Source organism: Amblyomma americanum, chromosome 11 (genome assembly GCF_052857255.1).
Source record: "Amblyomma americanum isolate KBUSLIRL-KWMA chromosome 11, ASM5285725v1, whole genome shotgun sequence".
Lineage (NCBI taxonomy): Eukaryota > Metazoa > Arthropoda > Arachnida > Ixodida > Ixodidae > Amblyomma > Amblyomma americanum.
Window position 1 is genome coordinate 123,711,806 of NC_135507.1, and position 144,179 is coordinate 123,855,984.

Sequence of the window (144,179 nt, forward strand, 5' to 3'; positions counted from 1 at the left end):
TCCTGTTTTTTTTTTCTTAATTCCAGTGCAGTGTACACATGTTCTATTGAGCTCTACTTGTGGGTTTTTCATCAAGGTAATAAATTCAGTTACCTTTTTACTTCACCTCCTGTCTGTATTTCTTCGTCCCCATCTGAAGTGGAAATCTCATTATAGAATGATATTTATGCTATTCAGATATATGTAATATGGGCAGCTTTGCCAGTCCAAAAATGATGCTTAGTCTGTGAAGGATATTGTAGCAAAGTGTTCCAGATAAGACCAGCTGGAGCCCTATAACGTGCATCAAAATTGCAGGGCAAACGGTTGCTTTTGGATTCTGCCTCTATAAAAATGCTGCTACCATATCTGGACTCCATCCCACGATCTTAAGCTTTTCTTCTACATGACATACACGGGCAAAATTAAGCGCTGAAGATAGTATTTACGCAAGAAAACTGCACATATGAACTAGCCTGCACTCTTTCTACCTTCTTTCGATCCATCGTTTCTTTCCGGGAAGTATTTACTCATGAAAGATATGACTGCAATCAATGATTTGCAAACTGACCCGCACATGTCCATCGCAAATGCACCCTTGCGTTAATTTTTAATCTGTGACCTGGTTTGACTCCACTGCACAGCAAATTTAGCGAATTATAGGCAAATATTTGGGGGACTAAACTTTTCATGTATTTTTGTCACGTTAATATAAAAATTTGCAGTGTAGACCATGGCAAAGTGGAAACTCACAGATCCGTTTGGTGTTAATTTATTCTCGCCATGTCACTATAGGCAATGATGAAGACAAAACGTCATTTTCTCCATCCATATGTTTCCTATCCTGTACTTTGAAATTTTAATGAAAGTATGTATAAATGCGACGACGATGCCTTCATTTTACCTTTTGTGCTTTCCAATGCGACCGTGATCCGTCGATGCGCCTTACCATTTGTTACATTGTATGAGTGACTGTGAAGGAAACTTTCTATGCAGAATTTGCCATATCGAAAGCCACCATCAGCACATATTGGTCGACTGAGTACAAATGTGTAGGACCAGCTAGTTTACAGTACATTGGCATTCATACTAGAAAATACATATGTTACGTCATGAGACGCCATTGTGCATCTTATAACCCGTTCAGCACTTCAGAAAGAATCAAATTATGATAAATAAAATTACCGTCTGGGTGACGCAGTAGAGCCTTCCAAAATGTTAACAAAATACAACTTCACTGCAAACTACTCTACAGAGAAGTGACCTGAACATTTCTTTGTGAGATGCATATTTATTGTTTTTTCCTCACAATTATTTGTTGCAGACAACTTGCTTTATGAACAGTTTTACTGAGGAAACTATTGTACATATTAGCAAGCCACAAATGTTTATAATATTTATTTTGTATACAGTATAAACAGTTCATTGTTTCGTTGCTGTCTTTATAACTTTTCCTTTATTTTTTTTGTTCACATCTATGCCATTGCTTCGCAATGACATTACCTTGATATGTCATTGCCAGCCTTATTCTAATATTCTTGATGGTTTGAAGCACACTGCACATTGCAAATCTAGAAACTCACTGAAACACCCAGGTTAGGAAAGTAAATACTTAGGTATAATATATTGTTTGGCGCCAGCAGCTCTCGAGAAAGATGGCTAGCTGTCTTGCGATCTATGACAGTGTAGCGGCACTACATTTCCATCATAAGTGTTCGCCGTCTCGGCTTGCAGCACGCGCTGACTCCGGCTGCGCGGTGCCACGCGCTAAGGAAAATAAGAGCAGTTTCACACCTCTTTCTTAGCTTGTTTTCTTCAACCGCGTCGCACTCGTCTAATTTGTAGGGGACTCTGCAGTCTCCGCCACCCTAAACTATATATGGACGGACCCTCCAGCACACCTGTCACAGTGGTTCTCTTGGATAAATTTTAACACATAATATGATTCACATTTTGGTTTTCTATACTGTGAACACCACTGTGTACATTCTGAATATAAGGTGTGAACTAGCCTCTAAGAACATTAATTGTCATGCAATTGAGTGCTGCAAACTGAGCTGTTCATTCTGCACTTTTGCCATGCCTAGTATGCTTATTTCTTTTGTAAAAATCTACTTAAGCTGATTAGCATCTGCCGCGCAGTGTTTCTAAGCACCTCATGCTATTACGGAAACAATGAATAACTGCGCAAAAAGGAAGGGACAAGGGAGAAGAATCATGCATAAAAGAACGTGAAGTTATCGAAGCCTTGGTAATCGCGAAATTGGGGCCTGACAAATGTGTTAGCGAGGCTTCCATTCACCTGTACCGCAAGGAGTTGGAGTTTCTTGGTTTGACGTGATGATTATGGCTTTTGTCTTTGCGGTTGGTGCGCATGCGCTTTGTTGTTGAAAGAAGGAGGCCATGGTGCAATAAACCAGTTGTTAGTCTGCGCTTGTCTCGTGTGATTCTTCTCTCTTGTCCCGTCCTTTTTGCGCAGTTATTCATTGTTTCCATAATGTCGTACCAACTAGCCCCTCACCGCACTCTTTTAGGTTACACCTCATGCTGTAGTGAATGTAGGAGTAATCATCTGCGCCACACCAAGTGGCATCCTATCCATTTCTGTTCGTCTGCTGTTTTAGTTCAGTTGCTGGGCTATCATTGCGGCCTCTTTAACTCACAGATTTTGTCAGCTCTGATTGCTCATTAAAATTCTGTGTACTGGAGTGCACGTCTTGTTGACAATTACAAAAGACTAAAAAATCGCAGTTGAATTGAGATCATGCTTCATATTTCTGAAGTATTACTCTGTTCATTGACTTAATGGCTTACCGTGTCAGCTGTTGACGAAGATATGACCGTTATCTAACATCTTTGCGGAGAGTTAGTGCATGATCCTGCAAACGGCAGGGATTTTGAAAATAGCATGCAAAATGAATTCGTTGCTCCATACAAAGCAGTGCACAGTTAACAAAATTTGCACGTTAGCGTTTTAGCGAGGAGCTTGCTACAAAACTGGTTTTTCAGTCAATCTAACATAATACTAAATGCCTTCTGCCATAGCGCTCTTTGGCCACAGATGCCCCCTTGCACCATAAATTCACTGTCATCATCATTATCGTTATCGCGATTTTGGTTTTTAGGAGTGTGAGCTCTTACTACTTACGTTTGTCAAATACGCGTCTTCCTGCAATGAAGGTCAAATTCACCAAGACGGCTACCACGCGACCACACTATCTAACATACCAACAGTGGGCGCGGAGCGCTTCAAGTGATACCTAAACTGGATATGTTATAGCATCTGTGCCAGCATAGCGGCCATCGAAGTGCAACCCCCCCACGGGACCACCATTTCCTTAAAATTTGGGGAACATCCTTTTGACGCAGAATGGTAAGTGATGTCAAATGACTTGTCATGTTCCCGAGGACAAAATTACTAATTGAGATGAAGCCGAAAATATGTGTGGGATTCGCAACGACGACCTTTCCACCCTGAAACCGTGCATTCCGAGGACCTTCAGACAGCCATTACGGCTGAACCGTTTTTCGCTAGGGGTTCCGGATGGCATCAAGCGATTTCTTGTGGTGTGATGCACACGTTTTTAGCTGATATAACGAGGAAATATACCAGATATAGCGAAGGCGGCTGTAAATAGCAACAGTAGCGCAAAATCTGAAGCAAATGGCGCTGCTTACGTCTCTTAGAAGGGATGTTTCCGGAAAAGGAACTTTGGCGGACGTTTGAATTTGGTCTTTTCCACGTTTGCGGACCATACCGACGTAAACACTTGAAGCTCCCGAAGCTAACGCTCTTCAGTCGAACGCCGAGGCAGTGTTGTAGGAGAGTATTTTTCTTGTGTCCTATCAAAAAGGGGGAATTGTCCCAGAAGCTGATGTGGCACTTCGATGAACGCTATGTTACTATTGAGCAAATTAGCGAGCTCAATTACCGCATAGCCCGTCTCACGGCAAGCGGACGTCGTTCTGCACGAACTGAAGTGACTCACATCGCGCGGCTGAAGCCCTACCATTCGCGCGGTGCTTTTTACTCGGCCTGAGGGCTTTAGCTGCGTACGGGAAAGCGTGACCCCGATCTTGTGACCCAATGACGATGGGAAAGTGCGACCCCGATGAAAAGTGCGACCCCGATTAAAGGTGTGACCCTAATGAAAATGCGATGCCGACCACGCAGAAGACAGAGTGAGGTAGAGGCCTCTCGTGCTCGGAAAGCGCACCCAAGTGGCTTTTGTCGGCCGTTCTGATCTGAATAAGTCCCTGCCCTTAACAATATTATCATTATTCCGCATTATTCGCCGTGTGTCAGCGGCTTCAATCAAACTCTGGATTCCGCAATGAATTATTCAATCTGGAAACGCAGCGCTGGCAGACAAGGACACAAAGAGGGCGCGCGCACACACACACACACACACTGTCCTTGCATGCCTGCCAGCGCTGCGATTCCATGATGCTCGACAGCTGCCAACTAGCCCAGCAACATACCCTGCATAAATTATTCAGTGCCGTGTTTGTCGAAACCAGCAGAATATAGTGTCCAAAATTACCGCTCTCGCAACACGGACACCCCATATGACGCTGGCGAGCTGAGGCAATTCTTCAACAGAAATGTATACGTCGTATTGTGGCCGAATGCCATAGTCCTAATCTGTCGTGATAACTGAGCTGCAAATTTCCTGCAAACCTTCTACGCAAAAAAAAAGAGTCCGTGGGGGGTTTCAGTTCCGACTTAATAAAACCATTATTTACATGCCATTAGATGCGTGTGCGATCGTCATTCGCTTATTCTAACATTTTAGCCATCTACGTGTTTTCTTCTAATCCTGAAGTTTCCACATGACAGAACTATATACATGAAATAGAAAATGAGAGCGGCTGTACTCTGACATAATGTGTCCGCCGAAGATACATATTTTGTTATCGGCAACTCGCTGCCTTGCCATATATTTGGATCCAAGCACCGTCAAGCCAATTAACGATTCAATTTCGTCTCGCTTCTCCTATTTCTTTTGAAACAAGGCAGAAAATTGAGCGACTAGGTACACGTTCATAGTGGAAAATTCTAGCGCTACAAGAACAACGACACAGAGGGGGACACAGCACTACTGACAGCTGAAAAGTTTTTATTCAAAGGCAGCAATATATACGAAAAAAAAACAACACAAACCCCAAAAAGTCCGGCGCCACGTACTTAAGTTTAGGCGGGAAAACGTTACCACGTGATCCTGATTCGATTTTCTAGAAACTCTACCTTTCTAGTGGGAAGAGTGATCGACGTGTCACTAACAAATCAAAGCCCCGTTTTTGCTATAAGGAAAGTCTCCACTATATCTCGCGTCACAAGATCGTGGGGACGAAACTGCACTTTGGTTTTTTTAGTGATGAACACCCGCGGCAGCTGTGACAATGGCGCACCATATTGTTCGAAGTGTCACTCTTGTCAAGACAGTTCGCATGCTTCATGAGCCGTGCATTCAAAGACCGTCCACTATGCCTGAGGTACACCTTACCACATGACATGGGAACTTGGTGCGCAATACCGACCTTACAAGCAACATATGTTGGCACGTGCCCAATACTACACCCCCTCTTCCTTTGGCTGCTCACGCTTCGACTTCTTTTCAATCAGGGGGCATAATTGCGATAACTTTTTCGGGACTGAAAACATGACTCGAACACCATACCTGCCTGTCACATCCTTAATCCCGTCCGATACACGGTGGACTTACAGTATCACAATGACACTGCAGCGCTCGTTCGTATTCCCGGTTTCGTCGTTCCACTTCACCCATCACCGAACCTGGTCGCTTGCTCTGCTGATCACGTGATATAAGTACCCGCTTTGTTTTAGTCTTTGCAGCCTGATAGTCAACGCTCTACTTGATGAGGCGATGTCACTACTTCGATGCAGCCGACTTTAGGCACGATGCAGCGATAGCTGTTCTTGATGAGCTTTGAGGGCGCTGACGGAAAATTAAGCGAACATTTTGCTTAACGTGGACGGAACACCTAGCAGCGGTGTTCCGGTTTGATTATTAACCGCAAATCCAGGAACTGCGGTTCGCCTTGTTTTGAAATACAGTGGGTGAGATTCAATCCGAGCAACCTATCCTTAAAGAACTTAACTATGTCAGTCGAACTACGAACGAAATTCTCACAGTCGTTGGCAATGATGAGGTATTCATCTACGCAGTGGAAGGCCTTAAGAAATAGGCCGTCCGAATTCCGAGCTATGCAGTTGTCAATCAGTCCCAAGAATATACTTCTAAGAGCAGGAGCTACTCTAGACCCTAAGCACACGCCTACTCGCTGCGCAAGGAATTGATTTTTCTAGCCAATCGCCATAGACATCAAATAAAATCACAGGAGCTCATGAAACTCCTCAAGAGAAATACCGCATTTATCAATAAATGCTTTTTCATCATTACCTTCAGTTATGCACGACCTGACGCACCTTATTATTTCGTTGGCGGCATCAAACAGTCCAATTTTTCACATTAATACCGACGAAATGACCATGCAGGGGGGGTTTGTCCTTATGGTACTTAATTGACGAAAAATTCAGAGTTGTTGAAGCTGATCAGGTCGTCAATCTTTGAGGAACCCAAATTGCTCCGCAAATACCTTGAAACTGCGTCCTGCCAAGAGTTCGAACAATCTGGTGCGTCATTGTCACAACTGCCACGGGTGTTCTCCACTTTTCAAGAAAACCAGAGCACTGTTCCGTCTCCGCGATCGAGTGACGCGACAGATAGTGGAGGCCTTCCTTATAGCAAAAACGGGGCTTTCATGTGTCAATGAGACGTTGATCAGCCTTTAGAGTAGAGTGTTCCTAGATAATAGAATCAATATCGTGTGGCAAAGTTTTCCCGCCTAAACCTAAGAACGTGGCGCGGAACTTGCTGGGGTTTGTGTGGGTTTCTGTGTATATATTGTTGCCTCTGAGTAAAATATTCCAGTTGCAAGAAGCGCTGCGTCGCACTGCGTCATATTTCTTTTGGAAATAGAAATAAACTTCAAATTAGAGAAACGTACAAGAAAGCAAAATCCTCGCTGTAATGTTCATGGGAGATCTTCGCACGTCATCATGATATTAGGGCAGTATCTCATCATTATATTGAAACCTGATGAATCACACTTAAGGATAGACTTCGCGAGAAGAAAATGAATAAGCCGACTTATATTATGTGGCGTGATTCTCATTAGGGAGCAAGCGAACCGTGTACATAAAGGAGCAGTTCTCACAATATTTTAGAGCCGTAGCAAGTTATGTTCAGAATATGAGGGGTGCTGTGCTTTTACTTATTTTTCTGACGGTTTTCTTCATTCTGTTTGGGTAGGTATGGTAGTTTAACTCCTGCAACAGTGAGGAAGATTCTACGATTTATCTCTAAGAAGAAATATTTCACTTATATTGTGCTCCATATGGTTGGTAGTGCTTATAGAAAACAGCAGGAAATTGTCTTTTATCAAAACAAACTTTGCGCAGTACTTTGGGACAACGTCCTGCATTGAAAACAAATTTATTAGTTACAACAGAGCATTCCGTAGTACTTCTCGGTGCCTTTACATAGATACAGAACTAGTTCAGCCAAGATAAGAGGCCGCTTTGAAATACTATAGAAAACTATGACGAAAGGAGATGAGGGCGAAGTATTTTTTTTCGAATCCGTGACATGGCTGATGACCTTTTGACAGGATAAGACGGATACCTTGACTATTTTTCTTCCAGAGGCAACCATCTTGTATCTGTGCCACCTGCTGTAAAGGAGAACGTATGTCCAGCAAGAGTAAGCATCATTTGTAATTTTTCAATCGGCCACACCTGTTAATGAGGCCTTAATGTGAAAGCAACTCTGCACGAGATAAAACGTGCTAACTGGTTCTTGTGGTGCTGGACCTTCAGGGTGACTTAGCGCACAAGATATATAAATAAAATAAATATTGCCATGACTGCGATTCGAATCCTCTGGGCGCAAACAGATCACCTTCGCTGGCCACTGCGCGAGTGCAGAAGGCTATCACCGCAGCCCATCACACCTCGTGTTAAACTGCAACCCACCCTTGCACTGTGTATTGCACGTCGTATTCTTCATCAATTGATACTATACACTGAAACTAATATTCGCGCTTTGTGGTATTTGGCTGTGCTGAGAGATAAATGCGTGCTGCATGCGTCGGTGTTGACAACATTGCGGCACGCGGCACTAGAGCCTTGGGCGCCGGCGTACATCAGGTAAATTGGCATTCGCGATGACAAAGCTGAAGAGGGCCATAACTGACTCCATGGGTAAGCGGAGACCTCTATCGCGCTTTCATATACGTCGCGGTGGTGTTGAATAGCACACAACTGTGCATTCGTGCAATATTTTCTGATTAGCAATGCTAAACCAGAAGTTTAGTTTTTTGGAGGAAAATGTACAGCGCAAACAGACGGGACTAAAGGAGCGGACAGACACAGGCGCTGTACCTTTTCCTGCGAAATGTACCGACTAGCCCAGACTAATACGCTTTTGCAACACATTTCTAGTTTTTTGGTTTGGTTTGGTTTATGAGGGTGCATGTTGCTTATGTTGCTTTTTTTAAAATACAAGAAATTAACTTTCTGTTTAAGCGTGTGCTACGTACATTTGATGTATTTTTATGCTTTTTAGTGTTTTTACAGTTTTAATTTCAGTTAATTTTCAACGTTTGCTGTCTGTACAAGATGTATGGTATATGTTTGCAAGTTTTGTTTCAAATTACACCTTGTCTGCCGTTCCTGCTCGATAGGGCAAAAGCCCCTGTCAGGCTGCGCTTTTGGCTCCTGCTTTATTGAGCGTGTGTTACCTGTCCGATAAAGCAATGAATAAACTTCAAACCTCAAAAACACCCCAAAGCGACTCAGCCTATGGGGGACGCCACAGTGAAGGGCTCCGGAAATTTCGATCACCTGGAGTCTTTAAGGTACACTGATATCGCACAGCGCATAGGCACCTAGAATTTTGCCTTCATCAAAATGCGAGCGCCGCGGCCATGGTTCGAACCCGGGCCTTTCGGGCCAGCAGCCGAGCGCCATGGCCACTGAGCCACCGCTGTTTTTTCTCTCCTTTATTGCACTGTGCTACCGCTGTGGCACAATTTCTTTTCAACAAGCGTTTCTTTTAGAAACTAATTGGGCACTTAATTACATTTTGTGCTGGCAATGCGATAGCATTAAAGTTTGCAATTACCTCGGACTTCTCCTTCGTCGTCACTGATGCTCGCCAAAGAAGTTTAACCTGAGCAGGCGCACTTAACTGTAATTGTTGTGATAGCTCAGTACTCCACACACCACCATCTTAGCCAGAGTTATACCTTACAGTACTAAAAAAGTACGAACTGTAAACTCTTTGCATGCGCATTTCTTAAGTGTTGCCTGCTTGCCTTGTCCTACGTCGAAAACAAAAAAAGCCACACTGGTTCGACAGCTAAGTATCGATAGCACTATGAACTTGCGAGGCGCTGCGGCGTTTTCTAAACAACTTGTTCTCGGAGGGCGTTGAATTGGAACTGATGTTGAAATATTTACGCTTCAACTCATTTTTTCTCGTCTTTCTAGACAAGCTTCATCTGGTCATACTGCGCTTGACAATACATGTCTGAGTCTTTATATGTTAAATAATCGAGAAAAATCTTCATACGTGTGTGTATATTTAGACCTCCCTATGTCACCAAAACAACATGAATTGTTGAAAAAACTCAGAAATTCTTGCACGCCTCCCACTCTAACGCTCCTGTAATCGCCGACTTATTTTTCCCAAGAACAAATTTATGACCAATTATTTATTTTTCTTGATATCGAAAGCTACGTATTTCGGCGATGAAAGCACAGATGCACAGTCCGTTATTCAAAATATTCCACAGCGCCCGAAAGCAAATAAAACAATGCAGCATAAAGTGCTTCCTAGGCACGCCATATAATATCGTGACGTCGAATTTTATTTCCTTTTTTCGGGAAGCAAACATTTGCACAAAATTCTTCTGCCATTCTGTCGAGGAGGGCTTTCGAATGTAGCCCACATCACTGGCCTCGTCATAATTGCGCTAAACACTTCGGAAAATATTTAATAGTTTGAGCACAATAGTAGGGGCCTAGTTGCTTGGGGTTAATCGTAGTGTTGAAGGTTTTCAGAGCTGTGCTTGATTCTGTCTAGACTTACGCCTTACTTTATGGCAAAATTATCTATTATATCTATTGTCTTATAGCTCTGTAATACAGTAGGCGCTGATGCGAAAACGGTGTTATAGCACACAGTTGCCACAGCACGCATGTGATTATTTTCTTAATTTAAAATGAACCAACAAAATATGTCTACGCTATGTTTCCTCCAAGTGAACTTACCGCATAGCCTAAGCAACAAAAAGGAGATAATTGTCAAGGCAATTCAAACATTAATAATTTAGAAATGAAGATTTCTTGAGACCATATAAACAGAGCTAATAGCTTGAATCATTGTCACTCTCTGCTGCATTGTCGCGTCGAACAGAGGGAATAAAAGGAGCGTAAAATATCACATTCATGTCATTCACGACGAGGACTCTTTAAATTATTCTTGTGGACGTGCCTACCTTCACCAAAAGTTGATCCACTTTTTGCCGCATAAATTTACTTTTTTCAGCAGAACGGATGGCCTTATCTGTGACGGCAATAAAGACAGTAAAGTTCATAATTCGTCAACACATTTCAGTGAGGTTTCAAGCAATGAATGGTGGTTGCTTTGGCTGTGTACACGGATCTGTCCGAATAAACACAGACGTTCACAGCGCAGCACAAAAATTCACTTCCCTTCTAGCAAGTTGCTGAAAAACTTTGGCTCACATTGCGCGGCATGGCCTTTCGCCAGTATCGTCTTTTTTTCTCTCCGAAATACCCCAGTGGCATAAACAACTTAACCAATGAAATTTCTTCACGGTTTTATTGCGGGTATTTGGGCCTAGCTTTGGCCGCTTTTGTGGCCCTTCGTTCAAAAAAGCATTTATTCTCTCGACTGACTGAGTCTGCAAATATGAGTGGTCTCGCCTGCAGAAACATCACAAGCGCATGACAAATTGCTCGCATTGAAAACGTCTTTTATTTCTCTCGAGCTTGAAGCTGCGATTGCGACCGTTAATTTGCTGCAGCCCGTTGGAACGATTGCTTCAACTTCTGCAGGCGTTAGAACAGAATTTCAGGCGCACGAGGTGACCAAGTCTAGAGTAACGCCTTTGATTTGCTCAGTATTGTTCAGTTATTTCGGGAGCGAATATTTTTGCTACCGTACAGAGGAAGTTTTTCCGCATTAATAGATTCGATTCATTGGTTACGGCCACCTACTACGTTTTTTGAGCTTAATATAGGGGGTTTAGTTAAAGCGTGGCAAGGAAAGCATATCACAAAGAAAACGGCGCGAAATACGGTGTGAACAGAGAAACATACATGGCAGAGCCTGCGTCAACTTGCTGCTGAATTTTATTTCGCGTCATACCTGCCTTTTTGTGAGCCGACACGGCGCAACATCTGTGCAAAAAGGCAGGTTTCACGCGAAAAAAAAAATTCACTGGTAAGTTGGTGCTGGTACTGTCATGCATATTTCGCTTTTGTCGCCGTATTTCGCGCCGTTTTCCTCCTGAATCTTGAAACAACCAGTCCAAACTAGAGTTCTTCTTGTAAGAATATCAGTTCGCAGTAAATCTTAATTGTTTATCTTATTGCAGATAATGTAGTTAAGTGCTCTGCCTTCACCTTGGGTGCCAATTAAATTTCCCTAATGTTGATTGTGTAAATATGAATAACTGCTCGCCCATAGAACAAATAAAAAACAGTCCCGGTAAGGTAACCTTATGCATAGAAGTTTGCAAAATTTTTTCCGCACAATTGATGTCCCCCGAAAATATAAAAAGATACTTCTGGCCATTACTTTTACACCCAAAACTTGAGTTAAGAGCAAAGGAATGTTTATATAAAAGGGATGTATATAGCACAAAAAAGATGTCCGCGCGATGAATTTTCCTGTGTAAATATTTATTAGTGTTTATCAGAAACCGAAACACTCGATCGACATGTTTTCAAATTCACATAACACTTAGCGCACCTGTTAGGTGTTATAGCTTAAAGGCAATTACTTCTGATTAAAAAAAAACAATCTTTTTTACAACAGGTTGGTAAGGCTTTCTGAAAGCAGCGAAACCCGCTCTAGCCTACGAATAATAATAATAACCAGCCATAATTACTGAGATCAGTAAAAATGTACTATTCTTCACACTTAGTTGCAGTGTAGAGCAGTACTTGTGCAACAATATCGTCGTCCAGGTGCTAGAAGATTGTCACAGGGCTAAAAAAGAAATTTCGCATACTGCCTGTTTCCAAGTGCGCTACAATGCAATGGGCATGCTTCTTACTTTTTTTGCCTGCGCCACTTTTCCACACCCTTCTAGTGCGCGCATGGATCTTGGGGAACGCGATGCCATTACGGCTGCAGATGCCGTCGTCGCAAAGGCCACATCTTCCGCCGTCCTATTTGCGTCACCGAACGTATCAATCTTCCAAGTGGATGGGAATGAGAAGGTTGCTTGCACGACACAGGGAATAAAGAAATCAACGGTAATTCATATATTTGCTTTTCTGGAAGACAAAACAGTTTAAAAACATTGCTTCGACGGCAGCGTCGGCCACGGGAAAACGCAACGACCGAACATGATGCGCACGCTTAATAAATAATTTAATTTGTCTTGAAATTACAGAATTCTTAGGCATGCAATCATGCAATGCTTTCTATTTCACGTACCATTCAGATGGAACACATGGCAACTGGCATTATCTTTCTTTATGAAACATTATCACTGCTAACAGCATTTGCGAGAACGCTTTTCTCAACTTGTTTATGTAAGTAAAGCAATAGCACCGCGTACCACAAACACAGTAGGCTTGCAGAAAGCTTTAGAACAGCAATTGGCTAATCATGCATACAAAAACGACCAATATTTAAGCGGGCGTACATGTAATTAGTTTGTGATGAAATAGGACTCTATGCCGTTTTTTATATAGGACATCTGCCTTGTATAATACTTTCCCTTTGAGCAATCCTTTCCTCATCCTTTTATTGCCACACTATTAATCTCCTTCAGGAATGTGATATATTTTCCTGCATTGCAATGGAGGACGAGAATTTTGGAAATCATGCAAATATGTAGCTTTTTTTAGAGCGAAAACTACTTCACGACGAAAGCTGCATAAGCTGTTTCAGCGCTAAAGGCCGACTTTGAATTGACCTTGTGAATATAACTAAATAAATAAACAAATAAATAAATATATAATATAAATACTGCTGCGGCTGGATTTGCAACCCGCGGCTCCTCGAACAGATCAGATTCCAAGGCCACTGCACGAGGGCACAATTCGATCGCCGCAATAGGGAAGCGCGCCTAAAGTTTGCTCCCACTTAACCTGCACTGCCTCTCTTTTGGTGGTCATTTCGGAACTTTTAGAGAGATGCTTCACTCCTCGCATGCAGAGCTGAAGGTCAAATCTGCTCCTGAAATGACCTCTGACGGGAGGCGCGCCGCCTCTACACTGTGCGCTTCGCAGTCACGTCCGCCGCTGTGCCGACCGCCGCTCCTAGGGTTCGCTCTAGCCAGTTGTGTCACGTGGTTTGCCCAGTGACCCGCTCTTGCTAAACAGGCTTTACAGCGCCGCATCGTGGGGGCTGCCATCTTTGATCACGTGAGCACGCCACCATTACACACCTCCTGACTGCTCGGCGCACGCCTCTTGTGACGGCTGCTGCGCCTGATGGCTCAGTTCCAACAGGCAATGTATCGGCTGATACGTTTGTAGAGGAGGCGGCAGACGGCACTAAGGTTTGGCCAAAGCTTCGAAGGACATGTGAGAGCCCTAATGTGATCATTTGAGGGGTGAAAACGTGATCGGGCTTCATGTCGCGGAGAGCCGTTCAGCTCTCCTTCTTCGAGCCAAGGGATGGATCGCCTGGATGCTTGTTTTTGCATCCGCTGAAGGCTTTGCTGAATTTTTTAATGATTATTGACTAAAACGGCAGGACTTAATTCTCCTGCGGCAGCGCAGGTCTTTGTCGTGTTGTGTGCCTGCATGCTGACACCGCTCTAAAACGCTCCCATGCCCAGCGTACGCATTCGTTCACAACCTGTTAGCGCTGCTTAGGAAACCTAAAATATTTTCTGCTTGTTTGTTAAACACAGGAAGGCGACAAAATTAAAAAAACACACAAATTTTAACTGTTACGGTAACAGTATCATGCATAAAGCAGTGATCACGAGCTGGCGTGGAATCGTTTCGAAGGAATCCGCGATATTAATGCTATAACGTGCGCATGGAAACGCGTTAATACTAAACGACATTCACAATTATGTCAGCCTCACATATAAATTTGTGGTACGCTCTACGCTTGATATGCATACATGAAAATGCTCGAGGTCTCGTTGATGGTGAGTAATCAGCTTCCATCTGAGCGCTGGCCTGAGGAGTCACTTCTAGTGACTGTCTCGCATGAACCGCGAGGAACAGACAACCACCTTGCACAACAGCCGTTACACAAATGCTTTGTTCCGAATATAGTGCACGAAAACCGCTCTACATGGAGCGAAGCTCTAGAGTAGCACCAAGACGACATGTAACACACGGACTGACGGTAAGCGTTGTCCGCTCGCGCGGCTGTGCACTGCGTAACCTGCAGTACCGGTATGTAGGAGCGCAAGTCGTCCGTCTTTTCCGTACCTAATTCGTCTTTGGGCGCTCGTGTTACTAATGGCCGCACACCTTAACTTAGGAGAAATGGGGTCTCGCTTCACACGCGGATGCAACTGTAGAGCATCTGAAAGCACGAAGTGACGGTTTCGGTGGCGGAACAGCTTGTTCACGCGGTTATGTTATGCACTTACCCTCGAAGATTTTCCAAGATCGTAACCTTTTTTTCTATAAGGGCTTTCTAGCGCTGGAGAACATGTTTGTTGCTTTGGCCTGTTCGGAAAGGGTGCATGCAGAACGGGCGCTGCAGGGCAGTACGTCCTTGTACAGTTAGGTTCCGTGATGATTGCAAACGATCGCATCTCGCACCTTCAACTTTCCGTCGCAATTCTTGCAATCCACAGAACAGCACGTATTTTCTCTGCCTTCCCACATCTTCGCAGAAAGAAGACATTCGGCAGCCGCCCGCGATATTTCCACTGCTGCGTCGATGCGTACACGCTGGCGACTGACGAGGCCTGTAATGGCGCCGTGTTCCTAGCGCGCCTGTGGCGCCATCTCGCCTGAAACAAAAGAACGGTGCGCTGTAAACGATCTATATAAAAGGGCAGCGCTGGCCGCCTAGATAACGCGAGACGGATAGCGCGGAGGGCTCCTGCTCCTGGTCATACGGGACTGGAACTCAAAGAGCCCGTGCCGACTTGACGCTCCGCCGCGGCTAGACGAGCAAGGAGCGCTTCCTTTCTCTGTCCTTCTTTCTCCTCGCTCGACCCCATATCCTCTAACATCTCTAACTGCAAATGGCAGCTCAGGTGGCTCAATATAGATCCATTTGGCAGGCCCGTGCAACGACAACCACAAGAATAGCCTAGACAACGCAGACATATGGAGCCAAAACCGGTCGCCGCGACGAGTTCTTCGACAAAGCATTGTAGGCGCCGGGCTGCTTATAACGATCCCTATGACAGACAGCGGCACGAAGTCGCAGTCGCTAAACCGAGCTTCCGCTTCGTATAACCTGGCTCAGCTGAGTTGAGCTACAGCAATTTCTGTACGGCACGTCGCCAGTGGAGAGCTTTGAGTTAGCAACGTCTAAGCTGGTAGTATGGCGGGGTTCATATTTGAACAGCGCAATAAAACAACGGGACACAACGAAGAAAGGACACCACAAGCGCTGACTCGCAACTAGATTTTTAATTCACGTCCAAGCATCTTAAATACTAAGAACGCCAAACACAAACAAGAGGGAAAAACCAAAAGAAAAACGACACAAAGCAGCTAATCATGCCCACAAAGGTGACAATCAGCACGAGCGGGAGACTACACATCTTGGCCGAATAAAAACATCATCTCTTTATCAGTTAGTGTGACAGAAGGATCACTAATGCAGCTATCAGGTTCCAAGCGGATGTGAAAAGCCTCCAATATTTCCCGCGTTAGGCTGTCATTATGTTTTCCTAGGATGACGGTGTTAGACAGCAGAGGGGTGCAAGTACCTTCTCTCCAGTGGCGGGCAAGGTTACAATAAGACCCATTACCTCGGGTTCTGTGGTGCTCACTAAGACGAGCGTTGATGCAACGTCCTGTCTGGCCAATATAACTCAACCCGCAAGTGCACGGAATCCTGTAGACAACCCCCACATTACAGGGCACAAAAGGGCTCTTATGGTTGGTCTGACAACCCCCAGTATTTTTCTTCGCGGTTGTTGCCTTAGCCTTCTCTTCCACCTGCCTGCAAACACCTCTAAGTTTTTTAGGCGCTGAAAAGACCACATCAACATCGTATCTCGCCGCAACATTCTTCAAACCATGTCCCACACCATGCCTGTAAGGCACCACCACAAACTTCTTTTTTTCCCCTTTTGGCTTATCCCCGCTCTTGATCCATCTAAGAAGCTTATCGCATTCCCTGGAAATCACATGAGAAGGGTAACCGCTAGATTTTAATCGGCCAACTTAACGCAAAATACTTTCATTGATATTTTCAAGACATGACTTGTTCATGGCAGGTTTCAGGCTAGAAAAAACAATGCCATTTTTTACCAGTTTTGTGTGGCTTGGTTGGTAATTTAGAAAAGGCTTGGTAGAGCGAGGGAAATATTCCCAACACACATGACGCTCTTCCAACAACAGTGTTAAGTCCAGAAATTGAAGTACATCTTCTTTAGGAAGTTCAGTCGTGAAAGTTAGTCCCATCGCGCATTCTCTGAAAACCTTCAGTGCATCTACCACGCTACGCGTCAAGTAACCCTTCTTAACAAAAACAATATAATCATCGACATAGCGAAAAATCCTCAGAACCAACCCGTCACATCTCCTGTCTATGGATCTGTCTACCCTGGCAAGGAAGATATTGGCTAACACAGGTGCTACTTTAGATCCTATGCACACTCCATCATTCTGCGCAAACGATTTCCCTTTCCATTCAATGACAGTTGAACGGAGGTGAAAAGACAGAGTCTCTAAGAAGCTCTCAAGGGACACACCACATCTGCAGATGCATTGAAACTGACTATCTTTGCCTGCCAACCGAGAAACTTGCCTTGTCAAAGAAAATATCCCGGTTGGCAGGCAAAGATAGTCAGTTTCAATGCATCTCGGAATGTGTCGAAGTTTTCGAAAGAACAAAAGAGAAACCACGGAATTACCACCGCATGAAAAAGCTCGTTGACTTTGCTGCATCTAGTGGTCTCAGGATAATGGTCGCCGACAAGGAAGGGTGCTTCGTCGTTCTCCCTGCTGGCACTTTTGAAGAAAAAGCGCATCAAGCCTTAACGAAGAACTTCAAGTCCGTAACTTTCAGAGCTAACAAAGTCAAGGCAAGTGCCCTTCGTCTTTTGGAAGAGAACAACTTGCAACGCCTCGCGGCTTCTGTTAAGAGCGCAAAAGGATCGCACCTTCAGGTTTTCTTTTCTGCAAAGACGCATAAGGACAATGTTCTCTTCAGATCTATCGTGTCTGAGCACGGCACTTGGCAGTCCTTCGTGTCTATCTATCTTCAAAAGCATTTGTCGTGTTTGATAATTGAGGATCCTTTTCACATGTCTAATTCCGGTGCTATGGTTGACTTCCTAAAATCCAATAACCCGGGAAGGTGTGATGCTTTCAGCATTGATGTGCAAGACCTATATTATTCTCTACCTCATGATGACCTCATGAAAAGTGTAAAACTGTGCATCGCTGATTACAACAATGAAACTGATTTTATTGCTAGATGTGTTGTGTCCCTTGAGAGCTTCTTAGAGATTCTGTCTTTTCACCTCCGTTCAACTGTCATTGAATGGAAAGGGAAATCGTTTGCGCAGAATGATGGAGTGTGCATAGGATCTAAAGTAGCACCTGTGTTAGCCAATATCTTCCTTGCCAGGGTAGACAGATCCATAGACAGGAGATGTGACGGGTTGGTTCTGAGGATTTTTCGGTATGTCGATGATTATATTGTTTTTGTTAAGAAGGGTTACTTGACGCGTAGCGTGGTAGATGTACTGAAGGTTTTCAGAGAATGCGCGATGGGACTAACTTTCACGACTGAACTTCCTAAAGAAGATGTACTTCAATTTCTGGACTTAAGACTGTTGTTGGAAGAGCGTCATGTGTGTTGGGAATACTCCCCTCGCTCTACCAAGTCTTTTTTTAATTACCAATCAGGCCACACAAAACTGGCAAAAAATGGCATTGTTTTTTCTAGCCTGAAATCTGCCATGAACAAGTCATGTCTTGAAAGAATCAACGAAAGCATTTTGCGTCAAGTTGGCCGATTAAAATCTAGCGGTTACCCTTCTCATGTGATTTCCAGGGAATGCGATAAGCTTCTTAGATGGATCAAGAGCGGGGATAAGCCAAAACAAGAAAAAAAGAAGTTTGTGGTGGTGCCTTAAACGCATGGTGTGGGACATGGTTTGAAGAATGTTGCGGCGAGATACGATGTTGATGTGGTCTTTTCAGTGCCTAAAAAACTTAGACGTGTTTGCAGGCAGGTGGAAGAGAAGGCTAAGGCAACAACCGCGAAGAAAAATACTGGGGGTTGTCAGACCAACCATAAGAGCCCTTTTGAGCCCTGTAATGTGGGGGTTGTCTACAGGATTCCGTGCACTTGCGGGTTGAGTTATATTGGCCAGACAGGACGTTGCATCAACGCTCGTCTTAGTGAGCACCACAGAACCCGAGGTAATGGGTCTTATTGTAACCTTGCCCGCCACTGGAGAGAAGGTACTTGCACCCCTCTGCTGTCTAACACCGTCATCCTAGGAAAACATAATGACAGCCTAACGCGGGAAATATTGGAGGCTTTTCACATCCGCTTGGAACCTGATAGCTGCATTAGTGATCCTTCTGTCACACTAACTGATAAAGAGATGATGTTTTTATTCGGCCAAGATGTGTAGTCTCGCGCTCGTGCTGATTGTCACCTTTGTGGGCATGATTAGCTGCTTTGTGTCGTTTTTCTTTTGGTTTTTCCCTCTTGTTTGTGTTTGGCGTTCTTGGTATTTAAGATGCTTGGACGTGAATTAAAAATCTAGTTGCGAGTCAGCGCTTGTGGTGTCCTTTCTTCGTTGTGTCCCGTTGTTTTATTGCGCTGTTCAAATATGAATCAATACCAACTCGCCCAGTTCGCAGCTTTAATGTATGGCGGGGTAAAATGAGACATGGGGCAAAATGAGACAAATCTCGTGTAGCGACATTTAGAGTAAAATCTTTTAGATTGAGTAGGTTTCTTAAACAACCATTAGGTGTAGCTAAGTGTCCACGGCCTTAAAAAGGGTGGAAATCTTGCCTTGCCCACTTCCTGAAAAAATTCTGGAGCGACTTTCGTGGAGTGGTGTCCCGCCAAGAAAGTGTGAAATTCTGACGTGCCATTTATTTGGACCTGTGCAAGAACGTAGCCGTGAACTACTGCGACAAGGTACGTATTTGTGTTGTTAACTGCATCTCCTTGGTTAGCTGTGGAAACAATTACAGTGCCCTATGTGGGAATCTTCAGAACTATAAAATTGATTGAGTAGGAGCTTATGAAAGGAGCAAAACGCGACAGTTCGTCGCTCGAAGCAAGCAATTGCAGTCTCTGCTCGCGCAAAGTGCATTCTTTAGCTCTCGGATTTTTTTGTCTCGGTTTCTAGATTGGCCCGCACGTACAAACAAAAGACGGCGGCGGCTACATAGAGCGAGGCCAATATGAAGAAGGCTCTAGAAAGCATGCGCCAGCGAAAACATTGTATTCGCGCTGCACCCAAAGCCTTCTCTGTGACTAAGGGTGCTCTTCAACGGCGAGCAAAACTACTGGAGACGCATGGTCCGTACGAGCTTTGCAAGAAGCAGCTTGGATCAAGCACACAAGCTATAGCCACCTGACTAGTCAAGTCCCCCCCCCCCCACCCCCCCCCCCCCCCCCCCCCCGCCCGTTTCTCAAAGCCTTCAAAGCAGCCTACCACAACGCATGCCTAGAGTGGCTGGTAAGCAACATTTGGAGTCGCATCACGATGGAGAATGTAGGTGAGCTGGTAAGCAAAGCCTTTGAGCGATCAGGAAACATCAGGGACATAACCAATAGATTGCGGAAGTGTGGTGTTTGGCTATTTTCTCTTGCGCCACTGGATGATCCTGTTTTCGACGAAGCGCCTTTGGCAAGTACTGCGGGACATCAGACTGGCGGTCAACGCCAAGAATCCCGTGCTAACTGCTCCCCGCCTAATTCTACCGAAGAGACTGAAGAGCCCGCTCATAGTGACACGACCTTTCAAGTTCTTTCTCCTGTGCCTGCTATAGAAAAAAAGAATAGAGGGAAGTTGGAAACAAGCAGAGGTTTGACATCATCGCCATACAAGGCGAAACAAGTTGCAGCAAAACCTCCCAAGGATTCAAGTATGGCCTCAAGAAAACGAAGCGGGAAATCGAACAAAAGGGCTTTTGGTGGCAGAGTTCAATAACAGAATATCGCACTGAAAGTAAAACGTTCTGCGAAGCGATTAACAAGCAACAAATATGACTGGGAGTGCTTCGTGTGCAAAGAATAATGGAGCAACACAGCGCCTCATTCTGTGTGGATCCAATGCATGATGTGTGACGAGTGGGCTAACGAAGAGTGCGCAGGGCCCCAAGGATTGTACTTCAAGTGCTCTGAGTGCAAGAACTGATTTTGTGTGGTTTAAAAAATGTCTCGTTTTGCCCCACCTTATGTCTCGTTTTGCTGCGTGGGACGGGGCGAATTGAGACAAATATGACTTTTTTATAATTGATGAATATTCAGAGTTGTGATGCTGCAAGCTTTCTTAGTTTTGCTGAACACTTAGCTAAGATTCCAAGGAAGGCTCCTGTACAACGTTTTTGGGTTTTAAAATAAAAGAGTAAAAACAGTATGAGTTCGCAAATTTTTGTCTCGTTTTACACTACCATACCTCTGCCGCTCACGCCGCAGGCACTCTATCAATTTGTGCACGTGCCGCCTTGCTAGCAGCTGCACAATAGGTGTTGCCGCTCGTTTTGAGTCATGGTTGGAATTCCGCAGCGTTCTAAGAGTGGAGAAACTTAATGCTGTGTGGTGGGTTGTCAGTAATTTTTGAGCACTAAGGGCCGAGAGCTGCTCGTGAAATGATGCCGATTTCCTGTACATACATATCCAACATTTTTGGACAAATATTTTGAATATTGGCAAATTGCAAGCTACAGTTATAGAAATAGCGAAGGCAATGGTCCATTTCTTCGATCTGCAGCATAATCTTCTTCTTAAAAGTTTTTCCACCATTCCCGTCGAGCACTTAAGACTGCAATAGAAATCCAAAGGTGAACGATTTTGACGATAGCGAAAAGGGTAACAATCGAATTCTTAAAAAAAATCTTAAACACTGGGCAACGCTAGACTGAGACAATGAGAAACGGTTCGTTGAAAATCAATGTAAACTGCAGGCACTTCTCTTTGGTGTAAACGTGCAGCACACATGGCTTCATCTAAACCACATTCATTTCCATTTGCACTTGCGGGTAGTATTTGCTGCTGGGCTCCATGTGCCCGACACGTAAATCACGCTTTGAAAATGCTTCCACCTTCATTGATTTTTGATCTCAAGAATGGGAACTTCAGAGCAGCTGTATGAAACGATGCCGTCTTGCCTTGCAGCCAGAAATGACTTGTGGCATGAAAGAAAAAAGCCACATTCTTTGCCATGCATGTCAAATAGGTTCTCACTATTGCTGAAGAAAGCTGCTCGTACCTAGTCTTAAATAGCAGTTCTTGTTTTATTTCATAGGTAACACGCTGGTTTGGCCATTACAGGACTAGTGACAGACGGGACGTCTTTTGTCTTGAATGTGTGCACCTACTTTTAAACCCTGTGTGCAGCTGAGTATCTGATCAGGCCTTCCTTTTAATAGTACCAGAGGGGACTTGAGATTTGCAGCCGTGTGGCTGCCTCAATTGCTGCCACTTCCTCGTGAGTATATGAGGCTGAATGACACTTCTCTTCCACCCTTTTCGGCCACCGGAGGGCAGTTTAACCGTCGCAGCTCTTTCCGACTTCACAGTTTTTCCTTCGTTGACAGGTAAAAAGTTATTTGCATCTTATACATTAGCAATACAGTTAATGTCACTTTACTTAGCCTTTTGATGCAAGTTCACCAAGTGTGTGATCTGAACATTTATATTGTTCCTCCAAAACGATCAACGTACCATTCGCTTTTTTGTGGTGGCTTACTCCAGGCCTAATTCTTTCTTATGAGTCTTTGCTGAATACCATGTTATTGATCTACCAACTTACCCACTCTCTGTACGGAAAGCCGCATCTGGTACAAAACTCAGTTTATGCTGCGCAATATGCATGAGGCCATACAGCAGGTATCAAAGAAGCGTGCATACACTCCCCCCCACCTCGCCCTTTTACTGCAACACATGAGCGCAGTGGCCGGTGATCACTTTACCATCACATTTTGACATTTCTGTGCTGACTTGGCACAACACTCGTGTAGAGACAGATGCCCGCACATCAACATGCACAATATTTTCTGGCGATTTTGACTTGATTTGATTGATTTATTCCCACAAACAAGTGGGTACAAGGTCGTGGTGAAAAACCAAGGCAAAAGATGAAAAGAAGGCAGCTTGATTGGTCCCGATTTTCGTTTACAATTGCAGCAGGAGTGCAGGAGGAAAACTTCTTAAACAAAGACAGAAAAAAAGAACAGAGAAAAATTAAAGGGAAAATAATATATCAATTTAAAAACATGAGGAAATGCATATAAAGAGAGGTAAGAAAGGAAAGGCAAAAAGTTCAGGTACAACCGCCCGCAGTCATGAGCGCAAAAACACTTCCTACAGATTTCTTGCTGAACAAGTGAGCACATCGATATTACACCCAGAAAGGTTATTTATTAAACTGGGCAGCCAGGGCCATAAAATGTGCTGACCATATTTAGCACGTAGGTGAGAAACACACCAAGTCTCAAGAGCTCGAGTTTGTAAGGGGCTGTACGTTTTATGAGATTAGGGAGAGAGCTGAGAACGTCAACATTTTCTACATCTCTTTTGCAAGTCGACAGTGAGCGGTTGTCTATTAAGGCAGGCAATTTTAGGGTTCTGAGCGCTTTGAACAGAGGAGCTAAAAGTCATGAGGCTTACTGCGTATGACACGGACAATTTTCTTCTGAAAAACAAACAGCTTAAGGATGTTTGTATTTCAAGTTGTCTCCCATAAGAGACAGCAGTAATTAACGGGACTGAGAAAATTACGTGATAAACGAGATGTTTCACGGATTTAGGCTGGTACCTGAAATAATGAACACCCAGCCCATGTGTCAGTTTCCAGCGAGTAAATATATATGGAAGTGCTGGAACGTTTCATGATTAGAGCGCACAGCCAAACATTTCATTTATCGTACAATTTCTTTTCTACAGGTGTTAATACAATAAGTCCAGGTAATGTGACATTCGTATTTTTTTAATGAAAAAGTAAGGCTTTGGTTTTCCGGTGTTGAATATTGGAGCCTTTTCCAGAGGACAGTCATGTAATTTAGAAGGAACGCTGTTAGCACATAAGGCCAAATCATCTGGGGATATGAATGAAAAGAGAAGTGTGGTCTCAACGGCATACATATTGTATGCGGTGTCGAGATCAATGTTAATAAAACCGTTGACGAAAATATTAAAGAAAAGAGGGCCCAAAATGCTTCCTTGAGCGACACATACATGAGTAGGAGGGATATTAAATGATGAGCCATTTACATGCACAAATTTCTTTTTTGACTCAAGTATGACTCAAGAAAGTCGAGGGCCTTACCTCGAATGCCATATAGAGTCAATTTACCTAGAAAAATTGTATGACCAGTAAAATCGAAAGCTTTTGACAAGACTACAAAAACACCCATTGCTATTAAACGTCCCACAAAATCTTCTTGGATTAGTTATTTCTGCTTGAAGAGTGCCAGTTCAGTCAACATGCTTTTGCGGAAAGCATGCTGATGAGAGGTTAATACGTTATGTTTGTCAAGAAAGCGAGATAATCTACAAAATACCTTTCCATGTCCTTTGCCGATAATCGGGTGTATGGAGATAGGTCTATGGTTTGAAATGTGTGCTTTGTCACCTGTTTTTGGACAGAACATGCACCTTTGCACCTGAATTATTTTCGGAAATTGGCCTTGTGAATTAGAGCCATTGTTAAAATGAGCAAGAACTGGTGAAATAATGTCAGGCTCATACCTGGAGCACCTGAGCTGCAGGCCATCGGCATAACAGGCATTACTGTTACTTAGCTCATGGAAAACAGTGTTATTGACAATTTCATTTGCAGGGTTCATAAATATCAATTCCGTGCAGTGAGCATCATTGCAATGGCATGCGCACAGCCTGGCAGTTTAGTGACAAATACCGGCTAAATGGTCGTTGAAACAAACGGGAAGCGAGTCGCCAGAGATGTGCGCACCGTTCATGACAATGCGCATTTGAAGCTTCGGACAAGGCTCTCGATTCATTAAAGGGTTTAAGTTGCGCCAGGTTTTACGGCTTTTATTTTGGCATGTTGTTTTAAAAATATGAGGTTCGAGCGGATCGTAGCTCTTTTGTAAGCCAGTCACGAAAGGACCTAAATATTCGCAGGTCTGTAGAACAATGATCTATGGAACGGTTTAACCTGTTAAAAAGCTTCTTTTCCTTTAATTGTTTAATTATGTCTGTCTGTATGTTGTTGCCAGGAAGAAAGAAAAGGAAAGTGCACAATTATGTCACTCGTGATCGGCGGTGTACGAATTTTTGAGACGCGAGGCTTTCTGAAAGTAGGAAAAATGTTTCTTATAACAGGTACTGAAAATGTCAATGAAGAGTCCGTGCATCGGCTGTCCGTCCAACGAGAAACATAAACACCACTGCAGTCAACATTTCACAATTCTTCACGAAAGCTATCAAAGTTATCACTGTTGGTTGTTCGGAATATAGGAAGCCGTTGATTTTAATATTTTACTTTATGTTTCATGCTAAAAAATTGGCATGTGGTCGCTTACATGATGGAAAACGGCATGAAATTTTATATTGACCTCACCAAAATTGTGATGCATAAATGAAGACATATTGATGTATCAGAAGTAACTCCAATAGGAGAATAAATTACACTGCGAAAGCAATAAGAGTGTAATACCTGCTCACGACACCGCATTCAGAATGGTGCACTCACCCCGCCTCTTCTTCCAGGCTGGCCTTGTACTCGGAATACTTGCTGCGACGCCTGACACGGCCTCCCTGCGAGCCTGTGCCTTGACTTCGACGCAATGGCCCGAGGATTGGACGCAGCAACCAGTTACGACAGATCACCAGCGGCTAATCTGGCAACAACGAGCGCATTCCACCACTATCAGCGATGACCACCGGGAATATAAGCAGCCTCCAGCAGCCGCCCCTGCGGAGCACGACACCGCATTCAGAATGGTGCACTCACCTCGCCTCTTCTTCCAGGCTGGCCTTGTACTCGGAATACTTGCTGCGACGCCTGACACGGCCTCCCTGCGAGCCTGTGCCTTGACTTCGACGCAATGGCCCGAGGATTGGACGCAGCAACCAGTTACGACAGATCACCAGCGGCTAATCTGGCAACAACGAGCGCATTCCACCACTATCAGCGATGACCACCGGGAATATAAGCAGCCTCCAGCAGCCGCCCCTGCGGAGCACGACACCGCATTCAGAATGGTGCACTCACCTCGCCTCTTCTTCCAGGCTGGCCCTGTACTCGGAATACTTGCTGCGACGCCTGACACGGCCTCCCTGCGAGCCTGCGCCTTGACTTCGACGCAATGGCCCGAGGATTGGACGCAGCAACCAGTTACGACAGATCACCAGCGGCTAATCTGGCAACAACGAGCGCATTCCACCACTATCAGCGATGACCACCGGGAATATAAGCAGCCTCCAGCAGCCGCCCCTGCGGAGCACGACACCGCATTCAGAATGGTGCACTCACCTCGCCTCTTCTTCCAGGCTGGCCCTGTACTCGGAATACTTGCTGCGACGCCTGACACGGCCTCCCTGCGAGCCTGCGCCTTGACTTCGACGCAATGGCCCGAGGATTGGACGCAGCAACCAGTTACGACAGATCACCAGCGGCTAATCTGGCAACAACGAGCGCATTCCACCACTATCAGCGATGACCACCGGGAATATAAGCAGCCTCCAGCAGCCGCCCCTGCGGAGCACGACACCGCATTCAGAATGGTGCACTCACCTCGCCTCTTCTTCCAGGCTGGCCCTGTACTCGGAATACTTGCTGCGACGCCTGACACGGCCTCCCTGCGAGCCTGCGCCTTGACTTCGACGCAATGGCCCGAGGATTGGACGCAGCAACCAGTTACGACAGATCACCAGCGGCTAATCTGGCAACAACGAGCGCATTCCATCACTATCAGCGATGACCACCGGGAATATAAGCAGCCTCCAGCAGCCGCCCCTGCGGAGCACGACACCGCATTCAGAATGGTGCACTCACCTCGCCTCTTCTTCCAGGCTGGCCCTGTACTCGGAATACTTGCTGCGACGCCTGACACGGCCTCCCTGCGAGCCTGCGCCTTGACTTCGACGCAATGGCCCGAGGATTGGACGCAGCAACCAGTTACGACAGATCACCAGCGGCTAATCTGGCAACAACGAGCGCATTCCACCACTATCAGCGATGACCACCGGGAATATAAGCAGCCTCCAGCAGCCGCCCCTGCGGAGCACGACACCGCATTCAGAATGGTGCACTCACCTCGCCTCTTCTTCCAGGCTGGCCCTGTACTCGGAATACTTGCTGCGACGCCTGACACGGCCTCCCTGCGAGCCTGCGCCTTGACTTCGACGCAATGGCCCGAGGATTGGACGCAGCAACCAGTTACGACAGATCACCAGCGGCTAATCTGGCAACAACGAGCGCATTCCACCACTATCAGCGATGACCACCGGGAATATAAGCAGCCTCCAGCAGCCGCCCCTGCGGAGCACGACACCGCATTCAGAATGGTGCACTCACCTCGCCTCTTCTTCCAGGCTGGCCCTGTACTCGGAATACTTGCTGCGACGCCTGACACGGCCTCCCTGCGAGCCTGCGCCTTGACTTCGACGCAATGGCCCGAGGATTGGACGCAGCAACCAGTTACGACAGATCACCAGCGGCTAATCTGGCAACAACGAGCGCATTCCATCACTATCAGCGATGACCACCGGGAATATAAGCAGCCGCCCCTGCGGGGCACGACACCGCATTCAGAATGGTGCACTCACATCGCCTCTTCTTCCAGGTCAGTTACCTAAACGCTTGCCGTTGCGTTAGATCCAGCAATCGTTGTTTCTTTGCAGTGTCGTGCCCTGAGCTGTTGTGTGATGTGTTAGGATTGCTTGACGGCAAAGCCGCTCACGGCGTTAGTAACCTGCTCTTGATGCTCTGCGGCGACGTGGAGACAAACCCTGGTCCCAACCCCGGAAACGAGGATGTACTGTCAACTGTGCTCGCTACGGTACAAAGAATAGAATTAGGTCAAAACGACATTCGGAGCGAATTGACTGCGCTTAAGTACTGGCGCGCCTGTGTTGACGTCCAGCTGAAGCAACTATCTGAAAGGATTCGCACAGTCGAAGTTGATATGGCGGAACGTAAGATTGAGCAGGTTTCGGCAGCATCCGAGTCCAGACCGAATATGTCAGGTACTATTGGCGCACAGCTTCGAAAAATCGAATCGAGATGTGAAGACGCGAAAACAGACTTAGGCGATCCAATCTGCTGTTTTTTGGCATTCCGGACGAGATGTCTGAAACATGGTCGACAGCAGAAAATAAAGTTATAAATCTCTGTTCCGAAAAACTAGGGGTTAATCTTCAATCTACACAAATTGAAAGATCGCATCGTCTAGGGCAGTTTCAGACTGAGAAATGCAGGCCAATCATAGTAAAACTTACATATTTTAAGAAAAAACAACTTATTCTCGAAAACGGAAAGAAGTTTAAAGACACCGATTATGCAGTGCGTGAGGACTTTTCACTACCAACGCAGCTCGCCAGGAAAAAACTCTTGGAATTTGCCAAATCTAAAAAAAATGGCCTACAAGCTCAGCGTAGACAATCTGCGCATGGGTGATTCAGTATACATGTACGACTCTGACACTGACCAAGTAATAGAAGTCTCACGATAGCTAAGATGCCGAAGCAATGCACGTGTTACCAAAAACCCGATCCAGTCGCCTATAGATAGCATTACAAGCCCACCTCTCCATTTGACATTCACTAACATACGCAGCCTTCTTCCTAAACGCACCGAACTCTGCTCATATCTTGATAATAGCAACTGTAATATACTACTTCTAACGGAAACATGGTTGCGTCCAGATATCGCTGACGAGGAACTTCTGCCTGATAGCAACGGATTTCAAATTTACCGAAAAGATAGAATAAGCAAAAGGGGCGGCGGAGTAATAATTGCAGTTAATAATAACATTTTGTCTTTCTTTCTGGATATTCCATGTGAACTGGAAATCATATGGGTAGCAATAGCATCCCGCCTCGGTAACACTGTCTTAGGCATCTGCTACAGGCCCCCGGACTCCCCTGCCACGTTTGTCGCTGACCTACATGACAATATCACGGCTATTCGAACCAGATTTCCTAAATCTGACATTTTCTTGTTCGGGGATTTTAATTACCCAGACATTGATTGGCTGAACCTATGTTCACATTCATCTGCCTCTCATGAGTTCATGCAGCTAACACTCGACTTTTCTTTTGTTCAACTAGTCAATGCTCCAACACGCGATGCTAATATTTTAGACCTTATTTTATCAACTGCTCCCGAGAGGGTTGGTGATATATCTTATAATGACGGGTTCAGTGATCATCAGCTTCTTCAGTTATCGATTAATGCCCCTTATTACTCACGCCGCACCCAACCAAAACAGATTCTAAATTACAGGAAGGATGACTTTGACGCTATTAATCGTTGTCTCGAGCATTTCTCCGAAATTTTTGTGCGTGATTTTTCATCCCGGTCTGTTAACGAAAACTGGACTTTGCTCAAAGAAAAAATAGCGAAACTGGTGCGCAAACACATTCCGAGAATAACATTACGGGTCAACATATCTAAACCTTGGTATAACAATTCCTTACGAGCATTGAAAAACAAGAAAAAACGTCTTTTCAGAGCCGCGAAACGATTGCGCACTAATTCTGCGCGTGCTGAGCACAGACTGTGTGAAGCATCATACTGCCATGCCATCCGGAAGGCCAAACATAAATTTTTATCACAGGACCTTCAATCGCTCATAAAAAATAACCCCGCAAAATTTTGGAAAACAATTTCCCCGTCACGCACGTCGGACACCATTTCATTGCTTGATGAAAACAAATGTCCAATACCCCAAGAGAACTGTCCAGTCACGTTTAATGACTACTTCACATCAGTATTCACTACCGAAGACTATTCCAACCTACCTCAACCCCAAGAACTCAATTACCCATTCATGACTACAATAGATATAACAGCAGAAGGCGTAGCGTCTCTAATTAACAGTCTTAAGGTATCAACTTCCTCAGGGGTAGACGGAATAAATACAAAAATTCTCAAACACACCATACATCCCTCTAGTATCATTCTGTGTCATATTTTCAGGCAATCTTTAGCAACCGGCGAAATTCCTTTTGACTGGAAGATTGGCAAAATAATCCCTGTTTACAAATCTGGCGACAAAAACGCAGTTAGTAACTGCCGCCCCATATCACTAACGAGTATTCCATGTAAGTTACTTGAACACATCGTTGCATCTAACGTCGCGCGCCATCTCGAGAACAATGATTTCTTTTTCCCACGCCAGCACGGATTCAGAAAAGGTTTTTCCTGTGATGCACAACTAATTGAACTTACCAGTGATTTATTCAAGAACATGGATGAAAACTACCAGACTGACTGCATATTCATTGACTTTTCCAGAGCGTTTGACCGTGTTGCCCATTGTCGCCTTATAGCTAAAATATCGTCGCTTAATTTAGACTCGCTAACTGTCTCCTGGATCCGGAACTTCATATCTTTTCGTAAGCAGTTCACGGTAACAAACAACTTTTCATCGCCCCTTAGTGACGTCACTTCTGGCGTCCCTCAGGGAAGTGTTCTCGGTCCCTTATTATTTTCAATTTTCATAAATGACCTGCCATCGCATCTTACATCATCGGTCCGACTGTTCGCCGATGACTGCATAATTTATCGCCAAATCCGCTCAACCACTGACCATGCAATTCTTCAGCAGGACCTTGAATGTGTAACTAACTGGTGCACATCATGGCAAATGACACTTAATACTGACAAATGTAAAATCATGACAGTTAGCCGGAAGCATTCAAACTCGCTATTCACTTATTCCCTTAACAGTGTCACGCTATCCCGCACGTCTTCCTATAAATACCTTGGCGTTTATCTGACTTCAAATCTTTCTTGGGCGGAACATATTCAATGCATAACTGCTAAAGCATCGCGCACGCTTGGCTACCTGATAAGAAATATTCATAGCGCACCTGTTTCTACCCGCAAGCTAGCATACTTAACATTTGTCCGTCCCCAACTCGAATATGCATCAGCCATCTGGTCACCACATCAGGCTTATTTAATTCATTCACTCGAAACAATTCAGAACCGTGCAGCGCGTTTTATTTCTCACGACTACAACCGTCATTCCAGCGTAACAAGCATCAAGTTATCTTTATCGCTAACAAGTTTACAGACACGTAGGGATATCGCACTTCTCTGCTTACTACAGAAACTAATATACAGTCGTCACGCGTCCACACTGCCACTTACACGCCCAATGCGCACTTCACGTCGCCTACATAATAATCTTAGCTTCCAACGTCTATTCGGCCGAACACTCGCGTTTAATTCTTCTGCTTTGCCACGTGCTATCAAGTGTTGGAATGGCCTTCCGGATTGCATTGCTACCATACGTGACCCATTAATCTTCAAAAACGAATTGACCACCTTCATGCATCCATGATATTGTACATAAATTGTTTTCGTATGTGTTGTCAAATCCATGCAGTGCCACTATTTGTTTGCTGTTTTTCCTCTGTGTCAGTATATTACGGTTTTTTTTTTTCATGTACGGTGTAATCATTGTTTGCAGTCCAATGTATTTAATATTGTTTATTTTTTGTTCTTTCCACTTTGTACCATCTTTTGTCTGCTAAATATTGTAACCCCTCCCCTCACACAATGTTCCAAGTGTGGAACCTGTGAGGTATTTGTATAAATAAGTATAAATAAATAAATAAATTTACGCGACAGAACGGTGCAAGCAGAAATATCTATACTGGATTCTCCCTCGATGATAATGTTGTACTGAAACTCAAAACCATATTTAGAAAGCGTTTAAAGGAATTGCAAAAAACAATCAGAATTACTATTTGGTGAACGATGAAAAAAAAACATAGTAAACCGTGCGGTCGTCTAGGAATGAGAGTTCTACATAAATATTAGCGATGCATAAAAATTCCTCAGCGCATTTCACGTTGAAACTTTGTCGCACTATTATGGAGACACCACCGCCACGTGAAGCACATTTGTATTGAATAAAACAATCGTAGATCGGATGCCGCCACGGAAGCAAGGTGAGGTGATACCAAGTTTCTGACAGCATGATAAAATGAAACCCAAAATCCAGGCTGCTGGGCATGAAATTAAGTTCAGCCGCCTTGTTTCTCGACGAATGACAGTTTACATCAATACAACAAACTGATCCATTATGCTGATCCATTACACAAGGTTCACACAACTATTATGACAATATGAAAAAAGTGCAGTTTTTTATACCCATTGAACGAGATTATCAAGGTCAGCCACGCATTTAATAAGGTTTGTGTTCTGACCCTCTTCGTTCTTCACAAAGTTGTTGCCTTGCGGTTAATGCAGAGCTTAAATTATTGACACGTGGTCATTCCTTTCCACTTTTCAGTAACATTAATTTCTCTGCAAGAAAATATTCCAACATTAATGCATTTGGCTTGATTTCCGACAGGCATTTCTTTTTTGCATGTCATTTGTCCTTTGGCGATTGGCGGGTAAAACAAATTATTATAGCTGGTGTCATGTTGTTTCTTGATTTCAGTATATGGATAGCGGAGACAGTTTCCTCGGATAGACCTGCAAGTTGCAGTTTTGACGGTATATCATTTAGATTGTCCATGAGCGATTCGCCTTTTTATTGATTGAAGCCATGTACATCGAGGTGAAGCTTTCGTACTGAGACTTGGGAGCGCTAGATTCAAGACAAAAGGACAAGAGGGCTTTAAGCTTTCGACAATGGTATTACAGGTAGTTAACCGTGGCATGAATGGTATGGCCTGTAGTTCCGCACTAGTGCTGGATGTCTCAATTCTGGCCACTTTGGCAGTGAGCGTCTTTAATCAGTCATCTTGCTTGGCGAGGTTAACAAGGACATCATCATACTTCGCTGATAGCAGTTTTACTGATGCCTCGATTTCAACAACTGTCGGCTTAAGTGAGAGCAGTTCATCAAGCTTTTCCTTAATGTCAAGAAGCATGGTGGTGATTCGAACATCCTACAACTTAGAAACGGCGGGGCGAGACTTTGTACTCAGGAACGAAGGGCAATTCCAGGATTTCTTAGTCTTTATCTTTGAGCCGAAATTTTTTCTTGGTTTTCTCCTGTACAATGATAACTGACGTGAATGCCCAAAGCAGTCGCAGCGAAACAGATCATTTTCCTTGATGGCAACATAACATACGCCACAAACAAAGTCAGACAACCCGGCAGACGTACCGGGAAGTAGTTCGAGGGATGCTATAACATTTTAGCAATTTTGATAAGAACTGGTACAATGGGTAGCAGCAATGGGCAAGCAATCATTAGGCGGGTAACTAAACCAAGGGACCGTAATACCAACCTCTAACGACAGTAAAAAATTTTTGATTAGACACGTGTCCAACAGCGGCCTCTGCTGTTTCCAAACGAGAATACCACTGCAGTGACGCCCATATTTGTAGACGTTGGTGGCACCTTCGACTTCCGTTGTTGTTGTGGGGTAATCTTCAACAGGCAGATGCCAGCAGCAGGATCGTTGGCTGAAGCGGGCCTTGATACGTTAGAAATCCAATTTGCACACGTGCAATGTGCGACGAAGTTATGCCCCGGTTGCTGAAAACTTGACAACGAACCGATGACGGCTTACTGTAACGACTGTAGAAAATTTTTCATTAGACGCGTGTCCATCCGCAGCCACTGTTGCTGCCAAATGAGAAGGCCACTGCAGCGACGCTCATATTTGTATACGATGATGGCACCTTCCACTCTAATTGTCGCGACGTGGTTATCGTGAACACGCAGACGCCCCCAGCAGGATCATTGGGTGGAGCGGGGCTTGATACGTTGGGAATCTAATTTGCACACGTGCAATGTTCGACGAAGTGATGACCCGGTTGCTGAAAACTTGACCAAGAACCGAGGACTGCTCACTGTAACAACTGTAGAAAATCCTTCATTAGACGCGTGTCCACCCGCAGCCACAGTTGCTGCCAAATGAGAAGGCCACTGTAGCGACGCCCATATCTGTAGGCGATGATGGCACCTTCCACTCTAATTGTCGGGACGTGGTTATTGTGCACAGGGAGATGCCTGCAGCAGGATCAGTGGTTGGAGCGGGGCGGGGTTTCGTACGTTGGGAATCAATTGACACACGTGAAATGTGCGATGAAGTGGTGGTCCAGTTGCTGAAAACTTGACCAAAACCCGAAGACTGCTCACCTTAACGACAGTAGAAAATCCTCGATTAGACGCCGGTCCACCCGCGGTCACTGCTGCGACCAAATGAGATTGCCACTGCTGCAACGCCCATACTTGTAAACGATTGTGGCACCTTCCACTTCTTTTCTCGCGACGTGGTTATCGTCAACAGGCAGATGCCAGGAGTAGGATCAGCGGGTGGAGCGGGGCTTGATTCGTTGGGAATCTATTTTGCACACTTGCAATTTGCGACGAAGTGGTGGTCCAGTTGCTGAAAACTTGACCAAGACGAGAAGAAACTCACTGTAGCAGCAGTAGACAGTGCTCGATTAGACGCGTGTTCACCCGTGACCACTGCTGCTGCCAAATGTGTGCTGCCTGGAAGAAAGTCTAGCTTTTCTGGATGGCCAGGTGTAACCAGGCGCAGGTCATTTTCTATCTGCTTCCGTGCCCTTTTTTCTATGTACTTGAATAATAAACATAACAGCAAGGATGCATCAAACACTCGTTGAATTCGTGGCATAGTATGCAAAAGTGTTCGGAGTTCCTTTGGCCAAAAAATTCTGCGGCCGCTTTTATTTCGACTTCCCTACTAAATCAAAATCCAAAGCACGAAAAGTTAGGTTTTCTGCAAACATATTTTGCGACAGAATGTATTGAAAGTAGTTTAAACAGCCATTACTGCTCGAGATTTTGTTCGGTGCTTGGTTTGAACGAAAAACAATGATTAGGTCTTTGGCAATTTGGTATACTTGCTCTTTGTAAATAACTTAGTCAAAAAAGATTCCTCTTAGGGCTTCTCCATCATGAAAATTATGGACTGTATATGTGCTCGTGCACAAAAAAAAAAGTTCAATGATCACATTGATGTGCACGTTCGTGCTGGTTTCGCTCGCTACGTAAAAAGCACAATTGGTTTCAAGATGACCAGCAAAGAAAAATTATTTAACCAACAGGCTATCACGCGTTTTCTGCACAGTTCACGGGGCACCGCAAAACATTTTGAGCGGAGTATACCAAAGTGCTCAGGCGCTATACACTCTGCTGTCATCAACGTCTAAGATGGCCTTTGTAAAGCTATTTGTGCAGACCAGGCGACCATCCAGTTGCTGGAAAATAAATGTGATAATTTGATTGATTGATTAATTGATTGACTGATTGATTGATATGATACACATATATAAGCAGCGGGGAACCAGCAGATGCCGAGCACTTCCTGATTACGCAAGGGAAACATATTTAACGTCGCCATACACTATCACCCAGGCTCACATTGGAAGCACTGCAGTTCGCACACGTGCATTCCTTTCGGCTAACAGCAGTTTTCGGAACGAACGCCGGGCTGCTGATGCGGCTCTACATGCTGGCAACAACGCGAGTCTAGCTCGTGGCTTCGTTGGCAGTTCAAGTTTGCTATATTCATTTGTAAGTGGGCCGCTTCGGTGTTAGATAAAACGGGTGAAGTATTTGTGGCGGCAGGAAAGGCGGCAGCCAGATATGTAGGGGCTCTCCTAGATTTCAGTACTTTAGATTCTTAGGAGGTTTATGGAGAAAGTGGGTAAGGAATATTTGGATGCCTGCAACCAGCAAAAGGTAGAAATAAATTGCGTCAGCTTCCCGATAAGGAAGAGGGGAAAGGTTTAATGCATCATTTTGGAATGGCGTGCTGATAGCAGCCTTCAAATACAGCATGGCATCTCTCTAATGACGATTGTGATGGACCTAAGAAAGCTGGTTTCTTGTAAGCTGGTTTGAGTATATGCATTTTCTATTTTTTAACCTCAACCTATACAGAAGCACGTCATATGGACCATAATGATTCGTTTGATGGTCGCATTTTCTTCTGCCTATCGTTATGTCATCTAAATAAATCAATAATACTCATGAGTAGCCACAAGTTAGGCATATGGTACATGAAACCACGGCATTTTAACTAATTTCCCAGCTAAAGAAGCCAGTGATTAAATAAGATCTCTCTCAGCAAGGAAAACCAATAACTTGTTGTAGAGGGTCGTGAGCCTATAGTCAGCAGTTTTTTTCGTTCTCCAAGGTTATTTAACTTTGACATACAAATAAGCTACCTTTTTCAAATGTTCACATCTGAAGGAAAGTATCTGTATCAAAGCTGCACCTCACATCCTAAAGCGCCGTCTTGAATGCTTACAACTATATGCTTTCTACCGTTGCTCTTAGAAATAAACACGCTGATCCCATATTCGTCACGATGTGAAATGACAAGTCCTTGTTGGAGACACTGTTCTAGAGATATTTTCTCTGACAGCGTGTCATGAAACGCTAAGTAGCACCACTGTACATTGGTGCTACTTGAGCACAGCCGTTGCCTAGTACCGCAGCTTTTCCCTAGCGGTTTGGTTGTTAGCCTGGCTCGAAACCGACGGTCAGATACTCACCGGATGGGTGCAGGCGCGCCCCGACCAGGTTACCGGTTTGTTCATGGAGCGCAGTCCTATACGGGAGGGTCCGTAGATCCCGCTATATTCCTCGGGGACGTGCCCTGCTTCGAACATGAGCCTGTAAAGGTGGTTCAATATGTGTGTTTGTGAAGGCTGCGTGGTTGTCTTAGTGCCATTTAAGTATTATGTTGTGCTAATTGTGTGGTTGTCTGAGTGCTGTTTAAATATTATGTGTTGACCCCTGTCAAGAGGGATGCCCTAGCCGTGAATAGCGGTCGAAAGGAATTGAAAAATTTCATATTCTCCAAGCTTTCTGTTCTGACCGAAGAAAGTGCTACGTAATAATTTTGTTGGTAGAAATATTTAGCGCAGCTATTTTTTCAGCTCATCTAAAAATTAACAAGCTATGATTTTTTTTCCGAAGCCAAAGTAATGAAAGTTTGATGCTTGTTCATAACTTATTACCTTTAATCGCAGAAGAAAACGAAAATATCGCAGGCCATACCACGTGAATCTTATCAATGCCATCGTTATATTTGCCCGGGATTCTTGTTATATAAACATTTGGTAAGAGTTAGCTTTTTCACATCGTTTGCTGATCGTGGAGTACCTGTTTCGTAGGTAAAGGCCCAAAAATAAAGATGATTGAATGCCTGTCCCTGCATAGCTATCTCAGGCTGAAACCGATTAAAATAAAAGAACAGGTGCTAAGAAAGCTTAAAGAGGATTTTGAAATTAAAGGTGGACTAGGAAAAGAAAACAATTCAATCACAGCATGGTTTCAGTGTAAGTTCAAGCGATTAATGGAAGCAGCGCCGACAATAGAGGCTGACGAGAAAAATTATAGCCATCCTGCAGGTGCCATGCAAACAAAAACAAAAGGTGGTCAAATAAAGCGGCATAAACCTACAAAGAAATTTAGATGACAGGTTAAGTTTAACAAAGAGAATAGCTGAAATCAAACGAAAAATAAATAACACAAGAGAGCAGCGGAAAGGCAAGAAGGAAAGAAAGAACGAGGAGGGGAGAGCATACAGAGACACGCAGTGAGGCACTACGGTGCGCGAAAAGCACGCATCACTTTGTGGGAGGGTGCCGTCGTCCGGGTCACCAGATGTGGGATGCCATTCTGTAGAAGGACGTATCACAACATAAAACGTAAGAACTGTTTATCAGCGTGGGCAGCGGAGGAGCATACGCACGCTACGCTCGTCTCGGCAGCGGAAGAAAAACAGCCGCGCTTCCCAGCCGGGCAGCCTGTTTTTGTAGCCGCCGTTAGTGAAGCATGCCTCGGGTGACGCAGCGGTGGCACTGTGCTTTATCGTTAAGGCGGTCCAGCGTGTGGCCGTGTTAGGCCACGTTCTCACATCCGGTTTTTCGCTTCCTCCGTCACCTCTGTCGCCGCCGGAGCCGACGGAGGGGGACGAATTTGGAGCGGATTCCCCCCCCCCCCCCCCCCCCCCCCCAAATCGGGCGGCCGGTGCCGCTGGGCCCTGCTCTACGTTTCCGTCGAGCGGCGGCGACGGAGCCCCGCCCCACAAAAAACGTGCCAGTCACAGCGCGAGCTCGCCTCACGTGACCCACGGCTCGCTTGCTGCGAGCGAGAGATGGCGCTGGCGGAGTCGCGGCTTCGGCGGCGGCGATGCGTGGGTGCGCGGCTCCCAGTACCCGGCCAAGCAAGCCATCGCCACAGGCCGGGCTCCATGAACGTTTGAGTGCAGTGGGGCCGTGCGGGTGCCCAAGGTTCTGCGCGTCCTAAACTCCCCGGTGTCTAATAAAGTTTCCACCACCACCACCGGGCACAAGAAAAGGAGCCCCCCCCCCCCCCTTTTTTCTCTTCTTTTCTCCATCGTTAGATGCACGTGTCTGGCGCCCCGAAAAACGCCCGCTGCCAAGGGACAGAGAGCGGATGACTGTTTTATTTCATTTGGCAATATACGAGGCGTTCCAGGTAAACGAGTCTCCGATGAGTTTAGTGCTTGCATTGGACGAGGGATATACGATAAGCGAATTTGCATTTGTTGCGCTCAAGTAGCACCACTGTTGTGTATTTGGATTTCTCGCGCTACCGGTCAACGCACTAGGTTTCAAAACCGGGTTCCGGAGCCTGGAAAATAGTTCTGATCTATATTTCGATCCCTTGCATCTTCGGCGATGCCAAGGAGGGAAGATTTTCCCTCAGCCAGTTCCACGTAATCACTCGCCGTTTATTCTGTTGTAAATATGTGAATTCCTGTATAAAGATTCAGTCTGCTCTCCTTCAGTCAAGTGTTGCCTGATCTCGTCTGTTATACCGCCTCGGACGGTTGGGAACCTGTTGTGGAGCCCGAAGAACGAACCTTAACTTAGACAAAAACTTAAAAAAAGGAAAACGCGGCCCGTGGACTATGGCGAACAGAGGGAGTTCGGGACGGTAACGAACTGGGGGACGGAAAGCCTGTTACCAGGTTTAAACCGAAGAGAATGGGATGACTGATGTAAAGAACAACCATTCAGGTGAAGAAGACAAAAATGAGGGTAGAGGTGACGGGGCAGATAAGATAAAGGGCAGCGAAACAAACTCAAATAAAAACAATGCAAAGACAGTAAAGAGGATAAAGAAACGCGAGATGAAAACAACGGAGTTATAAAAAAGCGTATCATAGGAATAACATTGGAAGAAGTATGGAAAGCTGAGCAAGTTGGTTACTACTATCCATGGTAAAACAGCGAGCAAAAACACGAGGACGACTCAAACGACGACACGAGCGCTGTGTCGAAGGCCGCCACCAACCCGCCGAGCTGACGGTTTTTAGCCGCTTTCTGCGATGAAAGCTGCGTTGAAACCCCGTTTACTTGTAGCTAGCTTTTAGGGCCTCATTGCTTCAATTAGCCTATACTGGTAAAATATTCTCCAAACTGTTTGCTAGTCTAATTCTCGAACGTTAGTATAAAGAACAATCTAGCAAGCCCTGACAAACCATTCCTGTATTGATAACAGAGTTCATTATCCCCTACATATGTTCGATTTCGTTCACATTGGCCAGAATAATGTGACTGCAGTGCGCGCAGCGCTTTAATAGTAGCTTGCTATATTCGTATAATTATGTTTTTGTGCTGTACGCGTGGTGTTTCGCTGTAAAAATGTGGAATTGCGCAAAGTTATTCAACTGACTTCTAACTTTTCCCACCGCTTGCGAGATCGCATGTTTTTCCTACGATAATAGTCAAGCAAAGCAACGCGCAAGCAGATGATAGACGACTTTCACCGCACCTTCGGCATCTCCTTCGGACTCCGCCGCCACTGTTTTTTTTTTCACGCGGGAGAAACGTGGAAGGTGCGAGCACCCGCCCTAACTGGTTTGCCGGTCTCCGGCGCCTATTTCGATTAGAACCGCGCCGCTCCGTAGCTGCCGCGGTTTTCGGCTCCGTCGTCGCCGCTCCGTAGAGGAGGCCGGCTGTGAGAATGTGGCCTTAAGCTTGGCCGGATGAAACAAGGTGATGGCTGCTATGAAATGTGCACAGAGTGTGTCGCCACATCTTCCTCTCACTTCGGTCTGTGGCCCTCCAGGATATTCTTTCTTTATTGAAGACATTCCGCTACAGAAATGCCTTGGGGGACGCGACAAAAGGCAATAGAACATGCCTGACGGGGCCGCGCCCCCCTTGGCTGCGGCGGAAACAACATAACAAAAGCACAATAATTACAAAGCAAAAGAAACATCAATACTGCATGATATGAAAGGGCATGAAAAACACAAAAATACAGGTACATAAGAAACAATAAGTTGGATCAGTAGCGTGGTGTTATGAAAAACAGTCATCACAGTGAAGGTAAAGATCCGGAGTGAAGGCGAACGAAATTATCAGCACAGCATGGTATTTAGTTTTCATTTAAGAAAATGTCTCTAAGTGTTCTTCTCAGTCGTTGCACCTTGGTGGCAGTAAACAGTATCTCAGCTAATTCAGGATTCGCATTGAGGGAATCCGGAATCAAATAACTTAGTTTTTGATCACCGTATGTTGTACGCGAACGGGGCCTTGGTATTAAGTTTTGTCGTAGATAATAAGGACCAGGTTGGGCATGATATTTAGTTTGAAATGTTATATCTGTTTGGTGAAGACGCGAAATTTCCAGGGCCAGTTTGTGTTTATGGAGTTTGTGAATGGGCATTATTTTATTACTTTTAAAATGAGGTGCAGTGTCCTCCGAAAGATCTAAATTGCCTATTGCTCTCACTGCTCGCTTTTGCAAAGAGAAAAGACAATCCAAATTTGTCTTAGTCGTTGTAGCCCATACTAGGAAACAGTAACAGAAGCGTGAATGTAAAAGCGCATAGTAGATTTGCTTTTTTACAGCAGACGGAACATGGTATCTTATCTTGTTTAAAATTCCCACGGCTCGCCCAAGGTCTCTACGCAGTACGTCAACGTGAGGCGTCCATGAAAGGTTCTCCTGGAATATTACCCCCAAAAATCTAACTGTAGTCGATTGTTCGATAGTAACGTTATGAAATTTTAAGTGCAAGTTCGTGGGTGAATGGGTTCCCCTCGGTCTAAACAGTATGTATTTAGTTTTACTTGTGTTTAATTGGAGTCTGTTCGAAAGAAGCCATAAGTTCAGTCCAGTTAACCATTCGTTGGCCTGATGAAACACGTCCACAACGTCAGCGCCCGAGAAAAACATTCGTGTCATCTGCATATAAAATTAACTTAGTGTTATTTATTATGTTTACAATGTCGTTTATATATAGTAAAAATAGTGTCGGACCAAGTAATGACCCTTGAGGTACGCCCTGTTTTACAAGTCTGCTGTCGGATTTTGCGCCATTTATACATGTGAACTGGGCTCAAGATGTTAAGTAGCTTTTTAATAAAGACAATGCGTTGCCGCGAAATCCATACAATGGCAACTTCCTTAAAAGCACGTCGTGTTGGACACAGTCGAAGGCCTTTCTAAAATCCAGAAATATTCCGAGGGTAAATATTTTCCTTTCAATGTTTTCGAGTATATGTTCTTTCAATTCAAGAAGGGCCATTTCGGAGGACTTATTTTTTCTAAAGTCGAATTGTTCACTTGCTATTATGTTATTTACACTCAGAAAGCTTACTAGTCTTTTATGTATAATATTTTCCGTTACCTTCGCAAAGATAGGGAGCACCGAGATTGGTCTGTAATTGTTCATATCGGTAGTGGAACCGCCCTTGTGTATAACAGCCACACGAGCTAACTTCATTGCGTCTGGGAACACTGCGGTGGAAAGAATAAGGTTCAGAATATGAGTGAGTGGACTATTAACTATTTCTGCCACGGCTTTTAGTGGACCGGGTTTAATATCGTCAGCTCCAGAGGCGCAATGGTTCTTTAAACCCAAAATGACGTCCAGTATTTCATATTCATCAGTTGGGGACAAAAATACAGTATTTTCACACTGTGCTTTGACGAATTCCTCGCATGGTATCGCAGCGCAGTCATTTGCGGAAGCACCCACGTTAATAAAATGTTCGTTGAACAGGTTTGCAACCTCTTCTTCACTCAAAGATTCGCTGTGATAAGAAACCCGCTTTGGGGAGTTCGATTTACACGTGATGTCTCTGACCGCTTGCCAAACCAGACGAGGATTTCCTGCAATATTGGAAAACTTGTTCACATAGTATGATCTCTTTGCTTTCTTAATATCAGCATTCAATTTATTTCTCGCTTTCTTAAATGCGCGGAGATCGCCTTCACTTCGTGTGTCTAAAAACGTTTGAAAAAGGATGTTGCGGTTTTTTATTCTGTTATACAGGTCGTGCGAGATCCAGGGCTTTCTTGCTCTCTTGTGTCTCTTAAGAGTTTTAAAACCGAATGATTCATTGTACGCAGAAATAAAAAACATCAAGAATGCCTTATAAGCGTTATTAGAATCCTTTTCCTTTGTAACGCTATCCCAGTCCTGTTGCATAATGAGTTCTTTAAACTTTGACATGTTTCTTTCCGAGTAATCTCTAATCAATATTTCTTTCTCCAGAAAAGAGCGTTTTTGCTTCGAAGGTATTAGACAGTAAATGGGTAAATGATCAGTAAGATCGCATATAATTGTACCTGATTTAACTTCATCGGGGCAGAAGATTGTAATGCACAGGTCAAGTATTGTTTCAGAATTTGACGTGACGCGAGTAGGATCATTAATCACATTTGAAAAACCATACGACTCAAAGAGCTCTTGGAAATGCAAAAAAAATAATATTATTTGGAGAAGCATTTATATTGATATCCCCAACAAAGACACATTCGAGGTTGAGCTCGAGGCTACGTTCAAATATTTCTTCTGCAAACTGCATGAATTGCTTTAAACACCCAGATGGCGGTCGGTACACAAGAGCAAGTAGTATATTATAACAGTGAATAATGACGCACTCAAAATTTTCATTCACAATGTTATAGTTTGCTAGAATTTGATACGGTAGTTGGCAACGCACATACAGAGCAACACCTCCTCCGCGCTTTGATGAACGGCACGCTGACACACAATCAAATCCCGGCAAGAGAAAACAGTAGTCAGATGTGAACCACGTCTCACTAAAGCAAATAAAGTCAAACTCGTGGTTTAAATCTGATAAAAACAAATTAACCTCATCAAATTTATTTCGCAAACTTTGGGCGTTTAAATGAAATAAAGAAAACTAATAGCTGCATATAGTTGTGAAGGCAAAAGAACAAGATATAAAAAAAATTATGTGAGCACTTTGCCAATCTAAAGTGTGGCAAGGCGAAAGCCTTTGGCCTGGCCGACTGCGATTCTAGCTTCGCAGGCTACCATACCAGTGGCCCTCTCAAAGGTTTCTACCTTGAGACACTTTCGATCTAGACGACGATGCTGGCGCTTCCGGTCTGCTTCTCTGGCTTTTTTCTTCTTTTCTGGCTTCTGGCTTCTCTGGTGGTGGCGCGCAGGTGGCGGCATCGGCGCGCGCGCCGTTATCATGAAGACCTCGGGTGTGATGTCACCCTGCGTCGTCGGTATTTCGACTTCCGCGCTAAATCGACACATTTGATTGTTTTCTTTGTGTTGTTCACTATAAATAATAAATAATTCGCTATATTAAATAATCGGTGGCTATAAATAATTAACTAATAATTCTACAGCGATGAAACTTGGCTTGAAGGTTACATTTTGTCGCCTATATGTGATGGTACCATTCGTTTTCTGCTATCCTGATCAGTTGCCGCGTTATTTGCGTATGTTTTGTGTACTCCCTCTTTGTAATTAACTAAATTTGAACAGAGCCCTCTTAGGGCTTCTGCATCATAAAAATTATACCTGTATATGTGCTCTTTCAGAAAAAAAAATATTCAATGATCACAATCATGACTCCGTTCGTGCTTGTTTTGCTCACTGGCTCAAGGCCTATTTGGTTTCAAGATGCACAAAAACACGATTGCACAAAAGATGCACAAGAGCACCTGCACAAAAACACGATTTAACCACCAAGGATGTCACGCTCTTTCTACACAGTTCACGGGGCACCGCAAAACATTTTGCGCGTAGTATACCAACGTGCTCACCCGCTATACTCTGCTGTAATGAACGTCTGAGATGGCTTTGTCAAACTGTTATTACATCCTTTAGACCGGGCGACCATCCAGTTGGTGGAAAATATATTTGATTGATTGACTAATTGATTCAAATGATACACATCTATAAGCAGCAGGGAACCAGCAGGTGCCGAGCCCTTCCTGATTACGCAAAGGAAACATATTTAACACTATCACCCATGCTCAAATTGGAAGTATAGCAGTTCGCACTCGTGCATTCCGTTCAGCTAACAGGAGTTTTCGGAACGAAAGCCGGGCTGCTGATGCGGCTCTACATGCTGGCAACAACGCGAGTCTTGCTCATGGCTTCGTTGGCAGCTCAAGTTTGCTATATTCATTTGTAATTGAGCCGCTTCGGTGTTAGTTAAAACGGGTGAAGTATCTGTGGCGGCAGGAAAGGCGGCAGCTAGATATGTAGGAGCTCTCCTAGTTTTCAGTACTTTAGATTCTTAGGATGTTTATGGAGAAAGTGGGTAAGGAATTTTTGGATGTCTGCAGCCAGCAAAATGTAAAAATAAATTGCGTTAACTTCCCGACAAAAAAGAGGATAAAGCTTTGAGTCCATCATTTCGGAATGGCGTGCTGATAGCAGCCTTCAAATACAGCATGGCATCTCTCTAATTACGACTGTGATGGACCTAAGAAAGCTGGTTTCTTGTAAGCTGGTTGGAGTGTTTGTGAGTCACATTCATTTGTATGCATTTTCTATTTTGTTGGCCTCAACCTATATGCAAGCATGTCATATGGACCATAATCATTCGTTTAATAGTCGCATTGTCTGCTACCTATCGTTATGTCATTTGAATAAATCACGAAGCCTCATGAGTAGTCACAGGTTTATATATATGGTACATACAACCATGGCGTTATACCTAATTTTCCAGCTAAATAAAGCGAGTGAATAAAAAAGGTCTGCCTTAGCAAGGGATAGCAAATACGCGTTGTAGAGGGTCGTGAGGCTACAGTCAGCAGCTTTTTTTGTTCTCTAAAGTTATGTAACTTTCTCCAACTAATAAGTTGCCTTTTCAAATGTTGACATCTGATGAAAAGTATGTGTCGGAAATCTGCAGATCACCATCTTTTAAAAGCACAGGCTTGAAAGCTTGCAACTGTATACTTTTTACCCTTGCTCTTAGAAACAAACACACAGATCCCATATTCGTTACAAAGTGCTAGTACAAATCCTTGCTGCAGAGTGTTCTAAAGATATTTTCTCTCAAAGCGTGTCATTTAGCACTTAGTAGCACCACTGTACAGTGGTGCTACTTGAGCACAGCAGTTGCCTAGTACCGCAGCTTTGCCCTTGCGGTTTGGTTGTAAGCCTGGCTGGAAACCGACAGTCAGATACCCACCGGATGGGTGCAGGCGCGCCCTGACCTGGTTACCGGTTTGTTCATGGAGCGCAGTCCTATAAGGGAAGCTCCGAAAATCCGGCTATATGCCACGGGGACGTACTGTCGCGAATTGCTAGCGCGTCCGCGACTTTCCGAAGGGGAACGCTATAGCGTGCTGTTTCGAACAACACAAGAGAACAAGAGATCAAAGAAAACAAAACGAAACCGTATTTATAATTTAAAGGGAAAGGGGACGATAAGAAACGCACACGCCAACCAAAAAAACACACACTCAACAAGCGTAGAACAGTACAGTGTAAAATGAAAGTGTTCACCACATACTGAGTGTCCCAGGTGAAGCGCGGATGCCTGGCAGACAGGAAGAACGCGGGTCGATGCAGTGCGACACGTCGCTGGCGATGTGTCAAAAGAAGCGGATCGGAAGGGAGCCAGGTGGTCGTAGGAGCGAAGAAGAACACAGGGAGACGCCGGTGGACTCCCGTCAGCAGCCCGAAGAACTTGGCAGCTGCAGGAGAATCGTAGCCAGATCCCTTTGACTGCGGCTCGAAGCGCCGGAGGCTTAAAGCAGGTTATCCAAGTATGCCTTTCGGCAGCACGGACCCTCAGTCCATCGGCTGCCACCTCCACGCTTACAAGTAACACAGGAGGCCTGCGCGGGTGATCCCAGGCAGGTCCTCGGCAGCACGAACCCAACGCCCGACGGCTGCCACCTCTACGCTTGAATGACACGACCTCCACTGCGCTGTCTTCCTTCACACCTCGGTTTTCTGCCACGTCAGCTCTCCGCTCCTTCTTCTCGTCACGCTTCCTGTCGCCACCGCCTCGCACAGACTATTCGCACATGCACACGTGCAACGCTGGGCTGGCACGCGCAGCGCTTTACTGTCCGACGCGCCACTGTCGACGCACCGCGTTCAAAAATCCTCCGCAGATGTGTTGTGAACCTCTAGTATCCCCGCCTCCCCCTCCATTTCGAAAATTTTTTTGCAAAGAAAAAACTGCCGTTGGAGCACACAACACTTATGTTCATGTGGTAAACAGATTAATTAAACGCTGCCGAAGTCACCGAAGGCATTTTATGCACAGAGACACATGGAGGCACATGGAAAGTGTTAGAAGCAGAGGCAGAGGAAACATTGCAAACCTTATACAGAGAGGGTCGGACCTTATATATGTGATAAAAGGGAAAAGAAAAACCTTACAAAACGTCGGACAGGGGGTAGAGGGAAGGAGCGCTGCGTCCGGACGTGTCTGCAACGCGCTCCGCGATCAAGACCGGGCTCCTGCTGAGATGTCCAAATCACTGCATTGGTAAGTGCATGAAAAGAACCGTGAAGGTAAGAGGATTGCAGTGAGCCTATTTTCACATTTTTACGAACGTTCGAACCTCTTGGTTCGAAAGTTGTAGCCCGCCGAAAAACCGGCAGACCACGCCGGAGGCTATGCCTCGCTATTCTTAGCATTTGCGCCAGGCAAGGGAAATTTAAATGGCAAGAAAAGAGAAGGAAGTAACATGACGAGACCCAAGGTTGCCGGTCAATGTAAGGGAATTCGCTGAATCTAGCGAAATGGAGGATGTCCAGCTAGGATTTTCGGATTCCCAAACCAAACCTGGAATCTGGTTCACAAGAAAAGGAAGAAACTACATAACAGAGGAGGAATATAAGAAAGAAAAAAGAATGGGAGGAGAGAAGCAGAATTGACCGAGTGGAAAGCAGGTGGCATAAAAATTCATAGAAAAAATTCGTCAGGACGTCCCTAGAAAAGGGGAAAAGTTGATCATTCGCCCCCAAGGGGTGGGGGAAGCGCTTAAAAAGAAGCGCGGACGGAAGATTGGAATAGTCATACAGGAGGCAGCCGGCCTGGAATACGACAGAGAAGATTTCATCCTCGTCAACGAGATGAACCAGTCCATCATGATTAATACAAACAGTGAAGAGAGGGCAGAAAGATACAGCAACATCAGAAGTATCAAGGTTGGTCAGGTCGAACTCGAAGCCACGGCACATCACGCAGTACCGGAGGGCGGAAAAAGAGTAATATACGACGTTAACCTGGAGATGCCACAGGAGGAAATTAGAGAGAAAAATCATGAACAACAGTTATAACCCCCCATCAGAGGGGTATGTTGACTAGGCAAGAAGATCGAAGACAGTGATCGTCTTTGAAACCGAAGTCCCCAGGTACATCAATTGCGGATCAGAAGTAGTCAAGTGTAACCTATACAGGCAGAGACATGATGTATCTTACGGATACGGGAAGATGGGACATAGGGCAGATGTCTGCCCAGACCACTCAGATGTCACATACAGAGGATGTGGAAGCAGAATTCAGCAAGAACATGTCTGCACTCCGAAATGCAAGCTATGCGGCAGAGAACATCTGCTAGGAGACAGCCGCTGTAAGAGAATATACAAGACCCCACACATAATAAAGGTACTGCAAGCAGGGAAAGAAGAAATGGAGCAGCCCCCAAGCCAACCCTGGAGAAAAGGATGGAGCAAGACCAGAAATCGACCGGTAACCCCCAAAGGAGACTCCGAAAGAGGAAGATCCTCCATCTGGAGTCAAAGACGACCGAGAAGTCAGAACACAAGAAAAACCAACACACAAGGAAGAGTGTTCAAGAGAGCAACAACGAAGAGCGAAAACGAAGAAGGAAAGAATGGCGTGACATGCGCCTCTGTCGTAAAAACCAGAACGCAAGCAAGCCAGGAGACAGCACCTGTGCAACATGGGGTCAGCGTAATGAAGGAAGAAATGGAGAGGTTGAAACAAGACCTAAGGACTCTCAGAGAGCAAAACAACAAGCTGATATTTGAGGTTAACACCTTGAAAGGAGCCGCAGAATGAAAAGAAAAACCACCCACCGCTCACGTATCTTTGACCCGAGGGAGGATGATATGGTGGTGGAACAAGCCAGGCAGCCAAAGAGAAAGGTAACGAGAGAGGTGAGAGAAGCTAGATACGTAACCATAGATGATCAACAAAGAGCTATGGAAAAAATCACAGAAATGTTCTCTAAGATGGAGCAAAAGTTCGCAAAAATCACGGACGTGAGGCTAGCAAAGCACACGCCTAAACTCCAAGCTTTCGAGGAATGTATCATAGCAAGGCTAGGACCTCCTGTATATAATCACGGACATGAGCAATAAGTAATCCGTGATATGGGAGTGGAACTGTAGAAGCTTTGAAAATCAGAGGGCAGTAGTACAACAATTCATGAGAACCAGAATTGACGCACCCAAGGCAATAGCTCTGCAAGACACAAGTGGACCTGCAAAACTCTCCGGGTACAAGACCTTCGATGACGGTCTGGGAAGAAAAAGCAGAGTAGCCACGTTGGTCAAAAGTAATATAGCGGCCATGTAGCATGAGCTTAAAAACAAGGAAGGAATCGCATTTCTGGTCGAGTGCATCACCGGAAAAAGAACAGAGGGAGCGTCTTCATCCTAAACATATACAGCAGGCCTCCGCAAACGAAGACAAGATTTGCGACTTGCCTAAGTAGCGCCATGAGAATAGCACACGGGAAACTTGTAATTGTCACGAAAGATTTCAACGCAAGCCACACCAGATGGGGGTATCAAAACATTGACGCCAAAGGAAAAATGTTAAATGACGAAATAGAAGAACTGGAATTAAAGTTGCTCAACCAAGAAGGCATTAAAACAAGAAAAGGAGGAAAAAATCAGGCGGACACTACCCCTGATCTAACCCTATCCCACTCGGCGGAAGATGCCAGATGGAGATGCACTAGGGAAGACTTCAGAAGTGACCATTATGGCATTGAAGTAAAGTTAAACAGGAAGATCAGCATGAAGCCCAGCAAAAGGTTCAAGGATAATATTGTAACGAATAGTACACCAAAAACACTCGGGGACCAAGGAGCTACACAGCCGGTAGAGCGAGCACGAGCAGGAAGAAGATTTTCTTCGTCCTCTGCTTCTATCGCCTGAGTTCCCTTCGTCCTCCTCTTCTATCACCTGTGTCATTGCTCCCGCCCTGCAGCATCGCCCCGATGCGGCCATCGTGCGCTAGAGTGACGAGCAGAAAGCGAGCGTGCTAGGGTGAGGCACGAGGATCACAACATAAAACAGGGCACAGCGGTCAGCCTCAAGTTAATCGGGTGGTCGGTCGTGGTACGGCTTCATACGAACGACGTGCACAACGTCGGTAAGCTTGCGTCTGCGGGATGAGCTGGCTTGGGTGGCGGGTTGAACTTCGTAGGAGACGTCGCTAATGCGGCGGAGGACACGGTATGGGCCGAAGTATCGACGGAGTAATTTTTCAGACAGCCCGCGGTGACGAACGGGCGTCCAAATCCACACATAGTCGCCTGGCTCGTAGGCAACGAAGCGCCGTCCCTGGTTGTAGCGGCCAGCGTCTAGTTGCTGTTGACGGTGTATGCGCTGCCTTGCCAGTTGCCGCGCTTCTTCCGCACGCTGCACAAAAGTGGCGATGTCGAGGTCAGGGTCGCTCTCGCAGTGGGGGTCAACAGGCAGCATAGCATCCAGCGTAGTAGTAACTCGACGGCCGAAGACAAGCTGGAAGGGAGTGAGCCGCGTTGTCTCCTGCAGTGCCGTATTGTAAGCGAATGTAGCGTATGGCAGAATTTTGTCCCAGGTTTTATGCTCCATATCCACGTACATGGAAAGCATGTCGGCCAGAGTTCTGTTGAGCCGTTCCACCAAGCCATTGGTCTGCGGGTGGTACGCCGTCGCACGTCTATGGCTGGTGTGCGTCAGTTTCAGCACAGACTGGGTTAGGCGGGCTGTGAAAGCTGCCCCACGGTCAGTAATAATGACCGCAGGGGCGCCATGACGCAGGACGATGCTGTGGACAAAAAACTCGGCTACTTCGGCAGCAGTTCCGCTCGCAAGCGACGTGGTCTCAGCATAACGTGTCAAGTAGTCCGTCGCAACAGCGATCCACCGTTTTCCGGTGGATGACTTCGGAAAGGGGCCAAGGAGATCCATTCCAACTTGTTGAAAAGGGATCTTCGGTGGCGCTATTGGCTGAAGAAATCCGGCTGGTTTCATGGGTGGAGACTTCCGGCGTTGGCAGTCGCGGCAGGTTCGCACGTAGGTCTGCACTGAAGGAAGTAATTTGGGCCAATAGTACTTCTCCCGAATCCTTGACAGCGTGCGACTGACTCCCAAGTGGCCGGCGGACGGCTCGTCGTGACAAGCGCTCAAGATGTCAGGTCGTAACTGGGTGGGCACCACGAGTAAAAATGTTTCGGTGGACTTTCCAAAGTTGCGCTTGTAGAGAACGCCATTTCGCATGGTGAAGGATTGCAGGCCACGACGAAAAACACGCGGAACCCGACCACTGTGACCTTCCAGGTGCTCGATGAGCGGCGCTAGCTCCGGGTCCGTTCGTTGAAGCTGAGCCACATGGGATGGGCTAAGAGCACAAATGAAAGGAAGATCTTCGGTGATTTCTTGCGGAGCGTGGTCCACGGGCGCGCGTGATAAGCAATCCGCATCTTGGTGCTGCCGGCCCGACTTGTAAACGACAGTCACGTCGTGCTCTTGCAAACGGAGACTCCACCTAGCCAACCGGCAGGACGGATCTTTAAGGCTTGCCAGCCAGCATAACGAGTGATGGTCGCTGACAACACGGAAGGGTCGTCCGTACAGGTATGGACGAAACTTGCTGATGGCCCAGATCACCGCAAGGCATTCTTTCTCTGTCGTCGAATAGTTCGCCTCCGATCGCGAAAGTGTTCGGCTCGCGTAAGCGATAACGCGTTCCACGCCGTCCTGCCACTGGATAAGTACCGCCCCAAGGCCAACATTGCTGGCATAGGTGTGTATGTCGGTGGCGGCGTCTTCATCGAATTGGGCGAGTATCGGGGGGCTGTGTAGGCGGTTGCGGAGCTCCTGAAAAGCTTCTTCTTGGTCGCTTCCCCACAGAAAGGGTATTTCGTCTCTAGTCAGTGCTGTCAACGGGTCAGCTATTCTGGAGAAATCGGGTACAAAGCGTCGGTAGTAAGAACAGAGGCCCAGAAAACGTCGAAGTGCCTTCTTGTCGGTTGGGCGCGGAAAACTGGAGACGGCAGCAGTCTTGTCGGGGTCCGGGAGAACGCCTTGTGCGCTGACAACATGGCCAAGGAAGCGAAGTTCCTTGAAACCAAAATGACATTTCTCGGGTTTGATCGTTAGTTGCGCGCATTTCAGGGCTCGAAGCACGATGCGCAGCCGGTACAAGTGTTGATCGAAGGTAGGCGAGAAAATGACGACGTCGTCCAAGTACACCAAGCAAGACGGCCACTTCAGACCGGATAAAACGGTGTCCATCATACGCTGGAACGTGGCCGGCGCCGAGCAAAGACCAAACGGGAGCACCTTGAACTCGTATAAACCGTCTGGAGTCACGAAAGCCGTCTTCTCTCGGTCTCTCTGGTCCACCTCTATCTGCCAGTATCCGCTTTTGAGATCTAATGAGGAGGAGAACCTGGCGTCACGTAATCGGTCGAGGGCATCGTCAATCCTGGGAAGCGGATAAACGTCCTTTTTGGTCACGTTGTTTAGTTTCCGGTAATCAACACAGAATCTCAAGGTGCCGTCTTTCTTTTTGACGAGGACCACGGGCGACGCCCATGGGCTTGTTGACGGCTGAATAACATCGTCTGCAAGCATTTCATCGACTTGCGTTTTAATGGCTTCGCGTTCCTTAGGAGAAACACGGTGTGGGCGCTGGCATACAGGCGGCGTGGCCTTGTCTGTGATGATGCGATGCTTGGCGACAGGTGTACGACCGACCCTGGAGCTGGTGGCGAAGCAATCTGCAAAATCTGCTAGAAGAGCAGACAGAAGATTCTTCTGCTCAGGTGCCAAGTCCGGTTTGATTTTCACGGTCTGCAGGGCGTGGCACGGTGCGGCCTCGTCTTGAGGGCTGGCCCCGACGGCGCATAAATCATGCAACACAGTAACTTCGTGAAGAAAGGCAACAGCCGTGTCCCTGGCGAGGTGCTGAGCCTCGTTGGCGAAGTTCGTGAGTAGGACACTAGTACAACCGTTATGCAACTGGACGAGGCCTCGAGCGACGGCTATTCCCTTCGCGAGAAGCAGCGGGAGGTGGCTATCCGCGATACCCTCGTAATCTTGGAACAAGTCATGTCTCACGAGAACCAGGACGCTAGACCCTGGTGGCACCATCACGTCATCGTCGACTATACGCAGAGCGTTGATTCCCGGATCTCTGTCGGTATGCGCCACGGCCTGTTTCGTTGAGAACGTGATCCGGGCTTCGTTCAGATCAATGACAGCGCCGTTCGTCTGCAGAAAGTCGAGGCCCAGGATCAAGTCCCTCGAACACTCGGACAGTACCACGAATTCACAGACGTACAGAAAACCACGGATGCCGACCCCTGCAGTACACTTGCCAGCAGGGGTAATCAGGCGACTCCCAGCAGTACGAATGCTCGGCCCAGACCATCGCGTCAAAACTTTCTTTAATTCTTGGGCGAGGGCACGGCTCATTACGGAGTAATCGGCACCGGTGTCGAGTAAGGAGGAGACGTCGACTCCATCAATTGTCACGTACAAATCGGAGGTAGCGTGTCGGATGCTGTCGCTACCTGCCCCCAGCGAAATGGCGTATCGGCGTGATGGTGGCGGAGGATCTTCACATTTCCCTACAGCAGCGGCCTTGCCTCCGGAGGCCGCCGGCATTAGTTTTCCCGGCGTGGGCTGGGCGAACGGCGTCCGGAATAGCTTTGCGCTCCGCGGGGACTTGGAGAACAGTAGCGCATTGGGGACGGTGATCGAGAACCGCGGCGACCGGATGTGACGAGATTCTGCCGCTCCAATAGGTGAGAGGCTATCTCAAGTGGCCTTTCGCCATTGCGAGGGCAGGGGTCGTCCGGGGCGAAACCCCGCAGGCCCACGCGGCGGTACGGGCACGCCCTATAGAGGTGACCCGCCTCGCCACAATGATAACAGAGGGGCCGACGGTCTGGGGCCAGCCACACTTGACTCTTACGCGTCCGCTCGTAGGCTGGCAGAGCGGGGTCACGAGGGGGACCCGGTGGCCGCACTGATGGAGCCGCGGCATTGATGGTGTAGCCCGACGTCGGAGCTTGACGGAGTACAGACGCGTACGTGGGCCTTGCGTCAAGCTGGAGGGGTACCTCAGATGCTTGTTGTTGGGCTGCGAGGCGCACCTCGTCGCGGACGACGTCAGTCAGCGACGCGAAGGATATCATGTTAGAAGGCGTCCGAAGGGCTTGGAGTTCCTCCCGGACGACGGAACGGATGAGTTCGCGTAAGTCGTCCGGGGCGCTTCCGAGATGCATAGAACAGGTGTCTGGCCCGAAGGCGTTGACGTCACGATTGTATTGGCGGGCTCGTTGCTGTAGAGTCTTCTCCATGGTGGCCGCCTCGCTGAGAAACTCGGCCACAGTGCGCGGTGGGCTGCGCACGAGTCCTGCGAATAGCTCCTGCTTGACACCACGCATTAAATGGCGAAGCTTCTTGTCTTCCGACATAGAGGGGTCCGCGCGCTTGAAAAGGCGGCTCATGTCCTCAAAGAACATGCGGACACTCTCGTTCGGGCGCTGGTTGCGCGAGTGTAGCGCAGCTTCAGCTCGCTCCCGGCGGTCGGCGTTTGGAAAAGTGGCGAGCAGGTTGCGGCAGAAGGCCTCCCAGGATGGAAACGAAGCCTCATGGTTTTCTAACCATGTCCGCGCCGACTCTTCGAGAGCGAAATACACGTTGTGGAGCTTCCGCTCATCGCTCCACCCGTTGTAACGGGCGACACGCTCGAATGTCTCGAGCCAGTCCTCGGCGTCCTCGAACACGTCGCCATGAAAAGACGGGGGTGTTCGTGGCTGCTGGCACAGGATGTGAGCTGGGCGCCTACTCTCAGTTGACATGGCAGCTGGCTCCTCGACGTCCGAAACTGTGTCGTCCTGGTGGCTGCCGGAAGGGGTCCGAACTCTGGGGACTCTCCTCGCAGGCGGCGGCCGCGGCGCTGGTGGACCGGGGTGAGATCCGTGATCACAGGTGGGCTGCGCGGGTCTGGAAGCGTACCCAGCACCTCCACCAGATTTATAACGAATAGTACACCAAAAACACTCGGGGACCAAGGAGCTACACAGCCGGTAGAGCGAGCACGAGCAGGAAGAAGATTTTCTTCGTCCTCTGCTTCTATCGCCTAAGTTCCCTTCGTCCTCTTTTTCTATCACCTGTGTCAATATCACGGACTGGGACAAGTTTAGAGATCTATTGGAAGAAAAGTCAGACTTAGAAATCAGTAACAGACGAATGGGTAAAAGACGGGATTGGAAGAACTAAGAAAGCCACCAAGAAGGTTGAAACAGAGGATGCAGGGATTGAGCCGGACACTCATCTGTTCAAGCTTTGGGAAAAGAAGGAAAAGCTAGAAGCGAAAAGAAGAACAGTCAACAACAAGATGATGAGGAATCTTGATTAGAGAGCAATAAAAAAATAACAGAACTCTTCATTGAACTCAGGAGCAAAGGAGTAATCCCGGAGACGTGGAAACATGCCAACATATACTAAAACATAAAGCAGGGAAGAGACCTGAATTAGAGAACTTAAGACCAATCTCGCTAACATCGAGCCCAGGAAAAGTCATGGAAAATATAATCCAGAAGAGAGTTTCAGACTATATGGAAAAATAAGGCCTATGGCCTCGCGAAATGGTTGGCTTCCGGCCGATGCTAAGCGCGCAAGATACAATGCTTAGACTGGAGAAGTACATCATCAAGTGCGACAAACAGAAAGGAATAAACGTTGTCCTTGGTATCGACATGACCAAAGCCTTTGACAGTGTGAAGCATGACAGCATATTAGAAGAAATTAACCAGCTGAACCTGGGAGAAAGAGTATTCCAGTTTATCAGGTCTTTCCTGAAAGACAGAAAAGCCTACATCAACTTCCAAGGAGTGGAATCGGGGTGCATCAAACTTGAAAACAATGGAACCCCGCAAGGAGCGGTACTCTCGCCAATGCTCTTCAACCTCATCATGAGGAGTTCGATGGAGAAAATCAAGCAAATCCCAGAATTACAAGTAGGAATCTACGCAGACGGTGTAAGCGTTTTGGGCCAATATGAGGGACAAGAGGAAGCTAGAAGAAAATATTCTGCTAGCAGCGGATACGATGAAGGCCCATGCAGAAGAGGAGGCTCAGTTGCTCACCGCAAAAATCTGAACTTCTGATAATGGGCAGAAGAGCCGAACACCAAGATATTATAATAGAGCTGGACAGGAGAGAAATCCCCAAAGTAGAAGAAATGAGGATATTAGGTATAATCATAAAAAGGCGAGAAAAAACGCCACTACGATAAAGAAACTCAAGTACCAGGCGGAGAAAATCTGTGGGGTGATCAGAAGAATCACCAACAGAGACAAAGGCATCAAGGAAGAATATGGAATAAGAACCATCCAAGCATTCATCATCCGCAGAGTGTGCTACGCACTCCCGTATATGAAACTAAAAAAAGGGGACAAAAAGAATGTATAAATTATCATAAAAAGGCGTGCCACACGAGCGATGGGACTGCCGATTACATCACCGGACACAAAGTTTTAAGAAAGAAGCATGCTTAAGACGCTGGAAGAACGCATGGAAGCAACGAAGCAAGCGCAGAAGCCAAGACTCGCCAGGACTGCAGCAGGCAGAGCAATGTTAAAAATGGCAGGAATAGAAGAAGAACAAGCCTCTGTAAAAATGGCTCAAATCTCTATGAAGGTATGGACAAAATCACCGTGTCCAACATTCCGAGAAACGTGCACCCGGAGAGGGGCATTAACAGAACAATACGAAGAGCAAGGGCCATAGAAAAAGAAGTCCAGTCCAGACCGCATCACGACACTGTATACACTGATGCCGCCGAAGGAATCTACCCCTTCACAGCGTCGGTGGCCGTAGATGCGGCTGGAAATGCAGATTTGACATTATAGCCGAAGGTCTATCAACCACGGAGGCAGTGGAGCTAGCGATCGCTTTAGCCGTCACCGTTACCAATGTAAAGCTTATCATTAGCGACAGGATAAACGCGGTGAACTACTCAAGGAAAAGAATCGGCAAGAAAGCGGTTGAAGTAATAGAAGGCGCAGTTATAAACAGATATGTAAGAATAACATGGATCCCAGCACATACTGGGGATCTAGACAATGATGCCGCAGATAGAACTGCTCGTCGAATATTATGAAGACGAGGGCTCTACAGCGCTGGAGTAATCAAGGTAGTGGAAGCGGAACACTATACTCCAAGGGAGAAGATGGCCATGCAAAGGGAGGACAAAAGAAGGCTGCCCATTTAAGACAGGAAGGAGCTAAGGTACAGAGGGTGCAAGTTATTAAGAACTCTTCAAGCGGGAACTACCACTCCCCTAGAAAGAGGGCGTAGATCAAACCTGAAAAGAAAGAAGAAAAGGCCCTAAGTCAAAAAGAGAAATGCATATTTCACGGTGGAGTGGCCGACATGGACCACATCATCAGAAAATGCGAAGAAGCTCCAGGAAAAAACAAATATGAAGATGAGATTTCGAATCAAGTATTAAGAATCCCGCACTCTAGGGTGCAAAAGGAACTGACCCAACTGGCAGCTCCAGAATCACTAAAATTTAAGTGCAAGTCTTGTGAATAAATCCCCTACTCTCCCGGAGGTCTGCGTGCCATGCCGAAGAGGGTAGGTAGAGGGGCCGGTTCAAAAATTAGAAGTTATTCTGAATCTGAAACATTGGATATAAACTTTACATGCGTCTGTACCATAGAGGCGAATATGTACACACTGAACTACCCATAACCGTGAACGAAGGGAAAAAATAACGCACAAAAACTACCAGGCTACATTTACACAGGTAACAATTGCAAACACCAGATTGTAGCACTGTACGTTGGGTATCCAACTCCGGCAATTTATAACCACTCACGCAATCAGCGCCTATGTTTTCTGACCATGTCAACTTCTTCGATTCAACGAAATATGACGCTTGGGCGGTCTCTCGGGACGCAAGCTCTCCGCATAGCTTAAGCATATTGATGCGGAAGCACTTTTTATTGTGGCCCAATTCGATCCAATTATCCACGTCGTTTTTATTACTAGAAACCACAAATGGACCTTTCCACTGCATCAGGAGCTTAATGTGGCTACTCGTCAAAAGAATGGGGGCACGATCTCCAACCGTTAACTGCCGCCTTTTGCTATTCCTGTCATAGTATCTCTTCTGAGACTGTTGGGCACGCAACAGATTTTGATTTGCCGCTCTCACAGTTTCCTCGTGACGTTCTCTTAAATTGAGAACGTAACCATATGTCGTCTTATTTTCTTCTTCCAGATCTTCCCTTGTCCAGAGCTCTCTGAGGACTGTGAGCGGTCCTTGAACATTTCGGCCAAATACCAAATACAACGGAAAAAACCACAGATTCGCTTGCGGAATCTCTCTATATGCGAACAGAAGCGGAACAATATAATTTTCTGTTGTTTCGGGCTGCTCCTGACTGAGTTTCCGCAGCATCTGATTGAGTTTGCCGTTAAATTTCTCCACCATCTCATTGCACATTGGATGGTAAGGGGTCGTACTGAGATGTTTCGCCGCCAAGAGATCATTGAGCTCTCTCATCATCTCGGAAGTGAAACAGGAGCCCTGGTCACAGAGGATCTCTCTCTGAAAACCTGTTCGTGAAAACAACTCGACCAAACCTTCTGCCACATTTGCTGAATCTACATTTGTCAGAGCCACAGAGTTGGCAAACCGCATGGCAAAATCGACGAGAGTGAGAACATATATTTTCCCCTTCACCGATGTGGGCGAGGGCGGAGCGACATTATCGACAACGACCCGATCAAATGTAGTGCCGATAAGAGGCGTGCTTCCCAACGAAGCTTTCCCTAATTTGCCTTTCGGGTACGTCCCTTGACAGTGGTCGCACGACCTGGCATACCTCGTTATTTTCTCCTGCACTCCCAGCCAGAAAAATTCTTCCAGAACTCGATCTGTAGTCTTCTTAATGCCCTGATGCCCCGCAAACAGGCTATCATGGGCAAGGCTCAACACCTGTGTTCCAAAAGACTTTGCAAGTACTACCTGTCCAACCTCTCTCTGCCAGAGGGGAGATGATAGAGGCGGTATGGAAACCTTTTTCAGCAGAATACGAGTGCAAAGTGCCGTGCTTGCCAAGGAACACCTTCTCTACTTCACCTAGCACGCCTTCAATGACTCATCCTCTCTTTGCTCTGCATCTAGCATTTCCTTGGTGAACCTAATGGGACCAACCCTTAAAGCAGCACTTTTCATCCTTCGTCCAAAAACTTCTTATCCAGCCAACACCACTTTTCGGCACTGGCCTCACCTTTTTCGCCGGCGACCTCGTCATTGACTATGCCAGGACATAATTTAGCAACGCCCTCTGATTTCTTCCAAATAATGTCTGAATTTTACAACTCACGGGCCTGCGGTAGATTTCTAATTATAAAATCCTACAGCGGCGTCACCATGCATTTCACCAGGGCCCTGCCACGGAAATAAAAAGAAGCGATATAGACTTCTGCCTCGGGAACTTTCAGACTACTGACATCAACCGCAGATGTCGAGCCAGTGACAGATGAGTCAGGAACTAGGGCCATCTGCACTACACCGTATTGCTCCCCGTGTCCTGTAACACACGTACGCGTAGGCCTCAGAGATCCCCCTCTAGGGCAAGCATCTGTTGTACGTCTGCAGGGTTTTTTCGGACAAGTCCGACCACCACTTTATCATCAGCAGGGACAAGCCTTTCTGATGTGAACGCAGTTTCAGGCTCAACACTTTCTGGCTGAACACATGACGATTGCGTCTGGTTTTCGTTCTTTCATGAGCAGGAGCTTACATATTGCCCTGTTTTCCGACAATAAACGCAAAAAGCTGTTCTGGCTGAGAGCGACAGTTGACAGCCTTATGTCCAGGTAGATTACTAATGAGGCACCTTCCTAACTGTCTATTTGATGGACCATCCTTCTCTCGCTGGATGCCCACCTCTAACGATTCTTTGAGCGAAGTAATTTTCTTTGCCGCTGGGCCTCTATCAATTTTTTTGCTGTCTCAGCAATTTTGTTCAGCGTCTTGCACTCTCTTTCTCGAATAAAAATTGCTACACGACTATGAAAGTTCCTCATGAACTGTACGGTCACCACCAAGTCACGTATTTCATTGTACGTTGTGGCCGTTCCCGACATCTTGACCCATCCATCGAAAAGGCTCAGCAATCGTGCTGCGTATTGCTTGCCCGTTTCTTCAGCTGCTTATTTTCACGAAACCTCTCGCGATAACCTTGTGCTATGAACCGAAAATGTTGGATCAGGGCTACTTTTGCCTTATCATAATTCATTGAATCTGTGGAAGAGAATCAAATGAACACACGGAGAGCTTCTCCAGTCAGATATACTAAGCGCTGTAGCCCATTTTTCCTTGGGCCAGCTGTGCCCTTCTGCGATACGCTCAAAACGTTTGAGGTATGCGTATGTCTTCCCTGCGATCGTCAATAGGCGGGATCAACTTGTGTGACCTAACTGCTACTGAGGGCCTCGGTGCGGGTTCTCGATTACCCCCACTATCTTTCCGAGCCTTAATTGTAGCTGCATTCTACGCTCTTCAGCCTCTGCTAGCGTCTTTGCATGCTCGCGTTCAGCTTCAAGCTCGTGTTGAGCCTCGCGTTTGGCGGCACGTGCTGCACGTTGCTTTTCTTGCTCGGTAGCCACTCACGTCCGCAGCTCGGCGTCTTTCAACCCCAGGCGATCACCCATCTCGAACAAATCCCATAGTGTTGCCATCGTTTCTTTTTACTCACCCACGAAAGGAAAAAAAACACGGCTTCGTCCTGTTGTGGGGACGCCAATTGTCGCGAATTGGTAGCGCGTCCCCGACTTTCCGAAGGGGAACGCTATCGCGTGCAGATTCGAGCAAGAGGACAAAAGAACAAAAGGTAAAAAAAACGAAGCCTTATTTATAATTAAAAGGAAAAGAGGCCCATAAGAAACGCACACGCCAAAAAAACACACAGCCAACAAGCGTGCAAAAATACAGAATTAAAGAGTTCACCAGGCACTGTGAGCGTCTCAGGTGAAGCGGGGATGCCTTACAGAAAGGGGGGGGGGGAACGCGGGTCGATGCAGTGCGACACGTCGCTGGTGATGTGTCAAAAGAAGCGGATCGGAAGGGAGCCAGGTGGTCGTAGGAGCGAAGAAGAGCCCAGGGGGACGCCGGTAGAATCCCGTCAGCAGCCCGATGAATTTGGCAACAGCAAGAAAATCGTAGCCAGATCCTTCGACGGTGGTCTTAAAAGCCGGAGACTTAAAGCAGGCTATCCAAGAGGGCATTTCGGCAGCACGCACTCTCAGTCCATCGGCTGCCACCTCCGTACTTGCAAGTAACGCAGGAGGTTTGAGTCGGTGATCCAAGGGAGGTCCACGGCAGCACGGAACGCACGTCCGACGGCTGTCACCTCCACGCTTGAATGACACGACCTCCACTACGCTGTCTTCCTTCACAGCTCGGTTTTCTGACACATCAGCTCTTCGCTCCTCATGCTTGCCACGCTGCCTGTCACCGTCGCCTCGCACATACTATTCGCACGTGCACACGTGTAACCCCGGGGTGGCACGCGTAGCGCTCCGCTGTTCGTCTTGCCACTGTCGACGCACCGCGTTTAACAATCCTCCGCAGATGTGTTGTGCACCTCACACGTACCATGTTTCGAACATGAGCCTGTAAAGGTAGCAAAATATGTGTGCCTGTGCTGTCTGCATGGTTGTCTCAGTGCCATTTAAGTGTTATATTGTGCGACGTGTGTGGTTGTCTCAGTGCCTTTGAAGTGTTGTGTTGACACCAGTCAAGGGGATTACCCTGGCCGTCAATAAGGGAATTATAAATTTCAAATCTTCCGGGCGTTCTTTTCTGGCCGGAAAAAGTACTACGTAATCATTTTGTTGCTGGAAACATTTAGCGTATCTATTTTTTCAGCTCATCTAAAAATTTACAACCTAAGATTTTTTCCCTAACCCAATGTCATGAAAGTTCGCTGCTTGCTTATAACCTATTACGTAACTTCGCACAAGGAAACGAAAATATTGCACGCGATACCACATGAATCTCATCATTGACGTCGTTTCACTTGCCCGGGACCCTTCGTTTATAAACATATGGTTACAGTTAGCTTGTGGACATCGTCTGCTCATCGTGGAGTACCTGTTTTGTAGGCAGAAGCCCCAAAAATAAAGATGAGTGAATGCCTGTCCCTGAATAGCTATCACAGTCTGAAACCGATTAAAATACATGAGGATGTGCTAAAAAAGCAAACTTAAAGAGGATTTGGAATCAAAAGTTAATTTATAAAAGACAACAAACCAACCACGGCATGCTTTGAGTGTAAATTCAAGCGATGGTCGCAAGCATCACACACGATACAGGCTGACGCGAAAAATTATAGCCACCAGGCAGGCTCCATGAAAGCAAAAGGTGGTAAAATAAAGCGGCATAAACCTACTTAGAAATTTAGATGACAGGTTAAGCTTAAAAAATAGAATAGGTGAAATCAAGCGAACAATAAAAAAAAACACAAGAGAGCAGCGGAACGGCAAGAAGGAAAGATCGAGGAGGAAGGGGAGAGCACACAGAGACACGCAGTGAGGCACTACGGTGCACGAAAAGCACGCATCACTTCCACCCACTTCGGTCTGTGGGCCCTCCAGAATAGGACTAATAGCTGCACATAGTTGTGAAGGCAAACTATCAAGATAAAAAAATTTATAGGAGCACTTTGCCAATCTAAACTGCGGCAAGGTGAAAGCCTTTGGCCTGGCCCGCTGCGATTCTAGCTTCGCAGGCTCCCATACCAGTGGCCCTCCCCAAGGCTTCTACCTTGCCACACCTTCGATCTAGACGACATTTTTGTTGTTGTTGTTAGCCTATCAAAATATCGCACATACTGATGGATTGGCCAAGAATCGGGTGGCTACTCACCTGTACTGAGGTAATAAAAATGAAAAACGTGCGGGAAAGCAACACCGGAGGATTGTTCCTTATGAACAGAAAAGAGATAAAAGTTTTGATTTAAAAATTAGTAGTAATAATAATAATAATAATAATAATAATAATAATAATAATAATAATAATAATAATAATAATAATAATAATAATAATAATAATAATAATAATATTAATAATAATAAAGAGAGGGACTGAAACAGAATTTTTAAGTCAAAATGTAATAACTGACAGAAAAGAAAAATTTGTAGCACTTAGCAGGGCAGTCGGTGAGATTCCTGCAGGAAATTTAGAACAGCGGTAAAAACAGATCTGTGGCTGAACCCAAATGTAGTGGCACCAAATGATAGCAAAAGCGAGCTGCTTAAACTAAGGAAAAGGGGCCGCAAGGGCTCCTCCAACAACCTTTTTCTCAAAGAGGGGTACCATCTACAACAAAGCAAAAAATGCTCAATAGATTTAGACCCACGGCAAAATGCCCAAAAAGGAGAGAGCGCCAAACCCGACCTGTGTAAATAGAAACGTGGAGGAGGGATTCGGCACCGCGGCCTCGTCAGAGATACTTCATGCTGCTGAGACGGACAAACTTGCCTGTTGCAAGAATATCTGGTGTGTTGATAATCCGCCGACGTTACAAGCGTTCATTCTTGCGTACTTAAAAACGCACGTCGCCGAAACCTAGATGCTGTAATATAGGCTGTAGACGGGATGATTGGCAACACGGGGCCGCTGAGGAAAGCCTTTGCGAGAGTATCAGCAATCTCATTAACTGTCCAACTGCTTTGACCGGGAACCTATACTATATGAACAAGACTTAAGTGCGGAGGAAACAGGGACCAGAATGTGCTGAAAATGGGATCGTCAACATGCGTGGTGAGGGACGAACAGAGAGATAAAGAATCGATAATTACTGCCACTGCGGTAATAGAGGGGTCTAGCTTGCGTAGAACCAGCACAACTGCCAGAAACCGCTTGAAAATTGGGGATGAAATCTGGAAGGCGCAGTAAAATGGACCAGTCTAAATGCGAACAGAATATTCACACACCTGCCTTTTCATTGCACTGCGATGTGTCGGTTGCTATTGCAGTATTTCTAGGTACGGTTTTTAGATAATCTTCCAGTACACCATTCAGAATACAAGTTGGCAAAAGTTTTTCATTTTGGGGGAAAATATCGTCGAAAACAATGTGGACAGCGGGCCCTCTGTATAGCGCAGGAAGGATCTTATAAATTTTCACATCTAAAGGCTCAAGCAATCTTTGCAGAAACACTACCTGCGGGGTATGAAAACGAGACTAGAGGGCACTAAAAGAGAGTTCGGCTGGAAACAGAAAATGCTTTGTGAACGGTGGAAATGATACATTCTTATATTTAGGTAAGTCTGCACAGTTTAATATTGAAGTCTACATAAGAGAGGGGAGTGCGGGCTTCAAGGTACAGCACATTGGTAGCCACAAATTTTGGGAGGCTGAGGCACATTTTAAGTCTGTATGCAGCCGAGCCTGAAAACAACACAGATCTAAATTCTAAAATTGGCCTGACATACATTTTCTAAATCATTAATATCGCATTCCTTCGCATGCCTTACCGGTGACTACGTAATCTACGTAACATGCCCGCGGCACGAGCCCCTTTCACCACGACGTGGTCAATGTAGGGTCACCCGGTGAGTTCCTCGTCATAAATGACCCCTAGGCATTTTAGGGATTGAACCTGCGGTAGTGGTTGTAACTGGCTAGTGGGAGAGAACCCTACAGTATTCTGCCGAAGGAAAACAAGGATGGACCACTTGCCAACATTTAACTTCAGGTGTAAGCTGCTCAGCCAGTCCTCAAGTGTACTCAAATATGACTACTACAGACCATACAGGGAACGTATATCCGGCACAGCCGCAAAAAACGCAATGTCGTCCACATAGACTTAAGTGCGTACATTGCGATGGAGAGGAATTGTGCTCAACAAAATATTATAGAGCACAGGAGAGAAAAAAACAGCTCCTTGCGGTACACCTCTCGTTTGTTTTTACCTCTCTGAATGAACACCATTATGGGCACAAAAGAATTCCCTGTTATAAAGAAATGCAGATATCCAAGCAACTATATAGTCTGGAAACTGAAGAGACTGTAGCCCATTCAATTCAATTCAATTCTTTTTATTATCATTTCTTCAGTACAGTACATAACATCACTGTCTGGATCCTTAGCCAAAGGCTAGTTATGGATCCATGCAATAAAAGCAAAGAGATTAGTGAGGACAAATGATTTCTACTGCATGCCAAAATAATACACATAAGAATGGTGGAAAAATGCAAAGCGTACAAGCAAGATGGTTCAAATTACAGAAATACAAGAGGGCTCATGACAAAAAAACATACGAAGATAGGAACAGCATTTTTTATACAAAATAAACGCAGTTGCCTTAGAAGTGATTATTCAATGACATATGAATGGCAAACCCAACATAGACACTACAGACAATAATAAGAGACAATCACTCAGCGATTTTCATTGTAAATCAGGTAATTATTTGTGACAGAAAAAAGGTCTTTAGTGAAATATAAGGATTGGACGTTGCAAAGACTGCACAGGGGATTTTATTCCAAGTTTTTACCCCTTGATACTCGAAGCGGCGCTGGCCATAGTCATTGCGAGATGTAGGAATCAGAAATCTTCCCTGTGCTGCTGAACGGCTGTTAGTTGGGGCTCTATGGAATGTGTTAAAAGGAAAGGGGGGAGGTGCCGGGGAGGACTCTTAGTACGAGTAGTGCAACGCGAAAATCTCGAAGCTGCAATGCCGGCATTATTTGGAGTCTAAAAAACAAAGGGCGAGAAGGCGTATATGGTGTTGTGCAAGTCATTATTCTCAGTGCCCGCTTCTGCAGGCGTAAAACAGGTTCTATGTTAGTGATGTAAGTGAACCCCCATGATTCTATACAGTAAGTTAATTGGGACTGAAAGAAGCTAAAGTATATTGTTTTTAGTGTGTGTATTTCGAAATGTCGCCGAGCTTTGGCCAGAACGAAACATGCATGATAGTTTGCTACGCAATTTTTCGATAGGCGGTTTCCAGTTTAATGCAGCGTCTAAGGTTACACCCAAGTACTGAATAGTCTTAACTTCTTCAATTTCTTTATCTCCTATCGTTATTGCGGAGCAGGTATTCTGGTATTTTTTATAAGGGGATGCAAATATAATATATTTAGTCTTGCCTATGTTCAAAGTGAGTCTATTTGTTAAAAACCATTTATTGACTCTCTGAAGTTCTCAGTTTAAAGTATGCTTGGCTGTTTCAACGGAATTAGCGGTCACCAACAATGAGGTGTCGTCGGTGTACATAATGGCACGCATATTTATTAGGCAATCGGGTAAGTTGTTTATGTAAAGTGTAAAAAGTATAGTCCCCAGTACTGAGCCCTGCGGAACACCTACGGAAATAGAACGCGAACTTGACGCGTGTTCGTCAATAATAACACACTGCCGTCGCCCAGTTAAATAGCTTCTAAAGAAATCGAATGACACACCTCTGAACCGATATCGTTCTAGTTTCTTACATAAAATATCGAGATCCACAGTGTCGAATGCCTTCTTAATATCCAGGAATACACCAACAGAAATATTGTTATTATTGAGTGCTTCATTGATTGAGTCAGTTATAGAAAGCACAGCCGTGGTGGTCGATCTAAATTTCTGAAAACCATGTTGGGACGTTGACAGAATTGCATTTTTAGTCAGGAATTGCGTAATTCTTTTAGCCAATAGTTTTTCAAACAGAGTGTTGATACAGCTAAGGATTGAGATCGGCCTATAGTTTCCGAGTTCATTAGGATTCGCACTTTTGTAGATAGGGACTACCTTGGCGAGCTTCAAAATATCAGGATAGATGCCGGACAGAAACGCTTTATTAAATAAAGATGCTAAGGTGGCAGCTAGGACGCCACTGTTGTTTTTAATTATGGAAACCGGAATACCATCGAGACCCGTGGCCCTAGTAGCATCCATTGAATTAAGTGCACTCATTGCTTCGTCACTGCTTATTTCTATAAAACCCAAGGTCTTTTCAAGATACTCAGGCAGAGAAGGTTCGTCTGCGAGACCCATACTTAAACGTAAATCAGCACCCACTGAGCAGAAATGATCGTTAAACTGATCTGATAGCAGGTGTTTATCTGGGGAAAGGGCCAGGTCAGGAAGTATTCGGTTTGATGGAGTAGGCTGAATTATCGAGTTCACTGTAGCCCAGAGTTTCTTAGAATTGCCGGCGCATGCGTTTATTTGGTTACTAAAATATAGCTTCTTCTGTACACGCATGGTAGCAACAGCTTTATTTCTATGAATCTTATACTGAGCACTATAATATGCGTTCCCTCTGTTTTGTTTCATTTTTGTGTGCCAGTGGTCGCGCGTTTTTATATTTAGCACAGCTGCTGTCATCCAAGGGCACACTGGATGTGTATAGTACGTGTTTTTCTGCGTAAAACTACAATCATTTATCACAGCTTTGATTCTATCGACAAGGCTGCAGCAGTGTTCATTGGCATTCATATCGGCGAGGTCTGCAAAGCTCATTTCAGAGAGCCTGAGTGCGCATTTTTGATAGTCAATTTGATAGTCAATGTATTAGGATGGAGTGTTCTACACTGTCGTAAGCTTTGGCAACGTCTTGCATATTAAAGCCGTGACCTGGCGTTGACGACGAGCAAGGAGAATTCAGCTCTCAAGATCAGCATGTGCATTCCATATCGAACACCGGGGCCGAAATCCGAGTTGACACGGGCTAAGCATATTTTTGTGACCGCGAAGGCTGACCCCCGAATTAGTAACTCCCTTTCTATTAATTTTACCACGTTTGATGTTAGAAAACTTGCTCTAATATTATCCAATTCATAGCCTCCACCCTAATGTTTAAGTAAAGGGATAGTTCGTAGCCTTCGCCAGCTTCCACTCAGGTGGTATCCAAGCTTGTTTGAGTAGTTTATGAAGTGCAATAAGGACACGAAGGACTCCTCTTAGAGAATCTTGAGCATCTTTGTAGTGGCACCATCAGGGTCAGGAGCAGAGGCTGGTAACTTTCTACAACTTGGGAAAGCTCCGATAGATTAACTTGTCAGGCATTATTGTTTGGCACCACTGACGCAAACAACATTGGTCGCAAAGGCAGTAGAGAAGAAAACCTATTTTTCAGGCCCGTGGCAATTAATTCAACCACCTGTGTAGCTTCTCTAGGTGACGTAATTAACGACTGTAGATTACTAGACGACGTGAGCAATTTTCTAGACCGCAGAAAGCCGAATATTGCACTTCGGTTGCCCGATTTTGAAAGATAATCAAAATGCTCTGATTCATATTTTCCTTCGCACGAGAAACTGCTCGTTTAAAGGTGGCTGCAATACATTTATAATCACTGCTGTTTTTTTGGGCATTGGTAATGAAGAAGCTTTTTCCATGCTGTCTTCCTCCGCCTGTAATCACTTGTACAAACCGCACTCCACCAGGTAGAAGAATTCCCTCTTGCAGGCCACACCAGAAACTCCGACTTTTTACGGCATTCCTCTATAGCCAGGCATATGCTTGTTGACTGGTCGGCCTCGGCGATATTAGACACTGACGCAAGGGCAGAGCGCAACGCCGTCTGAAATCTGTCGTAATTTACATGTGACCGCAAATGAAAAGACGCAGGAGTTACACGGCATACGATGTCAAAATGAATAGGCATATTGTCACTTGACGTGCCGCAATCAACAGTCGACCAATTCATTAGGCCAATGCCAGGACACTGAACGTGAGATCTAAATCAGATTGAGTCTGTGCTAAAGGTAAGCGGCCAATCTTGAATTTAAGCACAAAAGGTTGTGATCAGAAACCCAGTCCCAAAGGCGCTTGCCGCCGAGATTACTCTTAAAACCCCACGACACATGGTGAGAATTAAAGTCGCCAGCCACCAGAACTGAGCTTTTACTGTTAGCGAGTAACAAGTACAGAGGTCTAATATCCTCTACTCCAGAGTGGAAATAACAATTTGCTATGGAAAATGAAGAGCACGCAGGAAGTACAAAGTCTAATGCCAAAATCTCAGTCACGAGACATCTTCTGAAAAGATTCCTTTGCCCTGTGGCAAAATTTTGGAGAGATATAAGTTAGTAAACCACCACCTCTTGACTGGCGATCTATGCGAAAATAACGGTAATTTTTAAAATGCAAATGGTTTTCGGTTGAAAGCAAGGTTTCTTGCAGAATTATGACATCCGGAATAAGCTGGGTAGAAACGCGGAGTAAATCTGTGGAAGCTAGCTGAAAGAATAAAGCGACAGTCCCACTGTAAAACTCACAACGACGCTATGGTTGCGAGAGCCTAGCAGCAGCCTTCCCCATGATGGTATCCTAGGGCTTGGTTCCAAGCTGCTGCTTCTTTGATTTGGTCTGGGTACGCGGAAAAGACGACGAATGAGACATGGGGGACCCGCTGAGCTTGAGAACCCGCGCATCAGGCTCCATCATCTCGGAATCATAGATGATACCATCACCACTCAAAGTACCCAAGGTAAGTACCGCTGAATGGGCTGTAGTATGTTCCTGGGGCTGAGATGCTTCAGGAATTGTAGACCGGGTAAAAATAGAGGGAATTGCTGTCGAGAAAGGGGCCAAACCGGCCTGCACGGCATGTGCAAGCTGAGTCGCTAGAACGTCTGTAAGGCACTCTGATACACTTGCGACAATCCTTTCTACCATTTTAGACACTGAAGCCTCACAGCAGCCGCAATTGCCTGGGAAAGCGTCGAATCTAGCATGACTCCTTGACGAGCGGTCACACCTGCATAACCACGGGCACATTCTTTCACCTCTGTATTAGCGTCACGGCACGAACAGCGTTTTCTGTCTATTATCTCCAGAATTTGGATTTCCTCTGCTCGGGAGCGACAACTTGAATGGTTTGGAGAGTGGGCCCCACCGCAAAAGCAACACTTCTCGTTCTGCTCGGTGCAGGTGCTCGTTGCATGATCATCCCAGCATTTCCAACGCCGCAAGCTGGATTTGCAACCGCCGGCGCTATGGCCATAGCGCCAGCCTTTGTTGCACTGTAGAGGCCTAGATGACAAAGGGTCAACCCGAAAAATTAGAGGCCATGCCTTGATTTCAGATGGGCAGGGAGTGCCGGCGAAGGTGGCAATCACAGATTCGGTAGGCACCCGTATGTTGTTTACATCCCGGCTACAGCGGTGCACAGCAACACCTGCAGCAGACAGAAGCTCAAGAGTCTCTGTTGGAGACAGGGAAGAGTCCACGCCTCGAACGATACGTTTCGTGCGAGGCAGATGTAAAGGGATAAAGGAACTTACCCAAAGCGAGGCGAAGGATTAGGCCTTTATAAATTTCTGACACAGTCGAGGTCTGGCGTTCTACACAGAATCCCGCTGCGTCCAAACTGACGTACCTGTGAGAGTGACTCATAATGAGAAGTGGCTGACTGTAGAGCAGCCCGAACAGCTCCAGGGTTGGTTATCTTGATTGCACCGCCATCCTGAGGCACCAGCGCAACAGCGATACCGCCGACGCCGCTGCGCAAAAAGCTTCCAAAGGCAGGAGATCAGGGGATAGAGAAGCCGACCAAAGAATATGGTGGAGCTTCCATAAAAAAACGTGAACCAATAAGCTCCTGCCTGTACCACTAAAGTATCACAGGCTTAACCCAATCGTAATATAAATGAAAAGGCCCGAAGGCAATGTTGTGTTTTTGCCACCCGGAGGTGGAAAAATAAAAAAATGGGGTAATGCTACTAAGCGACCCACAGCCGGGGGAGCGGGCCCGGGGAGACTCCCCTGATCTCCCCTGGGACCTAGCGGAGGGGGTGGGACATAGGTTGTGGGAATGGGACTGAGGGAAGGGTTATGGGTTATGTGATGGGAATGGGGACAGCGAGATATTGACCCTCATTTTATCATCGCTCGACTCCTGTCTGGCCAGGACAGGGAGGGCGTCGATGTTGTCCAATGGTGCGGCTCCACTCACGGGATGCCCGACCACCCAACGACGCAATAGCTCCGACTCGGAGACAGGGAATCCTAACCCGGGGCAGCTGCCTCGGGCTCCTCCACGACTTTCAGGGGTCCGGTTCGGACTGGCGTCCCGCTCCCAGCTACTAACCGTCAAGTGTTTTTCGCGGCTTTTCAGACTCCGGAAGTATGTGTGGTGGATCCAGCCAATGGAATTAGACTCCCGAGGACCCACCTGTGCTTCCAACCAACCAACCTTGCACTTATTTCCTCCCCTGGCTTGCTCCACACCTACTGAGGAGGGAGTGTTCAGGGCCGGGCTGACCGGGCCACAAACCAAGAACCTGGCCGAGGGTGAGATAACCCGGGCCTACTCCACCGCTACTCCACAACATCGACGGTTTTTGCATCGGTCCTACTAAGGTCCCCCTTACCTCGGCGTCCCGCGCTCTAGCCTCACGGCCCCGCGGTCAGCCATCCCTGGCTGCTTCCCCGAGGACATCGCTCCCAAGGAGCCCTTCTGCTGGAAACCCCCGCGCGGACCTGGCCTCTCCGTGGCCAGAAACCGACGCGCCAGCCGGTAGCCACGCACGCCCCCGCGTGCAGAGGCCTTTTGATTTTCGAGCTGTTTTTGAGCCCAATTCCGTGAGTCCAACCTGATTATGAAACCAGGCCTGCCTCCGCACAGGCATCGGACCTCACGTGCGCGACTGGCCCACTCAGTCGCTTGGGAGTTGCTGCCACTCCCATGGGGTTTTGCATCCCCAGAGGACGGGCCCCGGCCAGCCCATCCCCACCGCTGTGCGTTGCGCCGGAACAAAGCCTAGTAGCCGAAACTACACCGGCCCGTATCCGGTGGCAGGGGGGGCCACGGGCAGGCCGCACAGTCGGATTTCCCCCCCAGAGAAGCCGACCAGGGGGAGCTCCCCTGGCCAGGAGACTGAGTAGACATAGCCCCCGCTTACTGCCTTACCGAGTGCATAAAGCCCATAAAACAAGAAGCCATCCGAAACTTACCCGATCGTTCGCAGTAGAGCAGCAGGCGCAGGTTCCCACTTGGCAGGTTATGATCATGTGTGGAGCTCGGCACGTCTTTCGTTGGCGCTTGCAGTCTGCTTCTCTGGCCTTTTTCTCCTTCTTCTCTGGCTTCTGGCTTCTCTTTGTGCAAACACTCTCCACAAACGCCTTTCCGCAAACACTCTGCAGTGAAGGAGAACTACAAATGCGTTCGCAGGAAGCAGCATAGTCGTTAGCACACTCGGCTGCGGAACGGAAGGATGGTGGTTCGAATTCTGCCGTGCGCGAGAATTTTTTATTATTGAGTTAATTCAGTCATCAGTGTGACATGACTTGAGACTAGACATCACCTGACACCGGACAAGGCCATGGCGGCAAGTATGAGCCGTTAAAGGCTTTCGCCTATCTAATGTTCTCGAAGAGATAAGCTTCCAGGTCATCAGAGAAGTTGCTCCATGCTCCAATCAGACACCGTTTGCGTCTCGCCAGAACGGCGCCACACAGGAAATGAGGAAACGGGGGATACAGCCTAACTTCATATGCAATTTTCAAACCCTTATATAAACATTCCAAAAACATCATCAAGATAAGTGCTCTTAGAGTTCAGCGAGCAGGGAAATAGTGCGTAAATAAATTTGAGACATGAATCCTAAGACATGAGTTGTAATCTGCACTTTTCTATGAGCTGGTTTACAGAGTACTTAGCTTTGAACACTGGAACACAGGTAGCGACCTTTCTAAAAAATAAGCATTCACGGTTCACCGAAAGGTACATCCCACCATAGACGTAGCTGTAAATTCACGAAAATACTGGAGGGTAAATTTATTTTTTTAATAGCATGACATCTAAGCGGCACCTCAAAAGCAGTTCAAACGTAAGGACCGAAATCGATTCATTGAGCATTTTTTCCGAGTAGGAAGTGTTAGGTAATACACTAAATAATAGAAACGAAATAATAATATTCAGTTTGAGAAAGATGCAAGCTAACATGTAATAGAAGTGTGATAAACAGACGAAGACAGCTGCCACATTTTTGCCACCGCACTCTAAGCATAGAAGTTATGACTCCGTAGAGCTTTGCCGAGAAATGAAGTGCTATGCATAATAAGGAAGCGACTGCCCGTATATGTTTGGCTGTCAAGATTTATCGCTTGCATCTTGCGACCATATTTGATAAGCTCGTTGGTTCGCTGCAAGGAAATAAATGTCAAGGCTTAATTTCCATAAACTTTTTTTCTTTTTACATCACATTTCATCATTTTAATTTCAAATACATGCTGCGAACTTTCTCGTATGGTTTCTGCATTTTAATAAAGTAGAAGGCAGAAAAAATAACATGCTGTGCACGAAAATCTAGGCATTTTAGACCAGGCCAGTTCTCATCATACAATATAACATTTTCGGCGACAACGCTCTTACAGATGAGAGGTTTCGGGATGTCTCATTTTCTACTTGTTTTCTTGTGGGCTGGCCTTGTGTATGTCTCTCATTTTCTATCAGATGTCTGATATGTGGGCTTCGGAAGTAATGAACTAGGTCGACGTCAAGTGCTTTGCTTGATTCTTGCTCACAGAAGTAATCAGTTCACTCCGATTTTTCATCCAGATGGGCACCTCTTCCCCGAAGACCGAGAGGCGTGAAGGAGAACTTTTGTCCAGGGCAGGTAAGTATATTTCAAGCAAATAAGAAGAAGGTATGTGAAATCATGTAAAAGGCGGCTTAAAGATCTAGTACGGGGAAACGATACCAACCAAGGACAAGGCAGCTGCTATGATGGCTAATTTGCCGACGTGGCTTGGTATAGTATGAATCTCCAATGAATACACGCTTAATCTTTCGTTAAGCCATGTAGCTTCACCAATCTTGCCATCAAATGAGAAATGTTTCATGCAGTCCCTATAATATCCATAGCGGTGGGAACAATTGTTTTTTTTTTCTAACAGTCGCAGCTACTCCAGCCCAGAAAAGTAACTGGACAATTGTTGAAGATTCGGTTACTATTGCACTATTTTCTCTGCAACTTTTATTGTCAACCCAAACATTTATCAGACTACAATGAACTACTGCTACCTGCTTGATATTTTGTTACACGTTTTAAGTTTTCAAGAAGAGTGGTTTTTCGCTGTTGTCGCTAATTTTCCTACATTTCCTAGTTTTCCTAGTTTAACATTCTCATTTTTCATGCTTACGCAATGCTTCCATGCTAGTAGGTGTCCCGCGCCTTGCACTATTGAAGCTGACAGCGTTAGCCCGCCGGCTGGCGCGGTCAGCTTTAGCGGTGCTATGTGTGCTCAACATCCTCGTAAAGTCCTCTATGAAGCTACGGGCTTCGTTGTTGATCCGTTCATTGCGTGGAAGACTGCGAGTTGGGTGCAGTGGGAGGTGGGGCGCGTCGATGCCCTCTGTTCGCCTCCGTTTTTGAAGGCGCGGCAGTCGCGGTAACCTAGCGGGATGTATGTAGGGGCACCGTTGACGGGACTGGTTGGTCCCTACAGAGTCGTCACGTGATATTCAGCGTTAAGAGAACTGCAATAGAAGACAGCGGTCACGCGGTTCCTGCCGAACAATAAGCACGCGCAATGCTTCTCCGCCGTTGCGATCTGTTATGAACAAAGCATCCCGGCTATCAGCAGTGTTTGCCGCGATGTTGACATTTTCAGAGCTGCACAGTTGGTTTCAACTTGTCTCCGAAAAAAACGAAATGATTACTAGCAATCAATTACAAAAAGTAATTGAATTACATGGCTCTTTATCGTTAAAAAAAGTAATCGTTCGGTTTGAAATTTATAAAAAAATGCAACTGATTGCAAGAAATCAGTTACTTGCAACGGGTTACAATAAACTCTAGGGCCATGTTTGACAAATACAAACACGTTACACCCGCCGCGGTGGCTCAGTGGTTATGGCGCTCGACTGGTGACCCGAAAGACGCGGGTTCGATCCCAGCCGTGGCGGCTGAGCTTCGATGGCGGCGAAATTCTAGAGGACCGTGTACTGTGCGATGTCAGTGCATGTTATAGAACCCAAGGTGGCTGAAATTTCCGGAGTCCTTGACTACGGAGTTCCTCATTGCCTGAGTCGCTTTGAAACGCTAAGCCCCATAAGCCATAACTCATAAACACGTTAGAAAATGCGCCGGCGAGACCAAGGTGTCATTCGACTGATCTGCATTAGCAGTACTGGGGAGATATCTGGCGAGTAGAGATACGTCTTGGTTAAGTGGATGGCCGCAGGCATTCTGGACAGTGGAGAATGATTGGTAGGTATATATCTGGGCAGAGCGTCATGAAGGTGACAGCGGATGGGTAGGTGCTTCTAGATTCCTTTTATTTCGGAAATGCATTTTTGCCGGCGGGGGCCCGGTTGCGAACCCACCGGAGGTGAACCTGACGAGGCACCTTCTGGGTTCCATATGTTAGCGGCGTTGAAGTGAAAGATGAAGACGCAAAACCGCGCCTGCACACAAACACGAAAAGCATGGATTTTTTGCTGAAAGACTACTCTACCTCTCATGCAGTAAAATTGATTGGACATCTGGTGAAGGGTGCGTGTACATGCACAAATCTGGGCCTTTCCCCTTCTAATCTGGATAACTCGACGAGCAAAGGCTGAAGTGCGAACAAGTTTCTAATGCCCAAGGAGCTGCGCCGCAGCTTCATGCAGGTGCAATTCCGAATTCTCTCTCTCCGAGGGCCCTCATCGCCTTCGCTGCATCGACAAGCTTCTCTGAATTCACCTTTCTTTTTGCGTTTGGGTTATTCATGGCGCCGGCCAGCCAGCTTTGCGTTATATTTGCTGATATCATCCAATTGGGGGACATGGCGCTGGTATACTACTGAGCGAGTGCACTTCGTTACGAAAACTGCGCTTCTTGCAAACACCGTTTCCTGGAGTCCAACAGACGTTTAAATAGTAAGTACTAGATGTCCGGTTTGAGGACCGCTTAGTAATCTGAACTAAGCGATTGCGCACTCTGCTTTTAGCTAGGGTTCTGTGTGATTTCGGTATTTCTTTTCTATCATTCCAAAATGGGGCAGCGATGCCGCGGTGGATCAGTGGTTAGGCGTTCGGCTACTGAGCTCGAGTGCCCGGGTTCGTACGTGACCGCATCGGCCGCGTTTCGATGGAGGCGAAACGCAAAGGCGGCCGTGTGCTTTGCGATGTCATTGCAGAATAAAGATCCGCAGGTGGTCGAAATTATTCCGGAGCGCTCCGCTACGCTAACTCTTTCTTCTTTGACTCCCACATTCTTACTTTTTCATATGGCGCGGTTCATGTATTTACCGGGAAAAAATTGAAAATTGGTTTGTGGGGAAAAAGAGCGGCGTACTATCTGTCTCGCATCTCATTGGACACAAGACCCTTGCCGTAAGGGAAGGGATAAAGGAGGGAGTGAAATAAGATGGGAAGGAAGAGGTGCCGTAGTCGAGGGCTGCGAATAATTTCGGCCACCTGGGGATCTTTAACGTGCACTGGTAGACGGGCGCCTTAGCGTTTCGTATCCATCGAAAAAGAGACAGTTTGAATTGAATTGGTTTTTTCGGGAAAGTAAATGGCGCAGTATCTGTCTCATATATCGTTGGACACCTGAACCGCGCTGTAATGGAAGGGGTAGAGTTAGTGAAAGAAGAAAGGAAGAGAGAGGTGCCGTAGTGGAGGGCTCCGGAATAATTTTGACCACCTGGGGATGTTTAACGTGCCCTGACATCGCACAGCACACGGGCTCCTTGCCCTTTTTCGTCCATAAAAATTCAGGCGCCGAGCTCGGATTCGAACCCGGGAACTCCGGATCAGTAGTCGAGCGCCCTAACTACTGAGCCACCGCGACGGGGAGGCAGTTTCTCAAAAAAACAATTTTCGATTTTTCTAGCTGATGCAGGGAACGATCCTCACGGGGCCCTTCCTCCCTTCACTTATGGCATGGTTCGGTGTGTAGAGGTATATGAGACAATTACAGCGGACTTTCTTTTCCTCGAAAACAAATTTTCGATTTTCAATTTTTCTAGCTGACGCAGCGAGCGATGCTCACACGGCACTGCCGAACGTCTCGACGTTGTCCCATGGTACTTTCGGTTGGGCGTACGGCACTTACCATTGCTGCACGTATGACCAGTCGTGGTCTTCAAACATGCCGTCCCGGCATTGGTTTCTCAGTGTGTACAGTCATACGCGATGAGAAACGTCGAAGAAATCAAAATAAACTCAGCTAAGCAGGCGCTGTGACGAAAACGCCTGCAAATCAAGGGAGGAAACAAAGCGTTCAGCGGCGACGGCCGACTGACTTGGGCGAGATTGTTAGACTCCGAGGAGCAAGACAGGAGACCCGTGCTCCTGGCAGTACCGACGCTGCGTTTGCCCAGCGCCGAGGAGAGCCGGTCGGCTGCATGAAATCATGACTTAGAAAAGGCGTGAAAAAAACGGTTGGCGGCCTAGCAGCCAAAACACGCTGAAGGAAGCGAGCTTCTAACGACGCCGAAATAGCCGCTATACGACCAGAATAAGCGAGGCTAGCGGCGAGCAAACTCTAATATCGTCTCGCCATTCGCGTTCGTTTTCTGGTCGCCCGAGCGATTAAAACATCGTCCTTTTTTTGCATTTGCAGATGGCGTTGGACTGCGGTATTGTGAACATAGAAACTAGAATGAACAAACATGTTCAAAATACGCTGTTTAGAAAACGAACCCTTTCACGATTTATATTTCGCATTTAAGAGCCGCATTCCGACTAAAGAGCATGCGAATGGAGGATATTTGACATCAATAGTACATACCTTGCTGTGTGCGGCTTTAAGATCAGCTGTAGTTGTCGAGCGGATTCTGCATGTTTACTCAGACGGCTGCTGCTATGAGGGTCCTCGGAGAGGCTTATTCGGCAGCAATTGCACACATTGTGCTTGTTCCCACGTTCACAAACACCTTCATAATTATAAAATTCTTAGACGTAGTCCTCCGTGGTATACCGTTTTCTGCCCACGCAGACGAGCACACGGCTCTCCCCTATACTCCAGTGCACGGTCTCAAAATGCTCTAGGGTTGGTGGGGCTAGGCTTCCGGACGCTGAGTAAAGAAGGCTTAAAGGCGATGAAGGACTCGCCTCTCTCCCCCTCCTCTCTTCTTTCTGTTTAAGTGAAGATAGTACAGGGCTTTGTATGTCGTGCTCGCCCTGGGCCTTCCCGTGTCCCCTTTTTTTCCTCCTTCCAGAAACTGGACTAATACTTGAAAACCATCATGCTGGTAAACATAAGACAAGGTAACGATGCAAGGACTGCGGCGTCCATAAAAAGGAACGACCCTAAGAACTATATGGAGATTTTCCGGGTCAACGAGACAAAAAAGTGATGTAGATTGGTTCATCTGAGACTGGCGTTCTTTTTTCAGTGCCAGGAGAAGTTTGGCATTTGGCCGTTTTCACCAATTCAGAGAAAAGCGCATCCAGGGTGTTTTCCAGATTTACTGGCACCTACCGAAACACGACACCCTGTTTTTAATCTCCAAAATAGTTCTCTCGTTTGTTGGACAACCGAACGCGTTATATAATGATCATATAGTCACATCTGCGTAGGTAAGAACCTGTAGGTAAGGAAAATAGCGGAAAACGTGTTAACTAACGCTCGTTTTAATACTGTTTCTTGAAAGTTCCCGTCATGAAGTTTGCACGTTGTAAAATATGGGCTGGTCCCTTCTCGCGAAGTTCAACGAGTGGCCGGGATAAAGCAATGTCTACACTATATCAAGGCATGTGTTCTTTACCGTTTATGCTTCCCTGGTGCTTCTTTCCCGTTATATCTTTATTTCTTCGATAGCGTCTTCTTTAGCCCGGGACGCAAACCACTCTTTTAAAAACCACCCTCTCTCGAACTTGCTAACTAGGCCAAAGCGGGGGCTAATTGGCGCTTCACAGTGCAGATACCACGCTGGTACAGAAAAAACTGGCCAAGAACTGGGCCAGACGTGCCAAGTCTGTTCCGGTTCTGTGTATGTCTTGTCTCTATTAGCGCAATATCTGAAGTATTGAACTGAGTATTGAGTGTGTTATATGATACAAATGTCAACTCTTCCACGCAAAGCGCCGCCAATAAATTGGTGCAAATAACGTGGGCATAAGTAAGAAGATACTATGTAGTCACTTTGTTACAATGTAGTCACAGTAAAAGTAGTATTTGGCAGGCAGATGGATCTTGTGTACAATTTAACGGCAAAAAAACGACGCTAGCAGTTTTGAATGGCATTGTTAAAAAAAAAGATTATGTCGAGCCTTTTCAGTGTTTCATTGCACTCGAAACTTCTAAACTCTGCTATCTATCTGTTCGCGCGTGGAATTACTGCCTTGACAAGGGCGGAGGCTTGAGATATACGTTTATTTGATGTGATCCTTTTCCGTTAAAATGTTTATGGTTTAATAGCCCTTGCATACAATGTTTCGCCAGTTGTGCCACCAGTTTTCTCCTCAGTTCACCGCCGATCTCTGCCAGCCGGCGCATCTCCTTGCACTCTGCGGTGGCTACACTGATCAGGGGGAATATTGTTCGATCCCGCATTTAGTTCGGTCACGTTTGGACAATATATGGGCGCTTTCTAGCCATCCTTCTTGTCCCACACGCGTAAGCAGCAAGGAGCAATGCAATAGCCTCCGCTGAAGGCGCATTATTTGCTGAAGGATTAGTTTGCAGTTGTCTTTGTTGTCCTCATCTCAATGTCGTTTGGTTGGTGCGGTGCTATCAAAATGCTGACTGCCTTCGAGTGCAGCAACTGACACCAGTCAGCGAACTGTGTTACGTCTTTTCAGGCCGCTCATAGGCGCCACCGATCAGTCGTAGGGCATCTATGCCAGGAAAACATCGTACGGAAAAGCACCGCAGGTGCTTAGATCGCGGCGGTGGTTTAGCGGTTCCGAAGGGGGTGGGATGAAATTCCGGCCACAGCGGCCGCGTACCAAACCAGGCGAAATGTGAAAGCGCCCCTCTGCTGTGTGACTCAGTGCACTGTAAAGATGCGCAGATGGTGGAAATTAGTCGGAAACTCCAACGCGGAGTCTGTCAGAGGCCACGGGACAGCTTTGGGTTGTGAAACGCCAGGTGACACGATATATAAGATGCCATAATCACGCAAGCAGGCAAGCCGAGGTGTAAACGTGCAGTGGCCTCCACGACAACAGACGTTTTCACCGTACCGGAGACGTATTAGCGGAGACGTATACCGGTTTATAATCCGGACGACTCCTGCCCACGCACAGTGACGTGGGTGGTGCAAGCTGGGGCCAGAGCGCGTGCGCAGCAGGCGTTCAATAAACCGGTCCATGTCTCCGCTAGTACGTTTCCGGTATGCTAAAGACGTCTAATCTCTTGGGTGAGCACAAACGCCGGTTTCATCTGGGCCGTTTTGTATAGCAAGGCAGGTTACTTGAGAAGGTACAACAGGCAGCGCGCGCCGCAGCCATTCCGATGACCCAGCCTGTCAACACGCATAGCTGAATTGGGGGCATCGTGAGATTATGCTGTTGCTGACGGGTTCAGATTTTTGAAACACAGTTTTGAGAATGTCATGTAAAACAATTTCCGGGTGTAAACCGATCTAGAGATTTGTTTCCATCGCGCCTGTTATTCGGCCGTGGTAGCCATTTTCTTTCACACTCTAGGAGCGTTCAGAACAATCAATACTTGCATGAAGAGGCGGCGCCCTGTGTGCTGAGAGGGATTCTTTTTGCCTGTCGTAGGCGTCAGGCATTAGGCTTGATTTGATGCATTTTATTTTAGTCCACGAAAGCATATAAATAATCGAGGAAACTCACAAATAATTTTCGCCTATCATAAATGCTTGTTATATCAAGGAATCACTTACCCATATTAAAGGAAACACGTTTATCTGACCCTCGCTATTTTAGCGCAATCTCCTGGACTTAGCTTAACTCAAGGCAAGAAAGAATAGCAGACTCCTCACGTTGAGTTTAGCCTTCGTCTTCTGTCTGTAACGTTACTATGTGCTTCTGGAATTATCAGGAGAAATAAAAAAATTTATGATATGCTACAGCCGAAATGCATTTCGGGTTTAGAGTAGCAGCTCACATCAAACGATGTAAGGCTTAATTAAATAATACAAAACGTTTAAAAATATGCAGCTACACCGAACCTATGCACCTGGTCTCTCTGTCGACCAGCACTCTTTTCTTCTACTTACAGTGTCCCCCAGGTAGTTGGGGGCGTGAGTGCTGGCCAGGATGCTCATGCCGTCAGCGGCTGTACGGGTCACAATCTCCACTCTTCTGCTTCAGCAACAGAGCCTTTCTGCCGCTCGGATACGTGTAGTCCAAATCCAAGGCGTGTCAGCATCAATTAAGTTAAATAAATGAAGTGAGCCCCATTGAAATATCACCAGTATGTCACAATGAATAATATTCAATTTGCACTTCATTCGAACATTCAGAGTAAAACAGTGCGTTGACATGACTGAACGAACACCTTCTTAACTGAGATCCAAATACTTACAGTTGTCAGTAATAACGTGACTTAGAAAAACTTTTTTTTCATTGGTAGCCGTATAGCTGTTCATGGCGCATTGAAATGACCACCTGTGTTGTGTAAAAATAAAGTTGACCAAACAGCACCTCCAGAACCAAGACATGGACGCCTTCATTTCTGGACTTATCATAAATGCACTCGAACACACATTTCTCAAACTACAGGTGAACGCCCCGTGTGCACAGAGTACCAACACTTTGCATCCAAGGTTTTCAACTAGCTTTTAGTGCCTATTGAACAGATCCTTGAAATTGTTCTTTAGAGCTGGTTGCTGCAAGAAAGGGTGTTATTGTATTTATCAGCTCAGAACAACGATATTTAAGGCACCAAAACAAATACGTGGATTTCTTCATCAAGATTAGTTATTTATTTATCGCATTCTGATATTCTTTCTAGCTCTTTTACCATGCTTACATTGAGATGCTGGTTTAGGATTACCTGTCATTCATATAAGCAAATAGCAAATAGGCACTTCTCGGCACGTCTTCAAAAAGTTTTCTCCGCTAACCATAGTTTGTCACAAAAAACTATAATGCACTTGTCTCCATACTTAAGCCCTATTAAAAAAAGCTTTAGTTCCCTGCTTTTTTAACGTATTGCCACACAAGCATGCCCACTCAATCCACGGCCTCTCAATTAAAGAAAGGCACGGTCAGGCTCCAAATACCGGCTTCTTACTAAATCAAGTGACGAAAGCTATTTTAACGAGGCGCATGCATTGTCTCTCTTCGAATACCTCGCTAAAATATCACCTCTATCTCCTGCTTTTAATAGCGGATAAAATGACTCTTCCGAATATTAGGAAATGCGTGCATCAGTAAGAACGCTGTTCTCAGGCGCTCCTTAAGTTTTTGCATTTTTGTGGTTCCCCTCCGCTATTCGCGAGTTCACTGGGCCTGGTATGAACTGGATGCAGTTCTGAGATTTTCCGTTACAACGAGTGCCTAGTACGAAGGGCTTTTTTTTCCAGTTTTTCCAAGCCTTCAGCCACAACGGTGGTCGGCGACTGAGGCCAGTCCTGTGAATACAATGATACTCATGGTAATATGGGCACCGTGAATTCTGCTCCTGAGTGCAGCTAAGAGCCGGTTGGCCGGCAAGTGCCACCTAACTTTTTGAAGCCGCTTTTACTGGAGCAGGTACAGGTGCTCTAGTAACAACGCCAAGAGTATGAATGACAATAACTAGAATTAGAGAACTAGAAGTCCCGACTGCAGTACAGCTGCAAGTATGATGAGAACACATGTATTCATGTTCAGTGAACTATAGATTATTGAATGCAACGAGAAACCGTTTACGCTAGTCACATACAAGAAGAAACGGCCTGAAAGATTTCCTGCAGTGTTTCACCCGCCAGAGGAGAATCGAATCTTTTGGCAAGTGAATCCTAGCACTGTACCATCGGAAATCGTGACTGCCATCAAATAGCAAGTAACGTCATTAAGAGTGAACAAAGACGGGAGCTTCTCTTTTAGTGTTGGTTTTTTGGCAGGTGCTAAGCGTCTGCTATTGCTATCTCATGTGGCCGGCCTAGGGGTCGTACCCTTTATACCTGAGACATACACCAGAAACTTAGCGTTTGCCTGCCTTGTCCAGTCTCTCCAAAAGGTTCAATACGTGCTCCACGACTGTCGAGTCTTCTCCTCGGCCTTCCCATATCTCTCTGAGCATGAGCAGTGGAGATCGGAGGTTCGTACCGTATACCAATTCAGCAGGAGCGAAGCCCGTCGACTAATGGCGCACCGTCCGGAGAGCGAACAACGTTGCCGGCAAGCAAGCGACCCATTTTTTCTTGTGCTCGTAGCACAGTGCACGCAGTACCCGTTTCAGAGTCGAGTGACACCGCTCGACGCTATTTGACTGCGGGTGCGACACGGAGCTGTGGATAAGCTTGACGCCACACCGTTCTAGGAATGTAGTGGTCAGAGCGCTGGTAAACACGCTGCCCCGGTCACTCTGTATCTCCGACGGAAAGCCCACTCGGGCAAAGACGGAAAGCAGCCCGTCCTCGACCTCTGTAGAACTCAGCTCCTTTAGCGGCACTGCTTCTGGAAATTTCGTCGCAGGGCAGAGCAAAGTTGGCAGGTACCTATGACCATCCCTTGTAGCCGGAAGCGGCCCGACAATATCAATCACTAAGCGCCTGAAAGGTTCAGTGATAATCGGAACCAGTTGCATAGGCGCTTTGCGTTTGTCGTGTGGCTTCCCTACGCGTTGACAGCTGTCGCAAGATCGCACAAACCTCTCCATGTCCTTGAAACAAAGAGGCCAGTAGAATTCCTGCAGTAGGCGAGCCTTGCTCTTTTTCAAACCTAAGTGGCCTGACCATCCGCCCCCATGTGCAAGATGAAGGAGGTCCTCTCTGTACTTTTTGGGCACAATCAGTTGATCAAATATCACACCCCTTTTGTCTTTACAGTGGCGGAATAGTAGGCCATCTTTCTTTCGGATTGTTACATTCTTTCTAGAAATCCCTTCCTTGTAACAAACGTACAATTTCTGGATAGGCTCATCCTGCTCTTGTTCTTTCAAGAACTGAGCTTTATCTACTGAAAGCAAGCGCTCGAAGTTACTACAAGAGGGAGGTAGTATCCAACCTGTGCACTTTTCTAGCTCAGGTTTGTCTGTTGTCGTCGCCCCTTCCTCTACGTTGGCGGTTAGCTGTGCGCCCTGGCTATTGCTGTTCTCTGTGGCCTGGTTTCTCCCCGCACTTTCTTCAGCGACTTCCATCACTGCCTCGCCCACGGGCTTATCATAGCTTAGCTGGCTCGCTAGCGCTCTTGCTGCGGATCGGGTCAGCGCACTTACGTCTCCCCGCTCAAAGCTCGTCCCTTGCTGTTTCAAGAGCATCTCTGACTTGTTGGAAAACAGGTATGGATACTCCCTTGGAAGGCTAGCGCAAACGGCAGCCTCTGTGACAAGCGACCCGAATGCACCCTCGATAAGGACGCGAGCCAAAGGCAAACAAACGCTGTCTTCCTGGAGAACCTGACGGATCCATGCCCATTCACCGGTGAAATCGGTGGCGCTGGCATACGAAGGATGCACGACATCCATCGTTGCGGCGGAATCCCGCAGAACCCTGCAACACTTTCCGTTGACAGTAAATTCTCGCATGTAAGGCTTCAAAAGGGCCAGATTTTCGTCGCTTCCGTTCACGTAGGAGAACACTACGCGCGGACCTCTACAACCCGCCGCGACGTGCCCTGGCTGCTGGCATTTGTAGCAAATGATAGGCTTTTGGGTTTCAAAAGCCTTCTTTTTTTCTTTCTCCTTCACTTCCACAGCAGTTTTCGCTGGTGCCCGCGAAGTACCATTCAAAGGCTCCTCTCTTTTCACGCCCCTGTCTTCTCGGAAGAACGACTTAGTGCCGGTTTTGGCCTGCGTTGGCCCAAAATGTTCTCCTCGCCTGTCGCCTTCTCTGCGATAATCTCTGCTGCGGCCCTCTTCCTGCAGACTGCGGCGCGAAGCGTATTCCTCTGCGAGCTCGGCGGCCTTTTGTATTGTTTTTACTTCCGCTCGATCCAGTATCCAGAGCCGCATCGGTTCCGGTATACTGCGGAAAAACTGCTCCAAGCACATGCATTCTACACCTTATCAAGGTCACCGTAAATGTCAGCGCTTTTTAGCCACTCCACAAAGTTTATCTTTAGATTGTACCCGAATTCCAGGTACGTCTCCTCTTTTGATTTCATTCCTTTGCGAAACCTTTGAAGGAATGCTTCAGGCGACAACCGATATCTCTTTAGGAGGCTCGCTTTTATAGTATCATATATATGTGAGTCCTCCTTGCTCAGCCTGGCAATCACATCCGCGACTTGACACGGCAACAAAGGCAACAGATGCTGCGGCCACGAACCTCTTGTTAACTCCCTTTTTTCGCATGTCCGCTCAAAATTTACCAGAAAGAGACCAATGTGCTCTCCCAGTTGAAAAGGTTGCATCAGATCTTTTATCTTAATAATTCCCTCATCTCCAACGCTGGTTGACTGACGAACAGCAAGACTTGCCTCAGCTTTTTTCAAGTCAACGTCTAATCGCTTCATTTCAAGATCATGTTCGCGACGTTTCTCTTCGTCTGCACGACGTTTTTCTTCTTCCTCTTTCTTTTCCCGTTCTTTAATCAGCTCCCAACACTCAATGAGCTCAGCGTTGTCTGCCTCGAGGGCGAGAATAGCATTGATAAGTTGGGGCCTGCGCATGGCCTTTGCCGTTTCCAACCCCAATTCTTTACACATCAACAGCAATTCCGGCTTACGTAAAGACTTGAGGTCCATGATCAGCTCGACACTCGACTCTCCCTGCTCGTTCGCCATCGCTACAGATCACAAACACCATGGTCTGTCACCGATAACGGACACACCTGCCAGCTCAGACACGTACTTCTAGAGCCTGGTAAATCTCAAAGGAAATAAGACAGACACTCACGTAGCTGTAATCATGGGGCTCCGATGCATGGTGATCCCGTCGCTGCCAGCCAGTTTGTCGTGACCGTGCGGCGGATTAGGACCGGAGCTGCAAGGAGCTGGGCTTTCCGTGCTCTAATCGGGATTCGAGAAAAGAGAGCTAGTTCTTCAAACCATCTCCGTTTATTTCTGGAGCCGAACTGCCTAACTTGTGTAACAAGGGGACCAAGCCCATTTAGAGAGAGAGAGAAAGAGAAAAGGAGAGTGGAGAGAACATCACGTGAAACAGTAACAAAACGTCAGCACGGTGGCTTGCAAAGGGGCTGCCGTACTGTCCCTCTCGCCGGTCGGTCGTCGACGAACACAGCACAGTGACGCACTTGGAGTTCTTTGGAAGCGTGGTACATCTTCAAACGGCTTCGAAAGCGGCGCGGGTGGGTTGTTTACCCAAACTCGGGAACACGCAGACGCAGTGGACTCGGCGGGGATGTCACCGGACACACAAATCCTGTTGGCTTCCCCAGCTCCCCCACGCGAGTCGGGTCTCCGGCGCGCTTCGTGGAAAGCGCAACTCCCGGCCCGTCGTCGCCGCATCGAGCGCCTCGCTGGAATGCCAGGCAAGGCGTCCCGATCACAACAGTGCACATTAAAATTCCTCAGGTAGTCGAAAATATTCCGGAGCCCTCCACTACAGGACCTCTTTCTTCCTTCTTTCAATCGCTCCTTTATCCCTTCCGTTACAGTGGAGTTCAGGTGTCCACCGATATATGAGACAAAATACTGTGCCATTTTCTTTCCTCAAAAAACCAATTATCCTTTCCTCAAAACCATTGCCGTTAAGAACACTGTCAACGCCAACGCCAATGAACACAATGAACGCCGCTGACAGCCTTCGTTTTGTATATCCTGGATTAGCTGAGGTAATCTATATTTATTTTAAGAGCGTGAGCTCTTGCTCTTCACGTTTCGAGATTTTGTGGGGTCTGCTACCACCCTGAGATCACAGTGCCATCTGTGGCAGCAAATAGAAAACGAGCTCCTCCTGATCTCGAGGGGCCAGGCGGCTTGGGAAGCATATGGGCCTTTGAAGAGGGAACCACTTCCATCGACGGCGTCTTAGAAGACGTCGTAATTAGCTCGGCTCAATAAATTTGATTCTCTCTCTCTCTCTCTCGGATTGAGACTTGTAGTGCCATCTACAATAACATTGCAGAAACAACCACCTTCCGCGTGCCAATAATGACGTCATGGTCCAGTATGGTGTATAGAGGCGGAACTATGCGACTATGACGTCAGAGGACGAAATGGCGGCATAGTTTCGATTTTTAAAATTCAAGATGGCGGCCATGAAAATCGGTACTTGAAACAGGCCCTTGGCTGGATCTACAAAATACAATAAAGGAAAGTACAAAATTTTCGCAAACAATTCCCAAACTAATACTGCAGATCTGGCATCTCCAGCCTGCCCTCATCGACAATGAAGAACCTGGTGTGCCAGTGCCACAGAAACCGCGCTAAAAATTTAAAAAATTGATTGTTGGGGAAACAAAATAGCGCACAATCTGCCTCACATCTCGGTGGGCGCCAGATTCGCGCCGTAAGAGAAGGTACAAAGGCGGGAGTGAAAGCAGTTAAGAACGAAAGAGGTGCCGTAGTGGAGGGCTACGGATCTCCTCCCCATCCTTTTCCAACGGTTAGGCAAAAATAATCGGCGGTGGCTTAATTCAGCTATGCCAGCATACACCTAGCGAGAGCTGTGGTACGGTGCTTACGCATATTGTCGAGTTTGTTGTGACTAAAATGTCAAGCATTTAAGAAGCATTCGGTGAGACCCACCGTTTATTTATTCAATTGTTATGACAGAGATAAACTTTGCCCGATGATCGGTAAAGTTACACGCAGTTGTCTCAATTCTACCTACACAGTATTTAGACTGGTTGCTTTCTCTCAGATACACAAGGTCAATCCTTCCGGTCCAGGATCCGGAGTACCCAGGTTCGAACCCGACCGCGGTGGCTGCGTTTCATGTAAGCGAAATGCTACGGCGCCCGTGCGCTGTGTGACGTCATTGCACGTTAAATATACCTAAGTGGTCGAAATTATTCCGGAGCCCACCACTACGGCACTTCTTTCTTCCTTTCTTCGCTCAGTCCTCATTTATCCCTTCCCTTACGACGCAGTTCAGGTGCCGTCCGATACAGTGAGACAGACACTGCGCCATTTCCTTTCCCCCAAAACAAATTTTTTATAAAACGCCGGTGCACTTTGATGCGTTCAGCGAAACGGCAGGTGTTATCCATGCGACGAGGAGCGCAGCAACAGACCGACCGACAGACGCCTGCCGTGGAGACCGACACGGCGAACCGCGGCCGTAAGGTGAAATTGGTTTTTGGGGAAAGGCAACAGCGCAGTATCTGTCTCACATATGGGCGGGCAAGTGAACCATGCTATAAGGGAAGGGATAAAGGAGGGACTCCGGAAGAGTGTTGACGGCGGCGCCGAAGCGCGCGGCGTACCCACTTCTCCTCCCCGGTTTCCATGGTAACGGCGCATGCGCACAACTGGTCTCTCCCCTGTACCATGGTAACAGCGCATGCGCACAACTTTCCTCTCGCGTGTACCGCGAAATGCTAGACTGGTAGCCTAGTGTATCCCCCTCTACAAAAGTCCCCATGGGGAAGCGGAGATTCTGCAGCGCTGGATACACTGCGCGCGTCGGTCGCCTACGGGCTTCAGCCAGGCAGCGGCGGCGCCAAAAAACTAAGTACACGAAGGCCAATAGAAGCCATGGCTGCGGTTCCATCACACCTGTTCAGAAACGAGCAACACTAACCCGACGCCGAAAGGTCGCTTACGCACGCGCCATCTTACGCACAGCGCCGTGCATGGCGAAGTGGGGGTTGTAGTGGATGCCGCAAGATAGCCCAACGACTGCACGCCAAGCACGGAGGAAATTTACCGGGAACGCAAGGTTCTCGCTTAATTCAGGCAGCTGTAATTTACATGCTCATAATTACTCATGTACTAAACAGAATAATGGCACAGCATCAAGTGACGAAGACAGCAGAAGAGCACACACACGCACAAGCGCCTAGTGCTGTCCGGCTGTCCTCGTCACTTGATGCTGGGTCATTATTTCCTTTAGCATGTGTGACGAATATGCCGAACCCTCTACTCTACTCATGTACGCCTCAGTACAGAACTTGAAGATACGTTTCTGTAAAACCTTTACTTTCACTATGTGCGCCTTTATTCATGTTCTAAACTTCGAGCTAACGTGGCGGAGTGAAAGCTTCCCCGTCTCTAAGACCAAGGGCCCAGGTTCGATTCCGAGCCTAGATCCTTCTTGCTTTATACACTGACTGTGCGTTGATATTTACGCAGCCCTTGAATATTTCCAACGCGCGGTGCTCACTACAACTACTAAAACGCCTACAGCTTTTCGACTGAACGAGCTGTATGCGCTGTCATCAGTTACCGTCCCCCAACCAACATACTGAGCAGCACCGAGGACTGCTTAGGAATTTTTTTTAGTTCAAAGACTTTATTCCTTACGAAGAAAGAGCAAGCTGAGGCAAAAGGCCTGTAGCGCCTGACGAGGCCTCAGCTTCCTTGTACAGTTCGCAGTACAGTGCGGCGGTGAAAAAAAATGAACATGTTAGAAATTAAATAAACATTCAACGTATAACAGAACAAAGCAAGGAGAAGGAGGCTCGCACATTGCATGAAACGTGACCACAGCGGAGCAACAAAAATGACAAAACCAGACTTCGCTTGCGCACAGAAAATAAATAGGTGAAACACAAAGGACTTTTCAACGGTAATAATACTCTCAGAGAGAAAAAACGCTGTATTTATTAGGCAAGCTAAGATTGTGTCAAAATACAAGTGCACAAAAGTTTAATGATTTAACACGAGATTTTGCATTAAGTAGCGCTTTGTTATTTCATTAAAATGTTTGAGAAACTCTAAAACCAAGATCAATCGAAAAATTATTTAGGGCGGTAGGTGCTTCACCGCTACATCCCCAACTCCATCTTTACACTCACCGTCCACATAAGGAATCAACGCTCACCAAATAGGATTCTTCTAAAATGTAGATCTAACAGTAAACATCTGACCTATCACTGACATTACTGCGTTAACATTACTGCATTGACACTAGGCTCCTACATCTACTTAGAAGGCGCTGGCAATCCCAGATAAGGAACAGAACCATCCGCCGAAGACGCACATGAGAGAACAAAGAAGTGGAAACACACGCAGCCGTGCTCTCGATGCGAAACTTGGAATCCCTCTGGAACCGTCTTCACGGTAAATGAGGCTAGCTAAAAAATGTAACCTCTTCCGACATCTAATAGATATACTCATCTCAGTCTACCACATTGCAGATACCCAGTCTCACAAAACTAATTCACATATCCCCCCTTTCGCCAGAAAAGCTGCTTTGGGAACTTTTTCTTAAAGCGAAATTTAATGCCTCAGGCGATCAATGATGGGTGAAGGTGTGAGGAATGATGTAGTAATGATTAAATGAAAGTAAAAAAGGTTAGCTGATTTGATGAAGTCCAGTAGAGAACGATGGTACGGTCCCTGTGTCCAGGCAATGCATGATGCAGGGTTGCTTGGTGAAAGGCCCGCTACCATCAGGTGCCGGATACTTGCAGGCTTGAGAGCAGGGCAGTCCCACAGTAAGTGATGAATGTCGGCCTCAATGTCCTCGTGTTCACATATCGGACACCCTGGCCGAGGAAACAATTCTCTGTACTGAGGCCACTTCCGAGTGATGGCTGGTGTGAGGGCAATCCCGAACCGGATCCTAATAAGCGCAACCTCCTCTGCACGGGTAAGACCGCGGGGAAGGGTTACCACACACGGAGGGATGAGAGCACATGTGCGGCGCCGGAAGAGTTTCTTGATGAAAGGAGGGTAAAATTCTCCAAATGAAGGAGCCGAGGCGGTGATGAGTGTATTCGCAAGGCGGGTCGCTAAATCTGCCTAGCTTTGGCAGGACAGCAGATCCCATGGGACACGCTCAATACGTACTGGTTACAGGATGCGTCCCGCGAGCCGCTGGATGTCCTGTGTCACGAATCTCCCCGGAGAGCAGGGCAGTCCCACAGTAAGTGATGAATGTCGGCCTCAATGTCCTCGTGTTTACATATCGGACACCCTGGCCGAGGAAACAATTCTCGGTACTGAGGCCACTTCCGAGTGATGGCTGGTGTGAGGGCAATCCCGAACCGGATCCTAATAAGCGCAACCTCCTCTGCACGGGTAAGACCGCGGGGAAGGGTTACCACACACGGAGGGATGAGAGCACATGTGCGGCGCCGGAGGAGTTTCTTTCTTGATGAAAGGAGGGTAAAATTCTCCAAATGAAGGAGCCGAGGCGGTGATGAGTGTATTCGCAAGGCGTGTCGCTAAATCTGCCTGGCTTTGGGAGGACAGCAGATCCCATGGGACACACTCAATAGGTACTGGTTACGGGATGCGTCCCGCGAGCCGGTGGATGTCCTGTGTCACGAATCTCTCCGGAGAGCCCTCGGAGCGAAAGAATGGACTAGGCGACGGGTGTACCCACACAAACGCACATTAAATACACCCTACGTGACACACACACCAGAACACAAAACTAACAAAACTAACCCAAAACACAAAGGCTACAAATACACACGACCCGAGCACATTGCTACCAGCGTCTACTACTAGCGTTCTACTATTGGTGGTCGGCGTTCATGCTCACGGTTGGTTCGGTGCGGCTGCGGCGTTGTATGGATCCAGTATCCGGCGTCGAGGCGGCGTTCGACGTGCTTGGACTGGCGTCGCTGGCTGCGTCGTATAAGCTCCAGGTCCAAGCGCCCATGGAGATGATGCCGGTGTTGTCGGCGTTGGGGGCACCACCCGGATGGGTGGCAACAGCGCTGGAGACACCCCTGGCCGTAGCAGATGGTAGCGTCCTCCGCTGACTCCCCGGAACTGGCTCAGGCACAGCAGGAAGTCCACGATGCGATGCCATAGAACGCGAGCTCACCGGAGCAGTAGCCAGCGTCGCTCTCTTCCAGCCGATGTGTCCCTGACCCACCGGAGCCTCCGCTTCTCTGCTGTTACGCCCCGTGCCTCGCTCTTCTTCGCCCTCGCCCTTTTATAGCCTTGGCGTTAGTCCACATAAGCCTTGTCGTCTTTTCCTTCTCTTCTCCACCAATCATCTCTCTACACCTCACTGAATGCTTCTACACCAACCATCTCTCTCCACCTTACCGAATGCTGCTCCACCAATCATCATCTCTCCACCTCACCGAATGCTTCTTCATCTTTCTTCTTCTGCGGTTAATTCACGTCGTCTTCTTCACACCTCTTTCCTTTAAAACTTAATTTAGGCTCCTTAATATATGTGACAAGTTCCCCCTCTCTCAAGAGTTTTTCTATGAAAAACTGCTCACGTCATCCACATCTCCAAGCCATCCAGTCAACCGACTGTCTTCTGTGGCGATTCTGGACCAAGCACACACCATACCGCAGATGTCCAGCACACACCAAACGCACACCACTAACACAGCACACCAAATTGCGTTTTCAGAACACTAACACACCACTGCCGCTGTCCGTAGAGAGTCCTTAAAAAACATGTTCGTATCCACAACACACTCCCTTGTATGATCACAGCTCCAACCAGAGCAACAACAACAAGATCAATCCCAGAGATACATTAACAAAGGAACAACAAAATACATCCCCGACATACCTAGAGCTGTAAAGTTAGCTCTATCTGTATACAAGTTTAATATGTAACATCTGACCTCCGTTTTCCCTGGCCCATCCGAAAACGTCTCCCCTTTGATTTGGAGTAGAGCTGTGATCGCATGTCTACCATCACATTGGGCTGCATTAGTACCTCATCCCCTCCTGCATTTTTCTTCCCTCTGCACGTGGGCACCTCGGAAATATCACCTGTCTCCTCGGCTACTACCGCACATGCTACCTTGGGGGAGTACCGTACGGGACCCCTTTCTTCGTATTTCTTCAACATATTTACATGGAAAACGTGCTTTGTGTCATCTATCAATAACTCATAATCCATGTCCGTTTTCTTCCGCGTCACAAGGTACGGGCCCTTCCATTTCATCTGTAACTTATTATGATCCGTGGGTAGCAGGGCGAGAACCCTGTCGCCCGGATTCATATTCCTGTGAATGGCTTTCTTTTTATATTATTCCTTATGGCGTCCACGCGCCTTTTCCAGGCATTGATGTGCAAGCCTGCATGTTTCCTCAAACCTGTCCCGCAACTCAAGAACGTACGTGTATGCTGTCTTGAGATCTGATGCAATCTCTTTATTAGCCCACAGCTCCTTGAGTATTGTAAGTGGACTTCTAACGGCTCTAATATAACATCTCGAAAAGCGAGAACCCAAGACTCGTTTGCGGTACTTCGCGGTAAGCGAACAAAAGAGCTAGGAGATGTCTATCCCAATAAGCAGGTCTCTCCTGGCCCATTTTCTTGATCTTATTTTTGAGGGTGCAGTTGAACCGTTCTTCAATCCCATTACACATGGGATGGTAAGGCGTCGTCAGTAACTGCCTTATTTAAAAAAGGCGGTTAACCTCATTCATTAGCTCCGATGTGAAGTTCGAGCCCCGGTAACTCAAAACTTCCCTCGGGAACCCATAACGCGAAAACATTTCCACAAGACCCTCCGCCACATGGATACTGTCAATAGTTCTCAGTGGAATAACGTCAGGATAACGAGTGGCCACGTCAACCAGAGTAAGCACATATCTATTGCCATTGGCGGATACCGCAGAGAGTGGCCCCAGAATGTCAACAGCCACTCGCTGAAACAGTAGGTCGATGGCTGGCATCTTGCCCAGAGGTACGGGACCAACTCTTTCATTCGGAACTGTGCGCTGGCACACGTCACATGAGCGAACAAAGCGCTTAACGTCACTCTGAACACCCGGCCAAAAGATCTCCTCGGTGATCCTAGACCCCGTTTTTTGAACACCCTGGTGTCCGGCCATAATGGCGTCATGTCCTAGGCGTAGCACGGTCTCTAGCATACCTCTCGGTAACACGAGCTGTTGGGCCCGCCTTCCTGAACAAAATATGCATTCCCTGTGCAGAAGACCATTTACCAATTGATATTGGAAGGACGTACGACTCTTCTTTCTTTTCACTTTTTCCCCGACTCTTTCGAAGCAGGCATTCAAGCTCAGGTCTTCTTTTTGCCTAATTGCAATTTCGCCCGGTTTTGCGCTCAGGCACATCGTAACAGGAGTAGAGAGCGGACGCTGCGTTGCTCGGGCTGTCGCTTGAGCTCTTGTCTCAACTGCAGACGGGAAACTGACTGCACCCGTCTGAGCTGTCGCAGGCCATTCCTCCTTTGGATGTCCTTCAACGTCGAGCATCCTCCACTCGGGATCGGGGTCTTCGACACTTCTTGCACCCGTAATGTTTCCCAAGATGAGATCGTAGATGGGTTGGTCTACGCATTTTGCCACTACCTGCCCAGTATGATATGGCGTGGACACTAGAATACTGGTTTCAGGAAGGTACCTTACTGTGCTATCTACAAAACTGACGACCGACGCTTCCCCTGTAAGATACTCGTCGTTCACCCGGCTTCTCCGAACCAAAATTGTGTTGGCTCCGCTGTCTTTAAGCACCAATATAGGCCGGTCCCCTATTTGCCCAACCACCACCGGCATTGCTGCTTTCGACTTGGGTGTTCCACTCACTGCCTCATTTTCCAGCGGCGCTTGCTCTCCTTTCAGCTGTGGAACTTCGGGTGGCGTGACAAGTTCTACCTTAGCGTCGACAACGCAAGCAGCTCGGTCCTGCGTTCTGTACCGGCACTCATCGAGAGTATGACCCCTCCTCTTACAACCTTGACACACAACCTGTGTTTTCTGGGCAACGCTACTAGTCCGAGAGTCAGCTGCACGGAGTCCTACCTTGCCGCAGAGAAAACACCTTACTGGCGCATTAGATGCACCGCCATATGCTTTTGGTTTTGCCGCATCTGTCTCTAGGGTCATTTGGGTTTCCTCCTTTGCCTTACTAAAATTTCTTAGCCCTTGATCCTCGAGAAATTGGTCTGCAGTGTCGTCGAACTCTTCCAATGAACACAAATTTCTTTCAGGAATAGCGCCGACTTTGAGCTGCAACAATCTAAAAATTGCTCTGTGACCAGTTTGTCACGCATCTATTCAAAACTCTTTTCTGTGTTTGACATATCAAGCCACCTATCAAAATAGTTGTCAGCTTGCAGGAAACCTGCTTAGCGGTTTCCGAATCCTCCGGTTTCGCGGTGCGAAACCTCTCAAGAAAACCCTCTGCCGTAAGCCTGAATCTTTGGAGGAGCGCCTTTTTGACTTTCTCGTAGTCCATGGAATGAGCAGCAGGCATCCTTCCAAACACATTCAGCGCCTCTCCGACTAAACACATGCTCAATGCCGTGGCCCATTCACTGCGCACCCATCGTTGCCCCAAAGCTATCCGCTCGAATCGTTGCGGATATGCGTCCAGATCATCTCTTTTGTCATCGAAAGGAGCCATCAGCTTCCTTGGACAAACTCTGGCCGGTCTAGGAGATTCTCTACCCGCTAAGGAACGCTGATCATTGTGCGTGATCTCCTCATATCCTCCCAAGACATGCGCCTGTTTCCACAAAATAAACTCCTTCCCCCCTCTGTCCTTTTCTCCTGCTCTTCTGCCTCGCGAGCTCTTTTCTCTTGTCGCTCCTCTGCCTCGCGAGCGTCTGCGCGTGTTTGCGCCCTTTCCTCACTCTGCCTACCTGCCTCCTCTTTCTGCCTCTTTCCCTCCTCGTCATAGAGACGCATCGCCTCTTCTATGCTTAACCCTAGCTTGAGCGCCAGTTGTAACGTTTTTGCCAAATCCACACTTTCTGCCGTCGACAGATCGGAAAGATCTGAGACCAAGCAAAAACAAAAAAAGGAAATCAATCTTGGCACAGGCTCGCCACTTATCTTTGTCACGGATCTCCCCGGAGAGCACTCGGACCGTAAGAATGGACTAGGTGACGGGTGTACCCTCACAAATGCACATTTATTACACCCTACGTGACACACAAACTAGAACACAAAACTAACAATACTAACACAAAACACAAAAGCTATAAATACGCACGACCCGGGCACATTGCAACAAGCGTCTAATACTAGCGTTCTGCTATTCGTGGTCGGCTTTCGTGCTCACGGTTGGTTCGGTGCGGCTGCGGCGTTGTATGAATCCAGTATCCGGCGTCGAGGCTGCGTTCGACGTGCTTGGACTGGCGGCGCTGACGGCGTCGCTGGCTGAGTCGTATAGGCTCCAGGTCCAAGCGCTCGTGGAGGTGATGCCTGTGTTGTTGGCGTTGGGGGCACCACCCGGATGGGTGGCAACAGTGCTTGATACACCCCTGGCTGTAGCAGATGGTAGCGTCCTCCGTTGACTCCCCGGAAGGGGCTAAGGCACGGCAGGAAGTCCACGATGTGATGCCGTAGAACGCGAGCTCACCGAAGCAGTAGCCGGCGTCGCTCTCTGGCAGCCGATGTGTCGCTGACCCGCCGGAGCCTCCGCTTCTCTGCTGTTCCCCCCCGTGCCTCGCTCTCCGTCGCCCTTTTATAGCCTTGGCGTTAGTCCACGTGAGCCTTGTCGTCGTCTACTCCTTCTCCTCTTCTCCACCAATCATCTCTCTCCACCTCACCGAATGCTTCTCCACCAAACTTCTCTCTCCTCTTCACCGAATGCTTCTACACCAATCATCTCTCTCAACCTCACCGAATGCTTCATCATCTTCTTTCTTCGGTTAATCTACGTCGTCTTCTTCACACCTCTTTCGTTTAAAATTTAATTTAGGCTCCTTAATCTATGTGACATCCTGACATATCGTTGGACAGCGGCTAACACGTCATAGCAACCGGACAACTTGCAGGGCGTCAGTGCGGATGACAACGCAGGAAGCAGGGAGCATTGTCATGTCGGCCACGGAGAAGAGTGCTTCTTGAACTGCAACGAGCTCAGCAAAAAAGGACGAATGGCGTTCCGTATGCTGAAACCAAGAGATTTGATGCAGGGCAGGTCTGCACGGGCAGTAGATAGCTGTTATTGCTTTGCAGTCTTGTGTGCTTGCGTCTACGGAGGCAGCGATGGATCCTTCAGGCAGGCAAGCATGTTCCTCAATTTTCTGGAGAAGCAACGATGCCGAATGAGCAGATGTTGGCCGGCGATTATCTGTTCGCTTGTTGTCGCTGAGCTGTACAAGCTTCCATGGGGGAAGAACTGGCGTTGGCGGCTGAAGAATGGAGTGTGACATTGCATAAGTCCTGAGTGCATGCGTGGAGTGCGATAGACTGGCCTTAAGGCTGCGCGCTTCTCGGCGCTGCTGCACTAGCTCATCAATGGAATTGAACTACGCATTCTCTTGTAAAGCTATGACCGGTGTGATGCATGGAAGGCACGTAACGGTCCTCATAGCCTCTAGGTTCACGGCTACAAGGAGATCCTATTGGGGTCTTGTAAGATGTTCAAACTGGGCTTGATAAACAATACGTGGCTGCAGAACTGCCTTCACCAATTGTCGTGCAACGAACGAGCTTGCGCCACCAGTTTTAGGGGCAATTGTAGTAATCAACCCCAAAGTCTGAATAGCTTGCTTTTCGCCTGAGAAAGCCATGCTGTGGCTGATCCTGATCGGTGAATCATTAAGAGAAGAATTTTTACACTCTGATTTTTACACTGTAGTGGGGTGCCTGATAGACAAAGGCGGATTGGACTTGCAGCAAGTTTACGGCGTCCCCAGTGGTTGGCGACCGACGTTTATGTTGATTTATGCACGAATAGCTGACGTCCGATGGATGATGCGTAATTGCAGGTAACATCCAAGGCAGATTGAAGGGCAGCCTCTTGAGTACGGAGATCTTGGTGAGTACTCCACACCGTGATGTCGTCAGCGTACTGAAGAAATTGTATGTCACGGGTGTCATGTAAGCGCCAAGCCAGCGGGATGAAAGCAATATTAAATAGTGTCGGCTACAATTCTGATCCCTGGGGCACGCCGCAGAGAGGAGCAAATGATCCGACCGTAGCGCCTCGCGCAGCAGCCAGCTCTGCTTGACGGCGTGCCGCCCACAAGAAGGCCGAGGTCTGGTGCCGGTCGACCAACATCAGTCCAGGTCGTAGTTGTAGCACTTTTCAGCGCTGTTTGTATGCGCTAAACAAGGATTGGAGAAGTATCTAAGGAGAGATTGTCCATACATGAGCGAAAATTGTCCCAGTTGATCACAGAACATTTGTAGCATAAAGTTCGAAAATGTGAGGCGTGAAGACCTATGATGATAGGGTGATGATCACTCCCGCAGCTGTATGCTTCCACGTGCCAGGATGGAGCACCCGGACCCGACCACCACCTCAAGTCTGGAGCATAGGAAGCACTGCGAGTTTGACGCGCTGGCCGTGTTGCTGTCCCAGGATGGTTCAGCAGCAGAAATTGGGCATCTGTGAAGGCGTCCGGACAGGCCGCCATTGGAATCTGAACCTGGCAACGTTTAACGCTAGAACTTTAGCTAGTGAGGCTAGCCTAGCAGTGCTGTTCGAGGAACTAGCGGGAATTAAATGGGATGTGATAGGGCTTAGCGAAGTTAGGAGGACGAGAGAGGCGTATACAGTACTAAAGGACGGACACATACTGTGCTATCGCGGGTTAGAGGATAGACAAGAACTAGGTGTGGGTTTCCTCATTAATAAGGATATAGCCCGCAACGTAGAGGAGTTCTACAGCATTAACGAGAGGGTAGCAGCTATAGTAATTAGGCTGAATAGGAGGTACAAGCTGAAAGTGGTGCAGGCCTACGCACCCACATCCAGCCATGATGACCAGACCGTTGAAAGCTTCTATGAGGACGTAGAATCAGCAATGAATAGAGTAAAATCGCAGTACACTGTACTGATGGGCGACTTCAATGCGAAGGTGGGCAAGAAGCAGGCTGACGACCACGCGGTAGGTGACTATGGGATAGGCTCTAGAAATAGCAGGGGAGAGTTATTAGTCGAATTCGCGGATAGAAATAATTTACGGATCATGAATACCTTCTTCCGCAAACGAGAAAACAGGAAGTGGACCTGGAAGAGCCCGAATGGTGAGACTAAAAATGAAATCGACTTCATACTATGCGCTAAACCTGGCATCAATCAGGATGTGGCCGTCCTCGGAAGGGTGCGTTGCAGCGACCATAGAATGGTAAGGTCTAGAATTAGCTTAGACTTGAAGAGGGAACGGAAGAAGCTAGCGAACAAGAAGACCATTAACGAGTTAGCCGTAAGAGGGAAAGCACAGGAGTTTAGGATAGCGCTGCAAAACAGATACTCGGCTTTAACTGAGGAAGATGATCTTGATGTTCATTCAATGCACGATAACCTGACATCAATAATTACGGAGTGCGCAGTAGAAGCAGGCGGTAGAACAGTTCGAAAAGATACCGGGAAGCTATCTCAGGTGACGAAAGATCTGATTAAGAAGCGCCAAAACATGAAGGCATCTAACACTACGGATAGAATAGAACTAACGAAGCTATCAAAGTGAATAAATAAGCGCAAGGTAGCCGACATAAGGAAGTTTAATATGGAGAGAATCGAGCATGCTATAATAAATGGAGGTAGCCTAAAAACAGTGAAGAGGAAACTAGGCATAGGTAAAAACCAGATGTATGCATTAAGAGACAAGCAGGGCAATGTCATTAGCAATATCGATAAGATAGTTAACGTAGCCGAACAGTTCTACACAGACCTGTACAGTAGCCAATGTAATCAGAGCGCTAATGAGAAAGACAGCAGTGCACAGCAATGCGTCATCCCGCCAGTAACGAAAGATGAAGTAAAGAAAGCCTTAGAAGCAATGAAAAGGGGAAAAGCAGCTGGGGAGGATCAGGTAACAGCAGATCTGTTGAAGGATGGAGGGGACATCGTGCTAGAAAAACTAGCCACCCTGTATACGCAATGCCTTATGACCACGACTGTACCAGAAGCTTGGAAGAATACAAACATTATCTTAATTCATAAGAAGGGAGACGCCAAGGACTTGAAAAATTACAGGCCGATCAGCTTACTATCCGTTGCCTACAAAGTATTTACTAAGGTAATCGCTAATAGAGTCAGGGCAACGTTAGACTTTAATCAACCAAATGATCAGGCAGGCTTTCTTAAAGGATATTCCACAATAGATCATATTCACACTATCAATCAGGTGATCGAGAAATGTGCAGAATATAACCAACCTCTATATATAGCTTTCATTGATTACGAGAAAGCATTCGACTCAGTGGAAACCTCAGCAGTCATACAGGCATTGCGTAATCAGGGGGTAGAAGAGCCTTATGTCAAAATACTGGAAGATATATATAGCAACTGCACAGCTACTATAGTCCTCCATAAAGTCAGCAATAAAATTCCAATAAGGAAGGGCGTCAGGCAAGGAGACACGATCTCGCCATTGCTGTTCACTGCATGTTTGCAGGAGGTATTTCGAGGCCTGAATTGGGAACAGTTGGGAATAAGAATAAATGGAGAATACCTAAATAATCTGAGATTTGCTGATGACATTGCCTTGCTGAGTCACTCAGGAGGTGAACTGCAAATCATGATCAACGAGTTAGACAGGCAGAGCAGATCGATGGGTCTAAAAATTAACATGCAGAAAACCAAGGTAATGTTCAACAGCCTAGCAAGGGAACAACAGTTCACAATTGGCAGCGAGAGCCTAGAAACTGTGCCAGAATACGTCTACTTAGGGCAGGTAGTGACAGCTGATCCGGATCATGAGAGGGAGATAACTAGAAGGATAAGAATGGGGTGGAGCGCATATGGCAAATTCTCGCAGATCATGAGTGGCAGTTTACCAATTTCCCTCAAGAGGAAAGTGTACAACGGCATAATCTTACCGGCACTCACCTACGGGGCAGAATCGTGGAGGCTAACGAAAAGAGTTCAGCTTAAGTTAAGGACAACGCAGCGAGCCATGGAAAGAAAAATGATAGGTGTAACGTTAAGAGATCGGAAGCGGGCAGAGTGGGTGAGGGAACAAACACGGGTTAATGACATCCTAGTCGAAATCAAGAGAAAGAAATGGGCTTGGGCAGGGCATGTAATGCGAAGGCAAGATAACCGCTGGTCTTTAAGGGTAACGGAGTGGGTTCCAAGAGAAAGTAAGCGTAGCAGGGGGCGGCAGAAGGTTAGATGGGCGGAGGTGATTAAGAAGTTTGCAGGCAAAGGGTGGATGCAGCTGGCAAAGGATAGGGTTAATTGGAGAGACATGAAAGAGGCCTTTTCCCTGCAGTGGGTGTAGTAAGGCTGATGATGATGATGATGATGATGAAGGCGTCCCGCACACGCCTGCCACGAGGACTCGAAGGTGTGTACCCCCAATACTGGTGAGGGGCGTTAAAGTCGCCTCCGACTAACATCGGACACCCGGGATACTGCCGACGAACACACTTGTTAACCAGCCACGATTAATACGAGAGGAAGCACCACCGGCTTGTCTAACGTAAAATGAAACGACCACAACGGTTCCCTTAAGTTCCGCAGCCATTGCCACTACCTCTTGATACGACGTGCACCAGTTTTCGAGAACAAGGCGTACATGACGAAAATTTGATTACACATACACCTTCGCCTTTCCTGGGGAGCAGCAGTTTGTACACGGCGGTCTATCATTCAAGGAGACATATAGGCATTGAAGCCTCGAATCGATGGCAAGGCGTTTGTTTCTATTAGAAGCATGACCCTTACCTGGAGGTTGTGAATTTGTAGTCGTGTCTTGAGCTCTCCCACCTTCGTGGAAATGCCTCAGAAGTTCCACTACAGCACACCGGCATCACTGGAACTTGCCATTTCTAGTTACTAGCCCAAGCGCTGTAGAATCACGGACGTCAGGTTGGACAATTCGTTGACCATACACCGGAGCAATGAAGTCGCAGAGTTGTCCAGTGGTATTGCGGTAATCTGGGAAGGGGCGGCAGGAAATGACACTGGTGGGCGGCAGGAAATCGATGTTGCTGCGCCATTTATTTATGTGGCGGATGATTCCGCTGCCCGTCTACGTCGAACGAGCAGTTCACGGTGTTGCCGGAGCTTGGTGACTTCCGCTAAAAGACGTGCGATTTGTTCGTCGACTGCGGCCATATCGTCCTGCGGTAGTTCCGGCACACTGCGCTGCTTTGCTGTTTTCGGAGGCGTTCTTTTCGCACAGTACCGTTAGAAGGCTGCTGAGCTGAAAGATCATGCGAGGTGTGCTCACGGAGCTCCGGCCACTCGTCGTCATCCCACTGGAGAGCTGCGAACTGATTGGATGTGTGCAATGAAGTTAAATTGTCTTGTATTGGCCAATGCTTTGTCATTCGACGACGAGCCTCTTGTGTTGCCCTTTGTTTTGTCGAACAGCTTGGAGATAATATCTCGTGGTCATCGGATTTACAAAGGCGGCATCAATAAGCCACTTTCCCTTCCGATGTACTTTCACCGGCGGCACTGAAGGGACAGGATTTGCGCATATGTCCAGCATGGAGGCAGTTATAGCAATATACCGCACTCGGTTTATATAGCCGAGGCTGTAAAATACAGCCATAATAGTACAGACGGGCTGGTAGTGTAAGAGGGCTTTGCAAGGTGACTATGCCAGAGCGCCCCTTTCCCGTGCGTCGGGCCTGGATGACACGGTGCGTGGCACAGTACAGCTCACGCTGGAGTGCAGTTAGATCCTCACTGATATCGACGTTGTAGACGACGCAGCGCTGCAAGTCGGAGCCTTCAACGAAATACACTTGTACTGGCGCTGAAATTTCGCTTCTCAGTGAAATACTGGTGAGCGTTTGCAGCCGTTCTATGGCAGTCAGAGTAGGAAGCCACACTGCAATGATGTTGAACTTTGCCCTGGCTGTGAATTCCCGAAAACCTTTGGTTCCGAGGCACGCGTCCAAGTTAGCTTGTAAAATCTTGTTCGGTATATCCGTAAGGCTTTTGTTGGCCAGTGATTTAATGGTCACCAGGAAGACGATCCGGGTGTAGGCTCCACCGAGTTCTCGATCGTAAGACAAGTGCGCTTACCTTGGTAGCCACCACTTGCCGAAGATGGAATCGGTTGGCTGTCGTTTGAGGGACGCTTGTGAGTTTCGCGAAGGCACTTTTGCACGTGCAGAGGTGCCGATAAGTCCATTGGAATGCCCTGTTCATCATCTAACCGTGCGGTTAGAGGCTCATCCGGTGGTGTTGAGTTGATGGCTTGTGCCCTGGCGGCAGATCACTCACGAGCAGTCCGGCATTTCGGGAAGGCAGGAGGGGTGCATCTGCTGATGAAGCAGGAGCACAAAGCTGGACCTGGCGCCACGGATCAGGTGCCGACTGCGTGGCAGGTGCTGCCACGAGAGACGCCGGCAGAGCTACCTCCGCCAGCGTGGCAGCGGAGCCACTAATCCTAGTGTCAGTGCCCAGCTCAGCTGCACTCATGCATGGTTCCCAGGAGGCCTCAGATGGTGGGAGAACGTCCGGAGCTTCTTGAGAAGGAGAAGATACAGTTCTCTTCAAATAGGGCACGTATTTACGTGGATGGCGAGGTTTTTCTGAAGAGCGATGTGAAGCCACTTTAGCAAGGACACAGTGTGTCCCTTCGGGAACTTAAGGAGACATACTTTCCACCTTACCAACCCACACTCTACCAGAACTATGACTCTCTAACGCCTTTTAAGCCAGCCTATCACTGAAGCAGAAGTAATACCACACCTTCAGGACATAAATACCTCCTCAGCTCCCGAACTCGATGGAATCACCAACAAAGCTTTACGCAGGTTAGGCATCCCTTCCATTAAGTCTTTAACCGATTACTTAATGAATGCTGGCAACAAGGCAGCCTGCCGCCCCAATGGAAGGAGGCCAAAGTAATCTTCATCCCAAAACCAGGCAAACCACATCTCCCCACCAACCTCCGACCTATATCTTCACCTATGTGAGAAAATAAATGGAACATGTAATTCGCACACGACTCCGTGCCTTCTTTGAAGAACGGCAGCTCCTGCCCACCTGTCTGGTTTCCATCCGGGTATCGCCACATAGGACGTATCCCTCTAACTAAACCACCACATCCTTGATTCAAAAACAGACGACACACGCAGCATTCTTGGGCAGACCTCACCAAAGGATGTGATAAATGTATTGCGCTTTGCCATTCATGAAAATCTACAAACACTACAAGTAGGCAGCCATTTGTACAACTACATAAAGGCCTTTCTTAGCTTCCGACAGCAACCCTCACACAACATCCAACTCGGTGTTCGGTGAACCCCTCAAGCTGTGGTTCACTCCCCATACCTCTTCCCCTTCGCTCTTATTCATCTCCCCCAACAAAGCTCTGAAATTCCAGACATACATTTCAGTCTCTATGCGGATGACATCACTGTCTGGGCATGCTGAGGCAGTGACGCCGCCATAGAGACCCATCTTCAGACAGTGCTTAACAGTAAAATACTGATACACATTGAATGAGAGAGCCTTATGCTCTTCACCCTATAAATTCTACCTCTTTCTCTACAGACCCCAACTACATTTACCTTGATAGCGCACCTTTCTTTCTTCTGGAAGTGTGCCATGAGGCATAAGTTGAGAAAGGGGAAGGAATGCAGGAGACAAAAACTTAAAAGAAGGAGGGAAGAAACGCTGCGCTGAGCTAGTCGCAGAAGTTGCCGATAAAGAGAGCCAACCTATCACTTTAACACACGAACACAGTCCATTCCCTTAGTAACACAAATCAGAGTGCTATGATTCCTGGCATAGAATCTTTATTCTGTAGAAGTCGCTCCTGGTTGCATTCCCTGCCACGGAGTCGGCGAGCTCGTTTCCTGCAATCCCAATATGGCTTGGACCTTAGCTGAAATATACGTTGTGCACGCGTACCGCAAGCTGATGCAGTTTATTCATTTATTTCATTTATCACAGTACGCGCAGTGCCCTTGGGAATTACAGCGGGAAGGGGGGGGGGGGGACAAAAAGGCAAGAAAAATAACACAGGTAACGCAACATCTCGTGCACATCGGCAACACCGTCCAATACGTCGTGAATATAGTTCACGGGAACGCTTTAAAACAGACGCACACGCGCAATCACAACACACACAAATATAAGTATTCTACTTCAAACGGGACACAAAGTTTTAAAATATCTCGTTTAAGTGTATTGACAAGACATTTTATTGACACCAGTTTTTGCACTATATAGATAAAAGGGGGTTTTTGACCTTTGTTTCGAGATTATTGCAGTCACGGAACCTCTGGAGTCTGCATCTATTACTGCGTTTTTATTGCTTTGGTTACTTATGTTCTCCAGTGCTGTTAATATTCTATAGAATTCCACAGAATTCCGCTTGCTTTCTGGTTAATTACAATGGCACTGTTGGTGGAACCCTTTCGCAAAGCAGTTGCACTAACACCGTCATGAGTTTTTAAGCCATCTCTGTATAAATTTGTAAATGCGCTGTAATTTCCTTTATTTTAAAAAACTCAATTTCTATAAATGCCAATGGTACAGCTTTCTTACTGTAATCGCCCAATGCAAATTTGCATTGCACGGAGCCTTTCAACCAGGGTACGCCGTCATTGTCCTATGGGAACAGATGCTCTATAGAAATATTGAGTTTGCATGATTCGGCGGTTTGTGTTTATCCTGATTCCTGTGGTTGGTATGTATTTTGTCTCATTTCGGAAGAAAGCCGTCTGACGTGTACTTTACAAAATAGGTTTGCAGGGCCGTTCCGCATAAGAAAATATCTTTTGTGCGTATGTAAGTGTTAATAACATTCTTCGCGACGGCAAGAATGGTTCGTGGCACTCCACATAGTAGCTTTGAATAGGTGATGCGCAGTATGCTCCTAAAGTAATCCTTAGACTAGAATGCTGGACGCGGTCAAGAGCTTTCAATGTGTATGGTCTGACTGAACAATAAACAACGCACCCATAGTCCATATTTGAGCCAATCAGTTACCCGTAAAGGTGGAGTAAGCAACTTCTATCTGCACCCCTTGTCATTTGGGACAGAACTTTGAGGATATTTGTTGCTTTCTCAGTGCGGAGCTTCAGCTGTTGCATGTGTGGTCGGAATGCTAGTTTCAAATCGAAAATAACGCCAAGAAACTTTTTCTGTTTTTACAGGGATGATTTTGCCATTCAGATGCAGGAATGGATGTGGAAGCAGGCTGCGTTTTTCTGGAGAGAACTTAAAACCATTTTCAGCCGCCCATTTTATGAGGCGATTGACAGCTGTTTGTATTTGTAGTTCGCAGATAGCAAAGTTGCATGATGTAAAGCCGATTTTCAGTTCATCTATGTACAACGAGTACTGCATACTAGGCGGTATGATATTTGTTAATTTATTTTTAGAGAAATTTGCGTTACAGTAAACAAGCTACACTGGCGAACGCCAAGAAACTTTTTTCTGTTTTTACAGGGATGACTTTGCCATTCAGATGCAGGAATGGATGTGGAAGTAGGCTGCGTATTTCTGGAGAGCACTTAAAAACATTTTCATCCGCCCATTTTATGAGGCGATTGACAGTTGTTTGTATTTGTAGTTCGCAGATAGCAAAGTTGCATGATGTAAAACTGATTTTCAGTTCATCTATGTACAACGAGTACTGCATACTAGGCGGGATGAAATTTGTTAATCAATTTATTTTTAGGGAAAATTGCGTTACAATAAACAAGCTACACTGGCGGACTCCATTTTCGTGAACGAACACATCAGAGTGTTGCCCAATCTGACTCTTAAGGTACGGAAAGAATGAAGGTCTTCAATACAACGGAGTTTTTTTCCGGCAATTCCAGTGTTGACGAGGTAGTGGAGGATTCCATACCTGCTGGTCGAATCGTATGTTTTTCAAGATAAAAAAATAGCGACAGACTGTATTAGCCATTTGCGTAGGCCTCCCGAACGCGTGTTTAAAGACGCACCAATAGGTCTATCGTATATCAGTGACGTTGTAAACCGCACTGAAATCGATCTATTGACTTGTTCATCACCAAAATGTACACTAGCGTTGTATTCACGAGAGGAAAGGTTTTGCAGAGACAGCTGGTCAGAGTTATAGGACGAAAGCTTTCTACAAAGCATCGGTCTTTTCCGGGCTTGAGTTTTGGGGTGACTATTGCAGTTTTACATTTATTAGGAAGTTCACCTTCGTTCCAAACACGGCTAAAAAGGAGCAGCAATGAACCAAGTGAAGAAGGAGGGAGGTTTTGCAGCATGCTGTAATGAATTACATCTGGACTAACTGCAGTGGGCTTGCAGTTTGCAAACACGAGTTCGGGTTCATGCACTGTGAACTCGCAGTTGTACTCTTCACTTGAACTTAAGTGTGGAAGCCTGTTTTTGGCGTTTTCTTTTTCTTTCAAAACCTTCTCTGTATATGCTGCAGAATTCGATACATTATAGAAATGTTTCCCCAAGATATCTGCCTGTTTGAAGAGGTATTTTATTTTATTATGAAGAGGGATCGTAAACGCTCCGTTTTCACCATCCATCTTGCGTATTTTGGCCCACACTAGTTTACACCAGAAAGAAAAATTTTCCATGGCCGGCGCCTTGCTTTCCTCCGAACATAACGCCCTTTGCTTTTGTTTTTCAAATTTTATGGGATTTGTGACCATTGGATATCGTTTGAAGGTTTCCCATGCCTTGTTTTGTGCTTTCCTCATTTGAGAGCACTCTTCAATCTACTAAGGTTTGGACGTTTTCGAAGATTTCCATTGGAACGGGGGATTGATCATGAAGCTGCACAGATGATTACCTTTCTGATCGCCATATTTTATTCATGCATAGTTAGGGGTGTGACAGCTTCATGTGTTATGGCATATTCTTTAGGTACATCCCACTTGGCTTGTGCAAGCTTCCACTGAGGATACCGAACAAACGGCGTTGGGCGTATATAGGTGACTTGAAGGAGGATAGGAAAATTATCGCTGCCAAAAAGGTTTTGAATCACATTCTACGAATAATCCAGGGGCAATTGGGGCGATGAAAATGACAGGTCTCTTGAAGGGTAAGTTGTGTTCGCAGTGCTACAGTACGCCGCGTCACCGTCGTTCAAGATGTTTGTAGCGTCTAGTATCTGTTCCATTATTTTCTCATGCGTATTTGTCTTATCGGTGCCCCACAGTGGGTAGTGAGCATTCAAGTCTTCAAGAATCAAAAAAGGTTTTGGTAACTGATTGACTAAGTAAAGCAGGCCATTTCACCGAAGAACAACTATTTGGGGGAAGATAAAGAGAAACCACAGTAGTCAGACATTTCAGCTGAACCCTTACTGCGAAATCTTCTGAAGGAGTGTTCAGGGTTTACTCCTTGACTATTACACCGGAGATCGCGACAATGGCAACACCACCCCAAGCGGTGCCAACGCGATCCTTTCAAAAAAGTTCGGTGTTTAAAAAGATTTTCGTGTGTGTTGTTTAACAGTGCTGCTGGAACACAAAATAAGTGCGGTCGGTGCTCCTCTAATAATATGCAGATATCGTCATATTTATCTCTTATGCCACGACAGTTCCACAACATGAAAGAAACATATTTACGCATGAGAGAGTGTAGTCGCAGGGTAGGTATGAAGAGGAAGACAATTTGTACTGACTACGTCACATTCTCAGCTACAATTGTGAAACACGTTTTCTTCTGCCGCCACCACCACCGAACCCAGAAAGACGGCGGTCCTTCGGCGGCAAAGATAACGGCAGAGTTACTGATAATCCATAACAGCGCGACAGACGAGACAGAGAAGAGAGGACACAACACAGCGCTCTGTGTTGTTTCCTCTCTTCTCTGTCCCGTCTTTCGCGCTGTTATGGATTATCGTGAGCACCAACTCGCCCAACAAATGGTAGAGTTACTGAGACCTCCATTTCCTCCTCAGATTAGCTAGAGGCTAGTTCGGTGCTGCGATGGCTTTTTTAATGCAGAAGCTGCATCAGGCTCCGCTCCTGGAGCAGAGTCTCTTAAAGCAGCTTTTGGCTGCTTTGTGAGGTGGGGGACAGGTTCAGTTCAGCGTTGCTGTTCTGGATGGCCGTCACCGAGGCGGCCACTGCCGATGACGTCGAGAAAGGGCCTCCAGCGGAGATTGCATGATCTTCCCGAGCAATCGTCAGGCCTGTGGACTTTGCCGCAATCTTTCGTGTACAGGGTTCGGGACCGTGATGTCCACACAATGTCCAGCAGCTCGACTTGTGTGCCAAATGGAACTGAATGCGGCTGCGGCTCGTGCTTCACCGCTTCAGGAAAAGTTCCCTTCTCCTGAAAGGTGAATCGTTTCCTAGCCTCTGGGTAAGATATGTTCTCCTTTTGCTTCAAGTTAATTATTTCTTTTTTCTCTCTTCCAGATAGTGTAGGACCTGGAGTACGCGCCATGTGCAAAAGTGCAGTTGATACATTTCGGTGTGCACTCCCAGTTCTCTTTGGTGTGTTCGTCTTCGCCACATGTGACGCATGTACGCTTGCTTCGGCATGATACTGAGCCATGTTCAAAACACTAGCATTTAAAACAATTCCTTAGGTTTTGTAGATAAGGGCGCACCTTACAGTGTAAGTATGCTGCATGATGGAGTCTGGCAGATAACTGGTATTAAATGTGAGGACAATATGTTTTGCTTTATTTCTGCATTGTTCTTTCAGATTGTGATCCTGCGGGCGGAAATTACGCCTTGCTCGGGCAAGTCCTTGTTCAACCACTCCATCAGTACTCTGTACAAGTTCGTGTTCTGTAACGACTTCCTTGGTTAAGTTAAGGGTGCGGTGAGGTGTGACATGCACATTCAGTTCGCCAAGCTTTTCAGAGTTAGCAGTTTGCAATTGCAAAAGCTGATAAACCAGCTACAGGCTTGTCGGTTATGGAGTGCACAACAAGAAACTTTGCAAAGCTTTCCGTTGTATTTGGCGACACATGTCTTATTTATTTATTTACTTTGGTACTATCACGGCAGTTCAGGCTTAGAGATGGGAGTGGTAAGTGATTAATAAAAATCAAATACAAAACAAGAGAGATTAACATAAAAGATGATGAAAAAGCGCAGATTTGTACGCTTCAGGTTCTGGGATGCAGACGATGCAGGCGGGCAGGTGGTTCCAGTCTGAGCTGTCTTGGGCTGGAAAGAATGAAAGTACTGGTTAGTTCTGCAGCTTGGAACTCTCACTTTGAATAGGTGATCAATCAGGGATGATACATAACTTTTAGCAGTGAAAATACTGTGTTTTAACGATTCATTTGTGCAATATAGTTTGTGGAAAGTTAAAAGGCTACAAAGATGTCGCCGCAGTGAAAGGTCTTGAAGGTCTACAGTTTGCTTCATGAGTGTGACGCTAGACGAACGGGAGTAGTTAGACAAGACAAGACGGGCTGAACGATTCTGAACAGATTCTAAGGCATTAATCAGTGATTTGATGTTAGGGTCCCATACGGAATTCGCATATTCTACTTTAGATCGGACGACCATTTTGTACACAAGTAGTTTTAAACTAACCGGAGCAAGTGAAAAGTTACGGCGAAAGAAATCAAGCATGCGATTAGCATTGTTAGTTATGTGCTGGATACGCGTTTTCCATGAGAGGTCATTGTTAATGGATACGCCAAGATACTTATATGCAGAAACAAAAGCTAAGGGGGAGCCATTAAGAATATATGGATGCGTGTTAGTTTTGGAAGGTGTTCGTGTTACTCTAATTGTTTTACATTTAGGTGCATTAAACTTCATTAGCCAAGCGTCGCACCTAGCAGAAATGTTATTATTGTCAGATTGAAGAACTAAGGTATCAGATGGGTTGGAAATTTGTCTGTAAATTACGCAGTCGTCAGCGAAAAGCCGGATAGATGATGTTATGAGATCAGGAAGATCATTAATATAGATTAAGAAAAGGAGAGGCCATAGAACAGATCCTTGAGGAACGCCAGATGTTACTGAAGAAAGATCAGAATCATGGTCATTAACTGTAGCATACTGAGTGTGACCAGCTAAAAAACACTCAATTCATTTTAATGCATTACTATCTATGTTTAGTTAACTAAGTTTCAAAAGTAAAAGAGGATGAGAGACGGTACCGAAGGCTTTTGCAAAGTCAGTGAATATGCAATCAATAATCTTCAAGAACGATCCAAAGCTGCAAAGAGGTCATTAGTAAAAGCGATTAACTGTGTTTCACATGAATGATTTTTTCGAAAACCAAGCTGATGGGCTGTAAAAAAGAAATGGACTCAAGGTGACTCACGAGGGCAGAATAGATTACATGCTCAAGAAATTTGCATGGAATAGAAGTTAATTATATTGGTATGTAGTTTATAGGGCTGTGAACATCACGAGACTTGTGTACTGAAACCACATTGCCCACCTTCCAGTCGTCAGAGAGCGTGCCGGCCTGCAATATTTGAGTAAAAATATCGGACAACATATGTGAAGAATAAGTAATAGTGTTTTTCAACATCTTATTGCTGATACCATCAGCACCTGCAGAAGATGACATTTTAGCATTATCAATAAGTTTGTAAATTCCCTCCCAGTCAATGGTGATGGCATCCATCAATTGGGAGTCAAATGTAGGCATGTGGGGAAGAGTTACGTGTGTAGTTGTTACGAGGCATAAAGAAAATGTACGATTTAATTATGTGCAACATTCGTTCAGTGGACCAGGTCACCTTGGTTATCTTTCAGTATCATATCTTTTTTTTTTTTTGGTTTCACGTTAAGGATTGTCTAGAACTTGCGTGGGTTAGTAATCAGGATTCTAGGCAAGGTATGTTGAAAGAAGTTGCGTTTCGCGCTCAAAAGGGGATTTTTGTGTTGCGATGCCACCGTAAGATAAGCATTCCATCTCTCAGTAGAGTTGGATGCCGTGCAGCGACAAAAGATGCGTTTTTTTTGTTTAGCAGTCGCCTCAAAGAAACACTGAACCATGGTGAACGTATATTGCGCGTTATTCTACGAAGTGGGATGTACCTATGAGTGAGGGCTTCCAGTTTGTTTTTGAAAAAGACCAGTTATTGTGCAGTGAACGCTCGCAGAACCTGGGAAAAAAAATGTCAGCAAATTTTTCTAGTTCGGTGTAATTGCAGAATAATTTCCATTTTTTATTCCCGAATTACCTTTTAATGTTTGACTGGGCGGGGTGCACGTGACGGCAGAGTGCAGTTGATAATTGAATGGCCGCTTAGTCCAGGCATGAGTGTAAGATATGAAATGGAATCAGGTCAGGTTGTTAGAACAAGGTCCAGAATATTGGCAGTGGATGCAGTAATGCGAGTTAGGTCTTTCACAATTTTACCGAGGTTAAACGTTGAACATATGTCAAGGAAGGCTAACGATTCTGAAGAAGAAAAAACAGCAGGGTGGTGCTCCGTTCATGATATAGCAGAGAAATTAAAATCGCCTAGGAGAAAAATTGGTGCTTTTGGAAACCTGAGTACAATTTGGTTAAGACAGTCATAGAGGCTATCACAAAAACTGCTCGCTGATTAGGGCAGTCGGTAACAGGCACAAAATACGGTTTCCTTATGTTTTATCTTAATACATGTGCAAAGAAATTCTAGGTCTGACGGTATGAAAACGTCATAAGAAAACAAGTAATCTGCAACAGCGATCAAAATCCCGCCACCCGAACGCTCAGAGCGATCATGCCTATAAACTGTGTAATGTCGTTCACAATCAAACAGTTCAGAATTATCAATTTTGCAAGACAACCATGTTTCAGTGATAATAATCACATCGGCACCGATGTAATTAATATCACTGAATTATTATTTGATGTCGGTCTGTTGATGTCGATTATTATCACTGATTATTATTTGATGTCGGTCCGGCCCCTTTTAAGTGACCGCTCAGAAAGATGTTTCTTTTGTTTGCCATAAGATAGTGTATGTTATTCGTCAGCCACGCTGGTCGCCCACCATGGAGCCGAACATGGGAATGCATTAGACGCAATAACCGTACGCGGCCACTCTAACTGAATGTATAAGGGCCAAGGGAGACCAGTACGCACAGGGTTAACCCTCGCCGTCCTTAAAATAAGAAAATATGGAAGAAGTGAGATTACAGGATAGGTGGGAGAGAGATAGCAAAGAAAAGTGTGGAGAGGGGGACAGGAAGTCGCAACTCGGTGATTTCCCCCGGGCTGGTCAATCCGGCGGTACCGTCTGTGGGAAGCGGGGCCAAAGTGGAGTTTTGCTTCGGTTGAGGGCCTTTAAGGTCCAAACAATCGGCGTCAGCTCGGCCACCAGGATTTCCTTTTCCCCTGACACGGCAAAGCCGTGCACACCTTAAGCGTATATGCTGCGTTACGTGCTGGTGCGCTACCCACCAACATCCTATTAATGGTGACGCCCCTGCGGGCAGGGAGCTAAATAATATGGCTGATAACATAGTCCCTCAATACATCCGCCATCATTCATCTAGGTACCAATGGCAAAAAATGGATACTCGCGACTCATTTTTCTCAGAAATAGGGTAGGCGGTGGAGAGGCCATGAGCTGGCATTGTGCCCTTTTAACGGGATGTGCACAGTCAAACAAAGATACTGCACAAAGATGATAATACACTGACAATTCCTCCTATGGTATGAAACGCCCACTTCAAAGTGCAAGCAGGTCGTTCGATACAAACTTCTAATGACTTGATCACGACTCGCCAGATTCGCTGGATGACACGAAATGCGATGCTATTGGTGCAGAGCGTGTTCCACTCAATAAAGTTTCTTGCACAGGAAGCATAGAACCTATAGGCATAGAATAGTGCTGAAATAATTCGCCAGAACAAGTATGGTCTGAAAAGTATAAAGGGATCAAACTTCCGCCCTTTCAAAGACAAAAATGAAATGCGTTTGGCGCATAAAACGTTCGGAATGACTTCTGCATGAATGAAGATGAATCGTAAGAACGACAAGATCAAGCAAAATGATACCAAAATTGTTTTTTTTATTTTACAGTTCAATGGTTGACCTTGACTTACTTAAATACCTATTCCGAGTGCCATAAATATGACGTAGGATAATAGGTATGAAGTACGGAGCAGCTGCAGAATCTTTTGACCTCGAAGAAATATTTTCGGCACACTTCTACTCTAGACCCCTCACACCATCTGTAGGCGCGGGCGCGTCTACGAAGGCCATCGTTGGCAGAAGGAGCATCTATGTGGACGTGTATTTTCTTTTTATCGCTGCAGTGCTCTTCTACAAGTGGCATTATCGCGTGAGCTGTTCATCGCCTGTTACATTTCCTTTCTACCGAAATGCCCCACATCTCTGATCTTCGTCGCAGCTCATATCTTTTCCCTACTGAAAAATGTATGTAGGTTTGAACGAGTCAGCAAATATAATTGTGGCACATTTGGTTTGGCTTTATAGGATGGACGTCCCAAAGCGGCTCAGTCTATGAGGGACGCCAAAGTGGAGGCCTCCGGATAATTTCGACCACCTGGCGTTCTTAACGGGCACTAAAAAAGGCACTGTACACGGAATTTTCCCATTTTTTCTCTATAGAAGTGCTACCGTAGTGGGCGGGTTTGAACCCACGACTTGCATGCACTGTGTGATGTAAGTGCACGGTAATTAACCATGGGTAATGGTAGTTATACGGAGCCCTCCACTAAAGACTTACTCAAACGCTGAATCGATTGGAAGCTTCATCCTATAATGTTAAACGAAATGTGTCATAATCCTATTTTCTCCTATTCAAACCTGTACACATTTTTCAATAGGGTTATATTCGAGGTGGATCGGATGGGCACCATTTGAATAACTAACAAGGTATCTCTTCAAAAAGGAGCGGGACTGTGACTGAGGCCTATGAAGTAAGATAAGTAGGGTTAAGTCCATATTCCACGGCCGTCAAGCCTAAGATATACGGCGCATTTCTTGTAATATGAGCCAAGGTTTCTTAATAAGTTCCTGGACATCGTCTTGCAGAGCGCCGATTGTTTATCAATTTCGGGCAATTATTTACTAGTGAAGAATAATCCTGCACATATTGTATAAGTTATTGTAGCGCCACGCATGTTTATTGAAGTTCTAGAGGGCACCGACTCATTATTTTGCTGGAGTGAGATTAAGCCCAAGTGATATGAAACAAAAACCGCAGTTAATGCACTCTAGTCCAGCACCGTTATAGTGTTGCAACCGTATCTTGCAAGAAGTGTACGCGTTATGTCAAAATGAGCTTACGCGTTCCTCAGGAACAATGACTACGTGTGCTCTCGTCTCTGATAATTGATATAAGTAGGCAAATTGAAAACTTGAACCCAGGAAATGCAAGGTGGTCAGAAAGAGGCGCTCTGTCATTCTTGTATTTTCTGTGATCACGTCCTTCGCGCCGTTCAAATTCATGGCATGAGCCAAATATCCCTACAGCAAGAACTACTCCAAATCAACCTAAAGTCGGCTGGAACGTAGATTTTATTGGGTCATTACACATACGAAAAAAAGAAAGAAGGCAAATGCATGAAATGAAGTTGTTGGAGGCTGCCATAGTAATTTTTGGGTGTACGTGTGCATGTGTGCGTGCGCGCGCGCGCGTGTGTGTGTATACCGCTCCACAAATCTAACTCGGTAAGTACACCCGCTTCGTTAGGCAAAAAGTCAGTTGCACTGGATACGGTACCGCACCACAGACTACATGATATCTTCTTCATATATTGCATGTTTTTTTTTAAATTCCTCCGAAAAGATGGGTGAGAGAGTGCGTTTCCGCAAAAAAAGTAAAATCGATTCGTCCCCAATCCCTAGCAATATTTTGTAAACGCACTAGGGCGTGAATGACATAGAGTTAAACCTCTCTACAACGAAGTTGAAGGGGCTCATTGATTAATTCTTTATAGCCGTTGCTTCTTTATAGCCCGAGTAAGGCGAACTGCTAAGGAGAATCGTCATTTCATCCTTATTTCCGATATTTCGTTATAAGTTGTTTTGTTGCAACGAGTTTTAAGTGTAGCGCTATCGACGCGTAGGTTAACGTAATGACACCAGCCGGCATTAAAAACTATGTTGCATTCCGCAAGTGGAAGGAAAACCGTACCTAGGTAAGGCGTATCTCTTATTTCATAACGTCGGTTTATGGCACGTGTAGCCACTCCACATTTATACTGGGCATTTATTCGTTCAGGAGGAGGAGCAGGAAAGGCTGGGAGGTTAACCGGAAGAATAACCAGTTTGCTACCCTGCACGGGGGGAAAGGGTTGAGGGTAGCAGAAAATCGAAGTCAATATGCAAAGTCACAGCGTTCGGTTAAGTCACAGCCTACCGTGCAGGCCAGAAGTCCTCAAGAAGCGGAACAGTGCCTTGGAGACCTTCTCGCCGTCGATCGCCACTGTCAGTGGCCGAGAATGTTCATTTCCGCCAAGGGGCGCGGAACTAGAGGTTCCAGTGCACGGCAGAGAGACTGCCTTCCGGAATTGTAGGCAGGGCATGCGCAAAGAATGTGGTCTAGAGTCTCACTACACACACAGATGGCACATGAAGGGCTATCAGCCATACCGATTAAGAAAGAGCAATGCTTGGTGAAAGCTACAGCAAGCCACAGGCGGCACAGAGGATTTGCTTCACGTCGTAGTAGGCCGGATGGAAGGCGGAGCTTCAGATCTGGTCCGAGGTTTTTAAACGCGAATTCAAAATTGGCCTCAATTCCACGCGGCAAGCCTGATGTCCCACGCAAATAGTGTAAGCCTACCCACTGCGTCGGCTCTCGAGACGAGCATGGACGCACAATCGCCCTCATGGTGAGCAGTTAGCGCGGCCTCGTCCGCGTGGTAGTTGCCTGCGAGGCCGCTGTGTCCTGGCAGCCATTGGCAAATAATATCGTGTCCTTTATTGATGGTGGTGTCGTAGAGCTCACGGATTTCCGCGACTAGTAGTTCATGCGACTGTTGTTCATGGGCCGGTTGCAGACGGTCTTCATCGCCGGGGCCTGATGGTGTAACATACTCAGCACTTGAAAACCTTGGTCAGGAGGCTCGACGTGTTACTTTAGGCCACATGAACTCATCTTGGTGTGCCGATGCAGTTCCGGACGCGTGGAAATCAACTCGTCTGGTGCCAGCCTTTAAACCCGGAAAATCACCGCTTGACCTAGCATCGTACCGTCCGGTCGCATTGGCTAGTTGCGTGGGAAAACTAATGGAAATGATGGTACCTACGTGCGTTTAGTGGTATCTGGAGCGCTACCAAATATGCCCAGATGTACTGTCCGGGTTTCGGCGTGGACGCTCGCCTATTGATAGCGTGATTGACCTGTTGTTATCAGTTCAACATCAGAACCATCTGAAGTGCTTGACCGCGGCGTTGTTTCTGGATGTTAAAAGGACGTATAGCAGCGTCTCTAATCCAGCTAATTTTGACCATCTGGAAGTTTCAGAACCTGGCTGTCGCAAGGTCTGCTGGATACGCACTTATTTTTCAAACAAATCACTATTTATTCAGACTGAGGACGGACCAACATCTTCACATTTCAGTTCCCTTGGGGTTCCACAGGGTGGAGCCCTTAAGACTAACGCTTTTCAATTCTACACTTGTCGGCCTTATTGGTGTCCGCCACAGTCGGCGCAAGTCTCAGTCTATGCGGACGATATTTGTATCTGTGCATCAGGAGTTACGTGACCAAGAGTGCGAGTAGACTTTCAAAAGGCGGCAATCATTCTTACGGTCTACATACGCCTGCGAGGCCTGGAGATTTCTACTGAATGAATGTTCCCTTGTTGTTTTTACACGCAAGAACATGTCCCATTACCCCGTAAGCACATAAGCACAAATGGTTGAGCAATACACTACGAAAGAAGCCATCGCTTCCTTGGAGTCGTAATCTAACATGGAGCCCACATGTCTCGTACATGAAAAGGCGACTGACATCGATCGTTCACGTTCTCTCCTACCTCGGAGGGAAGACGAGGGGAGCATCAGTGCTTTCGATGCTCAAACTGTACAATTCACTATTCATGGCATTCCTTCGGTACAGTATCCCTGCGCTAGGAAACTTGAGAAAAACGAACATGCGGTGTCTACAAAGTGTTCAAGCTCAAGCTCTCCGGACGTACCTAAGACTACCGAAATGCGCGTTTACAGCCGCAACAGCACTGATCTCCCAGGAGAATACTGTTATTGCCTATGTAACAATCGAAGCCTTCAGAGCGCATATTCGTCTCCTCTCTCGGATTCTCGCACATCACCTTGTCAGCCTTCCTGCTAAGCTGCCGAAAACATAATTTGCGAAAATTATTGATGCCCATCGCGACTTTATTTGTTCAATTTTTGATTAAGGTGGCATGCTGTTGCTGGATCATGTGGTTTTAGATTTTTCAATAATAACAGCCCGCCGGATGCTTACGTACTCACAAAAAACCGGAAGGCTCCACTACCTATGACTTTATCAAGTACAATATAGATAAAAAAGGTTTGTATAGCCAAAATTTTTCTCCTGTACATCTGCCGGAGGAAGAAAACAGCATGCGGTGATTTACAAAAGGAAAAAAAATTGTCGTTTGAGGCGGCTCACTGAACACCATCGTCGATTATTGTGATAAAAAACAAACGCTTTCTTACTTTCAAAAGTTTAAGCTCTGGGGTTTTTACGTAGACATATGATCATTTACCTTCGAGTCACCGGCGCAATAAAAAACTGTAGGCATTCTCCTCAATCTTTTTTTTTTGGTATGAGATTTGAGAATTGCCAACGTTTAGTTTTGGTCGCACACTATTCCCGAAAGCTAAACTGATGCAGATAAGAAATCGCTTGTTGGTGCGTCCTGCGAATTACGCGTTTCTCAACACAGAGTAAGCATATATTAGTTGGGACGTTGGTGGCGGGCTTCTTTGAACTTTATAATTTTAGCGTGTACACTTGAAATAGCTGAATTTTTTTTCAGTTGTCGAAACTGGTTTAGACCAAGAACTTCGCAATATCCGCTTGTGTGCTTTGGGTATGCGGTAGAATAATTCAAACTCAAGTCATGAAATAATAAAGGCTGCGTGTTTCAGAAAGCTTCCACTATTTTGTGGAGCCTTTCGCAGCAGGAGTTTTTGCAAGAATATTGTAACTCTGGATGAAATTTTTTCCTGCACCAGTACCAGGCAATTAGAATCCACTCGGGCCCAAGTGCACCACTAATGACGCGAAGCAGGATAGCTGTGAAGAGCTGCAGTACTCACACATGGTCTCCTCCGAATTTCGACCTTGTTTTCATGGCCTCACCTGATCCTTCAACGTGAAATGAGGCTTCACAATTTGTGAAAGCTACGATATTCTAAAATGGCTATGGGGCGGCTCGGCACTCCGGCAAAAGCGAACTGTCCAAATGCGCCACCTTCATTGCTTTTCAAATAGCCACGCCCAAGCTGCTCTGCATTTCATGTATCGCCACCATGTTGGATCCACGTGAACCGAAAGGCTGGTCAGCGGGTACGAGAACCTTAGACAGACTCTTTCCGTAGCTCACTATAGCGCCCATTTTTGAAATTACAGCGCAACAATTGGTTCAGGATTCTCAGACTAGTTGCATGTCATTCGTTATCGAAGTCTCCTTCAATGATGATACCCCAATTTTGTCGAAAAGAGTTAACAGCGATATTACATCGGAGATTAAGAGAAGTGCAGCTTGAAGCTCGGTTGCCAAAGGAGCATGCTTGCTTTTTGTTCAACGAGAAAGACTCTTTCTTGCCTTGCGCTTTTTAGAAATAAAAGAAACTTTAAGGTAAAACCGGTTTTTAAGTTGAAGTGAAATCGTTTATTAAAACCGATATTTTGATTTCTGTAATGTTGTAGAAAATGGATATTCAGACACCTCTTAGAGAATTAGCTCTTTACTTTTATTGTGAGTGTGCAGGTCTTTTTACAGCTGCAGTGTTCCAACGCTATATTCGGTATGGCTCGGGACACGTTCAGATTAATTGCTTTCTTGATGACACGCACTACTGCTGCAGCTGCTGCTATAGCAGTCAGGCAGAATCTGGCGCCGACATGGCAGCCAGACGCCTACATCTTGTTCTTCTTCAGGTGCTGCAAATGATGGCGATTTTCGATGCTGCCGCGATGTCGACGTGCCTGCCAATGAACGGAGCCGCTTCTACCGAGCAAGTCTGTTCTGCTGACCTGGCTTTTTTGGGTGACGCTTCGCCGTTGGACCTCACAGCGCTACCGGCGCTCGAATGCTTCATCGACTGGCAACCCTGGAACCTTCCGCACAAGCATGACCTACATAAGCAGCTGTTGTACCCAGCCACACCGGGATCTGGCGCCGACATGGCAGCCAGACGCTTACATCTTGTTCTTCTTCAGGTGCTGCAAATGATGGCGATTTTCGATGCTGCCGCGATGTCGACTGCCTGCCGATGAACGGAGCCGCTTCTACCGAGCAAGTCTGTTCTGCTGACCTGGCTTTTTTGGGTGACGCTTCGCCGTTGGACCTCACAGCGCTACCGGCGCTCGAACGCTTCATCGACTGGCAACCCTGGAACCTTCCGCACAAGCATGACCTACATAAGCAGCTGTTATACCCAGCTACACCGGGATCTGGCGCCGACATGGCAGCCAGACGCTTACATCTTGTTCTTCTTCAGGTGCTGCAAATGATGGCGATTTTCGATGCTGCGCGATGTCGACGTGCCTGGCAATGAACGGAGCCGCTTCTACCGAGCAAGTTTGTTCTGCTGACCTGGCTTTTTTGGGTGACGCTTCGCCGTTGGACCTCACAGCGCTACCGGCGCTCGAACGCTTCATCGACTGGCAACCCTGGAACCTTCCGCACAAGCATGACCTACATAAGCAGCTGTTGTACCCAGCCGCACCGGGATCTGGCGCCGACATGGCAGCCAGACGCTTACATCTTGTTCTTCTTCAGGTGCTGCAAATGATGGCGATTTTCGATGCTGCCGCGATGTCGACGTGCCTGCCAATGAACGGAGCCGCTTCTACCGAGCAAGTCTGTTCTGCTGACCTGGCTTTTTTGGGTTACGCTTCCCCGTTGGACCTCACAGCGCTACCGGCGCTCGAACGCTTCATCGACTGGCAACCCTGGAACCTTCCGCACAAGCATGACCTACATAAGCAGCTGTTGTACCCAGCCACACCGGTATCTGGCGCCGACATGGCAGCCAGACGCTCTTACCTTTCTGTTAATGGCAAACCGTTTAGGAAGTCGACGCCAGATCCCAACTTTGCTGTGTGCATGTTTTTACGCCTTCTGTACGACGTGTCCGCGAGCTGTTCAGTATAAATAGGTTTGTTTCAAAGAAAGCTTTTGCTTTCGGGAGACGTAGAGCAAAACCCTGGGCCTCTTTCTGCTGAGCAGGAAAAGCAGATGTTCGATACTATCATGACAATACCTGTGATACAACAGCAACAGACCGAAATATTGGACGAACTACGTTCCATTCGGCTTGAGCAAAAGAATCTCGAAGAAAAACTAACAAAACTCGCAGAAAAAGTCAAGAGCGTTGAAGATAATGTGTCACTGGTGCTCCCGCTAAAGCCTGAAGTAGAAAGATTATCTCAAAGTTCCCAGAAACTTGCTGTCGCGTGCACGGCCCTCGAGTCATCGCACGATGACCTGGAGAACCAATCACGAAGAAACAACTTAATTTTTTATGGCATCCATGACAAAGAAACCGAATCGTGGGAACAGTCTGAGACTAAAATTATCTCTTTTTGCGCTGAAAAGTTAAAACTTTCCGTTGACGCCGCTGCCATTGAAAGAGCGCACAGACTAGGAAGATATGCGCCCGACAAGCACAGACCCCTGATCGTTAAATTTTTGTCCTTTAAAGAAAAGAATCGTGTTCTTTCAAATGCTGTTAAACTAAAAGATACTGACTGGGCGATAAGCGAGGACTATTCGGCCAAAGTACGGCAACAAAGAAAAAAGCTCATGCAGTTTGCTAAGGCACGCGGCGGAAAGTTGAAACTACGGTTTAATAACCTAAACCTGGACAACAAAACATATATGTACAACATTGAAACAGACGATATCACTTGTGTAAACCAATAGCCATCACCGAGGCTTTTAGCTAGCCCACAAACTGCTATTAAAAATGAACTTGTCTGTATTGTTGTTAATTGCCGCAGTCTAAAAAACAAAACGGACCAATTCCTCTCTCTCTTACAAATGACGAACGCACATGTGGTAATTGGAACCGAGTCATGGCTGGACAGCAACATAAGTGATGGTGAAATATTTCCTCCATCCTATACCACGTATAGGAAGGATCGCAATGTACGCGGTGGTGGTGTGTTCATCCTCGTTCATAGCAGTTTGAGAAGCGTGTCTGTTAACTTAGACAACGATTCCTGTGAAGCTGTCTGGTGCAGGGTACGGCTGGGCGATGGTACTTCTTTGGCAATTGGCTCTTTTTATGGACCTCCTTCACCCCGCGACGTCACGAAGATGCGGTGGCGCTGATGTTAGCAGCGACTTTCGCATGGTAGGCAAAACAGGTTCCGCTTGCCCGTGCCTACCGCAGCTGCCGCAGCTACCGGTGGCTGCTTCAAGCCTGTGAACTGCAGAAGCAGGATATATTGACCAGCTGCGTCACTGCTGGATCCGCGTAGTAGCATAAAAAATATTAAATTAGCCTCGATAGGTTTCTCGCGCATAAATGCCGCATTCGGAAACTGGCTAACAGGCATTGTGCCACGGTAGTAAAGCGCGAAGTCTGGGAGTCGATGGGCACTGCCACTCAATGCACTTAATAGCATGCAAGTTACTGCGTTCATTCACCTGGACTTCAGGATAGTAGGCTGATAATTGCTCAAGGAAAAAAAAAAGACATGTAGCTGCACACGTACTTATCACCTTGAACCGGAGTGCACGGGGCGCCGACTGGCTCACTCGCCCCCAAGGAATGCGTTTTTTTGTTAATAGCACACCATGTTTAAATGGCGCGTTTTGTGATATTTAATATTTACTTGAAACTGTTTCTTGATATCACGACGTAATTATTTCATTCGAGTAGAAAGAAGTCTAGTAAGTTAAATCAATCTTGCGCGGTCGCGTTGGTGTGCTTAAAATAGCGTACCTTAAGTGTGCTAAACGCCATATGCTTTTTCATTGCATCATGAATGTGTCATGTTTCATGAGGTAATACATGATCGCGAAGCTTGTTTGGAAAGAAGCAGCCGCAGGCGTGCTACTAACAGACACGTGGCGAGATTGAGAGGGGACGCGGCATGAAAAGTGTTTTCGTTATTCATGCATGCGATATGTAACTAAACTTGGTGCAAATATGAAATTCCTACGCTAGTTTCAGTCATTCCTTTTATATATAGCTATATCTGGTGCAGTTCTGGGTAATTATAATTAACACCGTCGTCAAGTCTCCCCAAGCTAGGTCTCAAATAATTGAGTAGATAGTGCGCAGTTTTTTTATGCCAGCATGTGCATAAAGCCCTGTTTTGTATGATGACGCGATTAGTTCTTTTTCTATATGATCAGTACTTATGCATGCATAGTTACATGAAAACGTTTCTTACAAAAAATAACTAACACAATACTGCATGTGTAGGGAAAAAAATCGAGAGATTTATTACGCTTCTCAACGTTTCAGGAATAGTTTGCGACAAATGGAATCATTTGATTTTCATGCGAATTACGAAGGTGAGTGATCCAGTCGCAGAAAATGTGAGAGGTCAGAAAACGAACCTTAAAGTTTATTCCCTCGTTTATGGCATCTTCGCTTTCGCTTTGGTCAAAGAAATGCGGCACTGAAATCAAAGAAATTACCTCACAATTTCTGACGACCACACTTCTAAAAAGCGTAATTTATAAATTTGTACTCAATATTTCGCTATAATTTTTCGTCACGAAACTAGACTTCAGGGTTAGGAAAGAAAATAATTCTAGAAATCAAAAATTTTCAGCAAATCGACCAGCTTAGCAAGAGGACAAGTCGGCCTGGCTGGTGCGTGGTCATGCGGCTAAAAACAGCGCTAAGCGAGACAGGAGATCGGGGACACGACGCTGTCCCCACTTTTCGCGCAGCGCGACACGTACGTATGTCAGCAGACGATGAGCGCATGTCTGCTCCGGCGAAACAACGCCAGCACTTCCCCTCACTACTGTCCCGAAGTAAAATCATTCCGTCTAGTGCAGAGTGTCAAAACTTGTTTTATTCAATGCCTAGCGCATAAATAAACAACAGGAACGCTTTCTACATGTTTACTACTAACCATATATACAATACACAGTGTCAAACTATTTCTCTTTATAGGCCGCACGTGGACAACGCGAGCTCGTGTACTTCGACAATTTACTAAGTTGGAAGCATCGACCATTGCTATGATTCGCAGAAACTGGAAACGCGCCTACAAGCCTTGAAAACCCGCGCACAACACCTATCCGCGACGCCACTCCCCGACCTTTTGCCTACCACGAGCTCGCTAGCGACTGCAGCGCCACCTCGTTTGTTTACAAACATGCAGGAGGTCCATAGGACGCCCGGTTCAACCTGCGCACAGCCATTTTTTGAACTTAGCAACACATTATTAGCCTTGGACGCAACACATATTATCCTTGCCGGTGATTTTAATATGCCCAGCGTAGAATGGTCTTGTTTTAAACCAGTAATTCGCACTGCATCCCTCTTGTATACCGCTTTCCGTGAAGTAATTGGTGCTCACTCATTATTTCAGTTTGTTCAAACCCCTACCAGACTCGGCCTTACCAGTGCTAATGTGCTAGACTTGTTTTTCTGCAATGACCCTAGCCTAGTCTCGTCTGTCATAACGCTGCCAGGCATAAGCGACCATGATGTAGTTTTAGCAAAAGTATCCTGTAATGCTATGAAGACCCACCACACCCAACCACGCAAAGTGTCTTTTTATGAAAAAGGGGATTATGCTTCGCTATCACAGGAACTCGACGCATTTTTTCCTGAGTTTCTTTCACATCAGCCATCCCTGAATATTGATTCCTTCTGGAACTGGTTTAAAACTAAAATTTTGTCACTGACGCAGACTTTCATCCCATCCCGCTTGATTTCAGCCAAGCGTCGTGACGATATGCATTGGATGAATACACAGTTGCGGGCAATTATCAACCGGCGGAAACGGCTCTTTCGCAGATATTGCGATACGCCTGCACTAACTTTGTACTCCGAGATGAAAAAGCAAACTAAGAACTTATCGAAAGAAATCCGTAAAGCGAAAAGGGCATACTTCAGCACACTAGGCCAACAACTAAATACAAACCCAAAGGCAGTCTGGAAATATGTTAAAAATAAGAGAAACAGCAGGGTCTCTGCGCCTGATATACTAGACGCAACTGATTTTGGAAGGGATTCAAAAGGTAAAGCGAGAAGTTTCAATCTTTATTTCCAATTCGTGTTTTCCGATCCCATTAATACACATACTGACTTTCAATCTTCCAGCACCCTGACCAGAATGAATGACGTAGAAATTTCTGAACGGGGGATCATGCTTTTATTACAGAAAATTAAAGTTACATCAGCACCAGGGCCTGACAACATTTCCAATTACGTTTTGAAAAATTGTGCAGTTTCAGTTGCCTCGTATCTCGTTGCATTATTTCAGAAATCGTTAGAGAATTCTTCTTTGCCCCTTGACTGGAGAAGTGTCAATGTCGTTCCGATTCATAAGAGTGGTGATAAAACTAAAACATGTAACTATAGGCCCATATCGCTGACGAGCGTGTCGTGCAAAACACTGGAACATGTCATTTATACTCAATGAATTAGCCATCTACAAAACAATAGTTTTTTCTGTTCGACACAACATGGATTTAGGTCCGGCTTCTCATGTGAAACACAGCTCGTGGAATTCACACATAACATTTCTGTTTCCTTAAACTCCGCCGGTCAGGTAGATTGTATATTTTTAGATTTTCGAAAAGCGTTCGATTTAGTTGCTCACAACCTATTGTTACATAAGCTTTCAGAATTAAATATTCCTACCTCACTCTTATCCTGGATTGAGGCGTATCTTGCGGAAAGGAGACAGTGCGTGGTTATTGACGGTGTCAGCTCGGAAAGTGTGGGTGTAACTTCAGGTGTTCCGCAGGGGTCGGTTTTGGGCCCTCTTCTTTTTCTCATTTTTATAAATGACCTCACTAGTAACATTTCAAGTATAATCAGACTTTATGCTGATGACTGTTGTATCTGCCGCAATATTTCTTCTGAAGCAGATGCAATTTCCCTACAGCATGACCTCAACTCTGTATTCTCTTGGTGCAACAACTGGAATATGGCGCTAAACATCTCCAAATGTAATCTGGTCCGGTTTACAAAAAAGAAACAATTCCTCCAAACAGACTATTTCCTTGGTAGCACTGAATTATCCGCAGTTTCAACTTATAAGTACTTGGGAGTCTTTTTTTCTACTGACCAATCATGGAATACACACGTAAATTACATATCTGCTAAAGCCAGCCGCACAATAAACTTTCTCAGACGTAACTTTAAGGACGCTCCCCTTACGCTGAAGGAGACATTATACATGTCTACTGTACGTCCGATACTTGAGTATGCTTGCGCGGTTTGGGACCCGCATACAAAACTGAATATTGAGGAGCTGGAGCGCGTCCAGAAACGGGCTGCTAGGTTTGTGTCCGCCGATTACAATTTCCAAAAAAGTTCTTCTGGTTTGCGCGAGAAGTTGGGATGGCCGTTACTTGAAAACAGGCGCAAATATTTGAGACTCTCTTTCTTTTATAATGTTCTTAATAATAAAACTGGAATTCCAAAAGAGAAATACATTAGTGAACCCAGCTACATTTCCGCCCGCACTGACCACCCACTTAAGGTGCGCGAGTACAATTGCCGTATAAACGTATTCAAATATAGTTTTTTCCCACGAACAGTGCATGATTGGAACTGTCTCCCTTCGCGGGTCGCTACCGCTCCTCCTACATCGTTTCTGACCGATTTGCAAAGTCACCTGTCAATATAAGTGCAATAATTCTTGTCCGAGTGTATTATGTTCTAAGCAGTGCTGTATTTTAAAATGAATCTTTTTTTGTGTGTATGTGTGTGTTTAGAGTATGCTTGCCTTTCTAAAATGGTTTTTATTTTGTTTGTTTGTTTGTTTGTTTGTTTTTGCTTCCGTGTGCATGGGTTTATTTTATTTTCTGTGTAGACTGCATCATTTGCCTAATTTATTATGTACTAGATGTTTGTTCTTATTTATGATGTTTCCCCCCTACAATAATGCCCCAATGAGGGCGCTGTAGGTACTGTGTATAAATAAATAAATAAATAAATAAATAAATAAATAAATAAATAAATAAATAAATAAATAAATAAATAGACCATCCGGGGATATTAAGCGTACACTGGAGGAGGGGGGGGGGGCGCTGCGAGCTGTCGAAGAAAGCGGACGCATGTCGCATGCGCTCCGCGAATTTTCGAAGCTTTCGACGTTGCAAATCCATCGGGCCACCACATTTTTTGGTTAGATCAACGAATGAAAGCTTCAAGACCACGAGAACACCGAATTCAGCCTAGTAGGCCCACTTTTTGGACTTTTATGGGGTTTTGAAGCCACGACTTCGTGGCCAGGGAGCTAAGCCTAACGCGAGGCTTAGCAGACCCCGGGCGCCCTGTCAATCCGATGGCCTTCGGGGAAGACAGGAATGACATCTCGGGCACCAAACAACCTTGCCACAACTAATTTTTGAGCTGGACCAGCCCAGGACCAGGCGGAAACTGAAAAGATGCAGGCCGCGCCGGCGACCACGTGTTCCGGCACGCAGGGAGCGGGGAACGGCCTGAAGGGGCAATGGAAGACGCAAGCATGCAACAGGACGTCAGCGACGACGAGAGCCTGGTGCGAGACAAAGAAATTGGCAGATATACCATACCAGACGATACAAGAAAGGAATCATGCGCGCTGCCAAGGGCAACAACATTTTGAAGCCAGAGGGGCCCCACGTGAAGAAGAACAATGGCAAGATGGCGCCGGCAGCTGCGTCTGCCGGCGGGATGACGCAGTCTGGCGGAGGGCGCACGCAGACTCAAAACTCAGGAGCGCAGCGGCAGCCGAGGCAGACGCTAGTGCCGCTCCCGATGGACGACGCCAAGATCGTTATCCGACCCCGTGGAGAAGTCAAAATTCTGGAAATCAAGCCGTATCAAGCCACGTGTGCCATCGTGGAAGCATGTGGAGGATGAATCAAGGAGGAGGATTTTCTGGTCAGGCTCCGACCGGGCTCGAACGTTGTGATCGCGAGCACCTCCAAAGAAGAAGCAGCAAACAAAATACCCAAGATCAAGCAGTTTCCTTTTAGAGGAACGAGCTACCCGCTACCGGCATATGTGGCCATGCCAGGCGACGTCAAGCGTGAGGTAATTCACGGATTGCCGGCAGGCATGACATCGTACTTACTGGAATCGAAATTAATACTACGTAGGCAAGGGGTCGAGATCCTAGCAGCACGAATGCTGGGCAAGACCGAGACAGCACTAATCAACTTCTGCGGTGCAAGCATTCTGAAGTGGGCCATCTTCAGCTGCGGAGAGTACAAGACGTACCTATACAGGCCAACGAGATAATGTTGTTATGTATGCGGCCTGCAGGGACACCGATCGGACGTATTCCCAACGCCCGAGGCGAGAACCTGCAGACGTTGCGGAGTCAGCAATCCCATCGACGTACACCAATGCCAACCGAAATGCATGGTATACGAAGGCGGACACGTGACCGGCACCAGAGACTGCAGGATGCGGCTCAAGGCCGCTGAGGAGCTACGCGGGCACCCGCCGCCGGGCAACCATGGCCAGCAGCAGCAGCAGCGACGGGGCCGGAGCCGGAGCCGGAGACGCTGACCGAGACGGTTCAGCTCAGAGGGTGACGAGAGTCGTTCCCGGAGTCGGTGTGGCAGCCAGGTTATTTATTTATTTATTTCATATTACTGCAGGCCAGTAGATTGGACCATGCAGGAGGGGCTATACAAGGCATTGAAAATGACAAATATTAAGAAAATACATGGGGTTACAAACAATGAGCAGAATAACGAAATACAACGCTCATTTACTCGAGAAAATGCTTCTCAAGAGCTTTACTAAAATTTGAGGACTGGAAAATGGCCTCGGGAAGAGAGTTCCAGTCGGAAACAGTCCGTGGAAAAAAACTGTGCTTGAATGAGTCAGTCTTTGAAAACATGGGTTCCAGCAAATGAATTCGTGTATGGTGTGTTCGGCGCGACAATTGTTTGAGAATTTCAGTGCGGGGTATGTTTAGTTTATGTGTTAAAAGGTTATGCATAAACAACAGACGGGAAATTTTTCTGCGTACTTCAAGTAATGGAATATGGTTGGTTTTCATTAGTGTTGTAGGTGAGTCTAACCTCCGGTATTTGTTATAAATAAACCTAACCGCTTTCCTTTGCACCATCTCTATCTTGTATATGTCTTTCTTTATGAATGGATGCAATAATACCGAAGCGTACTCTAATTTGGACCTAATGAATGTTGAGTATGCAAGGAGTTTAACTTTATTTGGGGCATCTTTAAGCTTCCGCCTTAAGTAACAAAGCTTAGAAAATGACGAGGAGCAAATGTCTGCAATGTGTGAAGTCCATGTTAAGTCATGAGTTAACGTTACCCCTAAATATTTATATTGAGTAACCTCGTGGATTACATGATTTTGCAGGGTGTAAGAGAAAGGACTAAGATGCTTTTTGCGGGAAATGCGTAAGAGAATAGTTTTATCAAGGTTTAGTTGCATATCCCATTTTACACACCACTGATGAGTAGCTAGAAGCGCATTTTGCAAGAAGTAGTGATCGGTCTGGTTATTTATGGTCTTAAAAAGTATGCAATCATCTGCAAAAAGCTTTAAAGAGACATTTCCGGGGATGGAAGCAGACAGATCATTTACATAGATTTGGAAAAGCAGTGGCCCTAAGACGCTGCCTTGAGGCACGCCTGAAGTAATTGGAAGATCGTTAGATCTGCAGCCATTAACGTCTACGTATTGTTTCCTTTGTTTAAGATAAGCATGAATCTAGTTGACAAGATAAGTACGGACGCCAATACTATCTAATTTATAAATGAGTTTGCCATGAGAAACAGTGTCAAAAGCTTTGCGGAAGTCTAAAAAAGAACATCAGCCTGCCCGGATTTATCAAGAAGAAGTTGGAATTCATTAACAGTTGAAACCAACTGCGTCACAGTGGACATACCCTTTCTGAAGCCGTGTTGCAAAGAGGATAAAATGTTATTTTCAGCTAGAAACGAATTAAGGCACCCAGAGACTATGTGTTCGATTTACTTACAACAAGAAGAAGTAATTGAAATCGGTCTGTAGTGAGAAATACTCAGCTTATGTCCTTTTTTATGGATTGGTACAACGCGGCCCATTTTCCAGTCCTCCGGCACATCACTAGAATTTAAAGTGACTTGAAATATCTGTGTTAAAAACTCGGATAATTGCGTTGCAAAACGTTTAAGAAAAGCATTTGCAAGCCCATCTGGACCAGAACATTTCTTATCATCAAGTTTACGCAGCATCGACAGAACACCATTCACAGAAATAGCCGGTACGTTACCAAGATCATCACCTCGAATTCTAGCTGTGGTTGCCCTCTCCGTCAGAAATACGCTTTGAAAGTAAGAGTTAAAACCTTCTGCAATCACTGTGCAGTCGGTCACAATGTCGTCATTAATTCGAACCTTACTCAACTGCTCATTCTTTCTACCTAAAAATTTCGATAACTTTTGGGGATTGCTTCGGATGAATTCGGGGAGCGTCATTTCAAAATAATGAAACTTTGCTGATTTTAACTTTAAGGCAAGTTTCTGTTTGAGTAGTTGGAACTGTTGTAATGAAGATATCTTTTTCTTCATAAATCGCTTCACTTTGCGCTTCAGTTGAAGAAGTTCTCGACTTATCCAAGGATTGCGACGGTTGATATGAACTTTTCTAAGTGGAATAAAATGTTCGGCACAGTACTGTACTGCATTCTTAAAGTGATGCCACAAACTATGAACGTCATTCCCGGAGGAGCTGCTTAGCAGCGACTGTAAGCCGTCGATGACTGCATTATCATTAGCACGAACGAAGTCCTTTATCATTTTAGCCTGACGCACCCCCGAATCACCAGGCGAAACACAACAAAAGTATAAAAGACAATGATCTGATATTCCCGGTTCAACGTCAAGCACTCCATCAAAAAAGGTTTGGCTAACAAAGAATAGGTCTAGTACAGATGACTGTCTGGTGTATTCACGAACAGCTTGCTTAAGGTTTAAAGAAAACATCAGATCTAAAACAATATCGCATGAGGCACATAGGCCATACGATGGTTTGTCCCAGTCGATGGCAGGAAGATTGAAGTCACCGGTAAGGATAAGATTCCGATTCTGGTAATGTATTAAATTATCGAAAAGACTAGACATAAAAGAATCCGTTGCATCATGTGGACGATACACAGCGCAAAGGTAAAAGGTGAAGCCATGCGTTACTAGGCGCAAAAACAAGCTTTCATGCTGATCAATTTGGTCAAGGAGCGTTACGTTCACTTCACACCTAGCAATCACAGCAACCCCACCTCCACGTGAACCGCGATCACGTCTGTAAATGACGTAGCCCGGTGGCACAATTTCTTCATCAAAAATACCACTGTGTAACCATGTCTCGCTTATCACCAGTACATGGGGATCATAAGAGAAGAGCACTACCTCAAGGCTGTCTGTTTTATTAACAGTGCCTCTGGCATTCAAAGATATCACACGCAGTTGGCGAATCTGAGGTGGTGGTTTCGTCCGACTGCGAAAAGAATTGCTAATGATATTTTCTGCAGATGACGGTATCTGTTTAATTTGATGATCATTAATAAGGGCGTTGAAGGAAGACCGAATTGAACTTGTGTCCTGTCAAGTAGAAGAAGCGGGAGCACATTTCCTTCGCGGACGCTCGGCATTTTTCACTGATTCAGAGGAAGTTGCGTCATTACTCGGGGCGTTTTGACCGATATCACCTGAAACTGCACCACTTACTTTATACCTTTGGTTCTTCTTTTCGTCCCACGCGTACACCTCTTTATTGACAACTAATTTTTCATATTTGAGGTACACGTTATCCTCGGGCTTCTTAACATCCTTGACAGTAGCCCAAAGTAGCTTTCTCGTTTTCCGTAGCCTAGGTGAAAAGTCCTCTGAGATGGACGTTTGGGAACCCTTCAATTTTGAAGTATTCTGGAGAACCTCTTCCTTTTCAGCGAAATCAAAAAACCTCATAATCACGGGACGCTTTTTATCTTCAGCTTTTTTCCCCAAGCGGTGCACCCTCTCCAAACTCCCTACATTGACTTCAAGTTTGCATTCAAATATTTCCGTCAGAACATGCTTCTTAAGGTCATCTACTGTTTCGGTTTCTGACTCTTCAATGCCATAAATGAGCAGGTTGTTACGACGAGAGTAGTTTTCAAGGTAGTCCTCCTTTGTTCTTAGCAAAACTATTTCTCTGTTCAATCCTGCCAACGAGTGCTCGCATGCTTCCACCCTTTGGGCTGTTTGCGATAGTACTTCCAGTTTGCTTTCAATTGAAGCAAGTCTCTGATTTGTTTCTGATATATGCAAGTAAAGTTTTGCCCCTAGAGACTGAAGTTGGCATGAAGAGACCTTTTGATTCTCAATAATTTCATCCAGTTTCTTTGCTACCTCTGGGCCTGGGCTCAACGTCACCGCTAAGCAAAAGTGCAAGTAAACAAAATGAATAAAAACACTCTGCAAATGTTTCAAGCAAGACGCCTGGGCAAGGCAGCACGACCAAACAAAGAGAATCGCTTTTAAATTCATAGCAGTAGCGATATCTACTAACCTGCATAAAAAAGACGAACGGGTTTAGCTGTGACTGCATCCCACGGGTGCTGCCTTGCCCACTGGTGAAGAAAACCTTAGGGGCGGTTCCCGAAAGATTCGATGATGCCGATGTTCCTTGGGATAGCCACTGCGGACGTCGAAAAAGTTCAGCACAGCGGCCGTCGGTGTCGTTGAAAAATCCGGTGTTAGCGGGGAAAAGCACTGTCACTGGCACATGCTGCTATCGTTCATTCCAAGAAGCAGCACATTCGCCGCCGCCGAGCTGAACAGAGACAGGGTCGTTGCACGAAGCAAGGACCTGCATAAAAAAGACGAACGGGTTTAGCTGCGACTGCTTCCCACGGGTGCTGCCTTGCCCACTGGTGAAGAAAACCTTAGGGGCGGTTCCCGAAAGATTCGATGATGCCGATGTTCCTTGGGATAGCCACTGCGGACGTCGAAAAAGTTCAGTACAGCGGCCGTCGGTGTCGTTGAAAAATCCGGTGTTGGCGGGGAAAAGCACTGTCACTGGCACATGCTGGTATCGTTCATACCAAGAAGAAGCACATTCGCCGCCGTTGAGCTGAACAGAGACAGGGTCGATGCACGAAGCAAGGACCTGCATAAAAAAGACGAACGGGTTTAGCTGCGACTGCATCCCTCGGGTGCTGCCTTGCCCACTGGTGAAGAAAACCTTAGGGGCGGTTCCCGAAAGATTCGATGATGCCGATGTTCCTTGGGATAGCCACTGCGGATGTCGAAAAAGTTCAGCACAGCGGCCGTCGGTGTCGTTGAAAAATCCGGTGTTGGCGGGGAAAAGCACTGTCACTGGCACATGCTGGTATCGTTCATTCCAAGAAGCAGCACATTCGCCGCCGCCGAGCTGAACAGAGACAGGGTCGATGCACGAAGCAAGGACCTGCATAAAAAGACGAACGGGTTTAGCTGCGACTGCATCCCACGGGTGCTGCCTTGCCCACTGGAACCAGTCACGGAGCCGGAGCAGGGGCCGGAGAGGCAGACCCAGGGATGAGTCCTTTCCACCCCTGGAAAAGCAAAACAACCAAGGGCCGCCGAAACAACAACAACACAAGAAAGGCGGAGTCAAGGTGAGCTGGGGAGCGGGCCCTCCCACATTACCGTTTCCGCACTCGGGACAATCGAACAATGACACGAAACTAATAGAGGAAAACAAGGCGCTCAAAAGGGAGCCAAAGCTAAGCCGAGAGGAAACCAGGCAAGTAAAGAAAAGAATCGAAGATTTAATCAGAGAGTTACAGACACAAAGAATGGGCAGCCCACCTAGATCGCCACCCAGCCCCGTGCCTGAACAACAAATACAACAAACACAGTCAAAGGAAAAGAGCCTAGAAGAAAAGATGGAAAGCTTTATGCAAACCATGCAGAAGCAGATTGGACAGATGCAACAAAAATGGCGCTGCAGGAACAGAATTTTCGCAGCTACGTAAAATGTAAAAACACACAGAAAATCACGAACGAAGCCAGGGACAGGCTTTATCACGAAAGAAAATTCGGATCCGAAAGCCAAAACAACAGCAATAACAATACAACATGGCCGGACAACACACACTAAGCATATGGCAATGGAGCTGCAGGAGATACCGGCGCAAGCAGGGACTCCTGCAGCAGTACATAAACACACAAAACGCACTCCCAGACATCATCATGTTACAAGAGACAAATGTCACACCAACACTCAGGGGGTATGCATGCCAGGAGAAGGGCCGCACAGCGACATTAATTAGCAACAAACTAGTAACCATAGCACATTGCGAAATACCAGATACCGGGACAGAACACGTGATAACTGAGGTTTTACCCAAGCAAAAGCATAATGCAAAAAGTGCGTTCATACTTAAACAGCCCGCCCAGGCAAAAAGATGACAACTTTAGCAAACTTTTCGCGGGGGCAGGCAGGTTAGCAACATCCAATACCCATTTGATAGCGTGGGACTTTAACGCGAGGTTCCCCAGCTGTGGGTATCAGATAGGCGACAGGAAGGGGCAGCTAGTTTGCATGGCCACGGAGGACACAAACTGCACCCTCCTAACGGAAGAAAATATGCCAACGCATCTAGGTAACAGCATTAGTCAGGCACCTATTCCGACCTAATGTACGTTAGAGGAGCAAAACAGGTCGAATGAGAAAAATTGCAGGAGAACCTAGGCAGCGATCATTACGTATTGAAGATAACTATAGAAGCCCAGAACATCAAGAGGAAGATTGGCACAGCCCACATAATGGACTGGGACGCCTTTCAGAAGAACAGTAAACACATGAAGGGGGAGATTACTTCAATGGAAGGGCGCCGACAGCTAAAGCAAATACAAAAACAATACACACAAGAAATAGAACATAACAACCACCGGAAGTGGACCCGAGGCTACTCAAACTATGGGAGGCGAGACGCGGGCTCACCAAGAGATGATAAAAACAGAGGATAACAAGAAGCTAAAGAAGAAAATCACTGAGGTCACCCAGAAGGGAGGGGAATACGCAGCGCAATTGGCAAGACAAGGCTGGCAGCAGTTTAGCAGCTCACTAAGCGGCACACGCTCAGCCCAGCCAAAAGCTGGCGTATACTCAAGGCACTCCTGGACCCAACCAAAACCAAAGCTGCGAGCAACAAGGCAATTCAAAAGCTCATCTACCAATATGAGGGACAAGACGAGGAATTACAAGAGGAAGTCCGGATCAAATGTTATGGCCGGGACAAGCCGCAAGAATACGAAGGGGACTACCAGGGAACGGAAAACTCCGAACTCGACAAGCGAATTACAAGAGAAGAGGTGTATGCCGCCGTCAGAGCAGTCAATAAAAACATGACAGCAGGAGCCGATAAAATTAAGAACTCCTTGATGCGCAACCTCAGCAATGAAGCGGTGGCCCAACTCACGGACTACCTCAATACACAGTGGGAAGCGGGCACGGTACGAAAAGAATGGAAGCACGCGGAAGTGGTAATGATGCCCAAACCCGGCAAGAAGCTACAGATAGAAAACTTGCCGCCCATCTCGCTAACCTCGTGTCACGGGAAACTTTACGAGAGACTGGTCACCAAAAGAATACAGCGACAACTAGAAGACAACGAGCTGTACACCCGAAGAATGTTTGGCTTCCGGACGAACCTGTCTACACAGGATGTCTTGCTACAAATAAAGGAAGAGATCCTTAACAAGATCCCCAAAGCAGGCGAAAACATCATCATGGCCCTCGACATCAAAGGGGCTCTTGACAACGTCAGCCACGGAGCCATCATGTTAAGGCTAAACAAGACCAACTGCGCCAAGAGAGCCCACAATTAAGTCGGGCATTTTTGTCAAGGCGCACGGCGACAGTAGGACTCGGAGACCTGCGAAGTGATACCTTTGACACGCCTAACAAGGGTACCCCGCTGGGCTCCGTCATTTCGCCAATTCTCTTTAACATCGCGATGATGGGGCTAGCACAGAAACTGAACGAGATCGAGGGCATCCAGCACGCCGTGTATGCGGATGACATCACGGTCTGGGTAAATCAGGGATCACTGGGTCAAACGAACGAAAGCTTCAGAAGACGGCAACATGCGTCGAACAATACGTCAAGGAGAGAGGCCTCGTGTGCTCAATCGAGAAATTGGAAATTCAGAGGATTGCAAAGAACACAACCAATAAAAAGAAGTGTATCTGGAAGGTCAACTCATACCAGAGAAGGACATCCTCGGAATGTGGATCCAGAGCAGCAAACGGTGCGGGCACACGCTAGGCCTGCTTGAGCAAGTCAGCACGATGATCACGAGAGTGTCGCAAAGGAGTGGCATGAAGGAAGGGGACACGATTCAGCTGGTCAGGAGCCTGGTGGTCAGCAGGGTCACGTACTCACTCCCGTACCACAACATGACGCAACAAAGGAGAGAACAAGCCGAGACTATCTTAAGGAAAGCATACAAGACGGCATTGCATCTGCCCAGAAACACGTCGAACGACAAGCTACTCAAGCTAGGTATTCACAACACATTTGAAGAGCTCAAAGAGGCACAACTGGTTGCGCAGCTCTACAGGCTCCAGCGGGCAACCACCGGCAGGGCGCTCCTTAAATGATTAGGCTATAAAAACATAAAATAAACGGAGGATAGGATGGCTAACATACCAGACACTTTTCACCAGACACTGAAAGCTAGTCCCCTACCGAGGAATATGGCCCCGAATCTGCACGCCGCCAGAAGAGAAGCGCGAGCAGAATACGTAGAAAAACACCTGGCCACTAAAAACAACGTGGTATACACGGACGCAGCCCTATACCCGTGGGACCACAACGCCAAATAACAAAGAGTTGCGTCCGTGACCGTGGATTACATGGGTGAGCTGATAAGCAGCGCAACCCTAAGGAGCTGCACGGTAACAGAGGGAGAAAAAGCAGCTGTAGCTCTAGCACTGTCGGAGGGTTGCCGTAGAAACAGATCCTTGATAATACTAACCGACTCCAAAGAAGCGTGCAGACACTACACGGCAGGTAGAATCATCAAAGGGGCGCTGCGAATCCTCCACGAGGCAGGGCTTCCGAACGAAAAGACACAGCATACGATTTTCTGGGTGCCGGGTGACACCAGAATAGTGGTTAACCAGAGGGCCGAGAGTCTAGCTCGCGAGCTCACATACCGAGCGGGGCAGTCAAGGAACTCCGATACCACTATGACGGTGGAACCAACGTACGCGGAAATAGCAAACCATCACAGAGGCAACAGGATAATATATCCACCACCTCACCCATGTTTGACACAACATGAAGCAGTCGGCTGGCGAAGGCTGCAGACAGGAACATTCTCAAATCTACACATCCTACATAAAATGTTTCCCAGTCAATACAGGGACCCATGCCTATGGTGTGGGGTCATCCCGACCAATTTCGTTAACATCATCTTGTTGTAAGATGCTTGAACACGTCATAGCCAACTTCATCAGAGATTTTCTGGAGGATAACAATGTACTTTCTCCTGCGCAGCATGGTTTTCGTAAAGGATTTTCTACGGTGACACAATTAACAACGGTAATCCATTCCCTTGCTAGAATTTTAGACAAATCCGGCCAGGTGGACGTTATTTTTTTAGACTTCAGGAAAGCCTTTGACCTTGTTTCACACTCTAAGCTTATTGAAAAACTTAAAATGATTAACCTTCCTCCTTTCATTATTAACTGGGTTGCTGCGTATGTCACTGATCGTAGACAGTTTGTTAATATTGATACTTACTACTCCCATGAACTTCCAGTTACTTCCGGCGTCCCTCAGGGCAGCGTGCTAGGACCATTGTTGTTTTTAATATATATTAATGACATTGTGAGCGTTATTACTGAACCCGTCCAAATACGATTGTTTGCAGACGACTGCGTGCTGTTCAGGGAAGTGTCAAGCGAGGATGACCAGATAACTCTTAATAATAATCTACAAAATATTCTTTCCTGGTGTCATTGTTGGGATATGCAATTGAACGCTGACAAAACAGTGTATATGAAAATAACCAAGAAACTTAATAACCTTTCTTTTCCCTATGCCCTCGGGACAGAACCACTAACCGAAGTCAGCGAGTATAAATATCTTGGCGTCACACTAACAAACAGCCTAAACTGGAACACTCACATAACTAACGTATGTGACACAGCTTTTCGGAAACTTTGCCTTCTCCGTCATAAATTGAAGCATGTCCCCGCCGAAACTAAACTTTTAGCTTATATATCATTAATAAGACCAAAACTTGAATATGCATGCGTAGTGTGGGACCCTTATACCAAAACTAACATTGACGCTCTCGAAAGAATACAGCGTAAGGCAGTCAGGTTTATTTTTTCGAAGTACCGTACAACTGATTCCCCGACAGCACTAATGAAACAACATGGAATACCGACACTGGAACTGAGAAGAAAAATTCAGCGCTTAAAATTTATGTTCCTTCTTAAAAATAACCTTCTTGCTCTGACTCCTGATCCGTACATAGCACTACTTACGGCACGCCGAACACGACATCGACACGATGACTCTCTAACGCCATACAGCACCAGAACTAATGTTTTTAAATATTCTTTTTTTCCTCGCACGATAACAGATTGGAACAACTTACCTCTGACTCTTCTAACCAGCGTTGATTCAATTGAAACCTTGAATTGCTCTTGAATATTTTTCTTGTCTGCTTTTTGGTTGCCCAAACTGATCGTGTTTTTGCCTTGCTGCAAGTTTGACATTTCATTTTTGCATATTTCATTCATTGGCTTACTTCTGTTTGTTTCTGTTTGACTTTCCCAAATGAAGAGCTCGGTTTGCATTTCGTTTAGTCCTTGTTTTGCTCATGTTCTATTGCCCATAGAACAAGTGTTTTGAAATTATTATTTGCTATCTTCGTTCTATACGCTGATGCCAAGTGTATGCCCCTCCTGCTTGAGCCGTAAAGGCCTGCAGTATTGAATAAATAAATAAATAAACATGGCAATGCACAAATAACTTCTCTTTCCACAAAGAAGAAAACCCAGTGCGGAAGAGTGGGAGGGCCTGCTCACAAGCGGCGTGCTCACAGGCCAAAAAGGATTGGTGCAGTACGCTCTCAAAGTGGTCAGGCTCCGCGGTGCTCTGGATTTGGGGCGCCGACCACTCAAGACGACGGAGACTTCAGCAAAACATGAAGACCTCTGTTACCCGCTGAAAGCTGTAAATAGAGCAATAAAGTTATTCCATTCTATGAAAAGGAAAGTGCACGGACCTGCCCACTGGCTCAAGCTCGGCCTTTGCTTGGTAAGCTCTTTTGCAATACATTCGTTCTTGGGGTACAGTGGTTATCACCACATCTGAAAACAAAAATTTGGGTTCTATACTAATGCCTTAATCCATACTGGATTATATATCAGATGTTGGCAAAAGATACAAAACTGTAATTGATTTTTGATGCAGATACTACATACTGAGCCATGGATTCTTTAACAGATATCATTAATATTATTGGCTCAGTTAGGAAACTTGTTCGAGACAACTTCACTCTATAATGATAAAATTGATCCTGTTTTTATTGTTTTCGCTCGTTACTGCAAAATTTAGTGGGTTGCCTCTGCTTTTGCGCTGTGTTAAATTGCAGAATCTAAATGTGCTATAAAAACCCGGTTATTTCGCGGGCACTCTAATAGACCTTCGAAGCTGAACATCCATGCGTTAGCAGCTAGCAGCAAACCAAGAAAAACGAAAGGTGCGGTAGTTTCTATTGCAGTGCAGAAAGCTTGACAATGTGTTAACAATGTGTTATTTTTGTGTTATCTGCTCTCAACGGTATCAAGTAACAAGGTGTGCTGAAACCAACGGTTCGGTATAGCCCCGCGATGCCGCCGTGCTATAAGCGAAGCATCAAATTAGAGCCACTGTACAGGAAGGCGTAGCTGAGCACATTAATGTGCTGCATTTTTTTGACAGTGCATTTTCATAGAGGATAAGACTGAAGTATTGCCCCGTAGTATCGATTGTCCTCACGGTGTAGTAAGAAAACATTAATGCTTCACTAGCGCCTCTATAAGAGAACAGCTTGTTGGAGCGCTTGCTTCTCGAAACCACAGGTATGCGCCAGCTAGCGCGTTGGAAGATGCCGGTGCTGTTGACCCAAAGGACCTTTGCGCAAATAAGTGCGTGACCTTTATAGTGATGACATAGTAACTACGATATGTTCTCTAAGGTCAGGAGCATGAGGGTAGAAGTCTCATTTTTGTTGGCAACCACGGCAAGTTGGTTTATGGTTTATGCGGGTTTAAAGGGACAATGATCCTGAGCTCAATAAATTTTTTTGTTAGCAAAATCGGATAGTTCGCCATTTCATGGCTTTGTTGCCACATGTCCGGGAGCGACAGATGGATCTATTACTTAGAGATTTGGATTCGAATCTGAAAAAGTTTTTCCCCCCGCTCTGACTCAATCCCGAGAACTGTAATGACGTCAAAGGATTAGCTGACATGAGATATGACGTAAGCGCAGACTCCGGGATTTCTGGTGGTAGCGGTGCGCACTAGCAGCAGCCGAAATGTAAGCTACCACCGACCCCACGTTGAAGGCATCTACACCCGTCGGTACGCCGTTGCTTCTAGTCGCTTCGTTTTTTTACGCCTGCGTCACGCCAGTGTTACGAAGGATCCCGGACCCGACAACGAAGTTCTCGCAATGAACTTCAGCCTGCACTTCGGCGACTTCAGCCCCAAAGAGCGTGGGATGCTTTTCATGGGTAAAGGAGCTGGTGTGACCGGATATCTAGAATGTTCAAGGGTCGAGGAGCCGGCATTGTCGGCAGCAAGTGCGGGAGCAGTCATCGCCGAGCCCCCGTGACGACAGATCAGTAGAAACTGGTTTGTGCAGACACATATGAATTCTATAATAATAGTCTTCGTAGATCCTAGTTCGGCCCAGCGTCTTCGTTTGCTAATATATAGGGTCGATCAACATTAGCTAGCCATAGGCGTTTTCTTCTTCCTTCTGCGTAGCATATGACTTCATGTTGCACGAAAGCACGGTTTAAACGCTGGCAGCAGCTATGTCGCCTACCGTAACGAGGTGCTGCAATAATAAATCCTCTTATTCACTGTTTGCATTGCTGCTACAGATAAGCGTGTCCAGTCAGATTTTTTCTTTTTGCACCGTAACAAATTTGCTGTTGTTTCAGGTGCAGTTGTGGACAGTGCCAAGTTCTGCCGAACTTGGCGGAGCTCGAGTGTGTGTGCTCCTGTGAGACAGACCGCGTCGTCGAGGCTCAGCCGGAAGGCTGCATCCCGGAGCACCCGGAGTTAAGAGCACACGGAGTTCAGCCTTTTATGCCTGAACACAACCATGCTCCGCGTTCTTTCCTTCGACCTGCGTACACAGCGGGAAGCTATGAGCGACGTACGATATCCACAAGTGAGGTTCTGCTCTTTTTTGATGCTGCGGTAGGCTGAGCATAAGGTACAACTTGGCATTCCATGCCGTTCATCCCCGACTGCAAGCGGCTATTGCGCTCACCCTGGTTGACAGGCGCATGCTTTTTGTATAGTAATTCAAAGTCGGCCGTTAGGGTCTTTGAAAAGGGCTCGGTGGCTAAGGTTGCTTTTAAGATTATGGAGACCTGTGAGATCTCTCAACACTACTTATGTTGTTGTCCTGCTCACCTTGGGATGATTGAGGGAGCTCGTCCGAACCTCAATGAGTCCGCTCATGAGGCAGCGCGAGATCTTACCCTCCGCTCTGCCCCGCGCCACGGCGTGGCGGTACTCCCCGAGAACAGACTCCCCTTCCACATACAATGAGATCACGAAGTATTACCTTCTCAATCGCAGGGTTTATGGTTTGCCGCATCCTAAACTAACCAGGGCTCAGGCACTTACATTATGCTTACTACAGACTGGTACTTATCCTTGCCCACGGAGGTTGAACATGTTTTATCCTGACACGTATACGGAGTCTTATTGCCAGGATTGTGGTGATTTAGCCACGCTCGAACACATGCTCTAATCTTGCGCAAGAATTGAAGACGGCGATCAAGGACGCGTCCAAGTGGGAGGCTGCACTTTGCAGCCCGGAACTGGATGAAGAATTCTGGGTTGTCCAGCAGGCTCACGACGTGGCCGTGAGGCTTGGTCTTCCGGTTCCCACGTGGAAGCGGCCCGCTTAGTGGTTTCTTATCACTACTTGTAGGACCCAATAGTTTTTCATCCATCCATCTATCCCCGACTGCTATTTTGCACTAGAATATAGTGCTGTTATTTTTGTTGTTATTTTTTCGCGTAAACGTTTTGTGCAACGAGCACTTTAAAAAACTCCGTTTCCGGTGCACTGCAGTGCGTAAAAAAAGTCAGCTTATCATTCCAGGGCATTCATTCCTGAATGTTCTTCTTTTACACTAGATCATAGTGAAGTTATTTATTTATTTATTTTACAGGTACTGCCAGCCTTATTATCAGGCCTTAGGCAGGAGCGGACAAGAGAAATAAACAAATTCAAAAACATCAAAATCAGCAATGAAGATACAGGACGCTGAATAATAAATCAGAAAAAAAACAAAAGCACAAGATGCTATTTACAACATGGATGTCATTTTGTGGGGGGAGGCACATGTCACGCAGGATTTATGCGCAAGTGCACACAGGAATGACGAAACCGTTGGGCAGTCAACCGTGTCGGCGGATAACGCATTCCAAAATAGTGCGCGGAAAAAAGGAATTTTTAAATGCGTTAGTCCTGAACGAAAAATCTAGGACTTTTTTGGTGTGATATGAGCGCGTAGAGCGGCGGTTAGCTGGCAGAATGTATAAACTTTTGTCTATTCCCAACTGATTATATTTTTATGCGTAAGCATTTTATGCTACATGCACTGCAAAGACGTTAATTTCTCGTGCACTGCATTGCTTATAAATATTCCTTGTAGGATATTGAGTTTTAACATCTAAGTGACATTATTCATCTTTGGGTGTTATCAAACATGCATGCACATGTGTATTGTCGTGACAGTGCATGCTTCACTCAGTGATTTGTTCTTTTTTCTCAGAAGATACCGGTACACACCATATACACTGTTTGGTGGGTCTGTCGTCGCCATAGGAAAAAACATCGTCTCATCTTGCCAGCCTTTGTTGCGGCAGAGAAAAGAACATTATTCCCATCGGACGCACCAACAGGGTTTCGATATGCTGAATATTAGGAGGTAAGTACAGCCGATTTCTCATATTCTTAAACTACAGGATAGAATACATGGTTCTCCTATCATTTCATAGAGATTCTTAATGGGTGGGTTGGTGGGTGTTCAATGTGACTATTTAAAGTCGCCAAAGCAACTACACATCCCACAATGGAGGACAAAGAGACAGAGCACCACTCACAGCTGCTTCATTTCGCAGAAAGCTTGTGCATGTGTACCCTCAATTCATCATCGTTATCAGCATGACTTCGTCCACTGCTGGACAAAGGCCACTGCCATAATTCCCCAATAAACCCTGACATGTGCCAGCTGCGGCCACCCTACCCCCGCAACCCTCTTACACTCATCCGCCCAACCAACTTTGTGCCGCTCATTGCTGCGCTTGCCTTCTTTTGGCATCCGGTTCATTACTCTTGAAGACCAAACATTATATTTTTTTTACAATACTTGCCGTGCCCTAGCCTACTAGAATGCCATTAACCCATGTTTGTTCTCTGACCCACTCTGCCGTCTTCCTGCCTAATCAGTTTGTTAATTGAAGTCTGAGGTCGTTCTGACTCTATTTTCGATCAAGTGCGATGTGGTAAAGGATGCTCAGAAAACTTTTTCGCGGCCGTGTATAGTGTTACATGATTTGCACTGATGCACGAGCTGCCTTTATGATGTAGAATGCTTCAGTCAGTTCCCTGGCTATTGTATTCTTACTTCTGGCAAGAAATTTCATGCAGCAAAGCATGGCTCCCAATAGTGTGAAGGGCAAGTTTTGATGTGCTTTGCTGATTCTCGGCGCTTTTTATTTTGTTCACTGTTTTGTTCATGTTCCTTGATATTTACTCATTTACACAGTGCGTGGTTTATCCTCTACACGAACCCGCAGCAAAGGCCTCCGAGCTTCCTACGGGCTGAAAAAATGAGTGGTACGCCATGCTTGCTAGCAAAGTTCTCTAAATTGTGGGCCAAATTTGCACATACAGCACCACTGCCGGCCTCACCTCTTCCTAGGGGACATCTTGCCCAGCTCTCGCTAATTTTCATTTTCTACATGAGGTTTTCGGCGACCCCTTCACAATATTATGAGAGAACCCAGGTAAAGTAAGCTTGTCCAATTGGTTTTCAAAGCTCAAATGCGTCTTGTGGGTGCATGGCTGTCTGAGCAGAGAATAAATTCAAAGTGGAGGAATCCCTTTCTTAACTAATTTTGAAAGTATGTAAGGAGTCGAATGGCAGAGACACCCAATTCGTATAGAACTCAAAGTTCATATCTAAAAGCGAAAAAGCTACCCTCAGGAAGGTCACATTTAAAGTATGCGCCGTGTTGTCTACATATGGATAAAAAAACAACGTCGACAACTTTGTAAAAATAATCAAAATGTACAAAACTAAAATGAACAGTGAACAGTCTGCCGAATGAAACTAGAAAGGACAACGGAAGGCGGGTGTTGTTTAGTGATTGTTAGTGCATTGGCATGACTATTCGTGTGCGCCGCTGTATGATCGCACAGTTATGAGGAAAATATAGCTTCAAGCACTCCAGAATT

At 46.3% G+C, this 144,179-nt stretch overlaps 1 long non-coding RNA gene across 2 annotated transcripts; it reads left to right on the plus strand.

Moving 5' to 3' along the window:
* Nucleotides 1–14,401: 14,401 nt before the first annotated feature.
* Nucleotides 14,402–80,615, plus strand: LOC144110696 (uncharacterized). 2 transcript variants are annotated; one of them, XR_013309906.1, is made up of 3 exons: nt 14,402–14,436; nt 72,854–72,911; nt 80,424–80,615. It is a non-coding gene; the product is annotated as an uncharacterized LOC144110696 (long non-coding RNA). The 2 variants fall into 2 exon arrangements; XR_013309905.1 differs by lacking the exon at nt 14,402–14,436 and adding an exon at nt 72,576–72,725.
* The last annotated feature ends 63,564 nt before the right edge of the window (nt 80,616–144,179 follow it).